Source organism: Jaculus jaculus, chromosome 2 (genome assembly GCF_020740685.1).
Source record: "Jaculus jaculus isolate mJacJac1 chromosome 2, mJacJac1.mat.Y.cur, whole genome shotgun sequence".
Classification (NCBI taxonomy): domain Eukaryota; kingdom Metazoa; phylum Chordata; class Mammalia; order Rodentia; family Dipodidae; genus Jaculus; species Jaculus jaculus.
Genome location: NC_059103.1, coordinates 115,869,196 through 115,991,091, shown reverse-complemented (window position 1 = coordinate 115,991,091; position 121,896 = coordinate 115,869,196). Strand labels below are relative to the sequence as shown.

Below are 121,896 nucleotides of genomic sequence, written 5' to 3'. Positions count from 1 at the left end.
GCCATACAGCTCCTCCCAGATCCCTAAAAGTCTAAGAGGGCCACAACTAACCTTAAAAACACAACTTATGGCATAGAGACTGGAGTTTCATTCCCCAGTACACACGTAAAGCTAGATGCACAAAGTGGTACTTGCATCTGGAGTTCATTTGCAGTGGCTGGAGGCCCTGGCACAACCATTCTCTTTGTCTCTCTTCTATCTCTCTCTGCTTGCAAATAAATAATAAAAAGCTTGAATAAAAACAAAAACAAAACAACAACCTCTCAATTCATAAGGTAGGATTACACACTTTAATGTGATTGCCATGGAGAAGGTAGGGAGTACATGAAAAAGAAACTTAGTTTTAGGTCTGCTTTATACATAACCAGTTGCAATTGTTCTTCAAAGTACACCAAGGTTTTAAAACCCACATTTTGTCAGAAAACCTCCTCAGGAAACCATACTATGTATAATCTAGGAAATACTATTTTCAGAATGAAAAAATCATAATGTGCAACAGAAGGTTAAAACAAAAGAAAGCACCAGGGTGTTCATGTTCAGAAGTTCTAAGGTGAATATATTTGCAAAAAAATGTCAATGCTCCTGACTGGCTGCTATGGAAACATGCTAATGAAGATTGGTCCATGACACAGAATTGTTTTATCTTTAAACATGTTTCTTTGGGAAAATGGCAATATCAGCTGAGAGAGAAGCCATCCTTTCAGACACCCAGTTTATTGGCCTGGGTGAGAACAACTTTGAGAACTGGCATGAAAGCAGAGATTTCACTGAAGTTGCTGGTGCTAACTATGTGGGTATGGATGGTCAGTCCTTCCGAGTAGTTTCGTGTTTCAATGCTCCTTGCAATGTTGTGTAAACCATTGATGATGGTTGGTGAAAGCTGAAACAGAGGTGGAATCAAAAAGAAAAATTACATGAAGGGAAAATTTCCCATGAGACCCTCTATAAACATTAAACCTCAAAATATATACAGAGCTTGAAATAATTTTTTTAAATGTAAATCTAGGGCTGGAGAGATGGCTTAGTGGTTCAGGTACCCAGTACTCACATAAGGCAGATATACAAGGTGGCACTTGTCTGGAGTTTGTTTAAAGTGGCTGGAGGCCCTGGTGTGCCCACTATCTGTCTACCAGACTATCTCTCTCTCTCTCTCAAAAAAAAAAAAAAAAAAAAAAAAAAGGCTAGAGGCCCTGGTATGCCCATTCTCTCTGTATCAATAAATAAGTAAAAGTAAAAAAGAAAATTTAGGGCTGGAGAGATTGCTAAGTGGTAAGGCACTTGCCTTCAAAGCCTCCTAACAATCCAAGTTCAACTCCCTAGAACCCCCCCACACAATGACACCTGTATCTGGAGTTCATTTACTGTGGCCAGATGCCCTGGTGTGTCCATTCTCTCTATCTCGCCTGTTTCTCTCTCTCTCTCTCTCACTGTTTGCAAATAAATAAATGAATATATTTTAAAAATAAAATAATTTTTTTAAATTGTAAATCTCCACTTGGGAGGCAAAGATAGGAGAATCATGCTGTGAATTCGAGGACTCTCTGAGACTACATAGTGAATTCTGGGTTAGCCTGGGCTAGAGCGAGATCCAGACCCTACCTCGAAAAACAAACAAACAAAAAAAGAAACATTCTAAGTTTATCTTTCTCAAGTAGAAATAAAATGAAAAGAACTTTAATTCTTCAATTACTTCATCAGACACAACAGTATACCTTTTAATTTTATTCTTAAGTATGCAGAGATTAGATTTTTTGTTTTATTTTTCAAGGTAAGGCCTCACTCCATTTTCTGTTTTATTTTGTTTTCTTTGAGTCTAGTCTGGCCTCAAATTCCTAAGCTCAAGTGTTCATCTCACCTCAGCCTTCTGAGTAGCTGGGCACTCAGACATAAACCACTACACCCAGCCCATCATCTCTTAAAACCATAAAATCTGTAGTTCTTTTCTATATCATTACTTGCTATACATGTACATACTTTAGGATTATTCCCTAAATCAAAGCCCTTTCTATTATATCAATTTGCTTTGGTTTGATTCCCCTTACAAATATTTTTATTTGATGGGAATGGTGTGAGGAACAGAGGTCAAAGAATGCTGGAATACAAAAAAAGAGTAAAGTGCAGGCCTTTTCTTCTGTCCTATCTTAGTGCTTTCATTATTAAAACAATTCCTTTTTTTTCTTTCTTTCTTCCTTTTTTTTTTTTTTTCTCTACAGGCAGGGTCTCATTCTAGCTTGGGCTAACCTGGAATTCACTATGTAGTCTCAGGGTGGCCTCGAACTCTAGCAATCCTCCTACCTCTGCCTCCCGAGTGCTGAGATTAAAGGTGTGTGCCACCACACCTGGCTTTAAAACAATTCTTGAAAGGAATGGGGGAAGGGAATAAGAAAATCATACATGCATTGACTCCTTGCTGGGGGCTAGCTTCAGTTACTGAACATTAGTACTCTGCTCATATAGTGGTGTGGACACCTGGCTTTGCCTTTCTTTACAAGCTATTCAAGTCTTGGACTCCAGAAAAACTATAAATTTCTCCTCTAGAAAACAGAGCACATGCCTATCTCTGATTTTTTGCTACATGGGTCATATAGAATAAAGAGCAGGTCAGTTACCTTAGGGGCAATAGAGGCTAGTTTGTACCTACCCCCCCCCCCCCCCCCCCCGCTCTCCTCTGTCTCCCTGTTTCTCTTGGTGTGGCCTATTCTCTCAGCCCTTGTGAGGGAAACCCATGACTTAAGACAATTACAGGAAAATCCATTCTGTATCTGTCATAGCAATTTTGGCCTCAGATATACAGAATGACAGCGTTGATCACTTATTTTAATAGCAAGGAGGAGTTAACTGTCATAATCCCTTCCCCCCAAACTTACTGTATGTTCCCTAAGTTTGTCATATAGAAACTCCAGGCGTTTGCTGGCATCATCTAGCTTCCTCTTGGTTTGCTGTAGGAGAGGAAAAACAGAAGTTACATATGAACATGAACTTTTTTTTTTTTTTTTTTTTTTTTCGAGGTAGGGTCTCACTCTGGTCCAGGCTGACATGGAATTAACTCTGTAGTCTCAGGGTGGCCTTGAACTCATGGCGATCCTCCTACCTCTGCCTCCCGAGTGCTGGGATTAAAGGCGGGTACCACCACGCCCGGCTGAACATGAACTTTTATCCAAAGAGCTTGCCCTGTTTCAGTTCATGAAACCTTACACTCAAGGTGTAATATCTTCATTTCACCAAGGAAATGAAGGCAACTATTATCAAAAAACATTAACAAATAATTAGAATTAGACATTGGTGATCTCCTGAAGGCAGGAGAGGATGACATTCCCCTTCAGAGTGCACAATGGCGCTGACCGCAGTGTGTGTGCACTGTGTGTCAGGCTCAAAGGCCTCTGGTAAGAGCAGTTGATCCGTGTGCCTCAGAAAAGAACGGTTCAGTACTGTTGTTATAGACTATGCTTCTTTTCTTTTCTTTTTTTTGACTATGCTTCTTTTCCCTTGACGCAGGGTCTCGCTCTAGCCCAGGCTGATCTGGAACTCACTATGCAGTCCTAGACTGACCTTGAACTCACAGTGATCCTCCTACCTCAGCCTCTCGAGCGCTGGAATTAAAGGTGTGTGCCACCACGCACAGCCTGTTACTATAGACTACGAATGCTAGAAGGAAACATACTGGAAAACTATGGGATCTTGTTTTCATCTTTGAAAAACACTACTTACACACTTCATGACATGTGGTATGTTTAAGCCTGCTTCTTTCTGTGTCTTTAATGCACCAAGAAAGAAAAAGGCATTCATCTTCCAGCATTTAAGATCACTGAGGGTGGGTTTGGGGGGTGGCTCAGTGGTAGAGGTTTCATCCAGCATGTGCAAGGCCTGGGTTTGATTCTCAGAGTACTCAGAGGGAAGCAGTAAAACAGGTGGGGTTGTTCTTTTTTTAAAAAAACTTTCATTTTATTGTATTTAATTTATATATTTGAGAGAGAAAGAGAATGGGTACACCAGGGCCTCCAGCCACTGCAAATCAACTCTAGATGCATGCACCACCTTGTGCATTTGGCTTATGTGGGTCCTAGGGAATCAAACCTAGGTCCTTAGGCTTTGCTAGCAAAGCCATCTCTCCAGCCCTAAAACAGGTTCTTAAATTAAGGAGTGCCCCTCCACTCTAGTACTCTCTATATGTTGAGAAAAACTGAAATTGAGGATTTAAAAAATATAATTCTGGGTAAGATGGCGGCATACTAGCCATACCAAAGTAGCCTGGGGAGGGAAATAAACAGAAACATAGCAAAACACTCTTCTACTGAAAAGTGAAGGTTAGGGTTAGGGCCACACGTGCCCTTAGGGATTTTCACTTTACATTATTATCTGTTTAGTTTAATCCCCACACTTGTATAAATACTCTGTGCTGGTTTTGACTGAATGTCTATATTGCTCAGTTGAATTTTAGAATTTGCTTCACCCAGTCTACTAGCACACTTGAATAGCAGGCAAACTCAACACCTACATTCACTTCTGCTGTTTCTCTTGGAGAATAAAAACTACACCTGACACCTTAAACTCCTACTCTGAATATATATAAAGTTGGATTTATATAGCTAAGAAAACAGCAGATAATTAGAAAATCTAAATACCAAGTCAAATCAAGACGTAAAAATCTCTGTATTTGTAATATAAGAAACACAAAAAAATAAAGATAGTATAATCCCATCAAAAATTATAAATCCATAAATCAGAAATGACCTCCAGTAAGACTGCTGAAGATGAAATGCCTGACAAAAAGTTAAAAAAAAAAAAAAAAGATTATATCTATACTCAAATCCAAGGAAGCAAAGAAGAAAACCAACTCCTAAAGGAATCCCAAGAGAACACAGGAAACCAACTTAATGAAATAAGTAGGTCAATATAAAACATGAGTAAGGAAACAGAAATAATGAAAAAATACCAATCAGAAATATTAGAAATGAAAAACAGTAAGCCAAATAGAAAACTCTGTAGAAAGTCTCACCAGTACAATGGATCAAGGAGAGGACAGAATATCTAAACTAGAAGATCAGGTGGCAGATCTAATACAGTCCAACAAAGAGAAAGACAAACCAACAGGAAGGCATGAGTGGGAATTTCAAGACATTCAGGACACTATGAAAAGAACAAACATAAAAATTCAAGGCATAGTAGGAGGAGAAGAAATTCACTCCAAAGGCATAACAAGTACTTTTAACAAAAATCATAGGAGAAATGTGATGCCAATACAGATACAGGAAGCCTATAGGATGCCAAACAGACAAAATCAGAAAAGAACCTCTCTGTCATATTATAATTACAGTATAAAATACGCAATGCAAAGAAAATATATTGAAAGCAGTTAGAGAGAAAAATCAAGTCACATACAAAGGCAAGGCCATCAGGGTAACAGTAGATTACTGTGGGGTGGTTTGATTCAGGTGTCCCCATAAACTTAGGTGTTCTGAATGCTAGGTTCTCAGCTGATGGAAATTTGGGAATTAATGTCTCCTGGAGGAAGTGTATTGTTGGGGGCGGGTTTATGGGTGTTACAGCCAGTTTCCCCATGCCAGTGTTTGGCACACTCTCCTGTCCACCTTATGTTGACCAAGAGAGTGATGTCCACCCTCTGCCCATGCCATCATTTTCCCTGCCATCATGGAGCTTCCCCTTGAGTCTGTAAGGCAAAATAAACCTCTTTTTTCCCCAAAATCTGCTCTTGGTTGGGTGATTTCTATTAGCAATGTGAACCTGACTGAAACAGTAAAGTGTTACCAAGGAGTGGGGATTGCTGCTAGACACCTGACTGTGTGGCTTTGGCCTCTTGGAGCTTATTTTCAAGAGGAATGTGGAAGGCTTTGAAACCTTGGCCTAAGAGATGCCTTACAGTGGTGTAAGAACAGCTTGATGAACTATGCTGGTCAGAGTTGAAAGGCCTGAATGCAGTAAGACCTATGAACTATGAGGTTTGGCTTATGAGGGTGAGAAAGAGCTTTGCCTGAACTGGGCTAGGAGCAGTTTGTGTGGGAATCTTGCTGTTATGCCTGTGTCCTGAGAAGTTGTACAGGGTTGCTTTACGTAAAACTGAACTGGTGTAAGCAAAGGGATATGGCACAGGGAAAAAAAAAAAAATGAAATCTTTGGGCCGAAACTGCTGAGAAAACTGATATGTATTTGTAGAAGGATGAAAATAGATCCTTATCTCTGTCCATGCACAAGAAGTAAGTCCAAATGGATCAAAGACCTTAATATCAGGCCTGCAACTCTGAAACTGCTAGACGAAAAAGTAGGAGAAACACTTTAACATACTGGTCTTGGCAAAGACTTTCTGAATATAACCCCAACTACCTAGGAAATAAAACCACTAATCAGCTGCTGGGATCTCATGAAATTACAACGCTTTTGTACAGCAAAGGATACTGTGAATACAGTAAAGAGACAACCTACAGAATGGGAGAAAATCTTTGCCAGCTACACATCTGACAGAAGATTAATGTCCAGGATATACAAAGAACTCAAAAAAAAATGAAATAATAAAAATCAAACAACTCAATTAAAAAATGGGTGATGGAACTAGAGTTCTCAAGAGAAGAAATACAGATGGCGTATAAACATCTAAAAAAATGTTCAACATCCCTCGCCATCAGGCAAATGCAGACTAAACCTACATTGAGATTCCATCTCACTCCTGTCAGATTGGCTACTATCATGAAAACAAATGACCATAAATACTGGGGAGGAGGCAGAAAAAGAAGAACCCTTCTTCACTGTTGATGGGAATGTGGAAATTGTGGAAATCAGTGGTTCCTGAGACAGGTAAAACTAGATCTACCATATGACCCAGCTATAGCACTCCTAGGCATATATCCTAAGGACTCGTCTCACTACCTTAGAGATACTTGCTCAACCATGTTTACTGCCGCTCTATTCACAATAGCTGGGAAATGGAACCAGCCTAGATGTTCCTCAACTGGTGAGAGGATAATGAAGAGGTGGCATATTTACACAATGGAGTTCTACTCACTAGTAAAGAAAAATGAAATTTGCAGGAAAATGGATGATATAGAAAGGATTACACTAAATGAGGTAACCCAGGCACAGAAAGCCAAATGTTGTATGTTCTCTCTCATATGTGGATCCTAGCTATAAATGATTGGACTTTTCTGTAAGTTGGAATAAAATTCAATAGCAGAGGCCAGTAAGCTAGAAAGGGGATATAACAGGAACAGAAAGGGAGGGAGAGTGGAGGGAAGACTTAATAGGATGGTATTGTATATATTTAAGTAGAAGAACAGATTATTAGTGGGGGTGGAAAGGCCTAAGTGAGGTCAGGGGAAGAGATTAAGTAAAGGAAAGGTGGTAGGGGGGAGCTAATCAACATCTGAGAGGGTATGAGTAAGTCATATGGAAACCTACTTTTTTGGATAATGGAATACCCAGAAGCCACAGACTGTTATTAGAAAAATTTCAGTGCCAGGGATGGGATACCTTCTGGTTGTTGGCCAGAGAGGACACTGATGCCCCCAAGACATTACAGGCCATTGTCAAGGCTCTTGGTTTTCCACCAGGAATAGATGGTAAGACCCTATTGCTGAAGACTCCATGTACTTAGGCTGCAAGGTTACTGAGAAATCCTGATGGAGCTGAGCTGAAAACCTCCTCTGTGTAGACCAGCTGACAGAAAGTTGGAAAAAGCTACACTGCATGCAGATCAAAGGGAGAGAAAAAAAAATCACCAGTGGAGATCAACAACAGTAGACAATGCAAGCCTTAAATTTGGTCAGCTAGGCCAAATGAGCCAACAGGTGCAATAGTGGCATGTCTGTTATGGGGAAAACCAACTGCCCTCTAATTTGACTGGAGGACCACTCTATGGGAGGGAATACGTCCCTGATACTGAAAACCTACAACAGGGGTAGTCATGAGACCTAGGGGTGTAACATCTGCTGCTGCCTGGCTAAATGTATATACTATGCTCATCATACTGTCCACTAAGCACTTCTCTTAATGTTCATACCCATATATTAATGCTACTTTCACTTTTGGTAGAGAACCTTTTCTTTTCATATGGCAGTGACCTTGGGAGGACTCAGAAGGCATCTTGGTGCTGAGATGAAATGACAGAGAAGTCCTTAGCACTGAAACATCTCTAACATACCTTCCAAGGGCCAGGGTCCATTTTGGAAGAGGTGGCAGAAGAATGTAAGAGCCAAAGGAAGGGTAGGACTCCTTACAATACACTCTTCCAGACACAAAATGGCCTGGATATCCATGACCTTGCAATACCTGACACTACCTACATAAGATCATCGTAATAGGAAAAGATGATGACAGGAAAATAAGAGAGACTGACTGAGAGGGGGAAGGGATATGATGGAGCGTGGAGTTGCAAAGAGGAAAGTGTGTGTGTGTGGGGGGGATTACCATGGGTTATTTTCTATAATTATGGAAGTTATCAGCAAAAAAGTAAATAAAATAAAAAACATAATGTGATAATGGTCTATATCATACATAAGCCATAGAAAATGACCTTTTGAAAAAACATCTACTATGAACCATGTTGAAGACAGAGCCTTACGTTATATTTTCAAATAAGTAGGAAAAGGTATTAACTCTTTCAGTCTTTACTCAAAGCTAATTCCATCTAGTTACATCAGCAGCACCATACGGGCAGGGGCAGTACACCAAAAGTAATTACAGGAACATCTATTCCTTGTGGTTCTCCTCTGCCCAGAGGTCCTAGGAACCCAGAAAGGAGATAGCATGACAACTGTGGTCTGTGTAGGTAGAGGTGCACACAGGACACTGTGTGGATCTAGCTATAGCTCCATTTGCTCTCTAGTTTCTAGCCTGGCCTTTCCATTACTCCTAGAATGCTAGGGGGTAGTTTCCAGGTTAGGCCTCTGGTCTACTGACACTTTCAATACAGAGAACTGCTTTCCACAAGATAAGCAGCACACATTAATACTAAATGTCTGATGAAACAAACAATTCCAGAAGCCATTTGCCCCCCACCCCCCTGAATAGATATGTGACCAATGGCTTAAATAAATATATTGTGTTTGTTGGCAGAAAATGAAATTTCATTTAAAATAAAATGGCTTTGGGGAATTTTTGTTGCAAAGGTATCTGCCAAGTAAAGAAAACAACTCAGTCACTTTAAGCGTGTCTTTCAAGTCACAGTTTTCCTACATACCACAACGGCATATAGGCAGTACAGTTTGATTACTGACAGTTTGCAAGCTGGAGCAAGACTGCTTGGGCTGAAACACTGGCTCTGGCCTTAGATATTACTTAACTGGCTTTTAATTTTTTTTTTTTTTTTAATTTGAGAGAGAGGGTCACACAGACAGGAAGGTGAGTATGGGCATGGCAGGGCCTCTTGCCAACACAAACTCCAGACATGTGCCACATTGTGAATCATGCATACTGGGGAACTGAAGACAGGCTGATAAGCACTGTAAACAAGCACCTTTAACCACTGAGCCATCTCCTGAGCCCCTTAGTAGTTGTTTTCTTTTTTGCCTCAATTTTCTTATCTATAAAATAAGTGACAAATTTGCCCATCTCTGAGTTATGAAGAGTAAATATACAATGCAAATATGTTTATTTCTATGTGTGATGTAAATCATGTAAGTGCTATCTTTATTACTTTGAAGAAATAACTTGGACCAGAAACAATAACGAACACCTACACAAAGGGTTACTTTAATTAAACAAGATTATGAGTAAAAAGAAAAAAATACATACAGGATCTGCAGCTGAGGAGAGGCAACGCTGGATGAGCTCTTCAAACGTGGTCTTCAGAATGAGGTGCTCGTCTGGAATAGGCTTCTTGGTAATTTTTTCTGTTGGCAATGATTGTACATGCTGCAAGAATGTCAGAGAAATTGTCAAGAATGACGAGAAGGTACTTTATGCATAAAGTTTTTGTGCCATGCAACAGCAAGAAATCAACCACCTTACAAATACATGAAAATCAAATGGGTGAAATAACCTAGATAAATAAAACTGAGCATCAGATATACCTTAGAAGGACAAGCACTCCACCTACAGCTTGTTTTTACATAAGCAGGAAAGGACTGGGCTGTAGCTCAGTGGGCAGTGCACTTGTCTAGTATGTCAGAGGCCTTGGGTTCAATTTTTTTTTAAATTTTTTATTTATTTATTTGAGAGCGACAGACAGAGAGAGAAAGACAGGTAGAGGGAGAGAGAGAGAATGGGCGCGCCAGGGCTACCAGCCTCTGCAAACGAACTCCAGATGCGTGCGCCCCCTTGTGCATCTGGCTAACGTGGGACCTGGGGAACCGAGCCTCGAACCAGGGTCCTTAGGCTTCACAGGCAAGCGCTTAACCGCTAAGCCATCTCTCCAGCCCGGGTTCAATTTTTAGTAGCCGTACCCTCCTGACTGGTCACCCTGCTCACCTGTGCCCTTGCATCACTGTACATAACTGGAACATCTGCCTCCAACAGCCCATGCCAGCAGGAAGAGAGATTAGACACTGGAAGTGCAGCTGGCTGTTCAGAGGCTGTGGACTCTACTTGTTGCTCAGTGTGGTTGATCTGCCATTGTTACTTTTTACCTTTTTGGTTTTACGAAGTAGGATTTGCCTCCTAGCTCAGGCTGACCTGGAATTCACTATGTAGTCTCAGGGTGGCCTTGAACACATGGTGATTCTCCTATCTCAGCCTCCTGAGTGCTGGGATCAAAGGCATGTGTCACCACTTCTGGCTTATTTTACCTTTTTAAAATATTTTATTTTTATTTATTTATTTGAGAGAGAGAAAGAGGCAAAGCGAATGAGACAAAGAGAGAGAGGAGAGAGGGAGGATGGCAGCACCAGGGCTCCCAGCCACTGCAAACGAACTCCAGACACATGCACCACCTTGTGCATCTGGCTTACGTGGGTCCTGGGGAATCAAACCAAGGTCCTTTAGCTTTGCAGGCAAGCACCTTAACCACTAAGCCATCTCTCCAGCCCATTATTTTACCTTTTATTTTGTTCAACTTTGTCTTGAGTCAGGGCCTTGTTATATAGCCCAGGCTGGACATGATAGTAATCCTTCTGCCTCAGTACTCTAAAGTACTTGGACTACAGGTGCATACCATGGTACCCAGCTATTTTCTTTTACTTTTAAAGGGTGTTAACTGGATTGATACCAAAACCATAAGATTAAGCCTAAGGTTAAGACAAAATCAACCATAATATTGCTAAGTACAGATTAAAGGGCAAAACCCGGAAAGCTAGTTTTCTGAATTTTTCATTTACTAGTTTATTCTTTCGTTCACTCAAAAAAAATGTCAGCTATATACCAGGCGTGGTGATGCACACCTTTAATCTTAGCACTCAGGAGGCAGAGGTAGGAGGATTGCCATGAGTTCGAGGCCACCCTGAGACTCCACAGTGAATTCCAGGTCAGTATGGGCTAGAGTAAGACCCTACCTTGAAAAATCAAAAACAAAAACAAAAACATGTCAGCTGTGGGCCTGGGGAGATGGTTTGGTGGTTAAAGTCACATATGCCTACAAAGTCCACCAGCCTGAGTTCAATTCCTAAGCCATCTACATAAAGCCAGACACTCAATTTCAGTGGCAAGAGATGCTGGTGCATGCATACACACACACACACACACACACTAAATGAATGAATGAATGAATGAATACTTTTTCTTTCTTTCTTTTTTTTTTTTTTTTGGCTTTTTGAGATAGGGTCTCACTCTAGCTCAGGCTGACCTGGACTTCACTCTGAGGTCTCAGGGTGGCCTCGAACTCACGGTGATCCTCCTACCTCTGCCTCCCAAGTGCTGGGATTAAAGGCGTGCACCACCACACCCAACTATAACATTTTTTATAACATCTTTAAGCTTTCTGTTTCATCGATCTGCAAACTTCACCAACTTTTACAGTGTCTAGTACATAATCACCGATTAGTTTAAGAAATTATTCATTCATAGCCGGGCGTGGTGGCGCACGCCTTTAATATCCCAGCACTTGGGAGGCAGAGGTAGGAGGACCACCATGAGTTCGAGGCCACCCTGAGACTCCATAGTGAATTCCAGGTCAGCCTGGGCTAGAGTGAGACCCTACCTCGAAAAACCAAAAAAAAAAAAAAAAAAAAAAAAAAGAAATTATTCATTCATAGCTGGGCGTGGTGCCGCACGCCTTTAATCCCAGCACTCGGGAGGCAGAGGTAGGAGGATCGCTGTGAGTTCAAGGCCACCCTGAGACTACAGAGTGAAGTCCAGGTCAGCCTGAGCTAGAGTGAGACCCTACCTTGGAAAACCAAACAAAAGACAAAAAGTTATAAAGGCATGTAAAGTAATAACTGCAGTTAGTTAACACTTAGTGGAACTAAGTATAACTCAATTTGACTCATGGGAGGAAAAGGCACTTCAGGAAATTATCTCAAAAGGATAAGTAGGGGTTGACCAGTTAAGTGGACAAGGAAAAGGGTTCCAGACAGAAGGAAGTAGAAGGAAGGATCATGACATGACTAAAAGGAGGCTGGAGCAAGCAGGGCAAGGAGTAGAGTAGGCACACTGCCTTCCAGATTCTGTTAAATATTTTGGTTTTGCCAGCCGTGATGGCGCACGTCTTTAATCCCAGCAGTCAGGAGGCAGAGGTAGGAGGATTGCTGTGAGTTCGAGGCCACCCTGAGAATACTGAGTTAATTCCTCCAAGTCAGCCTAGGATAGAGTGAGACCCTTCCTCGAGAAACCAAGAAAAAAAAATTGGTCTTTATCCTGGTTAATAGTGGGAAGCTATGATGTTTTCAGCAAAGAGAAAACACCAAATTAGAAACGGATCAAAGTCAGAAGTCTCTTGTGTTGGTGATGCTAACAGCTAAGTAGTGCAAATCAAGGAAGAATGTGGACAGCCAGGGATGCAAAAGTACTCCAGAAGGCTATCAACAAGATTCGTGAGATAGGCTTGAAATAGAGAGGAAAGGGAGTTATGAAGATGAGTCCCAGGTTTCTGCTGGGTTCAAAAGAAAAGATTACTGCTCCATTCACTACAACAGAAAACCATCGGAGAAGACTGGGTTTGGCAGGAAGGTTGCTGAGTGAGGGTTTAGATATGTTGAAGCCCAGGTGCCTCTGAGACATCCCAGTAGGTGGCAGCAGATCCACGGCCTGGCTGAATGAACACTGTGCTCTGTTGCCTTCCTTGCCTTCTGGTGGTAGCTGGGTTTTAGTTTAAGTGAGGAAAGCATGAGAGCCCACATCTGAACCAAGGTGACAGGTAGGTAGCTTCCCTGAATAACACAAGCTTGTAAATCGCCCATAACAAAACGTCTTTTTATCCCCCCTTTTTTGGTTTTTTGAGGTAGGGTCTCACTCTAGCCCAGGCTAACCTGGAATTCACTCTGTAGTCTCAGGGTAGCCTCGAACTCACAGCAACCCTCCTACCTTTGCCTCCTGAGTGCTGGGATTAAAAGCGTGTGGCACCATGCCCGGCTTAAAACATCTTTAAAAAAAATTTTTTTTAAGATACTGGGTTTGTATTTACTATTTGTGTGTGTGTGTGTGTGTGTGTGTGTGTGTGTGTGTGTGCTGTACACACTGGTGTGCCAAGACCTTTTGCCGCTGCAAAGGAATGCCAGACACTTGTGCCACTTTTTGCATCTGTGGTTATCTTGGGAATTAAATTCAGGCTGGCATGCTTTGCAAGCAAGTGCTTTTAACTGTTGAGGCATCTTCCAGACCCCCAAAATCCTTTTATAATCTGTGTTTCTGTGGGAAGATGGAAGTCTTCCTACCCTTGTCTATATATCTGTTTTTCCAGACAGGGTCTCAGTCATGCAGCCCAGGCTGGTCTCATGATAGACAGTACTGCCTTTCTTTCCCCCTGCAAGGCTCCTGGCATTACAGGTGTTTGGCCATTATGCTAAAGTATTTGCTTTCATAATGCAAATTACAGTATATATAAACGCCTTAAGTATAATTATCTCTTTAAGAGCAAAGCATTCTGTTATGATGATATACACACAATCCTTATAAATTTGACTTCCTTAAGAAAAAAAAGAAAAAGACGGGGCCGGGAAGATGGCTTAGCAGTTAAGGTGTTTGCCTTCAAAGCCATGGGACCCAGGTTCAGTTCTCCAGTACCCATGTAAGCCAGATGCCCATGTATCTAGAGTTTGCTTACAGTGGCTGGAGGCCATTGTGTGCCTATTTTCTCTTTCTCTCTGCCTCTCTCTCAAGTAAATAAATGAAAATAAATATTTTTTTTAAAAGACAGTAGAACTAACTTTTTACTTGGGCAGGAGTGTTTCATTTCTTTATGTTGAAATTTTTTCCAAGCCTTTTACATATTTATGAACAGATCAAAATACCTTTGTTGTTCTAGGTCACATGTGAAAATATGCTCAGATTTTTTTTTTAACATCTAGGACTTTGCCAACCAGCCATTTGTGTGAAATACAAGTTAAAAATGTCTATATTCATCCAAAGGCAAGACTATCTTATTTGGTTTTAAACACAAATAAAATGCAGTAACTGGGGCTGGTGAGATGTTTCAGTGGTCAAAGGCACTTGCTAGCAAAGTTTGATAGCCCAGGTTCAATTTTCCAGCACTCACATAAAGCCAGAAGCACAAAGTGGTACATGTGTCTAAAGTTCGTTTATAGGGGCAAGAGGCCCTGGCATGCCTATATCCTCTCCATATCCTTACAAATAAAATAAAATAAAATGCTCTAACTCATTACATTTTTAAATTTATTTTTATTTTTTATTTATTTGAGAGAGGAAAAGAGGCAGAGAGAGAGAGAGAGAGAGGGAGAAGGAGACAGAGAGAATGGGCACGGCAGGGCTTCCAGCCACTGCAAATGAACTCCAGATGCATGTGCCACATTGTGCACCTGGCTTAAGTGGGTACTAGGTAATCATACTGAAGTCCTTTGGCTTTGTAGGCAAGTGCGCCTTAGCCTCTAAGCCACCTCTCCAGCCCACTCATTACATTTTTATTTATATTTTAAAATGAAAAACCTTTGAAAACAATTTTTACTTAGCAACCTCAGATGTAGAGATGATTTAATGATTTTAAATTTTGGCTACTTACTGGATCAAAATTGCCAAGTCATAGTAAATATGCACTCCTAAAATGAGTAACTCTTCTCTAGAAAGTTTGTATGTAGCCATACAACTGAAATGTAATAAACCATGCTATGTATTCACGCTCAATCTTTAAAAAAAGGGAGGAGGGCCGGGCATGGTGGCACACGACTTTAATCCCTGCACTTAGGAGGCAGAGGCAGGAGGATTGCTATGAGTTGGAAGCCACCCTGAGACTACATAGTGAATTCCAGGTCAACCTGGGCTCAAGTGACATCCAACCGGGGGGGGGGGGGGGGGAGGGAGAAGGGAGGAGGGTTACTATGTTTGCCTTCAATTGAAGCTAAATTACGATATTTATTTATTTTCAGTTTTTGAGGTAGGGTCTCACTCTAGCTCAGGCTGACCTGGAATTTACTATGTAGTCTCAGGGTGGCCTTGAACTCAAGATGATCCTCCTACCTCTGACTCCCAAGTGCTGGGATTAAAGGTGTGCACCACCATGCTGGGAATTATTATTATTATTATTATTATTATTATTATTATTATTATTATTTTGAGGTAGGATCTCACTCTAGTCCAGGCTTACCTGGAATTTACTATGTTGTCTCAGGGTATTCTCTAACCCAAGGCAATCCTCCTACCTCTTCCTCCTGAGGGCTGGGGTAAAAGGCATGCACCATCATACCCAATGCCTAGGTATTTATTGACAATGGTAGAATCATAAAGTTAACACATTAAGGGGCTGGGGAGATGGTTCAAAGCCTGTTGGCCTGAGTTTGATTCTCCAGTACCCAAGTAAAACCACCTGAACCAAGTGCTGCTTTGTGTCTGGAGTTTGTCTGCAACAGCAGGAAGCCCTGTCAAGTTGTTCTCTCTTTCCTACTCTGAAAAAAATCGACTGTCTTAAGTTAACACCTTTAAATGTACTGAAGCAGTCATCTTCCCATCCTACTTCCACACAGTCAGTTACCTGGATGGTATTTCCAATGGGAGCTCCGGGGGCGCCTTCGACATTAGGCTTTGAGAAAGACGGTGGCATGCCTGTTTGCCCGAGAGGCTGCTGTATGCTCTGGAAGGGCTGGCCACCTGCAAGGTGTGGCTGCGGGAAGGGTGCCTGGTTTGACAGTGGTACTGGAGCTGAAGGTTGTTGCTGCAGCATTTGTGACTGAGGATCACCCAAGGGGGTCATGATTGGCGAAGTGATGGGAACAGGAGGCATGAAGTTTTCAGGCATCTTTTAAAAGATGAAAATAGGAGGGAATTACCATGGGATATATTTTATAATCATGGAAAATGTTAATAAAAATTAAAAAAAAAAAAAAAAAAAAAAGATGAAAATAAAAAACACCAAGAGTAAGAATAAAAAGGAAAATATTTCCTTAGCTTCTAAGTAAAGGAGTTAAGAATTTCTCATCGTTAAGTTTTCCTTTTTCTCTTTTTTCTTTTGGTTTTCTGAGGTAGGGTCTCTTTCTGGCCCAGGATGACCTCACTCTGTAGTCTCAGGGTGGCCTCAAACTCACAGCAATCCTCCTATCTCTGCCTCCCAAGTGCTGGAATTGAAGGCATGCACCACCATGCCCAGCTGGCTAAGGTCCCCCCCCCCACCCCCGGTAGGTTCTCGCTCTAGCTCAGGCTGGCCTGGAGTTCACTACATAGTCCCAGAGTGGCCTCAAACTCATGGCAATCCTCCTACCTCTGCCTCCCAAATACTGGGATTAAAGGCGTGCACCACCATGCCCACCAAGTTTTCTTAATAGTAATAGAATAATCTTTTTTCAAATCAAACTTTATGCAGAATTTCAGAGTAAAGTATTGAAGAAGATGCTACTCTGGCTAACATTGGTGAGGAACACGCTGGATGTTTCATCTCCTTTTCCTTCCATATTTACTCTCAATAAAAGAGCCAAAGCTGTGGCATTCTGAAAGTGCTGCTGGAGGTGGGAAACCCTGTCTGCTGGTCCAGGAGTCATAAATGTGCCGTGTGAGCATTAATGCCATCATGGTAGAATTTGGTCTTCCTAGATCACAAGTCATTATTATTTGGCAATTCTGACTATCATCCTCGCATCAGGAGTTTCCTAACCTATTTAATGTTTCCCAATTAGCCTCTCATTACCATATTTAGAAGGAGTTACTAGGAATAAATAAATAGCTTCACAGAAAGAAAAATATGGACATAAGCAATACTAAGTTACAAGCTACTTCTTCATTTCAATATTATATGGAATAGACAGAAAAATTTAAATATGATTATTGTTTACAAAATATAATTATGATTATTGCTGGAACTGACCCCACTAAAAAAGTAACTCCTTTAAAAAAAAATCATAAGCCGGGTGTGGTGGGAAGGTGAAACAGGGTTTCACTATGCAGCCCAGGCTGGCTCTGAATTCCTGACTCAGACTCCAAATCCAAAATGATAGGACGACATCTGCCTAGACCCACCACTCACAGCTCAGAGCAAGGTTCTGCTGTCATTTTCTACTTTCCCTCCTTCCAGCACAGGTTAGAATATATCTGGCGAACTTCACTGTAAATACACAAACTAGCCAGCTTTGTTTTTGAAAGGATCAGTAAGTGTGGTGGGCCATAAGAAACTACATAACTAATGTAACGAAGATGTTCACATCTCTTTTTAGTACCTTCTTCTTCTTGGCTGCTCTGTTCAGAGCTGGAGGATCATTCCAACCATTCTGAGGACCTAGAACAAATAATATATTTTCCCATTAGTGTCTTAAATGGAAGTAAATGAAATTGAGCCTATCATCTAATACTTTGAAATTCTGCTTGAACTGAGAAAACTGCCATACAGGTTTCACCAGAGGATTACTACATAGTCCTGGATTCTTAAACTGATGACTTTAATAGTTAACAGGTCTTTTTGCCTAAGTAGGCAAAAATTGTGATATTGTCTCTTTTTAAAGTGAAAAGGCTATCTTAAACTTAAGTGAGGAAGTCTTCATGTCTGTATTGTGACAGAGCCTTCAAAGATCAGCTTACTATTCTCTACTCACAAAGGAAAATAAGTCAGCTGGGTACGCTTTTAAAAAGTCTTCTGAAGCCAGGTGTGCTGATGCATGCCTTCAATCCTAGTGCTCATGAAACAGAGGCAGAAGGATCACTGTGAGTTCGAGGCCAGCCTGGACTACAGAGTGACTTCCAGGTCAGCCTACCTCAACAAAACAAAACAAAGTCTGGCTGAGCATGGTGACACACACCTTTGATCCCAGTACTCAGGAGGCAGAGGTAGGAGGATCACTCTTGAGTTCAATGCCACCCTGACACTTCGTAGTAAATACCAGGTCTGTCTGGGCTAGAGTGAAACCTTATCTTGAAAAAAACAAAAAACAAAAAGTCTGATATACTCAACATATGAATAAAGGTGAGGCTGAAGAGATGGCTCAGCAGTTAAGGCACTTGCCTGCAAAATTTAACCACCCGAGTTGGAATCCCAAGTACCCATATGAAACCGGATGTACCAAGTGGCACATGCATCTGGAGTTTGTTTGCAGTAGCTGCAGACCCTGGCATACACATTCTCTCTCTGCTTACAAATAAATAAATAAATAAATAATTTTTTTTAAAAAAGCATAAAGGTAACAATCTTCAGTTTGTTGAGAACAATTCAGCACAAACAAATCATGCACAAATGTTCAATAAGAGCCCAGGCTGGGAAGGCAACTCAGTGACAGTGGTTGCCCAGCCATGCAAGGTCCTGGGTTTCATCCCTAATACGACAAACAAAACAATCTACAAAAAAAAAAAAAAAAACCCTACATAACAGGGAGCTTTGTTTTGCACGTGTGGTGTGGTGTGTGCCAATGTGTACACCTCATGTGTCCATGTGGAGTCCAGAGGGTCTCTGCCTCAAGTCCGTCTGTTTGCTTACTTGAGTCTCTCAATGAACTTGGAGCTGCCATTTTTCTGATCAGGCTGACTGATTAGAGACCCAGTGATTGTCCTGGACTAGGACTGGGTTTCGTACATACCTGTGTACGTACCTATGTGTGTGTGTGTTGCTATGGCCAGGTTTGACATGGGTGCTGGGGGTTGAACTCAGGGGGAATGAGGTCTGCTAAGGCCCTGATGCTGGCATGCAAGCACTCTTACGCACTGAGCCATCTTCCAGCCTGATTCTGTGATTGTTTTTTTTAAAGCTTTTCTGTCTTGGGAACTACACTACAAAGTAGAAAAAAGCATTTAAATATCTGTGCCAAGGCACTCTTTAATGCTTGAAAAAAAATTCTAATCTGGTAGCAAGTATAAAATGACCCTACTGTTGACAACAGAAATGTCCTCTCAAAAACAAGCATACACACAAAAGAAAACCCCAAAATCCTCTCATCTGGAAGTAAAAATGGACAACTAAACTCAGTAAGCATTTTAATGCCAATATCTTGAAAGAGAAAAGAAAGAAAATATGCTGAAAATAGAAATATTTCTAAATTATAATGAGTATTTACCTAAGTATGTGACTTTTTATTTTTATTTTATTTTATTTTTTTTGTTTTTCAAGGAAGGGTTTCACTCTAGCCCAGGCTGACCTGGAATTCATTATGTGGTCTCAAGCTGGCCTCTCGGAACTTACAGTGATCCTCCTACCTCTGCTTCCCGAGTGCTGGGATTAAAGGTTGTACCCCACCATGCTGGGCTAAAATTTTAATTGTTAATCGATAAGCATATCAAATCACAATAAAATTGCTCAGCAAAACAAAAGATGGGCTGGAGAGATGGCTTAGTGGTTAAGCGCTTGCCTGTGAAGCCTAAGGACCCCGGTTTGAGGCTCGGTTCCCCAGGTCCCACGTTAGCCAGATGCACAAGGGGGCGCACGCGTCTGGAGTTCGTTTGCAGAGGCTGGAAGCCCTGGCGCGCCCATTCTCTCTCTCTCTCCCTCTATCTGTCTTTCTCTCTATGTCTGTCGCTCTCAAATAAATAAATAAAAAATGAACAAAAAAAATTAAAAAAAAAAACAAACAAAAGAAATTGGTCATATATAAATGTCTCAGAAAGTTCAAAATCTAAACAATGGTCTCATTTCCTTTGGTCTTTAAACTAATTTCCCATGGATTTACTGGGCTATCAACAAGAGGCCAAATAAGGCTGAAAACTCATAGGAATTAATCACAAACTAGTAATCACACACTGCTACAAGTTAACCAAACTCTTATACAGCTCAGCACATGGAATCATGCAAATCACTCCCATCATTCAGATTCTTACCTTTATCTGAACCATCTTGACATAAATATTGTCTTTATGTTAAACAAAACAGGCACCTTTTTTGATTTAAAACAATTTGTTTGTGTCATCATAGAAATTCAATCAGTTCTAACACTTGGTTCAATTAAGAAACCAAATGAAAGTGACCTATCAGATTTAGGATATGCTAACATGCATTATTGTGACTATCCATTCATTCATTCAATGCGCTTAATGATTAAAGGGTTTCCAAAGGCAGATTTTACAACCAATTCACCTTCCAATATAGATGACTGGTCTTGTATAAACTGATTTTCTGTAGACAAAATGTAAAATGTAAGAGTCACATATACAGCATCATCAAAGACATTCTAAACTCAACTTCTCAAATTCTCTTTTCCTTTACTGGCCCCCAGAAAAAGCAAGCTAATCTTATGGGAACAAAACTTTTTTTTTTTTTTTAAAGTAGGGTCTTGCCCTAGCCCAGGCTGACCTGGAATACATTATGTAGTCTCAGGGGAGCCTCAAACTCACGGTGATCCTCCTACCTCTGCCTCCCAAGTGCTAGGATTAAAGGCGTACGCCACCACGCAAAACAGAACAAAACATTTTTAAATGTTGAGAACAAGTGACTGTTCAGTGTTAAGTACTTTATTTTATTATTTATTTATTTGTCAGAAAAAGAGAGAGAATGGGCATGCCAGGGTCTCCAGCCACTGCAAACAAACTCCAGAATCGTGCGTCCCCTTGTGCATCAGGCTAACGTGGGTCCTGGGGAATTGAACCTGGGTCCTTTGACTTTGTAGGCAAATGCCTTAACTGCTAATCCAGTCCTCCAGCCCCCAAGAACTTAATTTTCTTTTTGACAGAGTCTCAGCAGACACCCTAGGTTGCTCTCCTACTTCAGCTCCCAAGTGCTGAAACTGCAGGCATGAATCACCACAGTTGGCCTAAAACTTATTTTTTTAAGCAAGTCATGAAATAGCTTCTATCTAATTAAGAAAAGTTTTTATTTATTTATTTATTTATTTATTTATTTATTTATTTATTTATGTTTTTTGGCAAATTCACTTGTGTCAGATGCATTTGTGTCATAATAAACTTGTAAATATAATCTTTTCTTTTACTGTGTTCTAAGAGAAACATTTAAAAATAACAATGATTCCCTAATTTTGCATAGGTAGTTTTTCTATCTCACATAAGCAGCTCAATATATCCCTGAAGATATATAGCACTTCCTAGCATATGACACCTAATTATGCCGTATCACACGGAATCTGCCCATCCCAAGGTTATTCAAAGCTGTGGATCTAAGACAACAGACTGTAATTCCTGAGGTTAGGTGGTGGGCCTGAGGCTATCTTTCCATCCAGTGTTCTACACTGATTTGTACAGGCTCAGCAGATACAAGCAAGCACTGCATCTGGTAAAGACAAACATGTCTGACAATCTTGCCAGAGGGCGCTGCCCTTCATGGCTGGATCTGGAAGGGCTCAAGGATCTGCATTCTGAAGAAACTGTTACATAGTTAAAACCAATGTTGGTTTTAAACTGGAGAAGGCACATGAGAGAGCTTTCCTCTGGGGATGAGATAAGACACCCTATCTAGAAAAGAGAAGGAAGGGGTTCTAAGAAAAATAACACAGCTGGCAGGTTCCAGCTGCCTCTTAAGAAGCAGGTCCTTGTCCTTGAAAAGCATGTGTAAGGTACCACTACCCTTCCCACTAGTAAACATCTCAGTTTTATGGGTGTTAACCATTATACATACTCCTGTACCTGATTCTTACCGGCTGGTGTGAAGGTAGAAGGGCTTCCAAGAAAGCCTCAGCCTATTCCAGGAAGGGACTAACCCAAGGGTCCAGCTATTAGAGACAGCTCTTTGCAGCTGGCCCTCAGCTCGCTCTACCCTCCACCTTGGAGGGTGTACTTTCCACTTTTGCTTTCTCACCTGTAAATTAAACCTCAACTGCTTGTGTGTCTTCCTGTGCCTGTGCGAATGCCTCCTTAGAAGCACAAGAACCGAGCCTTGATGGGGTTGAGAAGGAGCATTGGGAAAAGGCATAGCACCTCACCCATATTAGAAGCTATAATTTCTGGAGCCAAACCATGCATATATAAGGAAGAACAGGCCCAGAAAATATGTAACTATCTTTCTGGTAAGAATGTATGTGTGGAGCCGGGCGTGGTGGCGCACGCCTTTAGTCCCAGCACTCGGGAGGCAGAGGTAGGAGGATTGCCGTGAGTTCAAGGCCACCCTGAGACTACAGAGTTAACTCCAGGTCAGCCTGGACCAGAGTGAGACCCTACCTTGAAAAACAAAAAAAAAAAAAAAGAATGTATGTGTGGATTTGCACACTACTTAACACACAAGTCTCAGATGACCACTTCTTGTAGGAAAACTGAAACTTTTTACCGTGGATGCAAACAGTCTGAGGACACAGCAATCCACATACTCAGATACATAGGATCAGGCCAGGCCCAGGCTCAAACCAAAAGTATCAAGTATAGATAGGTATGAAGTTTCTCTATGGAGTGTTTCAGGAAGTAGCCTCAACAATACGGTGTTTCTTGCCTGTCCCATGACTGGAAAGAGAGGATTATCTTTCCTCTAACCTTTCATGGCAGTTACATAAGCCCTGGGCATTAGAACCTGGGGAAGTATCATGGTTTCACAAATTATTAGCAACACAAAGAAGCCTGGGGAGCAATTTTCTTATGGCCCTTTAGCAGTGACATGAAGATCACAATGAAATCCAAATCAAAGTTAGGAGTAAAACAATCAAATCAGAAGAAGACACTGAGTAAAAGGAGTAGGTCCGCTGCAGTATGGATGTGTCCGCTTCACACAGAATGCGTGTGAACTCAGCTATCTTCACTTGTTGATAAGAACCAAGAACATTTAGCAATTAAATAGTCAATTTAACTGAGTTTGAGTTTCACCACTAAAGAAGCACACATCCCAGCGAAAGCAAGAGGTGGGAGAAGTGATCCCACCACCTAAAATCTCACTGTGTGAGTACTCACTACTGAAAAGAAAGGAACGGCTGTATAATCATCAGTATATGCCCGCAGACTCTGCCTAACTTGAAGTCATTTAGTGTGCTTAACCAGATGCTAATAATCCTTGTCCAGCTGAGCATGGTGGGCACATACCTTTAATCCCAGCACTAGGGAGGCAGAGATAGGAGGAAGGCCAGCTTGGGACTACAGTGAGTTCCAGGTCAGCCTGGGCTAGAGACCTTACCTCAAACAACAAGCCGGGTGTGGCGGTGCATGTCTTTAGTCCCAGCATGCAGGAGGAGAGGTAGGATGACTGCCATGAGTTCGAGGCTACCCCTGAGACTACATGGTGAATTCCAAGTCAGCCTGAGCTATAGTGAAACCCTACCTTGAAAAACCAAAACCAACCAAACAAAAAATACACTATGACAAAGCTATGACTATTGGTTAAAATATAGTAAGACTGTCAGAAGCAACAGGTTAACAAGGCAGGGAGGCATGCACAGTGCATGCAAAATACTGAAGAAGTTAGTGCAGTTCTTCTTTCCCGCAGTCGTCCTGGCTGACATTCCTCACTTTGTACATAAACGAACACTAACCTACCTACAGCCAATGTGCTTTTGCTTTAAGGGAAGGAAAACAATCCCCATGCAAATATTTACCTTATATTGTAAAGTAACAAGTACCTATAATAGCTACAGGTAATTTTTTTCAGTTCCCACACTGAGTCTACAGCCATATCACCCTGAATGAGCTCCATCTCACCTAATTCCTGAAAGACTCCTATGCCTTACATCAGAGAAGAAGGAACACAAGCGTTGAAGGTTTGGAGACTTAACTCGGAGACCACCCCTGTGAATCCTGAGAGGCTATATGTAACTCCTAAGATACTCCAGCATCCTCAACTGTTTTCTGTTCTCAGGGCTGTGAAACCTAAGTAAGAAAACATAGAGCTTCAAATGCTAGCTTCTGTCCAAAGGAGCCCAGTGTTGACTGCCTCCCTACCGTCCTGCACTGCTTTGTGAGTGGAGATGTACTGGAACCCTGAGACCTCTGGGCTTCAGAACTCTCATCAGTACCCAGAATCATTACTGGGGCAGTCACTCATCCAGGTTGATGAGACTGATGTGCCCCTACTGTGCTAATGAGGCACCCTCACCCTGGTTTGAAAATGTGTTTGGGGGCTGGGGAGATGGCTTAGTAGTTAAGGCACTTGCCTGCAAAGCCAAAGGACCCAGGTTCAATTCCCAAGGACCTACATAAACCAGATGCACAAGGTGGTGCATGCATCTGGAGTTCATTTGCAGTGGCTGGAGGCCCAGGCGTGCCCATTCTGTCTTTCTCACTCCCTCTCTTTCTTTCTCTGCCTCTTTCTCTCTGTCTCTCAAATAAATAAAAATAAAATATTTAAAAAAAAAGAAAGAAAATGTGTTTGGGAACTCTCTCGGTGAACGGGCACTCCCCTCTGAAGAAGCAAGGTGCACTGCTGCAGTGTCGTGTGCAGTAAGGGACGGTGCCCACATGGTACTACTTATCTGCATGCGGCCTCATGCCCCATGGTTTCAGGGATGTAGAGTCAACTTTGGTACATAAAGGAAAAAAGTGGGGCTGGAGAGATGGCTTAGTGGTTAAGCACTTTCCTGTGAAGCCTAAGGACCCCGGTTCGAGGCTCGGTTCCCCAGGACCCACGTTAGCCAGATGCACAAGGGGGCGCACGCATCTGGAGTTCATTTGCAGTAGCTGGAAGCCCTGGCGCGCCCGTTCTCTCTCTCTCTCTCTCTGTCACTCTCAAATAAATAAATAAAAATAAATAAAAATTAAAAAAACAAAAAGGAAAAAAGTGTGTGTAAAAATTCTGAGATCAACTACTACTATACTTTAAAAGCAGTAATTCTTAAAAATACTTAGTATCCATATTTATTAGCTCATTATTTGAAAACAATGTTTTGATAATGGATTTGATAAGCTTTTATCAATTAAAGTTTCTACTTGGCATATCGCCTTGGAAAAGAATCTAGTAGGTTCCCTGAGAACAACTGCAGGGTTTGGAATCAAGTGCACCTCACCTCATCTTTTTGCCTCTCTAGTTTAAAATCATCAGTCAGGATTGGAAGGGACACTACTTACTTCAACCTGACACACAGAGGCCTAACTTTAAGTGAAGATTTCTATAACCATAGCTGACTTTTAAAAAACGCTATTTAAAGTACTCACCATTTATGAACTACTGCATGCTTTAGTCCTTTTAATATGCCTTCAAGTGGATACTATTATTATACTGACAAGGCTTGACAAGGTTAAATAAATAACACATACAAGATCATAGAGTTAGAAAGTAATGAGGCTGGGATGCAAACCCAGGCAATCTACTTACAAAGCCTGCACCTTATCAACTATACAAAAGGCTCTGAGCTCATTCACTGATTCTTCCTAACACATACTTTTGAGGCTCCTTTACTATGTATACTAACCATAGAACATTAACATAATGCTTTAAGGGTAATATTAAAGGACTGCTAAAAAGAATTAATAAAATTTGTGGTTTTGGGGGGTGAGGAAAGAACTTGTCCCATGTTCTAAAGAGCATATGCTCAGTACTATGCACATGACGCTGGATTTAATCCCTAGCACCATGGGGGATAAGGAGGGGAGATATTCCCTACCAAAAAACAAAGAGAAGCAAAGTAATATATGCTTTATTTAACTGTTTCACATTTGTATACATATGTCAAAACATCACACTGTGTTCCATACATACATAATTACGATTGGTCAACCAAAAATACTATTAATAAAAATGCATCTTTTAGCTGGGTGTGGTGGCACATGCCTTTAATCCCAGCACTTGGAAGACAGAGGTAGGAGGATCATTGTGAGTTCAAGGCCAGCCTGTGACTACAGAGTGTGTGACAGGTCAGCCTGGGGTACAGTGAGACCCTATCTCAAAAGCAAAACAAAACATATGTTTTGCTAGAATACGTACAAAATTATTTCAGCTAGAAATTTTTAGGTATAAAAGGCCAGGCTTGGTGGCACATGCCTTTAATCCCAGCACTTGGGAGGCAGAGGTAGAAGGATCACAGTGAGTTCAAGGCCATCTGAGACTCCAGAGTGAATTTCAGGTCAACCTAGGCTACAGTGAAATGCTACCTTGAAAAAAAACAAACCAAAGAAAAAGAAAAAAAAATATGTCTAGGGCTGAAGAAATAGCTTACCAGTTAAGGTGTTTGTCTGTGAAGCTAAAGGACCCCGGTTAGATTACCTAGGACCCACGTAAGCCAGATGTACAAGGGGCAAATGCATCTGGAGTTCATTTGCAGTGGCTAGAGGCCCTGGTGTACCCATTCTCTCTCTTTCTCTCTCTTTCTCTCTCTCTCTGCTTGCAAATAAATATAATTTTAAAAAAAAAAAAAAAAACAAGGCCAGGTATGATGGCACACGCCTTTAATCCCAGCACTTGGGAGGCAGAGGTAAGAGGATTGCCATGAGTTCAAGGTCACCCTGAGACTACATAGTGAATTCCAAGTCAGCCTGGGCTAGAGTGAGACCCTACCTCGAAAAAACAAACAAACAAAAAAAACAAAAACACATTAAAGAAAGAAAGAAAAAAAGAAAAAAACACATGTCTAGAAATTTCCAAAATGCCCAGGAGGACAGTGCTGCCCTAATGGAGAATTACTAAACTCCCGAACACAAACTCTCAACTGGCTTACAGGGTCTCCCTGTCATATTGTATTCTCTCACTTGTTTTGTTTCTCTTACTTTTTTCTTGGCCAAGCATATCAAGATTACTCCTCACACCACAAATAATTACAACTGTAAAATTTTTACCTCATTAAGAGTTTATAGGGGCCAGGTGTGGTGGCACACGCCTTTAATCCCAGCACTTGGGAGGCAAAGGTAGGAGGATTGCAATGAGTTCTTGGCCACCCTGAGACTAGTTTGTGTAGTTTAATCTTCATGAATAAATTAAGACCAAAGAGTCCATAGCTCAAGGAAAGAAAGGAAGGACCGGAGACAGAGCTCAGTGGTACAACATGTACTTAGTCCAGGTGAGCCTTTGGGTTCCTCCCTAGTACCACAAAAAGAAACATGTTTTGCATTTCATTTGCATCAATATCAACCAAACCTGATTCAACTACCACTTATCTTACTAAGTTCTTAACACTTAAGAAAAGTTGTTTTGTGGCAATTATATACTCTAACTCTTTTGAAGTTCTACAGCTTTCACTTGGCAACTGAAGTTCATTATGGGAGAATCAGTTTTTTAGAAAGTTAGAATTTGTTATAAAACCCCAACCAATATTAGTTCACAAGCACTTAAAAATAATACCCCTCCATCCACACATCTGTTTGTGAAATAAAAGCAGCCCAACCAAACCCCTTTCAAGAGCAGACCTGTTCTTTGGGACGCAGGCAGCTCACTGGCAGCAGGCAGCGCATAAGCTGAAGACGGAGGTGGGGCTCCAGGCCCGCCGTGCTGGAAGGACGCTCCAGAGGCAGGGGGAGGAGGGACAGAAGCAGAAGGGCTGGAGGTCGGGGAAGAGGCCTGGTGCTGCGCTGAGTATATCTGAGACGGCCCAGAATAGGAAGCAGCAGAGGGGATGTAAGGGGTGTTAGGGTAAGCATTGGAAGCAGGAGGAGCAACAGGCTGCTGAGGTCGATACACTGCTGACCCCCCAGTTCCGAAGGAATACTGCTGGGCTGGTTGATAAGCTACACCAAGGGGAAGAAACAGAAATTTTAATTAGTTACAAGTTTATCTGGAACAGCAGCAAAAAACCAAAAAAGTTAGCTCATTCTACAGAGATGGTTCTAATCTCTAGTCTTACAATAGTAAATTAGACCAAAAATTAATACTTATGGGCTGGAAGTATAGCTTGATGGAAAAGCATTTGCCATGCATGTACATGCAAGGCTCTGGGTTGCATCTCCAGAACCACAAAAATAAACAACAGTTACAAACCCCCCACATATTTCTTGAAGCTAAGATACCCTAAATATATTTAAAGTCCTTATATCCAGGTTGGGGCAATAGCTCATGGGTTAAGGACACTTGCTTGCAAAACCTGCTGGCCTGGGTTCAATTCCTCAGTACTCATGTAAAGCCAGATACAAAGTGGTATATGCATCTGGAGTTCATTTACAGCAGCAAGAGACCCTGGCTTATTCATTCTCAATCTCTCTCTCTCTCTCTCTCCCCCCCTCACAAATAAATTTAAAAAACAACAACTTTAGATCCAAGTATTTGAAAAATGCTATCCCTAGATTGCTGCCAGTTATGAAAATCTTTGAACCCTCAGACCTAATTACTATTAAGAATGACCCTTTTCTATGACTTTTGTCCAGACAGCAGTGACAGCCACTAACCAGCAGATGGAGCCATACAGGGCTTACACATCCAGCAAAGTCTGATTGAAGCTGAAGACACCCTTTGGCCTTCATTCATTATCAGACTGGCAGATTTTATAGCCATCATATTATGTATGACCTAGGGTAAACCCAGACCTCTGTGGATTGCACCTAAGAATACCACGATTGGAGGCCAGTGCTATGCTAGGAACTTCCGTGACAGGCTGCCTTAAGTTCTTATTCATGTTAATTAACAACCACACTGGCATAGAATACACTCAGAATTAGTTCTTAAGTAGGCCTCTTGTTTAATAATAATTTGATCTTATAGTTTTCCCCTCTTAAGGTTTTTTTTTTAGGTTCTTTGTTCTTAATTTCAAAGGGCAGTTTTTATTTTTCAAGTGCAATCTTAAAAAAAAAAAAAACAGGCATTTGTCAAAGTCCAAAGAATATACAAATCTAGGGTGTACACTAATGCAAACTATGGGTTTCAGAGTGAGAATAAAACATCATTTGTTCATTAGTTGCAAGCAATACACCACTAAGGAGCCGGATTGGAAAAGCGGCTGGACACATGCACCATTATGTGCATCTAACTTTACACGGTGCTAGGGAACTGAACCCAGGCAGGCAAGCTTTACAGGAAAGCACCTTTTAAATGCTGAGCAGTTGTGCCAGCCCCTAAAACTATTTTTTTTTAAGTCTATGCTAAACAAACTGAAAGTGTGCAAGAATAAACACAATGGAAAAACAACAAATGCCCCTTGAAGCCAACTTTCCAAAACTGCTTTGTGTCATCTTGCATGAAGGGACAGAATACTAAATCATCCCTAAAACTCTCTCACTTTATACCAAAGCCCCAATGCATCTTTCATATGTCTTTTAAGTGACTCAGGTAGAGGAGCAACTATTCTCAACAAAATAATAGAGAAGCCACTTCCTAGCATACTAATTTGGACACCTCTCAGGGAAATCATGCTTTTCTATGGCAGGGAATCAGGAGTCCTTTGAAAAACAGTTGTCTTCTTTAACTTTTTTGGCCCCCAGTGCTGGAGATTGAACATTCTAGGTAAGCACTCTTATCACTGAGCTACATTCCAGCCCTTTTGATTTGACTATGGCTGTGGTGCTGCCAAGTCCATGGTTACTCCATGAGAAGGCAGGCTGCTGTGAAAGGAGCTCAGGGTCCCCACTACTTACGCTGTGGCTGTGGATAAGCTGGTGCCTGGCTGTGCATATGACCTGGAGGTGTAGGAAGCGGAGCAGCAGCTGAACTAACATTGCCATGCATTATGAAACCTGGAGGTGGAGGATTTTCTCCCTAGGAAATGAGCATACAGTAAAAAGGAAGATTACATTTGAGATCAATAACCTTACCAATTGGCCTTATAACCTCTGAAATGAAATTTATGTTTAATGTTTTTAAAAGAAACTTTACTATTTGAGAAACACTGCATTCTGTATATAACCTCTTCCTCAGAATACCAAATTTTCTCATAAACACATTATGTTCAATTTAAAGGTCCAAAATAATTGCAACAAATGGAAAAAAAAAAGAGGAATACTCATAAAAGCGTCAGTAACATCATGGTAAGTCACCAGAATTTTCCATGTCTACTAAGTTCCACATACAAGTCCACACTCTAGGGATAAATAAAATGTCATAAGGGGACTTTTGGTTTTCTTCATTGCTTTAAAAAATAAATAATAAAAGGCAAAACATCTTCAGTAAAATTAGATTTAAACTGTTTGAGCCTTGGCTATTTTTTTAGCCCACAGAACTGCAAAGAAAGAAGAAAGATAGGGAAATAAATTGCCCTACATGTCATTTCTTGCATCCCAAAAGCAATAATATGCAACGAGCAGGCCGATGGATGCCGAGTGAGAGTGGGGAGGGCATGGGGAGGGTGGAGACTACATAATTAATATATATATTTACATGTATTTAGGTGAGTAGAATCCTGCTGAAAGAGGAATTATGAAGGCTATACCTGTGTGTCAGAGGGAGAGGCTGCAGGTGGATGGCTGGGAAGGGCAGTAGGAGTTTTGTTACTCCAGGTAGTAACAGTAGGGGCAATTCTAACCTGAATTGAACAAAGAAATACCAATCACAGAAAATAAAAATGAAAACGTTAAAAGAAGAAACAAAACTCAAAAGGTATTAACAGCCAGAAGCAAAGCAAAAAACAAGAGCAGCAAGACAGCATGTATTAGTCAGGCATTGCTTTCCATGTAGCTGGGACACCAAAGAAAAACCACAACAGAACAGGAGCTCAGTATGAAAGCCTAAATCAAAACATAAGGACAATGCTATTCAAGCATCAAGAATAAGTAAAAAAGAGAGATCCCTTAAGAAGAGAAAGAAGGCTCTCTGAAATTGTAATTGAGTAAAATAGTGATTTCTGAAGCATTAGGAATTTTCATGCTACTAGTGATCAGCAAATATATTCTATAAGCTCCCTTTCCTACATTTCATTAAAGCTGAAAACAAAAAAAAGAAAATTAGTCCTCCATGAGGATTAAAAATCATCTAACTTGAGAATAAAGTAGATTTAAAGATTACCCAGCCTAATCCCCATCCTTTGCTGGTGAGAAAACTCAAGGCCAGGGATGTAAGGGGCTTCTCCAGGTCTGCAGAGCTTACTGGTGATGGAGCTAGGACCAACTCCAGGCCTCTGGATTCCCAAGCCAGTTTTGTTTGCCCTACACCATACTGCTTACCCTCAACTGCAGTAGTGTGCAATTTTCTGTTTATGCCAACAAAGTCCTTTGGGTCATGAAAATCTTATAGAAACTCCAGAATACATATACATGTGTATACACAAAATTAACAAAAACAACGCTGTGCAGGTTTAAGGAGGATGGACCTTATGCACCTGAAAACATGCTCTAACACTACTATGAGCCAGGCGTGATGGCACACACCTTTAATCCCACACTCAGGAGGCAGAAGTAGGATTACCTTAAGTTAAGGCCAGCCTGAGACTCCACAGTGAACTCCAGGTCAGCCTGGGCCAGAGGGAGACCCTACTTTGGAGGGGGTGGTAGCATGACTACAAATACCTCTGCCCTCATTCCTTCAGCACACTGTAAGCTTTCACCAAGAAAATCACTTTACTTATGATTCAATTCGTTTTCTTAAAAGCCTAGTCTGGTAAATAAGCAACAAGTCTCTCAATACTTTGACCAGTTTCCAGAAAAACACAGAGTGACTATTCTCTCTCCAAAAGTAGAGCTGGCCTTGCTTCAGAACCCGAGAGATAGCACTACTTAAACACAAAGTGCCCCAGAACACTAATTCAAACGTTGCCATTTCCCAGCCATGCAAAGCTGCTGGCCATTTGATGCCTCTGCCTCTCAGTTTTCCAACCAACTTCAATTTAGCTCATTTGGAAGTACAGTACAATCTCCATAAAGTGGAGAACTTGTGTATTTTGTTCACCAGGATAATACAAATAGCACTTACAATGCCAGACACTCATAGTAGGGTCTCAATAAATATTTGTCAAATGAATAAAAGCAAATAAAAATGGAGTGTTGCAGACAGTTAAGTTTACCTTCAAATGTAATCTATACTAATTAAGTACCAGCCCAAAATACAAAAGACAACAGACCACAAGTTCATTGTTGAAGTTTCCTGTGATTTTAGATTCACTTTTCCTATAATGAAATAGAAATACAATTTCTACATGTAGCTACAAAAGACAAGGACTCATTTTACACCATGAAATATTTGGTAAGAAATTAAATGCAATTTAAAAATTAATTATGGGGTCTGGAGAGATGGCTTAGCGGTTAAGCGCTTGCCTGTGAAGCCTAAGGGCCCCAGTTCACGGCTCGGTTCCCCAGGCCCCACGTTAGCCAGATGCACAAGAGGGAGCATGCGTCTGGAGTTCGTTTGCAGTGGCTGGAGGCCTTGGCATGCCCATTCTCTCTCTCTGCCTCTTTCTCTGTCTGTCACTTTCAAATAAATAAATTAAAAATTTTTTAAAAACTGTAAAAAAGTTAATTCTGGGCTGGGAGAGATGGCTCAGTGGTTAAAGGCATGTGCTTGCAAAGCCTAACTGCCTAGGTATGTTTCCCCAGGACCCATGTAAAGCCAGATGCACAAAGTGGCACATATGTTCTGGAGTTCATTTGTAATGGAAAGAGGCCCAGGTATTCTCTCTTCTGTCTCTTTCAAATAAACAAATATTTTTAAAAATTTCATTCTTGGGCTGGAGAGATGGCTTAGCGGTTAAGCGCTTGCCTGTGAAGCCTAAGGACCCCGGTTCAAGGCTCGGTTCCCCCAGGTCCCATGTTAGCCAGATGCACAAGGGGTCGCACACGTCTGGAGTTCGTTTGCAGAGGCTGCAAGCCCTGGCGCGCCCATTCTCTCTCTCTCCCTCTCTCTGTCTTTCTCTCTATGTCTGTCGCTCTCAAATAAATAAATAAATAATTTTAAAAAAATTAAAAAAAATTTTTCATTCTTGCCAACTAACGCCTCTTCAGGAATGTAGTAAGTTGGAAGAAAATCTGGCATGCCTGAGGTCCTTGAAAAGTGTAGAATGTGCATTTCCTTTGCCTTTCCTGGGCTGCCTACATGTATGCATGCTTAGTTTGGATAGATTTTATCCTCTGTGTTTTCCTGACAGGCCAGAGGTATTGATGTGCAACAGGTTTAGTCATCAGTTATGACTCTCTCACCAACAGGGAAAACCACATCCACAGAACTGGTTGAGGAATTCGTTTGGGACTCAAAGGTGTGGCTATTAACATGGTGAGAGAAGACAAGAGGACTCTTGGAGACATGGAAACTTTCTATAACACTTCAATTGAAGAGATGCCCCTCGGTGTTGCTGAGCTCATCTAGGGAGGACTGTCTGCTTCCTGGCCCTAGCCAGGGTTCAATCTTGGGGAATTGAGGAGCAACTGGAGGGGAGAGAGAAGGGAGCCAAGGGATGGAAATCTTGTATTTTTTTCTCTCACTTTGAATAAATGTCACTTTATTTAAAAAATATTATTTTACAGTGAAGATACTCAACAGTGGGCACTGCAAGCCTTATATTTGGCCACCCTGGCAAAATGAGCCAACGGGTACACTAGTGGCACATCTATCATGGTGAAAACCAACTGCCCTCTAATTGGACTGGAGGCCCACTCCATGGGAAGGAATACATCCCTGATACTGAAAACTTAAAAGAGGGTAGTCATGAGCCCTAGGGGTGTAACATCTGCTGTTGTCTGGCTAAATGTATATACTATGCTTATCAAACCGCCCAGTAAGCACTTCTCTTAATGTTCATACCCTTATATTAATGCTACTCTCACTTTTGGTAGAGAATCTCTTTTCAGATGGCAGTGACCTTGGGATGACTCAGAAGATATCATGGTGCTGGAAAGAAGTGACCAGAGTGCTCAGTACTGCAATATCTCTATCATACCTTCCAAGGCTCAGGGTCTAATGCAGAACAGGTGTCAGAAAGAATGTAAGAGCCAAAGGAAGGGTAGGACTCCTTAAAATGTGCTCCCTCCAGACACAAAATGGCCTGGATATCCATGACCTCACAGAGCCTGACACTACCTACACAAGACCATCATAATAGGAGGAAAAGATCATGACATCAAAATAAAAGAGACTGATTGAGAAGGGAAGGGGATATGATGGAGAGTGGAGTTTCAAAGGGGAAAGTGGGGGGAGGGAGGGCATTACCATGGGATATTTTTTATAATCATGGAAGTTGTTAATAAAAATTTGAAAAAATATATATTATGTATTTATTTAATAAGGAGGACAGAGAGAAGAGGAGGCAGATAAATGAAGAGAATATGCGCACCAGGACCTCCAGCCACTACAAACAAACTCCAGACACTTGCACTACCTTATGTGGGAACTGGGCAATCAAACCTAGGCCCTTAGGATTTGCAGGCTAGTGCCTTAACCGCAAAGCCATCTCTCCAGCCCAAATGTCACCCTTTGAGGCAAAAAAAAATAATTCTTTACACATTATCTATAATTTCAAAGACCTTTAGTCACTTTTAATATTTGAATTTCCATTATTAATATTTATATTCTGTACACTCCTTACTATGTGAATACAGAAGGCATAGTAAATCTATACTAATAATAGAGAAAAGAATGCTCAAAAGACTCCTTTCTCAGAGTAGTTTATAAAATTCACTCAATCAGGTGTGGAGGCACACGCCTTTAATCCCAGCACTCCAGAGGCAGAGGTAGGAGGATGGCTGTGAGTTCGAGGCCAACCTGAGACTACAGAGTGAATTCCAGGTCAGCCTGAGCTGGAGTGAGACCCTACCTCCAAAATAAAAAAAATAAAAAAAAAAAGTCTTAGCATAACATTCACAGAATCATGAAAAAGATAATTCTTGCTACTATGCTTATAGTCAGATGAAGCAAACAGAAGTTTAAAGACCAGATGTCCATGTGTAAGAAATGGATTGAGACAGAAATAAGACAATGCTTCCTAGACATTAGAACTAATTTATATCTAAAATATAATCTGCCCCCATTAAGAGGATAATTCTGAAAAGTAGGTCATAAATATTGGGCTGAAAGATTGGCTCAGTGGTTAAAGGTGCTTGCTTGCAAAGCCTGAAGGCCCAGGTTTGATTCCCCAGTACCCACGTAAAGCCAGATGCATGAAGTAAGGCAAGCTTCTGGAATTCATTTGCAATGGCAGGAGCCCTGGCATGCCCATGCTCACTCTCTTGTCTCTTTCTTTCTCTGTCCCTCTCTCAACTAGATAAATAAGAATTTTTAAAAGCATAACTATTAACATAAATAGTTTAAAAAATATATAAATATGTTGCCTAGTTTTATCAAATCCGAGAAGATCTATGCCCCAACAAATTCAAACTATCCATTTGAACAGAAATACATAAATGCTCCTACTTCCTCTGGATTGCATCACTCACTTGAGGATAATATTGCTGGGTCTGAACTCTTGGCATCTGTGGGTGGCCAGCTGGCCCAGGCCTACCCTTGGCCATGTGCTGCCTCTCATAAGGATGCTTAGCTGGCTCCTGTCCTGGTGCAGGCTCTCCTTGGGCTCTGCAGAGTCTCTCACGAAGCTGTACAATATTTGGCTGTAAGACACAATGTAAGAAAATTGTTAAAGAGTTCATCCAATTTTATGACAGCATGGCAGTGTTCTTAACCTGATCATTCAAAACACCGGTTTTTAAAGGTTTTTATGTTGTGTAGTATACATTAGACCCTGCCACTCAAGAAATTAATCAATCCCATGGTTCTAATATTTATGACTGGCACCAAATGATCACCAATAGTGCAGCATGATTTAACAGAAGCCAGGATTTGAGTTATGCCCATCCCTTAATGAGTATGTGAGTTCAATGTCACGTCATCATTGCTCCTTTAATGTTTTATGGTTAAGTAATAAAGCTCACAAATCACAGGACTCCTTTAAAACATACAACTAAAGGGGCTAAATCAGAGTGAACTGTGAAAGACAGTGAGGAAAGAATGAACTGAGATATGGGTTAACTTATAAAAGAAATTGTTGAGATAAATTGTAAGATTAAGAAGTCAAACTCAAGGCAGAGGTAGGAGGATCACAGTGAGTTTGAGGCCACCCTAAAAATACATGGTGAATTCCAGGTCAGCCTGAGCTAGGGTGAGACCCTACCTCAAAATACCAAAAAATAAACTAAAAAAAAAAAAAAAAAATCAAGGAAGATCCTGTGTCAAAAAGTCAGATGCTAGGTGTGGTGGCACACACCTTTAATCCCAGCACTGAAGAAGGCAGAGGTAGGAGGATCGCTGTGAGTTCAGGCCACCATAACACCATAGTTAGTGTTCCAGGTCAGCCTGGGCCAGAATGAGACTCTACCTCCAAAAACCAAAAACCAGAAAAAAAAAAAAAAAAAAAAGGCAGAATAAGACAAACACTCAGAGGCTGTCCTCTGACCTGGCACACATGTCCATCTACACACATACACACACACACACACACACACAAAGGTCAAATTCAGAACTGGAGTGCATACACATTTCTAAGCACACAGCTCATCATATACACTGACTATATGTTTTAGGTATTAACAAAAAATAAAGAGAAATGTGTTAAAATATTTAGAAATAATATACATTAAACGTTTAAAATTTTTATACTCATGGCCAGTCATGCACACCTTTAATCTCACTCTGGAGGCAGAGGTAGGATCACTGTGAGTTTGAAGCCAGCCTGGGACTACAGAGTGAGTTCCAGGTCAACCTGAGCTAGAGTGAAACCCTACCTCATTAAAAAAAAATTATGAACTGGGAGAGATGGCTCAGCCTCGGTATGGTCCACCAGTACCCACATCAAGCCAGACGCACAAAGTGGTGCATGCATCTGGAGTCTGTCTGCAATGGCTGGAGGCCCTGGTGCACCCACAAGTGCCATGGTATGTCAGAGGACAACTTTGGGGTATTGAGTCTCTCCTTCACTTTGTTTGAAACAGGGCCTCTTGTTTGCAGTTGGGAAGGTAAGACTAAAAAGAGGCCCATGCACTTTGGGATTATCCCGACTCCTACTACCAGAGGTATACTGAGTTTGCAGACAGGTAACCACTTTGCACCTAGTTCAGGCTTGCAGACATAGTGTCTTTAATCACTGAACCATCTTCTCCAACCTCATCTAAAACATTTTTATTTGCACACATATATGTGTAGGGGCAGATATTTGTGCTTCAGGGCCTTTTACTGCTGCTAGCAAACATGAGATACTTGTGCCACTTTTTAAATATTTTATTATTTATTTGACAGAGGGAAAGAAAGAGGCAGAAAGGGGTGTGTTGATGAATGGGCACACCAGGGCTTCCAGCCACTATAAACAAACTCCAGACACATGTGCCACCTTGTACATCTGGTTTACGTAGGTACTGGGGAATTGAACCTGGATCCTTTGGCTTTGCAGGTAAGTGCCTTAACTGCTAAGCCATCCCTCCAGCCCTTGTACCACTTTTTGTTTCTGGCTTATGTGGGTGGCTTGGGAATTGAACCTGGGTGGTAGACTTTGCAAGCAATACCCCTTAACGGCTGATCATTTTCCCAGTTCCCATTTAAGTTTGCAAGGAACACTTTATGCCTTTGATGATAAAGAATTATATAGTATATCACAAAATCTCAGAACATATTCTCCAGAAAAATTCAGGGTCAAGTGAGATGAACAGAAGAAAATAATATCAAAAGTATGCTTTTGTGCTAGAGAGGCAGCATAGTAGTTAATGTGCTTGCCAGCAAAGCCAAAGGACCCAGGTTCGATTCCTACCCATGCGAAGCCAGATGCACAAGGTGGCACATGCACCTGGAGTTCATTTGCAGTGGCCAAAAGTCCTAACACACCCATTTTCTCTATCTGCCTCTTTCTCTCTCTCTCTCTCTTTCAAATAAATAAATATTTTTACAATTATGTTTTTGGCATAAAAATAATCACTAAAATTTCAGGCATGAATAATAATGTATAGAAGATGTAGCCCGGTGTGGTGGTGCATGCCTTTAATCCCAGCACTGAGGAGACAGAGGTAGGAGTAATGCTGTGAGTTTGAGGCCAGTCTGGGATTACAGGGTGAGTTTCAGGTCAGCCTGGGCTAGAGTAAGACCCTACCTCAGGGGGAAAAAAAAAAGAAAGAAAAGAAAAAGGAGCTAGAGAGATGGCTCAGCAGTTGAGGGCACTGGCCTTCAAAGCCTAAGGTTCAATTCCTCAGTACCCATGTAAGCCAGATGCACAAGGTGGCACACGCATCTGCAGTTCATTTGCAGTGGCTAGAGGCCCGGCATGCCTATTCTCTCCCTCTCCCTCGCTCTCTCTCAAAAAGAATACAAACACACACACACCCCTATTTCTCTCAAATAAATATTTAAAAGGAAAAACGTTAACTGTATGTGATCAGCTTGGCATGGCACTGCATACCTGTAACCACAGAACCTGAGACACAGAAGCAGGAGGACTAGCTCAAGGGCAAGGCCAGACTAGTACATAGTGGGCTCAGGAATGCTTGGGTTATGTGAAACCTTGTCTCAAAACAAACCAAGATAAAGAAAACATATGGCAGTATAAATATTACTAAAAACAAAAGAGTTCAATCTTACGGCTACATGATCTAAAGGTCTGACATTAAATTAATCTTAAAATAAAGGGTCATATCTCCATATAACAATGAGGACAAGCCAGTATGGTGATACATGCCTTTAATCTCAGCACTTGTAGACAGAGGTACAAGAATCACCACCAATTTGAGGCTAGCCTGATGTACACAGTAAATTCCAGGCATACTAGGGCTACAAAGTAAGGCCCTTGTTTCAAACACAAAAAACACTGTCACCTTATTAAGCCAAAAGTCTTAAACTGTGTAAGACTAAAATGTTATAACATAGAATGAACTTTTACACTAAAAGTCAGGGTGGCACATATGGGCTTGAAAAAGTTCAAGGGGCTGGAAGGATGGCACAGTGGTTGGGGTGCTTGCCTGCAAAGCTTAATGACCCAGGGTTCAATTCCCTAGTACCCATGTAAATCCAGATGCACAAAGTGGTGCATACATCTGAAGGCCCTGGTGCACCCATTCTCTCTCTCTCCACATGAAATTTTTAAAAATTTTTTAACACCTGTAATTGTTTAAGCATGAGTACTTTTTTTTTTAAAGTACATTTTTGTGAGTGTGAGGGCAGCCTGGGTCTACAGAGTGAGTTCCAGGTCAGCCTAGAGTAAAACCTTACCTCAAAAAAAAAAAAAAAATGGCCGGAGAAATGGCTTAGCAGTTAAGGTGCATGCCTGCGAAGCCTAAGGTTCGATTCTCCAGGTCTCACATAAACCAGACCCACATGGTGGTGCATGCATCTGGAGTTTATTTACAGTGGCTAGAGGCCTCGGAGTGCCCATTCTCACTCACTCTCTCTCTTTCTCTGTCTCTAATAAATAAATAAATGAGAAAAAGAAAAAAAAAGGGGGGGGAAGGGGGGGCAGGATGGCCCACCAGGGCTTCTTGCCACTTCAAACAAATTCCAAATGCATGCACCACTTTGTGCCTCCGGCTTTACGTGAATATTGGAAAACGGAACCTGGGCCAGCAGGCTTTGCAAGCCAAGTGCCTTTAACTGCTGAGCTACCTCCCAGGTCTAGCATGTGTGTACTTTTTAATACAAAAGATTTTTTGTTTGTTTTGATTTTCAAGGTAGGATCTCACTCTTGTCCAGGCTGACCTGGAATTCACTATGTCGTCTCAGGGTGGCTTCAACTCACAGCAATCCTCCTACCTCTGCCTCCCAAGTGCTGGGATTAAAGGCGTGCACCACCATGCCTGGCTAGTATAAAAGATTTTCTACAGGGCTAGAGACATGACTCATTGCTTAATGTGCTTCCCGAGTACGCATGAGGGCTTTATGGGACCTGAGACTGTTCAAATTCAAATCTCCAGATCCCACACAACAGCTGGGTGTAGCCACACTCGACTATAATTCCAGTCCCACAGGGGAGCAGAGACGAGAATCTTCAGAGCACTTTAAACTCCAGAACTGGTAAAAGGGAAACTCTAGCTCAAATGAAGAATAGGCAGAAGGACAATGGAGCAGTTCACCCACCGTTCCACTCCAGAACTGTACAAGCAAACAACCCCCAACTCAGACAACCATACGAGGTGACACAAGAGCACATAGATGTGCGTGCACACAAGCAAAAATAAAAAATAAAAATAAAAGATTCTGAGCCAGGCATGGTGGCGCACACCTTTAATCCCAGCACTCTAGAGGCAAAGGTAGGAGGATCACTATGAGTTTAAGGCCACCCTGAGACTCCATAGTGAATTCCAGGTCAGCCTGGGCTAGAGTGAGAGCCTACCTCGAAAAACCAAAAAAAAATAAAAAGTAAATAAAAGATTCCTACAAAGAACATTATATGAAAAATCAGAATTTGGCTTTAGAAACAAAAATTTGGCCTTTTCCCTATTCATTTTCTAAAACTATATACAGTCCCTACAATACAAAACAATTTAAGCTGGGCATTGTGGTGTATGCCTTTAATCCTAGCACTGGGGAGGCAGAGGTAGGAGGATCTCTGAGTTGTAGGCTGCCTTGAGACTACATGGTGAGCTCCAAGTCAGCCTTGGTTAGAGCAAAACTCTACTCCAAAAAAAAGTAAAAAAAAAAAAAAAAAAAATTAAAAAAGAAAAAAAAAAGTATTTATTGCACCACTGTAGAATGCATGAGACCCTGTCCTAAAAAAAAAAAAAAAAAAAAAAAGCCTAAGGACCCAGGTTCAATTCTCTAGAATCCACGTAAGCCAGATGCACATGGTGGCGTATGCATCTGGAGTTTGTTTACAATGGCTACAGGCCCTGGAATGCCCATTCTCTCTGATTCCCCCCTCCTGAAATAAATAAATAAAATATTTTAAAAAGACGATGTCTCAAGCCGGGCGTGGTGGCGCACGCCTTTAATCCCAGCACTCGGGAGGCAGAGGTAGGAGGATTGCCATGAGTTCAAGGCCACCCTGAGATGACAGAGTTAATTCCAGGTCAGCCTGGACCAGAGTGAGACCCTACCTCGAAAAACCAAAAAAAAAAAAAAAAAAAAGACGATGTCTCAGTCCTAATTACCTGGTTGGTGTTGTCAGGCAGAAATGCCAAGGCTGCAGCAATGCTGCCCTGGGCTGCCAACAAATTGGCATACTGACTCATCTTCTCAGCCAAGAGAGCCCCTACTGTATGAGCATCCACGGCTTGGGCAAGTTGTACAGCTCTTCGGAGTATGACAACTTTCTCAATCAGATCCTAAGTGAGAAAAATAAGAGCATGTCAGAAAGAGAGATACCAACATGTGTATGCGAAGAAAAGTTACTATCATTCCTGAAACCTACCAAAAAGTATAGTTCCTATTGCCATCCCTGATCACCATTTAGACAATGGAAAGAGAAGTGGAAGGAAGACGGTCTCTTACTCATGGACAGGATGTAGGTTACCATCCTCTAAGCTTCTGTAATCTGCCAGACACTTGTCTACCGATCTAAGACAGACAAATACCCAAAGAGAAAGAGGTAGGTAACTGGCCCCTAAATGCTAACATTATTGAAAGGCAGTGGAACCGGGAATCTAGTGGGAGGTTGTTAGACCACTAGAGGCATGCCTTTGAAGGGACCATAGGACCCAGGTTATTTCCTGTCTCCCTTCTGTTTCCTGCTATTCAGTCAGGTGTTCCTATCAGAGGGCCAAACCATGCACAACCTGGGACAGGACTCTCTGGAGCCATGAGCCAAGTTAATTATCACAGAGATTTCATTATAGTAATACAAATTTGAATAATATGCTACTATAACACGTTTTGTCAAGGTGATCTACAATTCTTTCAACGGTAGCATGCCACACTTTGGGCAGAATGCATGAACACTCTACCTAACTGCTCTTCACACATTCAGAAATCCAGAAGTGTGAAACAAGTGTTAGTTCTCTCAGAAGCGCTTAGAAGACAAACCTTGACTTTTTTTTAACTTGACTTTTAGTGTCAATAGAATGATCTTTAAAGGAATGATCCAGAGAGTAGTATTATGCTGAAATATTTTAAGACTCTGCAGATTAAATGGTTTTGGGGAAAAATCCAAGATACATAATTCAAGGCCTAGGAATAGTCCTGTTTCTACTTTCTATATAGGTTGAACATTAATGTTACATGGGGTTCTATTTACCTCTTAATTTTATTTTTCTTTAATCATGAGCATTTTTTTTTTGTTTTTGGCTTCTTTTTTGTTTTTCAAGGTACGGTCTCACTAGTCCAGGCTGACCTGAACTATGTGTCTCAGGGTGGCCTTGAACTCAGGGTGATCCTTCTACCACTGCCTCCTGAGAGCTGGGATTAAAAGCATGAGCCAGCAAGCCTGACCTTCTTTTATAAATCATGAACATTCTTTATTGGTTCTGGGGATCCCTCCTATTTCTTAGCCTACATTGTTTCTATCTTGGAACAAGAGAGGTAGGGCTTCCAGAGGTAGAAGGAGCCTGAGGAAAGAGGTAGACCTTGGACTATTTTCAGTGTTTCTGTCACCTATTTGCCTCAATAATCTGCCAGCTGATTTCATCTTAACAGCTGCAACCTCATTTTACTATCCCATCACCTTAAACTTTGTTTCTTTTTTATTATTTATTTATTTAAGAAAGATACACACACACACACACATACACAGTGTGTGTGTGCCAGGGCCTCCAGCCACTGCAAATGAACTCCAGACACATGCACCACCTTGTGCATTTGGCTTATGTGGGTCCTGGGGACTCAAACCTGAGTCCTTTGGTTTTGCAGGCAAGCACCTTAACCTCTAAGCGATCCCTCCAGACCATAAACTTTGTTTCTTTAAAAATACCAATGAGATCCTTTTATTGGTTCATAAGCGTGATGATTGGGTGTTCACGCTCTTGCGTGGATGTGTGCCTCCCACTAAACCTTGTTACGCTCTGGCACATAACCCGTCTGACGTGAAAAAAAAAAAATACCAATGAGCACCTATAATTAAATATACTGCAAGAGAATGTTTATAAGGTAAATGAGAAGGGCAAAAGCCATAAACTTCTAGAACACAGTTATTTTCAGAATATGACTGGACCCTAAGTAGATGAAAGAAAACCATTCAGGACTGGAGATATGGCTCAGTGGTTCAGGTGCTCCCTTGCAAAGCCTAAGGACCTGAGTTTGAGACTCTGTACCCATGTAAAGCCAGATGCACAAGGTGGCACATGCGTCTGGAGTTAATCTGCAGTGGGCTAGAGGCAATGGTATGCCTATTCTCTCTCACCCTCATCTGCCTCTTTCTCTCTCTCAAATAAATACATAAAACATTAAAAAGAAAAAAGAAAAAGAAACACTCAAAAGCAAGCACCTTTTGTTTCAAATATGCTCACCTGGAGAGACAGAGGGTTGCTACCATCTTGAGCTTTAGTCCAACAAGCAACTAATTTCTCTACATTCCCTGCACAAATATAGCAGAGACACGCCTGAGACTGCAGGAGGCTGTCGCCTTCATTTTCAAGCCTGGTTCCCAGAAGATCTGTAAGCCAAGAGGGAAACAAAACAAAATTAATCTGTATATGAGGCTGTAAGAAGCACGTTTCAGACATGTGGACTAAACATTTTATAATAAATGAGTACCAGAGATATATAAAATTACTCTAAATCCTTAGTAAAATTTTGTTAAGTGAATGTAAGTGGATGACATATCATATACAGGAAGCAAGCACACAAGATTCTGTAGCTAACTATGGAACTGGTCTCCATCAATTATAATAGAAAAAAACAAACAAGGGAACAATATTCGAACATAAAATTTCTGATAGAACACAGAGAACAGGGGCTAGGTTAACTACAAATTACTTACAAAACTATAGTTAGCATTTGTACTTTTGCCAGGGCTTCCAAGGTAACAAACGTTTGGGGTTTGTGGAGGTTATTGTAGACAAGAACATAGTACATAGCCTAAGCTGGTCTTAAACACACAATCTCCTTGCTTTGGCCTTCTACATGCTTGGCTTAAAGGGGTGTACCACACCAGCTCTTATCTGCTGCTATCATAATATTTAATCCTAAACCATCAAGTTACTCATGGGTTGTAATGATAAAATTCTATTCAAATATCATACCTGTTAACTTTATCCTACATAACATTTAATAAGTAAGAGCTACATATGTGCAATTTCAGAGATGAATAAACTGAGGCTTAAAAATTAATTTTTCCTACATCATATAGCTAGTAAACAGCAGAGGCAAGTTACATATTCCAGTCTGTCTAAAACTACAATCACACTGGGCATGGTGGTGCACGCATTTAATCCCAGCACTAGGGAGACAGAGGTAGGAGGATCACTGTGAGTTCAAGGCCACCCTGAGACTATATAGTGAATTCCAGGTCAGCCAGGATTAGAGTGAAACCCTATCTCAAAACAAATAAATAGGGGCTAGAGAGATGGCTACGCAGTTAAGCGCTTGCCTGTGAAGCCCCGGTTTGATGCTTGATTCCCCAGGATCTACATTAGCTAGATGCACAAAAGGGCGTGTGCGTCTGGAGTTTGTTTGCAGTGGCTGGAGGCCCTGGCATGCCCATTTTCTCTCTCTCTCTCTCTGCCTCTTTCTCTCTGTCGCTCTCAAATAAATAAATAAAAATAAACAAAAATAAATTTTAAAAATAAATATAAAATAAAACCAATATCACTAAAAAGTTTTTTTTTTTAAATAATGGGGGTGGGGGACTGGAGGGATGGCTTAGCGGTTAAGGCGCTTGCCTGCAAAGCCAACATGACCCTGGTTTTATTCTGTAGGACCCACAAAAGCCAGATGCACAAGGTTGTGCATGCATCTGGAGTTTATCTGCAGTGGCTGAAGGCCCTGGCATGCCAATTCTCTTTCTCTGCCTCTATCTCTTTCTCTCTCTCTCAAATAAATGAATAAAATAATAAAAAATAATGTGGGGGCTCTCTTTCCCGCTCTCAAATAAATAAATAAATAAAATTTTTTTGAAAAAAGGGCTGGAGATGACTTAGCAGTTAAGGTGTTAGCCTGTGAAGCCAAAGGACCTCGGTTTGATTCCCCAGGACCCACACAAGCTAGATGCACAAGGTGATGCATGCATCTGGAGTTTGTTTGCAGTGGCTGGAAGCTCTGGTGCACTTGTTTTCTGTCTGTCTCTGCCTCTTTCCCTCTTTCAAATAAATAAATAAAAATATTTTAAAAAATAAAAATGAATAATGGGGAAGTGGAGAGATAACTCAGCAGTTAAAACTCCTTGCTTCTGCTGGGCGTGGTGGCGCATGCCTTTAATCCCAGCACTCGGGTGGCAGAGGTAGGAGGATCGCTGTGAGTTCAAGGCCACTCTGAGACTATAGAGTTAATTCCAGGTCAGCCTGGACCAGAGTGAGATCCTGCCTCAAAAAACCAAAAAAAATCCTTGCTTCCAAAGCCTGACGGCTAAGGTTCAATTCCCTAGTGCCCACATAGAGCCAGATGCACAAAGTGGCACCATGTGACTAAGTTGGTTTGCAGTGGCAAGAGGTCCTGGCATGCCCACTGTCTCCTTCCAAATAAATAAATAAACATTTAAATAATACGTATTATAATATGGAAATGCTTGGGCTGCTGGTTACTAAGAAATAAAGTTGGAACTGAGCTGGAAACCTTCTCCATGTTGACTAGCTGTCAGAAAGCTGCAAAGAGCAATGTAGCATGCAGCCTTTTGTTTTTGTTTTTATCTTTCTTTTTCAAGGTAGTCTCACTCTAACCCGGGCTGACCTGGAATTCACTATGTAGTGTCAGGGTGGCCTCAAACTCACATTGATCCTCCTACCTCTACCTCTTAGGTCTGGGATTAAAGGTGTGCACCACCATGCCTGGCATATGCTGCCTTTAGGGAAAGAGAAGTCACCAATGGTGTTAACCAACAGTTGACCCTATAGACCTTAAAACTGGCAAGCCAGGTCAAATGTACCAACTAGCACAATAGTAACATGGCTGTTATGGGGAAACCAACTGCTCTCTGATTGAACTAGGGAACCACTCCACAGGAGGGAATACATGCTAGTACTGAAAACCTAGTCAAAAGCCTATGATTGGGGAGGTCATCAGCCCTAGGGGAGTAACAACTACTGCTGTCTGGCCAAATGCATATATTATGCCCACCGAGCTGCCCTCTAAATGCTCATATATTTTTTAAAAGTAGAGAGGAAGTGGGGGAATGAGAGAAAATGCACATGCCAGGGCCTCCAGGAGCTGCACATGAACCTCAGATACATGTGCCACTTTGTGCATTTGGTTTTTACATGGGTACTGGAGAATCAAACTCAGATCACTAGGCTTTACGAAGAAGTGCCTTAACCACTGAGCTCTCTCCAGCCCCTATGTTCATATGTTAATGCTACTCTCATTTTTGGTTAGAGAAGCTTCTCTTTTCAGATGGCATTAACCACTGGAATGACTCAAAACTCAACAAAGTGCTGAGAAGTGACAATGAAATTATTTGGCACTGAGACATCTCTATACCACCCTCCAAGGCTCAAAATCCATTTCAGGGGCTGGAGAGATGGCTTAGCGGTTAAGCGCTTGCCTGTGAAGCCTAAGGACCCCGGTTCGAGGCTCGGTTCCCCAGGTCCCACGTTAGCCAGATGCACAAGGGGGCGCACGCGTCTGGAGTTCGTTTGCAGAGGCTGGAAGCCCTGGCGCGCCCATTCTCTCTCTCTCCCTCTATCTGTCTTTCTCTCTGTGTCTGTTGTTCTCAAATAATTAAATAAATAAATATTTAAAAAAAAAAAATCCATTTCAGAAGAGGTAGTAGAAAGAATGTAAGAAGCCGGGTGGAGCAGGCCTTTAATCCCAGCACTCGGGAGGCAGAGGTAGGAGGATTGCCATGAGTTCGAGGCCGCCCTGCGACTACATAGTGAATTCCAGGAGAGCCTGAGCTAGAGTGAAACCCTACCTCAAAAAACCAAAAACATTCAAAGGAGAAAGTGTGTGGGGGGGGAGGGAGGGAATTAACATGGGATTTTTTTTATAATCATGGAAAATGTTAATAAAAATTAAAAAAAAAAACCCAAAAACAAAAAAAGAGAAAGAATGTAAGAGCCAAAGGAAGGGTAAGATTGCTTTCAATGCTATTTTCCAAATACAAAATGACCATGATATTCATAATTTCACAGTGCCTGACACAACCTACAAAAGACCTTCATAATACTGGGAGGTGGGGAGACGATGACATCAAAATAGAAGAGACGAATTAGAAAGAAGATTCAATGGAGGGAGATTTTGGAGGGTGGTTAGAGGAAATTATAATGGCTTATTGTCTATACTTACCGAAATCAATAAAAACTTTACTTTTATTTATTTATTTTTTATTTGAAGAGAAGCGAATTGGCATGCCAGAGCTTCAGCCACTACAATCAAACTCCAGACACTTATGCCACCTAGTGGGTATGTGCAACATTGCACTTCACCTTTGTGCATCTGAGTTACCATGGATCTGCAGAGTGGACCATGGGACCTTAGGCTTCACAGCTAAGCCATCTCTCCAACCCACCAATAAAAACTTAAAAATAATGTGAAAAAAATTACAATTCTTTCCAGGCATGGCAGTACATGTCTTTAATCCCAGCACTCAGGAGGCAGAGGCAGGAAGACTGCTGTGAGTTTGAGGCCAACCTAGAATTACAGAGGTCCAAGATAGCCTGAATTAAAGTGAGATCCTACCGTGAAAATAAAAAAGTATTCTAATTCTTTCTTTGGGATGCTGGGGATGAAATTCAAGTACTGAATATACTAAAGCAAGTACCTGACCACTGAACTATGTTCCTAGCCCTTTGTATTTAAACATTCATGGGCTGGAGAGATGGCTTAGTGGTTAAGCGCTTGCCTGTGAAGCCTAAGGACCCCGGTTTGAGGCTCGGTTCCCCAGGTCCCACGTTAGCCAGATGCACAGGGGGCGCACGCGTCTGGAGTTCGTTTGCAGAGGCTGGTAGCCCTGGCACGCCCATTCTCTCTCTCTTCCTCTATCTGTCTTTCTCTCTGTGTCTATCACTCTCAAATAAATAAATAAATAATTATAAAAAAAAAAGTTTAAACATTCTTATTTGTGGTTTACAGAAATATCTAATAAGACCCCTGAATTATATTTGCAATATACTAAGGCATTTATGTAATGCACTAAAATGCACAGCTTATTTCTTACCACATAGAGCTGAAAATTCATCTGCGTTGGCATAAGTCAATACTGCAGCTAAAGCTTCTCTCCAGTTTTGAAGATCACAAGATTCAACAATCTCTCTCCAGTTCTTCATCACCACTGCAGTGATGAGCTTGGGGAAGGAAGACAAAAGAACTTGAGAATAACCATGAACCCTATCTAACCAATCTTTCTCTTCTGTCTGTGGTGCTGGCCATGTGACCAGAGGCGTGCATGTCAAGTGCTGATGACTAGGCCATAGCCCCAGCTATGCTGTCTTTCAAAAGAACCAATTACAGTACTTCACACCAAATAAAATGACAGCAACGTAAACTATATTGTTGAACTAAACAACATAATAGGTATTATTTTTCCACCTATTTCCTACAGGGGCGAGGAGAAAAGTGAAGGGTGCTACCAGAACATTTAACAGGAAAATGTGCCCAGTTCTAAGGGGTCAGTAAAACTGGCTGAGACACACAGGCTTTGAGGAGGTGATTTGAAGGACAAGCAGGAAGGAACTTCAAGAAGAAAAAGGCCTTCCAGGTCTAAGGAAAGCAAGGTACAAAGCCCAGGAAGGAAGTGACTAGCATGGAGCAGGTTAACTGAAAGGCGGCTCATGTGCCAGAGACATGAGCTTAGGAGACTGGCAGTAGCCATGTGGCTGGGACTCAACACTGACACAATCTTATGGAAAATAATTTCCAAAAAATTTACTTTATTTCATGCAAAGTTTTTTGGTGATTTTTTTTTTTTTGTGGGGGGTGAAGTAGGGTTTCACTCTAGCCCAGGCTGACCTGGAATTCACTCTGTAGCTCCAGGCTGGCCTTGAACTCACAGCAATCCTCCTACCTTGGCCTCCCTTTAATTCCTCTGCTGGAATTAAAGGCATGTATCACCATACCTATCCCCAAAATATTTTTTTTTAGTGTGTGTTACTCTTTATTTTGAAAATAACATACCCTGGTAATTTTGCTTTGGGATTTGGCAAAGTATTTCTTCTGTGTTCGAGCCAAGAGTTCCTGTCCACCTGCAATGGCTAATATAATGGCATCAGCCATTCGGTTATCATGCAAGCACAGGTCAACGGCACTCTCAAAATTACCCGTCAGCAATGCTTGCGTGATTAAACCATCAATATCTGCAACAAAAAAATAAAATAAAATAGCCAAGTTACATAGAGGCTTTGTGACCAAAACCTACTACTACAAGGAAGCTGCACACCTAAGTTTCAGGGATTTTTTTGGGGGGGATGGGGAAGGCAAGGTCTCATTCTAGTTTAGGCTACCTTCAAACTCACAGTGATGCAATTCTCTTATCTCAGCATTTTGAATGCTGAGATTAAAAGCATGAGACATCATGCCTGGCTCCTGGTTTTTGTTTTTTTTTTCTGATTTATTTATTTTTTTATTTATGAGAGAGAGAGAAAGAATGAATGAATGAGCACACCAGCCAAACGAACTCCAGATGCATGTGCCACCATGTGCATCTGGCTTATGTGGGACCTGGAGAATCTAACCTTGGTCCTTAGGTTTCACAGGCATGAACCTTAACCGCTAAGCCATCTCTCCAGCCATTTTTTTTTTTTTTGGCTTGTTTGCTTTGTTTTTATTTAAGCTTTTATTTTATTTTACTTTTTGGTTTTATTGAGGTAGAGTTTTACTCTAGCCCAGGGTGACCTGGAATTTACTATGTAGTCTCAGAGGCCTTGAACTCATGGCAATCCTCCGACCTCTGCCTCCCAAGTGCTGGGATTAAAGGTGTATGCCACCACACCTGGCTTAAAGTTTTTATTTTTACTTATTTATTAGAGACAGAGAGCTGGAGACAGAAAGAGAGAGACTGAGAAGGAAAAGAATGTGTGTGCCAGGGCTTCTAGCCATTGCAAACAAACTCCAAACACATGCACCACCTTGTGCATCTGGCTTATGTGGGACCTGGAGAACTGAACCTGGGTCTTTAAGCTTCTCAGGCTAGCACCTTAACTGCTAAGCTCTCTCTCCAGCCCTGACTCATGGTTTTATACACAAATGGAAAACATGATGATAATATTTTTTAAATTGTTGTTTCTTAAAATATTTTTTTAAGGGCTGGAGAGATGGCTTAAGGGTTGAAGTGCTTGCCTATAAAGCCAACAGAACCCCGGTTTGATTCCCCAGTACTTACATAAGCCAGATGCACAGGGTGGCACGTGTGTCTGGAATTCATTTGCAGTGGCTGAAGGCCCTGGCAGGCCATTCTCTCTCTCTCTCTCTCTCTTTTTCTCTTTCTGCCTCTACTCTCTCTAAAATAAACAAAGTGAGTAAATATATAAATAATTTTCTTTAAAAGTTATTTTTAAAATATTTATTTGCAAGGAGATAAAAAGAATGGGTACACAGGGCCTCCTGTCATAGAAAACTCCATACTCAGGCACCACTTTGTGCATCTGGCTCTATATGGGTACTGAGGAATCGAACTAGATGAAATTTCAAATCTAAGCTGCTAGTATTTCTGAAAGAGATATGGAAATAAGGTGGGCGTGGTGGCGCACACCTTTAATCCCAGCACTTGGGAGGCAGAGGTAGGAGGACTGCCGTGAGTTCGAGGACAACCTGAGACTCCATAATGAATTCCAGGTCAGCCTGGGCTAGAGTGAGACCCTATCTCAAAAAACAAAAACAAAACAAACAAAAAAAGAGATATGGAAATATATCAAGGTATCATTTTGGCTAAGATCAACTTAAATATAGCAAGACATATATAAAGTGTCATTTATATATTGCTTAAACTAGATTAGTACAGATCATTTCAGTGTGTCAGAATATAGCAACCCTCTGCAAGGCATGACTCACAGATATTACATGACAACTAAACTCTTTCTTAACCTTCTACCACCTGTAATAAAACATTTCTAATTTGGCCTGGTGGTACACAACTAAAATTCCAACATTTGTGAGGCTGAAGCAGGAGTACCAAAAATTTGAAATTGGCCTGTTCCACACAGAGAGAGCCCTGACTCAAAAGAAAAAAAAAAGTTGAAGCTGGGCATGGTGGTGTACACCTTTAATCCCAACACTTGGGAGGCAGAGGTACGAGGATTGCTATGAATTTGAGGCCACCATGAAACTACATAGTGAATTCCAGGTTCAGCCTTGATTAAAGTGAGACCCTACCTCAAAAAACAAAACAAAACAAAAAAGGTTGAATTCCAATTTAAACTTAGAAACTACTTGCTTTGAACTAGCTATAAACAACAGGTACTCACCCCCACTAACAGAGATATTAAATGTTCCTCCAGCTAAGGGAAGAAATTCAGATTCTTGTTTTTCCTCTTTAATGCACTAAAGAGAGAGAAAAGGAAAATTAGCCAAAATGTAATAATTTGCTGGCAAAAAAAATAATTATACATGATTATTCATCTACTGAGCCCATGCCAACCCAATTATTCCAAAAGCTTTCAGATCCGGTTTACACTAGGACCTCAGATCTCTCTGGTACTAACACCCATCATACAACGTAAGTACAAGTGAGAAACATCTGAAGCCGTGTGCCATTTCCTCAGTGGGGATAATGTGATCAGCCTTCCCCTGCCATGATGAACTATTACCTTGAACTGTAAGCTAAAATAAACTCCTGCCCCCTTTAAAAGAACAAGAAAAAGAAATGGAAGTCATGCAAGCTACATGTATAAACTCATAACAGGTTATCTGAACAGCTACTAAAAGTAAAGAACTATTGTCCTCAATGTCTCAATGTGAGTGATTTCAAAATATGCAGAATACACGTTTTTAAAATTTTTTTGTTTGTTTTTATTTATTTGAAAGCAACGGAGAAAGAGGCAGATTTGTAGAGAGAATGGGTACGCCAGGGCCTCCAACCACTGCAAATTCCAGACGCCTGTGCCCCTTTGTGCATCTGGCCAATGTGGGTCCTGGGGCCTCGAACCAGGGTCCTTAGGTTTCACAGGCAAGCACTTAACCACTAAGCCATCTCTCCAGCACACTTTTTTTGTTTTGTTTTTCAAGGTAGGGTCTCGCTCTAGCCCAGGCTGACCTGGAATTCACCATGCAGTCTCAGAGTAGCCTTAAAATCATGGCGATCCTCCTACCTCTGCCTCCCAAATGCTGGGATTAAAGGCATGTGGCACCACGCCTGGCTTTCCAGCACACATTTTTAATTATATAGTTTGTTAGGATTGTGCGATAGTTTGAGTAGATGGCCCCCAATATATTCAGTGTTTTGTTAGTTTGTAGTTTGGATCTGCAGCCACCTGGCTGGAGGCAGCGGCACTGGGTGGTTCTTAAGGTGTGGTGGTCTATGCTATGTGTCTTTTGGCTTGTGCTTCTCTCTCTCTGTGTTCGGTCCTGTGAAGGCAGGCCAGTTTCTTCTGCCATTATGGAACTTCCCCTGGATGTGTAAGCTTCAGTAAATCCCTTCCTCCATAACTGGGCCTGGTCTGGACTTTCATCTCAGCGAACTTGAAGTTGTCTGCTATAGATTGGTTATAGGGTATTGCTGCTTTAATGCAAAAATGAAAACATCACTTGGTGTCCTTAATATATAAGCAATACAAGGACTAGACATGTTGCACAGTTGCCTAGCATGAGTGAGACTTTAGGTTTGATTTCTAGTACTACAAAGACAAAAAGCAATATAAACAGATTTATTTTTTATTTAAGTATTTTTAATAAACTCAAATTCAATTATACAATTCATGTTCTCACAAAGTAGTTAAAAATATCTTGAACAGGTCTTGAATCAGAAAAAAATATAAATACCTTTTTTAATTTCCTTTTTTGAGACAGGGTCTTGTGTATATCCCAGGCAACTGCTAAGTGCTGGGATCACAGCTGTGTGCCACCATGCCCAGTGTATAATTCTTTTTCTTCTAAGATTTTTACATTAGACATGACCACTTTGTGAAGTCCATTCAAATACTCCCAAATCTTTTCTTTCTGTTTTTTTTTTTTTTAGTTTTTCGAGGTAGGGTCTCACTCTGGCCCAGGCTGACCTGGAATTAACTATGTAGTCTCAGGGTGGCCTCGAACTCACGGCGATCCTCCTACCTCTGCCTCCCAGCACACCCGGCTTCAAATCTTTTCTTTTGAAAGAAAGCAAAGGGCTGGAGAAATGGCTTAGTGTTTAAGGTGCTTGCTTGCAAAGCCAAAGGGCCCAGGTTCAGTTCTCTAGGACCCATGTAAGCCAGATGCACAAGGTGGTACATGCGTCTGGAGTTTGATTGCAGCAGCTGGATGCCCTGGAGTGACCATTCTCTCTCCCAAATAAATAAATGAATATTAAAGAGAAAAAAGAAAGCAAAGCTCTTTTACAGGAAGTAAAATGCTTCCACACCAGAATACAAGAGCCTGGCACTCAAGGGCAGGACCATGGGAGGGAGGAGCCATGTACAGCAAAGCTGCATCTAGACAGCTTCTTTAATACTGATTATTCCAAAACATAACTCTACTTCCCTTTCCAACTCTAGAGGAAAGACAGAGTTTAATGGTATTGAGGAATAAATCAGGTATCTCACTGTATTCTCTGAAAAATGTACAGAACGCCATGTGGCAGGGTTGCTGATACAGGTCAGGGTTAGAGCACTGGCAAGGATGCACCCGAGCTGAGCTCCATCCACATACCACAGAAACAAAATAAGACCTTAGGATCTTAAACACATGACTTTCAAATTTGTTTCCTTTAAACAATTAGTACACTTTTATTTATAGATTTCTGAAATACAGGTAAGGCCACAAAATACACAATTTCATTTGTATTAAAAAACCTTCATAGCTGGGCATGGTGGCACACACCTTTAATCCCAGCACTCAGGGGGCAGAGGTAGGCGGGTTGCTGAGTTCAAGGCTAGCCTGAGATTATATAGTGAATCGCAGGCCACAGCCTGGGCTAGAGCAAGACCCTACCTCAAAAAGCAAAAAAAAAAAAAAAAAAACCTTCGTGGGCTGGAAAGATGGCTTAGCAGTTGAGGTGCTTGCCTGCAAAGCCTAAGAACTCATGTTCCAATCTCCAGAACCCACATAAACCAGATGCACAGTGACATAAGCATGCAATGTCATACATGCACATAAGGGAGTACATGCATCTGGAATTCTTTTGCAGAGGCTGAAGGCCCTGGCATACCTTCTTTCTTTCTCATAAATAACTAAATAAAAACATAAAACACCTTCAGGCCAGGTATGGTGGTGCACACCTCTAACCCCAGCACTTGGGAGGTAGAGGTAGGAGGATCACCATGAGCTGGAGGCCACCCTGGGACTACATAATGAATTCCAGGTCAGCCTGGCCTAGAGCCAGACCCTATCTTGAAAAACTGAAGGAAAAAAAAAAAAAAAAAAGGTTAGGAACTTGATTTCAAAGGAAAGCTTGTTTGTGTACTTAGTTGATTTGTGTGCATGGGCACATGTGGAAGTCAGATGAGGCGCCCGGGCCCCACCTTCTCTGAGAAACAAGGGACTCTTGTGGCTACAACCCACTCTGGTTACATGGTGCGGGGACTGAACCCGGGCTGGCAGTTTTGCAAGCAAGCACTTTTAACAGCTGAGCTCTCCTCAGCCCAAAGGAAAATGTTTTAATAATCATCTTGTAGTAGTCCAACTATTCCATGATTTTTATAGCTTACTACATGAATATACAAAATATTCCCTACTCAGTATAGCTCCATGTCACAAAGGGCAATAAAAAGGTCAAAGACGAGATGAGAAATTAGGATGTGTTGATTTTCCATGATGAAAAAAAAATTAGAAAGCAAAAGTCAATTATAGAATTAGTAGTGGCAAAAAACAAAAGAAAAATCAAAAGGGAAAAAAAATTAAGGGTTAAACTCTGTGTCCAGGTCTCTTTAGTTACAGAAATTACCAAACACAATGAAGGACATGACTTTAGAAAATCAATTTAGTTTTATGAAATGTTTTTATTTGCACTTCAAGTTCAGGACTAATTCAGAAGCCTATGCCAGTAACAGCAGACCCTAACAATTAATATGCCAAGAAAAATCCATGAACTTCATATAAAGAAAAAGGTGACTTGTAGAAGAAAAACCTGAACTTTAAATGCAAAGAAAATGACATCTACATGTCACTTCAGCATGGCATACTGACAGTCGTCTGATCAAACAAGATCAATCTCATGCCAGCTGTTAATGGGAAACTGCACTATTCAGAGGCCTGGCCAGAAAACCAGAGTTTAGAGATGATATTCTGTCAGTCTAGGCAAGTTGTCAAGGTACCCTATGCATCTCTACGAAAACAATACATTCCAACTTTATTTGGCAGCCAGTCGTCACAACAATTTTCCAAATTTCAATGTGAAATACACAATTATCACAGTTGTCCACTATAATATATATGTAATAATATATATAAAATAAGTACCTCTCCCAAGAGCTGCTCTTCAGCAGCGGGACTCTCCTCCCCATCACTCTGTGCTACTTGGTCAGAGTCTTTAAGAGCCTTTGGTACACAAAACAATCACAGAGGAAGTTGAAGAAGGCAGCATTAAAAAGTTATTAGTGACAAGGAAGACAAGAGACCCAACCAACCACAACCACAACCAGAGCCAGTGTGATCAAAGGAAGCAACACTGAGGACACTCATTTAGAAACAACATTAAAAGAAAAGAAAAGGGTAATTTCTGCCAATTTGTCCCTTTTAACTAAGGTCACTTGGCACAAAAGATCTTCACCTTAAGTATCTGAGTGGCCATTAATTCCATTTTTATAAAATTCAAATATGCCAAAAGAATAAAAAAGTGCTCTAAAAGCTAAACTTAAGCTGAGAATTATGAACTTACTAAAAGACACTTAAAATTGGTATTTATTTTTATACCATGACATACAAAACAGATAAACTTCTTAAATTTACTTCCCTGTTATGCTCTCAGACTTTTAGAAGGCAGCTATTTTTAAAGACCTTCTTACCACATCAGATCCATCCACTTTGTTCAGGGCCAAAGCAATCTGAAATGAAAACAACAACTCACCTACTAAATAGAATTCTATTTCAGGGCATACAACAACGTTGAGCTCTAACTCCAAGCTCAGCCGAATCCACAAAGTGCTTATCAGGGACAGTGTTCAGAAAAGGAACAGCACATGCAGAGCTGGGTCTTGATTGGTCTAGTTTCCCAGATACGGAGTTGGACTACTCACATGTCATCTTGATCTGTTTAATCACCAAACCAACCTTAAAACAAACATACTTGCTTCTACTTTGCTTTATATGGCTGTGATTAATTTTTTTAAAATATTTCTTAGGTGCTCTCTATGAAAATAACTGCAATTATAACTATTTGACAATCAGATGCTTTTTCCTCATTTGTTTTATTTTATTTTTTTGCTACCAGGTATGAAGTAAAACCTAGAAAAGTTATAGCATCAAGAAATTTAGGAGCTGAAGAGATGGCTCAGTGGTTAAAGGTACTTGCATGCAAAGCCAGATGATCCAAGTTCAAAGCCCCAATACCCATGTAAAGCTAGATGCACAAAGTGGCGCATGCATCTAGACTTTGTTTGCAGTGGCTAGAGGCCCTGGAAGGATTACCTTTGAAAACTTGGGTAAGCAAACATAAATTCTTATTAAACAACGATTGATTGCTATGAGATCTGAGTAGAATTTACCTTCTTTCCTAGGTCTTCTTTCCTGTATCCTAGAAGCTCAAGGTATTTCCCACGAGAATCATCCTCAAAGTTTACCTTTTAAAAGAGAAAAATTATCAAAACAAAGTTACAAAGCCTATTTTTAATAAGAATTGGTTAAATTCCAAGTCAAAATTATTAACATTTCAAGTCTACAACTTCATCCTCCAAGTTCTCATTTTAAAAAGAATCCATAGAACTATTTTTTCCCTCGATTTTTATTTCTATTTTTATTTATTGTTTTTTTGAGGTAGAGTCTCATCTAGCTCAGGCTGACCAGAAATTCACTATGTAGTCTTAGGGTAGTCTCGAAATCACAGCAATCCTCCTATCTCTGCCTCCTGAGTGCTGGGATCAAAGGTATGCACCTCCACACCTGGCCAGATTTTTTTTTTAATTTTTAATTAATTAATTAATTAATTTATTTATTTATTTGAGAGCGACAGCCACAGAGAGAAAGACAGATAGAGGGAGAGAGAGAGAATGGGCGCGCCAGGGCTTCCAGCCTCTGCAAACGAACTCCAGACACGTGCGCCCCTTGTGCATCTGGCTAACGTGGGACCTGGGGAACCGAGCCTTGAACCGGGGTCCTTAGGCTTCACAGGCAAGCGCTTAACCGCTAAACCATCTCTCCAGCCCCTGGCCAGATTTTTATTTATTTATTTTTGTTTATATTTTATTTACTCATTTATTTATTTGAGAGCGGCAAAGAAAGAAAGAGGCAGATAGAGCCAGAGAATGGGCGCGCCAGGGCCTCCAGCCTCTGCAAATGAACTCCAGACGCGTGCGCCCCCTTGTGTATCTGTCTAACATGGGTCCTGGGGAACCGAGCCTCGAACTGGGGTCCTTAGGCTTCACAGGCAAGCGCTTAACTGCTAAGCCATCTCTCCAGCCCTTATTATTATTATTTTTTAAAGAAGCAAGAGTTGTATGTAGATCAGTCCATGAATTTGATATGTAGCAGAAGATGAGCATGAACTTCTGATTTTCCTGCCTCCATACAGGATTATAGGCATCCACCACTTAGCTAAACTGGCTATTTTTTCACAGCAACTATTCAAGCAGAATCCTGGTTGAATTAAGTTTATTTTGTGTATGTTGGGGGGTGCTCAGTTATGTGAGTGCAAGCACATACGTGCTTCAGAGCAAGTGAAGAGATGAGAGGGCAGCATCAGTGCTGGTCCTCTCCTTTCACACTATTTGAGGCAGGGTCCCTCACTTCCTGCTGTGTTCACGAGGTTAGCTGGCTGACAAGCTTCTGGGGATTCTCTGTTCTCTGCCTCCCTTCTCACTGGAGGTGCGCTGGGATTACACACTCACACCATGACACCAAGCTTTACATGCATGCTAGGGATACAAACTTGGGTACTCCTCTCCCTAGCCCTTAGGCACATTTTGCTAAAGATAAACTAATTCATGTTCAAAAGTTATATGAATGTAAGATTCATTGCATATGAGCTTCTATGTCCTAACACTTTTTCAAAATTGTTAATTGTAAGATATAACTTCTATAATTTTATTTTGTTCTTTTTTGGCTTTTGGTTTTAGCCTGTGTATTTATGTTTGTGTAATTCATGTGGACATGTTGGCACCTGTACACATCCACCAGAGTTTATCAACTATATTCAAATTGCTTTTTCTTGAGAAATTTGATAACAAAAAATAATCATTTAAGCTGAGTGTGGTGGTGCACACCTTTAATCCCATCACTCAAAAGGTAGAGGTAGGAGGATCAACAGTGAGTTTGAGGCCACCCTGAGACTACATAGTGAATACCAGGTCAGCCTGGGCTACAGCAAGACCCTACCTTGAAAAGAAAAAAAATAATAATTACAATGAAAGCAAAACTCATAAAATTGTTATTTGTTAGTTTGCTGTCAAAAATGCAACTTTGAGCTGGGCATGGTGACACATGCCTTTAATCCCAGCACTCGGGAGGCAAAGGTAGGAGGATCGCTACAAGTTCAAGGCGGCCACCCTGAGACTACGTAGTAAATTCTAGGTCAGGCTGAGCTAGAGTGAGCCATCACACCTCACAGATTCTGCTCTCTTTCTAAGTTGTTGTTTGGCTTCTTGACACACAGTCTTGCTATGGAGCACAAGCGTCAGGCCTGAGGTCATGTCTTAGCTTGAGTGCTAGCATTCTAGATGTGAGCCAACACACTTGGCTCTGGTTTCTCAAATTTCATCATGAATTCCTGAAATTACACATTTCCAAAGGGTTAACAGGAAGACAGAGTTGTATTAAATAGGAACAGTTAAATTCACAAATAAAATGAAATGGTTTTAAATACCAACTTTACCTTCAAAAAGGCCCACACGTTTTTCTCAAACTCGGTCTGAGAACCATCAATTTTTTTCTGGCAGTAGTTGATAAATCCTTGTGACTGCACCACCTGCTGCAGCTGGTCTGACCGGCGGAGGAATTCCTTTTCTGTGACCACCTGACTAATGAACACACGCTGCTGCTGCTGCTGCTCAGCCCCCTGCTGAGGGAGCACCTTCATGTTCTCAAAGGTGACCAGCTTGCCCCCGAACTGAAAAAGAACAATTGAATGAAATTACTTTTTACTACCAGGATGTAGCACAAGGAAAAAAAAAAAAAAAAAAAACTGCCATGCTAAGATAACTGTGACCTAAACATAGACCAGTTTGGATGAAATTAACTGATATACTCTTCCATGGTGCACAACCTGACTCTAGCCCTCAATTTGATTTTTTCACAATGAACCTTCTGGAAAAAGTATATTTCTCATTGTAGCCACAATTTCTCAGACAATGTATTGCATTGTATATAGCAAGTAGACAGCTAATCACTGTTTAGTACAGTCAAACAAAACTACACCTGACTCAACTGCTGCACTCAGGCCCTCACAGTGGCTGTGCTCACCTGCCCATGACTGGGCCTGTCAACACTGTCAGGGATGGAGAAGCTCACGGTGGGCCCCTTCTCCTGTGAAAGCTATTACCGATTAGTGCTTGCTGGAGAAGGGAGAAGAATGTTCTTTGGTGGTGTAGCCACTGCTAAGTTGCTCATGCTCCAACAAATAACCTCCCACCCATACTCATAGGATCCTGCAACCATTATTAAACTCAGCGAGTCACCAAACAAACCAACTAGCCGGGCATGGTGGCACATGCCTTTAATCCCAGCACTCGAGAGGCAGAGGTAGGAGGATTGCCATGAGTTCAAGGCCACTCTGAGACTACATAGTGAATTCCAGGTCAGCCTGGGCTGGAGTGAGATCCTACTTCAAAATACCCCCCCCAAGAAAAAACAAACAAACAAACAAACAAACATGAATGTAGAAGGGAAACTAGTTGGGAACAGAGGGGGCTCACTAGGAGTGGGAAGGGGACAAGAGAGGGTAATGGGGGGTGAATATGCTGAAAATATATTGTGTACGTACATGAAACTGTCAAAGAAATACAGAGGATGAAGGAAAGAACAGAACAAATCTTTCATCTTCTGTAAGGTTCTGTACCAGGATTATGCTTTTTTTTTTTTTTTTTTTTTGCTGCAGTGCTGAGATCAAATCCAGTGAAATATAGATTAGGAACACTACTGAACTGTATACCTAACAATAGCTGAGAAGGTAAGTTTTGTTTCATGTGTTGTTTTTAAATATTTTGTTTATTTTTAAAAATTTTTAATAGATTTTGTTTTATTTATTACAGTCAGAGAGGGGGGAAAGAGAGTGAGAATGGGCATCTTAGGGCTTTAGCCACTTCAAACGAACACCAGCTACATGTGCCACTATGTGCATCGCGCCTATGTGGGACCTGGAGAATCAAACCTGGGTTCTTAGGTTTCGCAGGCATGTGCCTTAATCACTAAGCCATCTCTCCAGCCCTAATATTTTAATTATTATTAATTATTTTTATGAGAGAGAGAGAGAGAGAGAGAGAGAGAGAATTGGTGTGCCAGGGCCTCCAGCCACTGCAATCAAACTCCAGATGTGTGTGCCACCTTGTGTGCATGTGTACTGTGTCACCTTGTGTCTGGTTTACATGAGACCTGGAGAGCTGAACAAGAGTCCTTAAGCTTTGCAGGCAAGCACCTAAACCACTAAGCCATCTCTCCAGCCCCATGTGTTTTTACAATTAAAAAAAAAAAAAAGCAATCACAAACAGAAACTAGAATGCAGAGAAAAACAGCTCAAAACCTCCATACACCCTAACAAACAGGAGAGAAAAGGAAGGTGAGTTGTTAGAAAGGGAAGGAAGCGGATTCAGGGGATAGTGATTACATAATAGTGTGAAAATATTTAATGCTACTGGTTCATTTTGACACAAAATCACTCTAAGTTGCCTAGGCTGGTCTTGAACTTCTAGCCCATGATTCCAGAGGAGCTGTGACTACAAATGAGCACCACTGCAGCCAGCTCTGCACTGAAACATGGTTAGGGTCAGCAAAGTTATATGGATTCATAATGCTATATAAAACAGAAATCTTTTTTTTCCTCCTTTGGTTTTTCAAGGTAGGGTCTTGCTCTAGCCCAGGCTGACCTAGAATTCACTATGTAGTCTCAGGGTGGCCTTGAACTCATGATGATCCTTCTAATTCAACCTCCCAAGTGAAAAATCTATTTTTTCTCAAGAAAAAATTTGAGTGATGACAGTCCACAATTGATATGTCAAGTGCAGACATTTCCCACTTGAATAACAGCATTAAACCACAGATACAAAATCACCTACTGAAAAGGAAGCACCAACAGGTCTCCGGACCCACTTGGGCGGCTTCTTCAGAGGCAGCACCACACCGTGCTGAGAGGTTGGCTGAGGGATCTGCAGCGGAGGAAGCGGCTGTCCTGTGCCGAAGGGATCAAGATTCCCAAAAGATGATGAAAGCTGAAAATGCATAAATCAGGAACTTATAAAAATTATGTCAGAGTTGTGAAAACATCCAAAAAGTATATAATCAGAATTATTCAATAAATCAGCAGTCAACATAAAGTCCTTTAAAAGTAATTATAGAATATGATTTTTTCACTTTTAATAACCAAAACCTAAATACTTATTACCTTATCAACTTGTTTCTGCCTTAAACCATCTGTGCTCCCTCCCATGATAGAATAAACACTGATCCGTCCATCAAAGGAAGCAGCTGATAAGACAGCAGGATTTCGGGGGCACCACTGAATATCAAAGCACCACTGTGTGTTAGTGGGAAGTTCATATAGTATCTAGGCCAAACATAAGTAAAATAAACAAAAGTCAGATAAGTGTAGAGTCAGTTTATATCCAAAATTACTGAGCTTATGTTATTAATAAATACAGCTAAGCATTTTCTCTGAAAGTCCTTAGCAAGGAAAGTCAATAGAAGTCTTTTTAAGATACAGTGATCCCTTACGATGGTCTACTATGCTGCACAGGAACACTGCTAAGTATTTCATCTACATTTGCGCAAGATCATCTTACATACTGAGCTCTTTCTGTTCTTATACTGTAGTAGTGGATATGTTTGAAAAACCAGAACATTATTAAACTAAAAGGTCCAACTGTTTTTGCCTGGCAAGATCTCAACAGCTGTATTTAGACTGTTTGAAGACCAAATTTCACAATCAATCTCCCAGAAAGAATCATTGACAAATCTACTTCATCAAGAGAGAGCGCGCACACTCTCATCCCCAGCTACAGGACTGTAACAAGACAGAGCGCACGCTCTCATCCCCGGCTGTGGGGCTATAACAAGACAGAGCATGCACACACTCGTCCCATGGGCACTATAGGGGATTAAGCACTCTCTTTAGGAAATGGTTTATGAGAAATACAAGAAGTCCCTGATGTAAAAATCTTTGCTATCAGGAGCTAAGAACACTAGACCCTGGGTGGGGGTGGTTCATTCCTTCAGTCATTTCAAATGTAGGGTCTATATATATAGTTTTCTGCTCACTTTATGTTTACATTTCCCACATTCATACCAGTACACATCAGATTTGCTCAAGTGTTTTTTTGTTTGTTTGTTTCTTTGTTTGTTTTGACCAACTCTTGGTGATTATTTAATGTCATTCTGTCTTTTATGCTGTCATGGAAAAACCTCCATTTTGAAAATCTGCATTGTTGAAGAAGCACATATCTTTAATCTCTCCAGACAAACAAAAAGCCTTATAGTCAATTTAGTGTTTGCACTCTGAAGTGCACATGAACAGGGAGGGCCTGAAGAAAGAATGGGAGAGAGGCTGTTCAATACCTCAGTCAGATGTTGCCTTTGTCTTGTATAGCAGAGAATGTGCTCTTTAATTTAGTAAATGTTTATAAAGGTAGAGATGCTTTGTTGTAAGCAATTCTTAATCAAAATTTCTGAAATACTTAATTTTTTTCATACTTAACAAAAGTTCTTTACCAACTTTTTTTTTGTTTGAATTATGATTTTCCTCTTTCCAAACTTGCAAAAAAGTGGGGTCTGCTAATGAACTGAGCAGACATCTAATATTTTACATGCCTTTTGAGCTATGTAACTTAATAACTGGATACTTGATAATTTGTTTTATTATGTAATTGATAAAATGGTGACGTGTTTTAATGTGAGTTCAACCATATATTTATACTGTCTAGGAATGTGTGGTTGTAGTTCTGTGGGAGAAATAACTTGTCAGTGTTCACCAGCTTGTAAAAACTTAGTGCAAGAGCTTAAACATCTAAATAAATAATGAAATGCATTTATCAAAAAAAAAATCTTTGCTACTAATACCATGTTAGTGTGTGGTCAAAAGGGATTCTTAGGCAAGCTGGTATTAAATTGTAAGAAAGAAGCCAAAAGACTCAACATTTTCAGTATATTTTTCAAGAGACCTTCACTTTAGCACTGCTCTACAAGTAAAACGTTTTTACTTTACAAGAAAACTATAGTGGGCAGGAGGGATAGCTAAGCGGTTAAGGTCCTACTTGCAAAACCTACCCATCCTGTATCAAAACCCCAGTATCCACGTACAGCCAGATGCACAAAGTGGCACATACACCTGGAATTCATTTGCAGTGCTTGAGGCGCTGGTGTGCTCATGTGAATCCCACAGATAGCATTACGCACAGTTTCAGTGGGTGACTTCAATGCCCTCTTAACAACTGACAGGTCACCCCAGCAAAAAATAAACAGAGGGCTGGAGAGATGGCTTAGCGTTTAAGCGCTTGCCTGCGAAGCCTAAGGACCCCAGATGAAGGGTCCATTCCCCAGGACCCATGTTAGCCAGATGCACAAGGGAGCACATGCACCTAGCTAGAGTTTGTTTGCAGTGGCTGGAGGCGCTGGCACACCCATTCTTTCTCTCTTTCTATCTATCTATCTGCTTCTTTCTCTCTCTCTCTGTCACTCTCAAATAAATAAATTAAAATAAACCAAAAAACCTTAAAATAAAATAAAATACAGAGAAGCATCTGGGTTAAATGAGGTCATGAAAAAAAATGGACCTAACAGATATCTAAAAAACATTCCATCCAAATGCTACAGAATACACATTCTTTTCAGCAGCACATGGAACATTCTCTAAGATAGACCATATATTAGGATACAAAGCAAATCTTAACAAATACAGGAAAACTGAAATAATTCCTTGCACTCTGATCTCAATGGGATTAAACTACAAATCAAAAGCAACAAAAGCTATAGTGCATACACAAAATCATGGAAACTAAATAGTACACTACTAAATTATGAATGGGTCAATGAAAAAAATCAAGAAGGAAAGAAAAAAATCATAAAATAAAATGCAAATGAGAAAACAACATACCAAAATCTTTGGGATATAATGAAGGCAGTCCTAAGAGGGAAATTTATAGCTTCAAGTTCTTATAGTACAAGAAATTAGAAAGGTCTAGATGTCTTTAATTCTAGCACCTGACAGGAAGACGATCACTGTGAGTTCAAGGCTACCCTGAGACTACATAGTGAATTCCAGGTTAGCCTGGGCTAGAGAGAAACCCTTCCTGGAAAAACAAACAAACAAATAAGGATAAAACAAGACTGATAAACCCTTAGCAAATCTGATCAAAAAAGAGAGAGAAGTAACACAAATCAATAAAACTAGAGAGGAAAAAGACATCCTTACAACAAATATCAATGAAATTTCAGAAAGCATGAGGACATATTTTTTTTTAAAGATTTTATTTATTTGAGAGCGACAGACACAAAGAGAAAGACAGATAGAGGGAGAGAGAGAGAATGGACACGCCAGGGCTTCCAGCCTCTGCAAACGAACTCCAGACGCGTGCGCCCCCTTGTGCATCTGGCTAACGTGGGACCTGGGGAACCGAGCCTCGAACCGGGGTCCTTAGGCTTCACAGGCAAGCGCTTAACCACTAAGCCATCTCTCCAGCCCAATGAGGACATATTTTAGGAGCATATACTCCACTAAGTTTGAAAATCTGAAAGAGATGGATGATTTCCTTGATTTTTATGACCTGTCAAAACTAAATCAAAGCCGGGTGTGGTGGTATACTCAGGAGGCAGAGGTAGCAGGATCGCTGTGAGTTGAGGCCACCCTGAGACTACATAGTGAGTTCCAGGTCAGCCTGGGCTGGAGCAAGACCCTACCTTGAAAAACAAAAACAAAATTAAATCAAGATGAGATAAAACATTTAAATAGACCTATAACAAGTACAGAGATCCAGGCACTTATTTAAAAAAACAAAACAAAACCTCTTCCAACTATGAATGTCTAGGCCCAGATGGATTCACTGGTGAATTTTACCAGACTTTCATGGAAGAACTAACACCAATCTTTTCAAACTTTTCCATAAAATAGAAAAGGAAGGAACACTACCAAACTCCTATAAAGCCAGCATCACCCTGATACCAAAATCAGACAGGGACAGAACAACAACAACAAAAAAATTACAGACCAATCTCCCTCATGAACATAGATGCAAAAATGCTCAACATAATTCTGGCAAACAGAATACCAAAAAGATCATTCATTCTGACCAAGTAGGCTTTATTCCCAAGATGCAGGGATGGTTCAACATACATAAATTGATAAATACAATACATCATATAAATAAACTGAAGAACAAAAATCACACAATCTTCTCAACAGATACAGAAAAGGCATTTGAGAAAAATCCAACATCCTTTCATGGTAGAAGACCTACAGAAACTGGAAATAGAAAGAACATGCCTCAACATAATAAAGGCTATTTATAACAAACAGTCAACATAACATCAAATGGGAAAAAAACCTGAAGCTTTTCTATGAAAATCAGGACCAAGACAAGGGTGTCCACTGCCCTTACTTTTCTTGAATATAGTACCGGAAGTCTAACTATAGCAATAAGGCAAGAGGTACACATAAAATGGATACAAGTTGGAAAGTAAGAGATCAAATTGTCATTTGCAGATGATATAATTCTGTACATAAAGTACCCTGACAATTCTACCTGAAAACTGTCTGAGCTGATATGACACTTTTAGCAACGTAGCAGGATACAAAATAAACATACAGAAATGAGTAGCCTTTCTATGTACTAACAACAAATATGCTGAGGATGAAATCAGGGAATCACAATTGCCTCAATAAATAAAAAAAAAATAAAGTATATGGGAATAAACCAACCAATAAACAGAAGGCTCTCTACAATTAAAGTTTAATACACTCAAGACAGAAATTGCGGAAGATACAAAGAAATGGAAAGACATCCCTTGTTCTTAGACTGAAAGAATCAATATTGTGAAAACGTCAATCTTACCAAAAGCAATCTACACATTTAATACAATCCCCATCAAAATTCCGATGGCCACTGTGAGACTACAAAGTGATTTCCAGGTCAGCCTGGGCTAAAGTGAGACACTAACCCAACCTCGAAAAACCAAAAAAAAAAAGCTGTTTACTTACGAAACCCGCTGTCCCAGGTTCAAGTCTCACCCACAAAGTGGCACACGCATGTGGAGTTCACTGCAGTAGCACAAGGACCTGGCACAGCTACACACACTCATATATGCGTGTACATACATACAAACACACATACTCTCTTCTTTCTCGCTCACTCTCTCTCTGTTAAATATATATATATATTTTTTGAAGGCCAAGAGTATGTTTATTGGAATGGTCAAATAGGAAAAGGGCCCAAACCTTGAACAACCTTACAATGAAGATAATGATTCCAAAAGTCATGTGAAATAAATGAGAGTCAGCATGACTTTTTCCTTTGGAAGCCCAGGATCTGACACATGCTACACACTTCTACCAGTGAGCACACTCCAACTTCCCAACTATTTCTGAGTGGGGAATAAACATAGATTACTGGAAATGGAGGGAGTTCCTACTAGTTTCAAGTGGACTAATTTCACTAACTTTTAAGGTTGAAAGACCTGAGCTGAGATAATGTCCTATTAAAGTTGCTGCTTGATTGACATTTCATGCTCACCCATCGATCTTCACATCTCCTTAATTGTAATAATGCACTCAAAATAGTATGAACAATTCCTCATTTTGCTACAAAGTGTTACAATGGCTGTAAGATTGAGAAACATTTGGTCATCATACCTCTCCCGTGTTAGGGTTAGAACAAAGAATCTTAGCATCTTTTCCGCAACTTAGTAACAACTCAGGATCAGCCATGCTCCAATCAATTGCCAGAATGCCCCTATAAGGAACACAAAGGGGAGAGATGAACAAGAACAAAGGAAATGAAACAAAGCATGAAGCTGCCACAATGAAACCCAACTCTATGCTAATCAAAACAATTTTAGTAAACTGGGCACATTCCTTTAGTGTCAGACCTTGGAAGGCTGAAGCAGGAGGATCATGACAAGTTCAAAGCCAACCTGAGGCTACAGAGTGAGTTTTAGGTCAGTCTGGGTTACAGTAAGACCTTACCATGAAAATAAACAAAAAAGTTAATTTAAAAAAAATGATTCTGAGAGGCTAAAGAGATAGCTTAGTGGTTAAGTGGTACCTGTGAAGCCTAAGGACCCCAGTGCGAAGCTTGATTCCTCAGTACGCACATTAGCCAGACGCACAAGGGGGCCGGAAGCCCTGGTGCGCCCATTCTCTCTCTCTCTCTCTCTCTCTCTCTTTCTCTCTCTATCTGCCTCTTTCTCTGTCACTTTCAAATAAATAAACAAAAAAATGATTCTACCTGCTTTCTCTCTCAAATAAATAAATATTTTTTTTTAGAATACTAATCACAAGGGATGGAGAGATGGATCAGTAGTTAAGGAATTGCCTACAAAGCCTAAAGACCCAGGTTTGATTCCCCAGGACCCATGTAAACCACATGCACAAGGTGACACATGCATGTGGAGTTCGTTTGCAGTGGCTAAAATCCCTTGTGTGTCCATTCTCTCTCTCTTTCTCTCTCGGCCTCTCTCCCCCATCTCTCATAAATAAATAAAACATTTAAAAGAAAGAAAGAAGCACATAAACCAGGTGTGGTAGCTTTATGTCTATAATCTCAGCCTCCAGGAAGCTGAGGCAGGAGGACTGCTATGAGTTTAAGGCCAGTTTGGACTACAGAGTGAATTCCAGGTCAGCCTGGGCTACAGTGAGATCCTGCCTCACAATGAAACAGAGGGGAGGAGGAAATGGGGGAACAAGAGCAGTAGGGAAGGAGAAGCAGGCAGGCAGGTTTGAAAAAGAATTGTTTTGGGGGTTGGAAAGCTGGCTTAGTGGTGAAGGCGCTTGCCTGCAAAGCCAAAGGACCTACGTTTGATTCTCCAGGACCCACATAAAGCCAGATGTACAGGATGGCATATGTGTCTGGAGTTCATTTGCAGTGCCTGGAGGCCCTGGTGCACCCATTTGTCTCTCAGCCTCTTTCTCTTTCTGACTCTCAAATATCTCTGCATCGCAAATAAATAAATAAAAATATTCTTTTTTAAAAATTAAAAAAAAATTAAGGATCGTTTGGACTGGAGAGATGACTCTGGTTAAGGTGCTTGCTGGCAAAGCCAAAGGATCTAAGTTCGACTCCCCAGTACCCACATAAAGCCAGATGCACTAGGTGACCCATGCATCTAGAGTTCGTTTGCAGTGGCTAGAGGTCCTCCCATACCCATTCTCTACCTGCCTCTTTCTCTCTCTTCCGCTCTCAATTAAATAAAATTAATAATTTTAGAGTTGTTTTAACAAATACTTTTTGTATGCAATGTTCTATTTTGTAAAAGTCGAGACCAAGAAAAAAAGTTATGACATTGTAGCACTTTTTACACTGATTTAGCCACATTTTTTTTCTATATTTAAAGATAAGATTTTGATCATCTCAAAGTAAACGGCAATACCATGACATGTCATCTCATCTCTTCCTTTCTTCTTCAGTAATTAAAATTACATTATTATACTTGGAATTCACTATGTAGTCTCAGGGTGGCCTTGAACTCACCATGAATCTCCTTAACTATACCTTCCAAGTACTGGGATTAAAGGTGCGTGCCACCATGCCCAGCTCCACAATACTATTTTTAAGAGGGAGTCAACAATCAAATTTCTCCAAGTCCATTGGTAATGTACTTTATAATTCTCCTTGGCCTCCACAATCTAATCATGCACGTCAAGTTGGGAGTGGTGGTACATACCTATAGTCCCAGCACCAAGACAGCTGGGGCAGGAGGACTGCCAAAAATTCAAGGACAGCCAGATCTACACAATGAGTACTAGGTAAAGGCTACATAGCAAGAGTCTATCTTAATAAAAATTTCAAGACATGTCAAGAACACCTTTTAGGGGCTAGGGAAACAGTTCAGTTGATAAAGTGCTTACTTACCACAGAAGCAAAAGAACCTGAGTTTGTACACACATTAACCACAATTTAAAAAAAAAAAAAAAAAAAGCCGGGCGTGGTGGTGCACGCCTTTAATCCCAGCACTCGGGAGGCAGAGGTAGGAGATCACCGTGAGTTCGAGGCCACCCTGAGACTACAAGGTCAGCCTGGGCTAGAGACCCTACCTCGAAAAACCAAAAAAAAAAAAAAAAAAAAAAAAAACCAAAAGCCAGGCGTGGTGGCACATGCCTTTAATCCCAGCACTTGAGAGGCAGAGGTAGGAATGTCACCGTACTTTGAGGTCCTGTGTGCACAGGTGCACATGCATGTATGCATACCCAACCACAGGGGTTGGTTCCTCAGGAATGTCACCTACCATTTTTTGAGACAGGTCTTTTATTGGCCCAGAGCTTTCCAATTAGGCTAGAATGGCTGGACACTGAGTCTTCCTACCTCTATCTCTCCAACACTAGGATTACAAACATGTCAACAAGCCTGGCTTATTTAAAGAAAAAAAAAATTATTTAAAAAAATTATTTAAAAAAAAAAGCAACAAAAAAGTGATTCTTGAAATCAAACTTGGGATTTCATTCTTTTTTTTTTTTTTTTTTTTAATTATTCAAGGTAGGGTCTCACTCTAGCCCAAGCTGACCTGGAATTCACTCTGTAGTCTCTGGGTGGCCTCGAACTCACAGCAATCCTCCTACCTCTGCCTCCCGAGTGCTGCAATTAAAGGGGTACACCACCATGCCCAGCTTGGGATCTCATTCTTGTAAGAGAAGCTCTTTACTGACTAAGCTGTTTTTCTCCAGCCCTGGTTTCAGTTTCTGAGTCAAAGTCTCATGCAGCCCACGCTGATCCTGAACTCACTATAGCAGAGGATGGCCTTGAACTCCTGACCTACCTTGTCTATGCCTTCTTAGTGCAGAGATTACAAGCAGATGCCATGTTTGGCTTAATTATTTGAAATAATTGGTAGAAAATTCTTTAAGAAAGGATTCATGTTAGCATGGTATGTTCTGGTTACCACTTTGGTAGGGAAAATCAGATGCATACCACTTAAAATAAGTCAATGTGCTTTAGAACATGATACCTAGCATGGTTTTCCAGGACACGTAGTGGAGAGGATGCAAAGCGAAGATCCCACATCTGGACCACTGGTAATCTGTCATCTTCAGAGGCAAGGACCATCTGAGTAGCAACATCGGGATGCCATGCCAATCCAGAGCAATGCATCTACAGACAGTTAATGCTCACATTTTAGCAATCATGTTACCAGAGGAAAAGCACGGTGAAACGTGAGAAATATGACTTGATTTAAAGAAATGGTAAAAACAAAACAAAGCAAAAAAAAAAAAAAAAAACACTGGTTCAGGCTTAGTCTGTTTTAATTTTTTTACACAACACCTACCATCTTCGTTTTCACATGGTATAATTAACACTACTGAGAATTACTCAGAGCATCAGATTTTCATTACACATTCCGGACATAACTAACATGATTGTGGTATGCTTTACTCCATTTACATTTGTGTTTAAACTACTGATCAACTTAAAATAGAAGACTCTGAAAGAATATTCTTACAAATCACTTTTTGTTCTTTTAAAATTACATATATGTTGTGACTTAGGCAAACTTGTTTTTTTAAAAAATACTTTAACCAAAAAAATTAAAAAAAAAAAACAAGATAAATAGCTAAATTCTTTCCAGCATCTACTGACATAAAAAAAATTAAAATTTAAGAATCTAAAATATTCTGGGGATGGAGAGATGGCTTAGCAGTTAAGGTGCTTGCCTATAAAGCCAAAGGACACAGGTTCGATTCACCAGTACCCACATAAAGCTATATGCACAAGGTGACACATGCATCTAAAATTGGATTGCAGTGGCTAGAGGCCCTGGAGCACCCATTCTCATTCATATTCTCTCTCTCTCTCTCATTCAAATAAATAAATAAATAAGGAAGTTTTTAAAATTTTATAAAATTTAACATATTCAGCCAGGCGTGGTGGCGCACGCCTTTAATCCCAGGTAGGAGGAGGATCGCCGTGTGACTTCAAGGCCACCCAGAGACAACACAGTGAATTCCAGGTCAGCCTGTGCTAGAGTGAGACCCTACCTCAATCCTCCCTCAAAAAAGTAACATATTCCATAGTAGCATTTAATAACATACAGCAAGGTATTAGCTCATTTTGGCAATATTTAATCCGAGGAAAAGAAACTCCAAATTCACACTCAAAGTTTCTAGCAGATAAACTTGGTAAAAATCCCAGGAAAAGCTAACGACTAATTAAAAAGTTGCTGCAAAGCTTTTAAATGGCTAGCCAAGCAAGAAAATCACAAAACATGAAATAACCCCTTGAGCTAACCAGTTTCTCTCATCATTAGTACTATCTTGACAGGATTTATTAGAAATTCTATTATCTTCCACAGGGGAGCATTCCTTCTAGTGTATGAAAAGGCAGTTATTAAAGCTGGGCGTGGCGGCGCACGCCTTTAATCCCAGCACTCGGGAGGCAGAGGTAGGAGGATTGCCATGAGTTCAAGGCCACCCTGAGATGACAGAGTTAATTCCAGGTCAGCCTGGACCAGAGTGAGACCTTACCTCGAAAAACCAAAAAGAAAAAGAAAAAAGAAAAGGCAGTTATTGGATGTTACAAAATGTGACCCTATCACACCCTCCAAGGCTCAGGGACCATTGTAGAAGAAGCAGTGGAAAGAATGTAAGAGCCATTGGGCATGGTTGGCACAAGCCTTTAATCCCAGCACTTGGGAGGCAGAGGTAGGAGTACCACCATGATGAATTCAAGGCCACCCTGAGACTACATAGTGAATTCCAGATCAGCCTGGACTAGAGTAAAACCCTACCTAAAAAAAAGTACAAGCCCAATGAGTGCTTACAATGCTCTCATAGAAACACAAAGTGGAATTAATATTCATGACCTCACAGTGGCTGATGCAACCTACACAAGATCTGCATAACAGAAAGGAAAAAAATAATAGCATCAAAACAGAAGAGAGACTACTTTGAAAAAAGAAGGGATTCAATAGAGAAAGGATTAAGAAGGGAAAAGGGTAAAGATGGTAAGAGGGGACTCACATACTGTGGACAAACAGTAGAAAGATAGTTAACCACAGAAACACAATATGATCATCACAAGTCAATCCTCGACTTACCCTATTACTGTGGTCACTGACTTTGATGATTGGTTCATTTTTTCTAAGATCCCAGACGGTGGCCCGGCCGCTGGGGCTAGCCGATGCTAAAATATGCTGAACTTGTCTGTTCCATGCAATACAGCTGGTATCTTCTGGCGGCTATAAGGAAATAACTATTAAAAATTATGTGCCTATGACAATCAAATTTAATTACAAAATCTGATCTTTCCTTTAGAAAAAATAGATTCCTTAAAACTCTTATCTTGAGCTGGGCATGGTAGCACATGCCTTTAATCCTATCACTTGGGAAGAATAGATAGGAGGGTCATTGTGAGTTCAAAGCCAGCCTGAGAGCACATAATGATTTCCAGGCCAACTTGGCCTAGATTGAGACGCTGCCTAGAAAAACAAAACAAAACAAAAAACAAATAAACAACAACAACAAAAAAAGTCCATTCAACAGGTTAGATCATGAACAACAAAATCAATGGTGGAGAACATGACCAAACAATTAGGCAGGACAAAAACTGCAGCCTGGGACTGGAGAGATGGCTCAGTAGCTAAGGCACCTGCAAAACCTAACAAACCAGGTTCAATTCCCCAGTACCTATGTAAAGCCAGATGCACAAAGTGGCATGTGCATTAGAGTTCATTTGTAGTGGCTAGAGTCCTGGTGTGCCTATTCTCTCTGCTGCTTCTCCTCCCCCCCTCCCCTTTCTCTCCTTGTAAATAAAGAAAATAAAAATACTTTTTTTAAAAAAACTTTTTTCTTCAAGTAGAATTTTTTGAAGCTTGGTCTCTACAAAATGTTGTGAACTTCCCATTTCCGAGTTGTTTATGAGAATGTCTTTGAGTCATAGACATGCTGCTTAGACCACTGTGGATGTTTGAGTTCTTCTCCCTGTGAGTGCAGGACTGTAAAGGGGGCGGGGAGGAAAGGTGGTCTTGATGCTTAAAAAAAAAAGACTCTCAAGATAAGATTTCTTATGTTTCAATCTTTTCCATATTTTCATTCTTCAAGGCTACTTTGCTAGTAAATAACTGGAATAACATATTTATTGTAGCCAAACTCCTTGAAGAGAAAGTCAGTCTGATGTTGAAAATTACACTGCAAGTGTTAATCATTAGCTTGATGCATGTTAAAATGTAGCTTTTAAAAAGCATTCTGCATTAGTACTAAAATAAGCCATCAATGCCAGTCCACCCTCTATTCATGGCTAAATATTTAAAGATTATTTATAGCTTCTTTTATGAATTCTTGCTTAAACAAAGTAAATTATGTCCTAGAAAAGCAGAAGCTATTTGTAACTAGAACAGAACCACTGTAAAAGTTTTATGAATATGTATTTTAATGATAAGGGGGTGAGCTGAAATCCTCAGAAGTTAATGGATAATTCAGAAGAGAGGACTGAATTTGAAAGATTGCCTAAAAATATAGAAGCTAAAAAGAAAAAACAACAAAAAAAAATAGAAGCTGTGGTTTTTAGTCAGCTCTGATCATTTATGCATATTTTTGGTACTTAAAAAACTGTTTTTCTTTCAGTTCACCCCTTCTCAAACCAAGAGTACAAATCAATCCCAAATTACGGAGCGCTCATTCCCACCTGCCACTTAAGTGCTAATTTGCCCCAGAAACAAATCTTCTTGTAGGACTATTGTGATTTTTTAGAGATATGTAATTTCAAGATTGCTGTCATTAAATAATTTTTCATGTTCATGGAAAAAAAAAAAAACCTTGCAACTTAGCTGGGCATGGTGGCGCATGCCTTTAATCCCAGTACTTGGGAGGCAGAGGTAGGAGGATCACCATGACCTCGAGGCCACCCTGAGACTCCATAATGAATTCGAGGTCAGCTTGAGCTAGAGTGAGACCCTACCTCAAAAAACCAAAAAATAAAATAAAATTGCAGCCTGGACTACTTAGGATAAATACACAAAGCCAGACTATATGCTATAATTATGCTATCTCTTAGGATTTCAAAATGTTAAGGACCAATTACAATGGCCACTGAAATCAGCATCTATACAATGAAGAGAAATTCAAGAAAGAGGGCTGGAAAGATGGCTTAGCGGTTAAGGTGCTTACTTGCAAAGCCTGACAGCCAGGGTTCAATTCCCTAGTACTCACATAAAGTCAGATGCACAAAGTGCAGCATGCGTCTGAAATTCCTCTGAAGTGGCAAGAAATCCTAGCACACTCATACTCTCTACCTGCCTCTGTCTCTCTCTCAAATAAATAAATATATTTTTTAGAAAAATCAAGAAAAAACAGCCAGAGACATTGTTACCCAATTCACTAGCAAAACAAAGTATACTTTTAAGTAAGGTTGGATCCTTTCAATATAGTGAATACTTATTTTTAACAAAACGGGGCTGGAGAGATGGGCAGTTAAGGCACTTGCCCATGAAGCCAAAGGACCACAGTTCGATTCCCCAGGACACACATAGCCAGATGCACAAGGTGGCACATGCACCTGGAGTTCATTTGAAGTGACTGGGAGCTCTGGCATACCCATTCTCTTTCTCTCTCTCTGCCTAGTTTCCTCTCTCAAATAAATAAATAAAAAAAATAAAATAAAATATTTTTTAAAAGAACAAAACTAATATTGCAAGAAAAATCAAGGAATTTACCCAGTTTGTACAATTCTCCATATCTAATATAAGAGTCTAACAGATGAGAGGTACTGCATAAATAAGTACTATTAAAGAAAGCAGAAGACTAGTCATCAGGGAAATGCAGATTAAAACGACATTGAGATTCCATCTCACTCCTGTCAGATTGGCCACCATCATGAAAACAAACGATCATAAATGTTGGCAGGGATGTGGAAAAAAAGGAACCCTCCTACACTGCTGGTGGGAATGCAATCTGGTCCAGCCATTGTGGAAAACAGTGTGGAGGTTCCTAAAACAGCTAGAGATTGATCTACCATATGACCCAGCTATAGCACTCCTAGGCATATATCCTAAGGACTCATCTCATTTCCTTAGAAGTACGTGCTCAACCATGTTTATTGCTGCTCAATTTATAATAGCTGGGAAATGGAACCAGCCTAGATGTCCCTCAACTGATGAGTGGATAATGAAGATGTGGCACATTTATACTATGGAGTTCTACTCAGCGGTAAAGAAAAATGAAGTTATGAAATTTGCAGAAAAATGGATGGACCTGGAAAGTATTATACTAAGTGAGGTAACCCAGGCCCAGAAAGCCAAGAGCCACATGTTCTCTCTCATATGTGGATCCTAGCTACAGATGACTGGGCTTCTGCGTGAGAATGAAAATACTTAGTAGCAGAGGCCAGTAAGTTGAAAAGGAGACATAAAGGGTGGAGAAAGGAAGGGAGGAGGATACTTAATAGGTTGATATTGTATATATGTAAGTACAATGATTGTGATGGGGAGGGGATATGATGGAGAATGGAATTTCAAAGCATAAAGCATGGGGGGTGGGGAGGGAGGGAATTACCATGGGATTTTTTAATAATCATGGAAAATGCTAATAAAAACATTAAAAAAAAAAAAAAGAAAGCAGAAGAAACTTTTGTTGTTGTTTTTCTCAAGGTAGGTCTCATTCTAGCTCAAGGCTGACTTGTACTCATTCTGTAGCTTCAGGCTGGCCATCCCCCTACCTCAGCCTCCCAATTGTTGGGATTAAAGGCGCGTGCTACCATGTCTGGCATAAAGAAACATTTTGTGAGGTAAGAGTCTCTATATGGCAGGTTGGTCTCAAACTCATGGAAATCCTCTTGCCTCAGCCTTCCAAGAAAAGCGTATTTAGGGCTGGAGAGATGGCTTAGCGGTTAAGCGCTTGCCTGTGAAGCCTAAGGACCCCGGTTCGAGGCTCGGTTCCCCAGGTCCCACGTTAGCCAGATGCATAAGGGGGCGCACGCGTCTGGAGTTCGTTTGCAGAGGCTGGAGGCCCTGGCGCGCCCATTCTCTCTCTCTCCCTCTATCTGTCTTTCTCTCTGTGTCTGTCGCTCTCAAATAAATAAATAAAACATTAAAAAAAAAGTTTTTTTTAAAAAAAAAAAGAAAAGCGTATTTATTAATACTTTATTGCAGGAAAATTTAAGCACTGATTAAAAAAAATTCAAGCCAATGTAAATAAGTTTAAAAGAACTGCTGGGACTGGGGAGATGGCTCAGTAGTTAAGTGTTTGCTTGCAAAATCTGCAGGCTCAGGTTCAATTCCACCTAAAACCAGATGCACAAAGTGGCACATGCATATGGAGTTCATTTACATTAGAAAGAGGCCCTAGCATTCCCATAGTTTCTTTCTCTGCTCACAAATAATTAGTTAATTAAATAATTAAAAAAATAAAAGGGCTGGAGAGATGGCTTAACGGTTAAGCGCTTGCCTGTGAAGCCTAAGGACCCCAGTTCGAGGCTCGATTCTCCAGGACCCACATTAACCACAGATGCACAAGGGGGCACATGCATCTGGAGTTCATTTACAGTGGCTGGAAGCCCTGGCGTGCCCATTTTTTCTCTCTCTCTCCTTTCTCTCTCTGTCACTCTCAAATAAATAAATACAAATGAACAAAAATAAAATAAAATAAAATAAAATAAAAAGACACAGGTCACCACACCTGGTCAATTAGCTTAAAAAAAATAAAGAAAGAAAGAAATGTTTGGTGGTATACACCTTTAATCCCAGGGCTCAGGAGGCAGAGGTAGAAGGATTGTCTTGAATTCCAGGCCAGTCTGAGACTACCTACTCAGTTTCAGGTAAGCCTGGGCTACAGTGAGATCTTACTACGTAAACCCAACTCCCCACCCCGCGGGACCAAAAAGAGAGAGAGATTGAAACAAAAATAATAATAACAAAAAAAATAAAGTAACTACTTTTGGTAGTTTTGATTACACTAATCAAAATTAACATGATAGAAACTGAGGGAGATGGCTCAGTGATTAAAGGCTCTTGTTTGTAAAGTCTGCTGGCCCAGGTTCAATTTCTAAGCACCCACATAAAGTCAGGCATAAAAAGTGTTACATGTTAGCCAGCCATGGTGGTGCACGCCTTTAATACCAACACTTAGGAGGCAGAAGTAGGAGGACTGCCATGAGTTTGAGGCCCCTGAAACTACAGTGAATTCCAGGTCAGCCTGAACTACATTGAGACCCTACCTTGAAAAAACAAAAAATATGTAAAATAAATAAATAAATAAAATAAAGTGGTATATGCACCTGGTGTTCATTCTCAATAGCAGGAGAACCTGGTGCACAAAAGTACACACATGCATATACACAGACACAAATTAATTAATTAATTAAAAATATTAGGGCTGGAGAGATGGCTTAGCAGTTAAGCGCTTGCCTGTGAAGCCTAAGGACCCTGGTTCGAGGCTCGGTTCCCCAGGTCCCACGTTAACCAGATGCATAAGGGGGCGCACGCGTCTGGAGTTCATTTGCAGAGGCTGGAAGCCCTAGCGCGCCCATTCTCTCTCTCCCTCTATCTGTCTTTCTCTCTGTGTCTGTCGCTCTCAAATAAATAAATAAATAATTTAAAAAAATAAAATAAAATAAAAATATTAGCCAGGCGTGGTGGTGCACGCCTTTAATCCCAGCATTTGGGAGGCAGAAATAGGTGGATTGACGTGAGTTAGAGGCCACCCTGAAACTACATAGAGAATTCCAGATCACTAGAGTGAGACCCTACCTTGAAAAACAAACAAACAAACAAAAAGACAATACCTGTGTTTTGGCTCCTGGTGTCATTGGAGTTGCAAAGTTGTTTAGGTCCCAAATGTAGATTTCAGATTCATTAGCACCAGAGGCCACCAGATTGGTCTGCAATAAGAAATTATCATTAATCAGAGGAATATGGAAGAAGAGACAAAGGAGGGTAGTGAGGGGATTATGATCAGAGTATACTGTGTGTGTGCTTGAGACTACATAGTGAATTCCAGGTCAGCCTGTGCTACAGCAAGTCCCTACCTCAAAAAACCAAAAAGATGGAGGGATGGCTTAGTGGTTAAGGCATTTGCCTGCAAAGCCAAATGACCTTGGTTCAATTCCCCAGGACCCACATAAGCCAGATGCACAAGGGAGTGCATGTGTCTGGAGGCCCTGGCGCACCCATTCTCACTCTCTCTCTCCCACTCTTTCTCCCTCTTTCTGTCAAATAAATAAATTGATTAAATTAAAAAATGTTTTTAAAAAAGTCAAAAAGAAGCCGGGCGTGGTGGTGCACACCTTTAATCCTAGCACTTGGGAGGCAGAGGTAGGTGGATCACGGTGAGCTCAAGGCCACCCTGAGACTACATAGTGAATTCCAGGTCAGCTTTGACTACAGCAAGACCCTACCTCAAAAAAAAAAAAAAAAAGTCAAAAAGAAGAGCCTGGCATGTGGTGTGACATGCCTTTAATCCCAGCACTCGGGAGGCAGAGATAGAAAGATCACCATGAGTTCGAGGCCACCCTGAGACAACGTCGCGAATTCCAGGTTAGCCTGGGCTAGAATGAGACTCTACTTAGCAAAACCAAAAAAATAAAGGACAAAAATTGTCAAAAAGAAAAAAAGATGTAAGGAGGGGGCTGGAGAGACGGCTTAGTGGTTACGGCACTTGCCTGTGAAGCCATAGGAGCCAAGTTCAATTCCCTAATACCCACGAAAAGCCAGATACACAACATGGCTCATGTGTCGAGAGTTCTGTAGTGGTGAGACACCCTGGCGTGCCCATTCTCTATCTGCCTATTTCTCTCATATACATATTTAATATTCTCTCGTGTGTGTGTGTGTGTGTGTGTGTGTGTGTGTGTGTGTATTTTTAAAGGGGCTGGAGAGAAGGCTTAGCAGTTAAGGCACATGCCTGTGAAGCCTAAGGACCCAGGTTTGATACTCCAGGTCTCATGTAAGCCAGATGCACATGGTGGCACATGCATCTGGAGTTCGTTTGCAGTGGCTAGAGACCCTGGTGCACCCATTCTCACTCATTCTCTATCTCTCTTTCCCTCTGTCTCTAAATAAAAATATATCTTTAAAAAAAAGCACAGGAGGATAATGGGCTTCCTATATTGACCTTTACTTATCAAGCGGCATGTAATATAAAAACAGAATTCAGCCCAGAGGCAAGGCACTTGCCTGACATGATGAGGGCCCAAGCTCAATCCCATGTACCATGAAAACAGAAAACAGCAGCTTCATACTACACACATTTTACCCACATGGGAGAGCTTCAAGGCTTCTTGGGTTGTTACAATCTAGTGTCCCAATAACCAAAAGTCTCACCTACTCATTTACATAATGAAAGCAACAGCAGAAAATTGTATCAATTTATTACATTTGTATTGCTTGTATAATTTCTAATTACATCAGAGACTAGTAATCTCTTTGTCATAAACACAAAATATTTCAATGTTTCAGTTAATAAAACAGTGACAGCCAGGTGTGGTGGTGCATGCCTTTAGTCACAGCACTGAGGAGGCTGAGGTAGGAGGACTACTGAGTTTGAGACCAGCCCGGGACTACAGAGTAAGTTCCAGGTCAGCCTGGGCTACAGTGAGACCCTGCCTCAAAAAAAGAAAGAAAGAAGAAATGCAAAGCAGGAAAAAAAAAAAAAAAGACAATGATTTAGTCAGATACCATAGCACCAAACTAACACTGACATAGTACAAACTTTTAAAAAACAAAGTTTCCAGGCTGAAGAGATGGCTTAGTGGTTGAGGTGCTTGCTAGCAAAGCCAAAAGACCCAGGTTCAATTCGCCAGTACCCACATAAAGCCAGATGCACAAAGTGCTGCATGCATCAGGAGTTCATTTGTAGTAGCTAGAGGCCCTGGTGCACCCATTTTCTCTTTATCTGCCCCCCACTTCTCTCAAAGTAATTAATTAATTTTTTTAAAAGTTTCCAACCTCTGAGGCATCTAACAGTTAAAAATGTCCAGGTAAGGGCTGGAGAGATGGCTTAGCGGTTAAGCGCTTGCCTGTGAAGCCTAAGGACCCTGGTTCAAGGCTTGATTCCCCAGGACCCACGTAAGCCAGATGCACAAGGGGGCGCATGCATCTGGAGTTTGTTGTAGTGGCTGGAGGCCCTGGCGTGCCCATTCTCATTCTCTTTCCCCCCGCCCTTTCTCTGATACTCTCAAAAAAAAAAAAAAAAAAAAAAAAGCCCAGTAAATGGCAGGATACCTTGAGGCTTCTAAATATAAACCTATCAGCCAAGTACACTCCATGAAGTTAACATCATTCACTCTAATCTCAATTTACAGTTCTGTGTTCTTTTGAAACACTCACATGTAGTGCAGGTTCTCCTTAAACTCACTATGTAACTGCTGCTAGACTTGAACTCTTAACCCTCTGTCTCCAATTCAAAAGTATTGGTAAGTTCACTACCACACCTGGCTCCTAAACTCCAATCTGAACCTACCAGGCTTATAATGAACACACTCTCTCAGGGGCTTGCAAAGGCACATGATTTTTAGCTTTCATTTCTAATACTGAAGCACATGTCAAATGAGGAAGATGTATTTTAAGAATTAGAGTGTTAGGCTAGAGAGATGGCTGAGCGGTTAAAGTGCTTGCCTGTGAAGCCTAAGGACCCATGCTCTACTCTCCAGGTCCCATGTAAGCCAGACGCACAAGGTGACACAAGCGTGCAAGGTCACACACGCACACAAGGGGGCACACATGTGTGAAGCTCGATTACAATGGCTGGAGGCCCTGGTGCACCTGTTCTCTCTCTCTCTCTCTGTTACTCTGTAGTGCACATTTAAATAAAAGGAATGAGAAGGTCAAAAAGTCAAACCTGGAAAATGTTCACATCCAAGGCTCTCACTGGACCTGTATGCTTGTCCTTCTGGGCAATCACAACGTCCTTGTCTCCAGCTATAATTTTAGAAGGATCATAAAGAATAATATTTCCATTTTCTCCACCTGCAATCAAAACTCCAGAAACATCTCCTTTGGAATCTATCTTATGAGGTCCCCAAATCAACTTGTGATACCTTTAGGAAAAAATGAATAAAGTAACTCATTCTTGAAGGATCAAAATTTAATTATACATTTAATTGTTTATATTTTCATAGATATTATAAAATACTGTTTCTCTTTCACCCCTGCTAATAAGTGTGTGACTGGCAAAATGGCAATCTGATTTTTACTTATGCTTAATATCTGCATATTTTTGACATACAGGAGTAATACAATATACCAAGATTTACTTGTCAAAAGATACGGATTGACCAGGTCAGCCTGGACTAGAGCAATATGCTACTTTGAAAAACCTAAATAAATAAATAAAAATTAAAAAAAAAAAAAAGATATGGACTTGAAAGTGTTGTACCATTTAGAAACTTGGAGGCCCTGGCAAATTACTTAATGTTTGTAAGCTGCATTTTGTTCATCTGTAAAACAGAGCTAATCAACCACTTTTCTTGAAGAATAATACGCTCTGTTTTACTACAGAAGGGGTCATTAACATGTAGCCTATTAAAGTTATCTGAAATTTTCTAGGAAAAATAACATATGATGACAGCAAGAATTTTTTTTTTTTTTTTTGGTTTTCCAAGGTAGGGTCTTGCTCTAGCTCAGGCTGACCTGGAATTCACTATGTAGTCTCAGGCTCGCATCAAACTCACGGCAATCCTTCTACCTCTGCCTCCCAAGTGCTGGGATTAAAGGTGTGTGCCAACACATATCCAGCTCAGAAAAATTTTTTATTTCTGGTAGAGAATAAAAGGTCATGATCTTGCAGGGAGATAAAATAGGAAGGAAGCAGGAGTGTATTCAATGAGACAGACGATAATAGGACAAACTACTAGACAAAACTGGAATGGTTAGTCTTGACTGTCAACTTGATGGGACCTAGAATCACCTAGGAGACCAATCTCTGGGCATGTGAGAGTTTCCATATTAGGTTAATTAAGGTGGGAAGAACTTCTGGGCTTGGGGTCCCAGACTGAGGCAAGGTGAACCAAGCATGCAGCTCTCTTTCACTGTCTCCCTCCCTCTCCCACTCCCCCACCCATATCTGTCCTTTCTGACACAGCTGCAATGTGACCTGCTGCTGCTTGCTCCTGCTGCCATGCTTCTCTGCACCCAACTACAATGGCTGTATTCCTAGAAAATTTATCCAGAAATAAACACTTCCTCCCTTCAAGTTTCTTCTTGTGAAGTACTTGATCATAGAAATGAGCAAAGTAATACAGAAACGTATCAATAAGAAGGCTCTGCAAAGTATGAGAGGTCCTTTAAAAACTCCATGACTTGAGCTATATTCTAACTAGGTACAATATTTTTTTTAAAAATTGCCAATGTATTGGGACAAAGTTTACTACTCAAATGTTAAGTGTTTTCTCCTTTACGGTTTTGCATAGTGTATTAGAAATTATGTCAACAAAATCCCTTATGAAATATCTTTCTAAATATAGGTAAGTACAAAGAAAATAACCTGCCATGTACAGACAACCTCTATGAACATAAAGACTGACATATCTACTCCTATGTACATGCACATCAAATTTCACATGTACTGCTAAGATAAAGGAGGCAGAAAAAAGTGGCTCTGTCACACTCTGAGAAAACAAGTAGTGGTACTGGGAAGTGGGCATCTTCTTCCCATCCTACACAGAACTGCACCAAAATGGTCAGTAAGACCTGTGAACACTTCTTTCATTGCCACAAAAATGCACTGGCATGCTTTTTCTCCAAGTGTTTCATGCCATTCATGGTATTTCCTGAAGTTTCTAATCATCACATAGCTACAGACAATCAGTGTTGTACAGCCAATTCTTCCACACTGAAATACTCTCTTCTGGAGAGAGGAGAGAATTAGGAGGTCAAAAGGTCTGGGCGGGCTGAAACTTAGAAGATTACAAGCAGGGGCAGATGCGACCAGTGTTGTGTAGCAATTTTCTAAGACCTCTTGCTGAGGATATGTAAAGGCCTAAACCACGTAGAGGGAGCCCTGCTGAGCTGTCTACAAGCTGTGCAGTGCTGGAGATGCAGCTTCCATGGACTGTCACTGTGCTGAGGTGGACTTGTACTGACTCAGCTGCCACTGAGTGTCCACTGCTCCAATAAGCAGTCCCCCACCCTGCTTAGTAAGTTACCCCAGTAAGTTCACTCATTGGCCAAAAGTGGTTTTGGCGCAATCATCCTTTGTCTATTGTCTGTGCCCTATCTAGAGTGACTAACATGTTCGTGTCTCCCCAGGAAAAGTTTCATGCAACAAGTAGACATTAACCACAACATATAATAATAGAGTAACATAACAGTCAAGGGACCCTCATACCTGTGAGAAGAGGAGAAAGTAGCACAAGATTTCATATCTAATGATGGATCCGAAAGGTCTAATTCAAATATCTCAAGGGAAGCATTGGTACTAAATGTTGCATCCAATTGCTGAGCAGATGTTCCTATAGAAAATACATTCATGGTAACTATATATGCACAACTAAGGCTCAGGGAATGCAGTACCAAATAGGAACTAAAAGCATGTTTTTAAATTATTTTGCTCATGAATACCATGTCTGTTGCCACTGAGCATATGTTTAAATGACTATAATACTAACATTCTAGCACAGGGCCGGGAGATGATGTTTGTATAGGACTAGGTAGTGCAGTTAAGTTTCTACAATAGCAATTTTAAAAGCTCTCTGGAGCGACTTACTGTATCTGCTTAGGAGTCATACACAATGTAACTCTCCTTTTATACAAAGAAAAAAAAAACTGCTTGCATCAAGTTTACAAGTTTACTTTCATTCATTCAAAGTACCTTTCATACATCCTCACTGTGCTCACTCCTGGTGAACTACAAACACCATTCCTGTGCAGTGGGGAAAACACCATGCAGCACGGCACGATCAAGGCTATGACACAACACACTATGGAAACAGAGAGGAAGAGCATCGAACACAAAGAAGGTCACTGAATTCCAGGGGCAGGGAGGAAAGAGATGTTTTGCTAGGGATTGAAACTTTTGAGAGATGAAGCTTGAATTTGAGCTCAAACACGGGTATCAACAAGCCAGACACAGAAGAGAAGAAGTACTTTCATGATGTTACCTTCTCTCTGTTGATCTTACCTGTGGCTAGGTAAATGGGATGGTACTGGGCAGGGCTCCATGCCTGCATAGCTGTACGGTCTACTTCCTTTAACTTCATTCTGCTAAAGAGAACATTTTACAGAGAAATATATTGAACATATAAAATAAAATACAGAAAATTATTCTATATAGAAATGTACTGAGCAAACCATTACAACATTAGTAATGCCCAAGTATCAATAATTCAAATTTGTAAGCTGGGTATGGTAGCACAAGCCTTTAATACCAGCACTCAGGAGGCACAGGTAGAAGGATAACTGTGAATTCCAGGTCAGCCTGGAATAGAGCAAAATCCTACCTTGAAAAACCAAAATAATAATAATAATAATAGTAATTCAAATTTATGTCATTTGTTAGAAAGGTTCAATATTAGAAAATAAACTCTGGGACTGGAGAGATGGCTCAGCAGTTAAAGGCACTGGCTTGCAAAGCCTGCAGGCCTTGGTTCATCAATTCCCCAGTACTCACGTATAGCCAGATGCATAAAGTTGTTTGCAGAGGCAGGAGATCGTGGCACACATTCCCTTTCTTTCTCTCTCACATAAATAAATAAATAAATACCTCTGGCCAGGTGTGGTGGTGCACACCTTTAATCCCAGCACTCCGGAGGCAGAGGGGGTTGGAGGATCACTACAAATCTGAGGGCAGCGTGTGAATGACTACATAATGAATTCCACAACAGTCTGGGCTACAGCAAGACCCTATCTTGAACACAACAACAGAAAAAAAAAAAAAAATTCTACACTATTTTGAAGCCAACATTCCACTTTTATAATTTTCCTCTCCCCTCTCCTCCTTCCTTCCTTCATCCCTTTCTTCCTCCTTCCTTCCCTCCTTCCCTTCCTTTCTTTCTTGTTTGTTTAGGAGGCAGGGTCTCACAGAGAAAGAGAGAGCAAGTAAGACAGAGAGAATAAGTGCGCCAGGGCTTCCAGACACTGCAAATGAACTCTAGTTGCATGCACTACCTCTTGTATCTGGCTCACTGGGTCCTGGGGAATTGAACCTAGGTCCTTTGGCTTTGTGGACAATTGCCTTGACCACTAAGCCATCCCTCCAGCCCCCTATAACTTTTTAAATAAGGGTATTATGTTGCCCAAGCTAACTTGCTATATAGGTGAGGATGATCTCAAATTTTTGTTCGTCTTGCCTTCTGGGATTACAAGTGTGCAACACCACACACTTTTTTATAACTGCAATTTTATATAATTTTATTTAGTTTCACTAATCTCCAACTACAGATTTCTTGCTAGCAGCACAAATGAAGTTAGCTCATAATCTTACTGCCCTTTGAACAACCATTATCTCTTTACCTTTGTACTGTGGAATATGCTTACGTTTTACTAACTCATTTGTCAGCTTCAAATGATGTTCTTTGACTCCTGGCATTACAGCCGATGCAATCTACAAACTTTTCATACCTCCTACTTTCTTCCTACTTCTCACTTTACTACTTGTATCAGCAGATTTCTCCATTGCTAGATACTTACATTTACACATTACTCTTGCTCCTTACGATGGCTTTTCAGTCCTGGGTGTATAAGCAATGCTTTGCAACACTTCTCTTGTCAAGACTTCTTTCAGGACTAAGTTCATTCTCTAACAGTTCCCATAGCAGGACTTTAGACTAACAACATGCCTAAAATCTTATTCTTTCAAAGTGTTTCTATTTGAAATTTTACCAATGATAAAATTAAGGTGCAGAAAACAAGGTGATTTTTTTTATATGCTAGCAAGAAGCAGAGCTGAGATTTAAACTCAGAAGTTTAGCTCCAAAGCCCAAGCTCTTATACTACAGCCTTTAAGTTTAGATATTCTACTTTTTAAAAATATTATTATTTGTTTGTTTGTTTTCAAGGTAGGATCTCACTCTAGCCAAGGCTGACCTGTAATTCACTATATAATTTCAGGGTGGCCTTGAACTCATGGCTATCCTCCTACCTGTGCCTCTCAAGTGCTGGGATTAAAGGCGTGCACCACCACACCTGGCTTAATATTATTTTTCAGAGAGAGACAAAGAGAGAAAGAGGCAGAGAGAGAACAGAGAATGGGCACCCCAGGGCCTCTAGCTACTGCAAACAACTCCAGATGAATGTGTCACTTTGTGCATCTGGCTTTACATGGGTACTAGGGAATCAAACCCAGGTCATTAGGCTTTACAAGCAAGCACCTTAACCACTGGCCCATATCTCTATCCCCTAAGTATTCAGCTTTTGTCATTGAAAAAAATATGCTGGGAATGAAGAAATAAGATAGCTTAGCCGCAAAAGGCCCTTGTTTGCAAAGCCTTCATTCAATCTGAGTTCGATTCTCCCCAGCACCCACTTAAGGCACATGTATCTATTATCCCAATGCCCTATAACAATGGGAGGCAGAGCCAGGAAAATGTGAAGTTCAAGGGCCAGCTAGTAAGTGGCAAAAGACCCTGTCTCAAAAAAGATGGAAAATCATAGGTTATCTCAAAGTTGTCCTCTGATCTCCATGAGTGCTGTAGCATATATACATATGCAAATAAATAAGAAGATTAATATTTAAAAGAAACAGTGTCAGAACAACTACTACACAGCAAATTCACAGCCAGCCTAGGCTACATGATAGGCTACCTTGAAATTAAAAAAAAAAAAAAACCCGGTCTGACCAAATGACCCAGATTCAATTCCCCAGGATCCACATTAAGCCAGATGCAAAAGGTGGCACATGCATATGGAGTTCGTTTGCAGTGGCTAAAGGCCCTGGCATGCCTATTCTCTCTATTTCTCTCCCTCTTTCTCTCTCTCAAATAAAATAAATAAAAAATTAAAATTAAAAAATAATTTCAAAAAGCCCATTCTCTCTGTAGCCAGGTGTGGTGGCTCATGCCTTTAATCCCAGCACTCAGAATGCAGAGGTAAAAGGTTTTCTGTGAGTTCAAGGACACCCTGAGACTTCCTAGGGAAGTACAGGTCAGAACCCACTTTTAAAAGCAGAAAGAAGAGAATGAAGGAAGGGAGGGGGAGGGAAGGAAGGAAGGAAGGAGAAACAGAAAGAAAAGAGAGGATAGGCGAGGGGAGGGGAGAGGAGGAAGGGGGAAGAAGTGGTAGAGAGGGGAGGAGAAGGGAAAGGAGGGGAAGAGAGAGAAAAGGAGGAGAAAGTAAGAAAAGGAGAGGGGAGGGGAAGGGAGGGGAGGGGAGGGGAGGGGAGGGGAGGGGAGGGGAGGGGAGGGGAGGGGAGGGGAGGGGAGGGGAGGGGAGGGGAGGGGAGGGGAGGGGAGGGGAGGGGAGGGGAGAGGAGAGGAGAGGAGAGGAGAGGAGAGGAGAGGAGAGGAGAGGAGAGGAGAGGAGAGGAGAGGAGAGGAGAGGAGAGGAGAGGAGAGGAGAGGAGAGGAGAGGAGAGGAGAGGAGAGGAGAGGAGAGGAGAGGAGAGGAGAAACCCAGATATGGTGGCACGCATCTTTAATCCCAGCACACTAGAGGCCTGGCTTCTATGTGAATTTTAAAAGATTACACAGAAATAGTCAAAAGGAGAAACTGAGTTGGAATGGTGGTGCACACCTGTAACTCGTGCACCTGGGAAGCAGAGATAGAAAGACTATTGGAGCTGGGCATGGTGGCGCATGCACTCAGGAAGCAGAGGTAGGAGAAATACAAGCACTCAGGAGGTAGAGGTAGGAGGATCACCATGAGTTCGAGGCCACCCTGAGACTGCATAGTGAATTTCAGGTCAGCCTGAGCTAGAGTGTGACTCTACCTTGAAAAAACAAAAAATAAAATAAAAAATAAATTAATTTACAAAGCATGCTAGGTTAGCTGGGTAAACATGTTGGCACATGACTGTCATACCAACCAGAATTTCAGGGGTGGAGGCAGAAAAATCCAGAGTTCAGGACAGCCTGGACTACATAAGACTCTGTCTCAAAAAAAAAAAAAAAAAAAAAAAAAAAGAACAAGCAGGGCATGGTGGCACACACTTTTAATTTTAATTTTTAATCCCAGCACTCAGGAGGCAGAGGTAGGAGGATCACGATGAGTTCCAGGCCACCCTGATTACATAGTGAATTCCAGGTCAGCCTGGACTAGAGTGAAACCCTACCTCAAAAAAAAGAGAGAGAGAGAGAGAGAGAGAGAGAGAACGAGCGTGAGCCTAACATGGTGGCACACACCTTTAATTCCAGTGCTCTGGAGGTAGAGGTAAGAGATTCACTGTGAATTCAAGGCCACATGGTGAACTCCAGGTCAGCCTGGACTACAGCAAGACCCTACCTCGAAAAAACAAGAAAATAGGGCTTGAAAGATGTCTTGGTGGACAAGGCTCTTACCTGTAAAGCCAAAGGAGTTAGGTTTGATTCCCCAGGACCCACATAAGCCAGATGCACAAAGTGGCGCCTGTGTCTGGACTTTGTTTGCAGTGGTTGAAGGCTCTGATGTGTGAACTAACTCTTTCTCTCTCTCTCTCACTCAAATAAATAAACAAAATTTAGAAATATCCTACTTCTGGCACTGGTGGAGCCCATTTTCTCTCCTCTAATAAATATATAAATAAAAATAAAATATATTTAAAAAGAACTATGTAATGAGAAAGAGTACCAAAATTTATGTGCTGTACTCAGTCTCACAGTAAGGATGCTATGGGCACACAGCTCCAATGGATATATGTGTACCTCCCGCTCTTAGAAATGTCCACTTGTGGACTGGCAAGATGGCTTAGTGGTTAAGCACTTGCCTGTGAAGCCTGAGGGCCCCGGTTCAAGGCTCGATTCCCCAGGATCCACGTTAGCCAGATGCACAAGCATGCATCTGGAGTTCGTTTGCAGTGGCTGGAGGCCCTGGTGCACCCATTTACTCTCTATCTGCCTCTTTCTCTGTCTGTCGCTCTCAAATAAATAAATAAAAATAAACAAAAACAAAATTTAAAAAAATGTCCACTCATACAACCGCAAATGTTTTTTTTTTTTAACTTTGAAGGGAGATTAGCTGTAAAAACATATACTTCCCAATTAATACTTGCTTCAATATCTCCTCTTTTTTTGAAGTACAATCTCACTCTATAGAGCCCAGGCTGAGCTGAGATTCACTATGTAGTCTCAGGCTGGCCTCAGACTCACAAGCAATCCTCCTACCTCTGCCTCCCGAGTGCTGGGATTAAAGGTATGTGGCACCACACCTGGCAGTAACTGTGTCTGTATATATATATTTTATTTATTTAAGAGAAAGGGAATGGGCATGCAGGGTCTCCAGACACTGCAAACAAACTCCAGATGCATGTGCCACCTCATGTATCTGGCTTATGTGGATCTTGGAGAACTGAACCTGGGTCCTCTGGCTTTGCAGGCAAGTACCTTAACCACTAAGCCATTGCTCCAACCCTATAATTACATTTTTAGTAAGTGATTAGAATTAGCATTGTGCATAGTTATTTCATTCATGACCATCTTACACAGAACATAACATGTAAGAGAAAAAAATTAACACTGTGAGGAGGGCAACCTATTTATCTGCAAGCCAGCTTTTACAGAGGAGCAGGGAGAATATTCAGTCTAGAGAAGGCACCCTATTAAATTTCAGTTCCACCAAGTCCAAGATCAAGTTGGGATCATAACTTCTGTGTCTTAACTCCCTTCCAGTAACAGTGTCCACACTATACTTGTTGTGAGAATTAAAAGAAGTATTACTCAGAGTGCTTAAGACATTGTCTTCTTCATAGTAAATAATGCTCACAGCCGGGCGTGGTGGCGCACGCCTTTAATTCCAGCACTTGGGAGGCAGAGGTAGGAGGATTGCCATGAGTTCAAGGCCACCCTGAGATGACAGAGTTAATTCCAGGTCAGCCTGGACCATAGTGAGACCCTACCTCAAAAAACCAAAACAACAAAACAAAACAAAATAATGCTCACAAATGACAGCTATTTCAAAAGTTAGAATTTAAAAAGTCTATCCTAGGGGTTGGAGGGATGGCTTAGCTGTTAAGATGCTTGCCTGTGAAGCCTAAGGACCCAGGTTTGATTCCCCAGAACCTACATAAAGCCAGATGCACAAGGTGGCACATGTGTCTGGAGTTTGTCTGCAGTGACTGGATGGAGGCCCTGGTACGCCCATTCTCTCTCTATATATGTATATGCCTCTCTCTCAAGTAAATGGGTTCATTTATATCAGCAGGAGGTCCTGGCATGCCCATATTCATTCTCATATTCTTTCTCTCTCAAATAAAAATATTAAAAAATAGATAAATAAGAAGCCTATCCTAATAAATCATCAAGAATACATCTAGCAGGGCGTAGTGGCATATACCTTTAATCTTCAGGAGGCAGAGGTAAAAGGACCACTGTGCCATGAGTTCAAGGATAGCCTGGAACTACCCAGTGAGTTACAGGTCAGCCTGTGCTACAGTGAAACACTACCTGGAAAAGAAAAAGAATATTATCTGAGAGCTAGGCATGATGGCACATGTCTGCAACCTCAGCACTAAGGGTAGAGGGGCAGCAAGATCTAGAGTTCCAGCCCGGACTATACAGCAAGATCCTGTCTCAAGAAAAAGTTTTTATCCCAAGGCTGGGAAAATGGCTCAGCAGTTAAAGGTGCTTGCTTGCAAAGCCTGTCTGGGATTCAATTCTCCAGCAACCCATGTAAGCCAGACACAACAACTGGCCCATGTATCTGGGGTTAGTTTGCAGTGGCCAAGAGACTGTGGTGTGACCACACACACAGGCAACATTTTTTATTTATTTTATTTTATTTTCCATAGAGCCTCTAGCTACTGCAAACAAACTCCAGATGCATGTGCCACCATGTACATACATCTGGTTTATTTAAGTTCTAGGGAGTTGAACCTGGGTCCTGAGGTTTCACAGGTAAGCTGCTAAACCGCTAAACCATCTCTCCAGTCCTACAACATTTTTTAAAGGGAGGGGATGTGGCTCAGCTGTACAGCACTTGTCTAGAACATTCAAACAACAAAAAACATCTGAGCAATAGTTGCGTTCCAGACTAGAACTCTTACTTTTTATCCAACTTTCCATAGTAATTGCGTCCAATTAAATGGAACATTTTCTTTCTACTGGTTTTCAAGCTGCAAACTGAAAAACAATACTAAAAACCAACAGTACTATTCTTTCAGAAATTCCGACTTCACAATGCTAGAGATGACCCGCACCTCAGAAAGTAGGAAGTCAGGGTACTAGACTCTGTACCTTTGTCTCCCAAACTAGGAGTGCAGTCCCTTGCCTGCACCACCTGCAGTAAACATCTATCTTATGTGGACAAAACTGCTCACTAAGGATAGGAACATTTGTTCTACAAAATATGTTGAGTTATTATCATTGTTTGAAGTTCATCACAAACTATGACATGGTTATTGAACTAAACAATGTCATATTGATCAACTAGTGCAATTTTATTGCAGGATGATAAAACTTTTTGAGCTGCAATTAACGTACACAAGATGAACAATGCTTGCTCCCAAGTGGCAGCAAACACCTGTAATGCTAGCACTTGGGAGATGGAAGCTGGAGGATCCGTAATTCAAGGTCATCCCCTGCTATAGAGTAAGAGGTCAGCCTGAGCTACATGAGACCCTGTCTCGAAAGAGAAGCAAAAAATTTAGCAATATCACCTTCCACATTTTTAACCTGCCATTTGTAAACTTCATAAAATTACATAGAAAACCTTATGTGTGCACAAATATATCTATATTTTTTCTAGAAAGACGATTCAATGCTCTCAGAAGATTCTCAAGGGAATGGATTCCAAAAAAAAAAATTGATAATCACTGCTTTTTACAGTTTACAAATTTCATTTTATTCCAATATATTAGTTTCAGAAAAGGACCTGCTTCTGCAAAATTTAACCATATAATTCAAAACCCACCTCAAATCCCACATTTTCCATATAACTGTGCACATGTGTAGCATAAATTTACAGCTAGAAAAACATCAATTTTTCCAAAAGTTCTTAGATCTTCGAAACCTCTCTCAGAGCTGTACTTAAGGGATTATGAGAGACAAGGAGGGCAAAAGTGAACAGAAGAGTAAGCTTTAGCCAACTCATGAATAACCAGGACGTTCAGAAAATGAAGATACTGTGGTAGGGACAAGCTTCTAACCATCGATTAAACACAGAACTGCAGACAAAGACAAGTTTTCTGTAGTTTCCAGGATTTGTCACAGACCATTGCAACTTCAAAGAAACTAGTTGTGTGAGGTCACAGAAAGTTTATAGCGCCCACAAACCTAGGCAATATTTTCATTTCTTTTACAACTGCCTCACAATTTAACTTAGTATAATAATTTATCAGTAAAATCATACAATATGTTAAGCTACTTATTTCTAAGTTTAAGCTACTATTGGTGACTATTTCTAAAGCAATCCAATCACGGTTGAATGACAGTAGCCTGCACTGCAAACCCTTAGAGTTGGCAACAGTTCAAATATGCAAACAAACAACAACAAACAAATCTCAACCACACTTAACTCAAGGAAACGATCCCGAGGTCAGTTTCCTCTCCGGGCCCCGGGATCGTACGTCTTTGTGCACAGGGTCGCAAGGTGTCCAAACCTCAAGCTCCGGTTAGCAGCCCGGAGGCGCGTCCCGGGGGCACAACCTGCGGGGAGCCCTGGAGAGCTCCGGGGAGCCTGGACTACACCGTGAAGACGTCGCGCCGGGGACCGCGCGATCCCCGCCCCGGGACACCGTGTCCGGAGCCGGGCCTGGGCCGGAGGACCGGCGGAGACGAGGCCGGGGTCTCGGGTCTAACTCCAGGCCCGACGCCGGCGATGAGGGCGAGAGACAAATAGTGGACACACCTGGCAGGGAGCTTCGGCGACCTGCTCGGGGTTAGCGCGGCGAACGTCGGACTCTGCCTGGACCCGCTGCCCCTCCTCCCAGCCCGGAGCCACCTCCACTCTCCGCTCCAACGTGGCAGCCGCAGCCCCGCCCTGCCGGACGGCACTTCCGGGAGCGGAACAGGCCACGCCCACCAGACCACGGCGCTTCCGGCAGCGGTGCAGGCCACGCCCACCCAGCCACCCACGGCGCTTCCGGGAGCGGCGTCTTTGATGGAGGACGGGAGTCTGGTTGGGCGTTCCCGTCTGGCTGCTGGGCGACGGTGACCCGCAAGGCCGCCACGTAGCCTTAGTCCTGCGCGGTGTCAGCAGACCGGCGACTCCGCCCCGCCACACTCCACGGGAACGTTTGGCTGAGGAGGCTGTCATGCCTTGTCATGTGTGTTGGGAACTTAACATGATTTTGTCACACACAGCCCAGAAGGCTGTTGTGGGCCCTTCAAGGAGGCTACAATGGAGTGAGTGAAGTGAAGCAGTTCTAGTTAATTACTGAACCACGGTATTCAGAACCTATTAGCTCTTTGGCCAGTGCCCTTGGAACAGGTTGAGCAGTCTGAGATAGTCTTTGACTGCAACTATAACGGGATGGAGCATTTCGGATTTCCCATTAGGTAGTTAAGTAAAATCTACAAATACATCTGCATCTCCAAAATTCTGAAAAACCTCTGGTCCCAAGTACTTCGGATAAAGTGCTACATTCTTCCCTACAGCTTCAAATCTTACTAAATATGTTGCCTAGGTATATTCTTAGCTAAGGTAGGTACGATTTCACCAGTGGAAATCAAGCAGAGGAAAGTCACTTGCTCTAAAGGATTTGAACCTGGGTTCAACTCAGGCAACCTAACTTCTAGGCTGCTTTATACTACACCTATCAACCCTGACCAACTCCTTCCTAACACACCTTTCTTAGCTGTCTTAAGCAGAAGTTTCTTCCTTGCACGCAAATATCAGCAAACTGGGCTTCAGAGGCAGAAGCAGGAAGATATGAGTTCAAGGCCAAACAAGAGCTACATACTGACATCTTGTGCCACATAGCAAGGTTGCCTGTTGTGGAGGTACAGGGTTTTAATCCCAGCACTTGGGGGTTGGAGGGAAGGTAGAAGATTCACCGAGTTCCAAGCAAGCCTGAGACTACATAATGAGTTCCATGTCTAGCAAGACCCTACTTCCAAAAAAAAAAAAAAGCTGGAGTGTCATATTTTAATCCCTATACCCTCACATAAAAAGCCAAAAGTGAGATGGAGAGATGGCTTGGTGAGTAAAGCACTTGCCTGTGAAGCCTATGGACGCATGTTCAACTCTCCAGGTCCCACGTAAGCCAGGGAGAAGAAGTGTTGCAACCGTGCAAGGTCATACATGCACACAAGGTGGGTGCATGCGTCTGGAGTTGGACTGCAGTGGCAGGAGATCCTGACTCGCCAATTCTCTTTCCCAAAATTAAAAAATAAAATCCACAAGCCATAGTAAAACTAACTGCAAAAGATGGCAACACAAATCAGCACTCACAAGTAGATAATTTTAGAAAAATAATTTTTAGAAGCTTAGTAGCTCAGGCCTGTAACCCCAACATTTGGGAGGGTGAGCCAGCTGCAAGCCTGAAGGAAGGTTGGGCTAAATAATGGGTTCCAACTCAGACTACATGTCTAAAAGCAAGTAATAGATATGGTAGGCTTAAACCTTTAACCCCACACTTAAGGTGGCAGAGGTAGGCAGGATGGCTGACTTCCAGGCCAGTCTGAGCCCACATGGTGAATTCCCGATCAGCCTGGGCTACAGCTTAGACCCTATGGGGCTGCGGGGTTATCAGGGCTTTTTTGCCACTGAAGGAATACCAGATTCCTGAACCTCTTTTCTCCCTCCAGCTTTAAGTGGATGGTAAAAGAAGTGAATCACAGGTCAGCAGGGGTTGCAAACAAGTGCCTTTAACCACTGAGCTATTGAAAGACCAAATATAAGCATTTTAAGTAAAAAAATAAAATAAAAAAAAAAAGGCCCAGGCCTGACTTAGAGAACTAGCCAGCTAATATGCTGACCTTTTGCTTCTATAAACTTTGCTTGCTTAATTGCTGCCTTTCCCCCTAAAGTTTCTGAGGAATCTCCACTTCAAGGACATTGCAGAAATACTCCACTGTGAAGACAATGCCTGGAGTGCCCCTAGCTCCTGCCCCCAACTTTGCCCACTGAAACCCAAGCCAATCAGAGCTGTTTAAATCAACCAATCATGTATCTATCACGTACTTCTTTGTTCGAATTCCTATATGAAGCCCTTCCCCCAAAAGAAAGGGGCTGTCTTCCTCACTACCACTGTGCTGGACCTTGTGGATGGAGCCCAGGCTTAGGTTTGCAATAAAGAAAGCTGCTGCTTTTACATTCGAGTGTCTTGGCTTCTGTGGCGGTTCTCTGGGTAACTCCTGGGTGACCAGGGGACTTGGCTCCTGGTCAGGGGTCTTAGCACAACACTATCTCTCCAGACCCTCAACAGTATAAAGTTTTGTTTTGTTTTTTTTCTTTCGAGGTAGGGTCTCACTCTAGCCCAGGCTGACCTGGAGTTCACTAGGTAATCTCAGGGTTGCCTCAAACTCATGGCAGTCCTCCTACCTCTGCCTCTCAAATGCTGGGATTAAAGGCATACGCCTTCACACCTGGTTTAAAGTTCTTTTTAATATTTGAGAGAAAGGCAGATAAAAAGAAAGACCATCCCAGAGCCTTCAAACACCGCAAATGAACTCCATATGGATGCACCACCTTATGCATCTGGCTTCACATGGGTACTGGGGAATCAAACCCAGTCCTTAGGCTTTGCCAGCAAGCACCATAACTGAAGAGCTTTAATTTGAAAAATTTGAAGCCTGTCATAGTAGTATATACCTTTAATCCCAACACTTTGGAGGCAGAAGTAGGAAGGTTGCTGTGAGTTTGAGACCATCCTGAGACTACATAGTGAATTCCAGATCAGCTACCTCAAAAACCAAGAGATGGGTTAACAGTTAAGATGCTTGCCTATAAAGTCCAAGGACCCAGGTTCAATTCCCCTGAACCCACGTAAGCCAGATGCACATGCATCTAGAGTTGTTTTGCAGTGGCTAGAGACCTTGGTATACTCCTTCTCTTTGTAAGTGAATAAAAAAAATTTTTAAGATGGTAAAGCAACTTTAAGTTGCATTGTTTTAAATTTTGAATGGTATACCAAGACTTCTGGCACCATTTTACACATCTAGCTTAACATGGAAAATTGACTTAGCAAGCAAGCAACCCCCCCCCCCCCTTTTAGAGTCTCTTCTCTAGGACAGGCTGACTTGGAACTCACTATGTAGTCACGCGACACTCAGACTCAGTCATCCTATTACATACAACTTCCGAGATGCTGGGATTAATGGTGAAAGCCACCATGATCAACAAAGTTGTATCTATAGTCATAGACCTTCCTAAGACCAACTTTTTAAAAATATTTTTTATTTTTATTTATTTGAGAGCGACAGACAGAAAGCAGATAAAGAAAATGAGCGCGCCAGGGCCTCCAGCCACTGCAAACGAACTCCAGTTGCGTGCGCCCCTTGTACATCTGGCTAATGTGGGTCCTGGGGAACCGAGCCTCAAACCAGGGTCCTTAGGCTTCACAGGCAAGCACTTAACTGCTAAGCCATCTCTCCAGTCCCCTAAGACCAATTTTAACTAGCTACCTGCAAGACAAGTTGTGATCTACTTTGGCTTTCCAGCCACTATTTAATCTAATCACATCCATTTCTACCTCTGAAATTCATGCTGGTCCTTTATTTTTTCTGGGGGTGGGGAGAGATTCTCAGATAGGGTCTCACTCTAGCCCAAGCTGACCTGGAACTCACTCTGTAATCCTAGGCTGACCTCCAAATCACAATCATTCTGCCTCTGCCTAGTGGCTGGTTCCTTTTATAAATTTTTGTTAATCTCTAGAACATTAAAAAAAAAATATATGCACTTTACTGAGTAACACTCAGAGACCAAATTCCAAAGGAAGTTTTATTTTAGAGAAAAACGAAGCAGGCTCAAGCAAAATGGCTTGAGATTCAAAAGAACACAGCTATATTGTCACTGATCATGTGCTTTTTTAATCTATTTTTTGAGGTAATAGCTCACTGTAACCCAGATAATCTGGAACCCAGTGATTCACCTCCCTCGGTCTCTGGATTACTGACATTAAGGCATGAACGACTGCACCCCACTTCATGAACTTTCTTGTATTTGCACAATTATCTATCAACAAGCTAGCAACAAGATTTATGCATCTAGACTGTAGTAATACCTGATATTTTAACTGTGTTTTGGAGAACCAGTTTTTTGGAACTGGGGATTAAACCACGGGCTAACAAACTAAAAGAGCACACTTCCACTAAAGCACATCCACAGCCCTTTTGTTTTTCATTTTGAGACAGGGTCTTGCTAACTTGTACAGGCTATCAAGGACTTCCAACCTCCTGCCTCAGCCTCCTGAGTAGCAGGGAATATAAGCCTGACTGGAGACTGACATTTATTTTTTCTTTTCTTTCCTAGATAGGGTTTCACTCTAGCCCAGGCAGACCTGGAATTCACTGACCATGAATTCAAGGCCACCCACCCTGAGACTACATAGTGAATTCCAGGTGAGACTGGGCTAGAGACCCTACCTCGAACAACAAAAACAAGCAAAAAACGTTATAAAGCAAAGCCAGGTGTGGCGGCAGTCACCTTTAATCCCAGCATTGAGAGGTAGAGGTAGGACTGCAATGAATTGGAGGCCAGCCTGAAACTGCATAGAGAATTTCAGGTCAGCCTGGGCTAGAACAAAACCCTTTCTCAAAAAATTGCAAAGCAAGTATAGCTGCACCACAAGTATTACTGCATGGAAGTGTTAATCCATTTTAGTAAACTATTCGCAGAGCCTTGTTCAAATGATGAGGACTTCTCAAACTTGACTCGGAGACTGCATTACTCATCAGAATATGATGGTGGAGAATTGAATCCTTCCTGTGTTGGAGTCATGGGTGGTAAACAAATTACTCAGGTCAGATTAGAATAGAAAACGTTTATTAAACATGAGCAAGCAAGCCAAGCTACAGGTAGAGCCACCTGTGAGATGGTTTTCTCCATGGTTTGGTTCCCGCCATGTAAATGAGAGCAAGTCTAACTGGTTAATGCTGGGCTCCAAAAGGGTTCATCGTTTTCAGGACGGTACCTTTCTGACTGGCTGTCTGTCACACCATTCCTGTCTCCTGTGTTCCCAGAACAAAGCAGCAAGATCCACCTTCCTCGGACTGTATGAGGCCTCACCTCCAGAGCTGCTGGCTGCCCAGGGACATTAGGGAGCAGTCCTGAAGAGGAAAGGCTGGCACACACACCTGTAGGCCTCACCTCCACAGCTGCTGGTTGCCCAGGGATGGTAAGGTGCAGTTCTGAAGAAGGCTGGCTGGCACACAAACACTTGTAGGCCTGTTTTGAAGGTCCAGCTAGTAATGAGTTGTCAGAAGGTATTGGCTTGAAATTCATGTTGAAAAATCTTTTGGACCTATAATCTCTGGATCCTAGGAAACAGATGTCCTCTATTTATTTGAAAGAAAAGAGAGCATGGGCACGCCAGGGCCTCTAACCTCTGCAAATAAAATTCTAGACCCATGCACCACCTTGTGCATCTGACTCACGTGGGTCGTGAAAAACGAACCTGGGTCCTCTGGCTTTACAGGCAAATACCTTAAAACCATAAAAAGCTCCAGTTACATCCCTTCCTAATATTACCTAATTAAGACATATTTTCTCCATTCTCAAAAGCACTTTCTTTGTATGTTCTTTTTCCTCAAATCTCCCTTCCACTGAATTCCTTCTTTCGAATACTCTGTTTTGGTTTATTTTATTTATTTATTTGAGAGCGACAGAGAAGAGGCAGAGAGGGAATGGGTGCTCCAGGGCTTCCAGCCTCTGCAAACAAACTCCAGACACATGCACCCCCTTGTGCATCTGGCTAACGTGGGTCCTGGGGAATCGAGCCTCGAACCGGGGTCTTTAGGCTTCACAGGCAAGTGTTTAACCGCTAAGCCATCTCTCCAGCCCCAAAACTCTATTTTGATGACATCATTTTCCCCCTCTGTTGGGTATGTCTTATGTAGGTAGGCATCAGCCACTGTGAGTTCATGAGTGCCATGGTCACTTTGTATGTGGAAGACAGTACTGCAAAGCACTCCTCCCCATTCTTTGGCTCTTACATTCTTCCTGCTACCTCTCCCATGATGGTCCCTGAATATTGGAGGATATGATGGTTGTTTCAGTGCTGAACACTCCAATATCACTTTCTCAGCATTTTGATGAACTTTGAGTCTTCACAATGGTCACCACCAATTAAAAAGATAAAAAGTGAGAATGGAGGGCTGGAGAGATGATTTAGCGGTCAAGGTGCTTGTCTGCAATGCCAAAGAACCCAGGTTCAATGCCCCAGGACCCAGGCCAGATGCACAAGGTAATAATGCATGGTCTGGAGTTCGTTTGCAACAGCTAGAGGACATGGCATCCCCTTCTGTATCTGCCCCTCTCTAATAAAAATTTAAAAATTCTCATTTCTGAAAAGTGAGAGCAGAGGTGCAGAGAAGGCTCAGCAGTTAAGGTGCTTGTCTGCAAAGCCAAATGACCATGGTTCAATTCCCCAGTACCCACACAAGCGAGATGCCATCCTGATGTCAGAAAGCCTCAGATGAAAGAGGAAGTAGAACAAATAGAAAAAACATGGGCCTTAGACAAACAGGGATGGGGGATTGAGGGCTGAGAATAAGCTGATCAGGAACAGGACTAGAGATGAGGAGGAAAAGCCTCGCTGGGCATGTAGAGATCCACCTTGTACAAACCTTAGTAAAGGAGAAAGGGAGGGGCTGGACTAACATGTATGCAGGATTCCAATGCATAAGCTGCCACTGCCCACTGCACAGCACGCTGGGGCAATCTCAGACAATGAATGAATGAATGAAAGAGGGTCTTACTCTATCAGATCAGGCAAGGCAGTTGAACTGGTTGTTCTTCAGGCCTTTAGGTTTGAAGTTGCAAATCATCGACAAACGCACACAAAGCACAGGCTAGAAAAAGGGACGTTTATTAAGTGAGACAAATGAGCAGTAGGCATGAACCACTTGCTCACAGAGGGTGGATCATGGCTGTTTCGCCTGGGTTCTCACCTCCTTCTGGCACAGGAGGGCAGCTGACTGGTTGCTGTGACTATGGGCCAGGCCTGGGTTTTCAGGACAGCAGCTGTGACAGAACATTTGATGAATGTCAATTAGATTCATGCAGTCACACCATCCTAATATAGTGCACTTCAGACTTGAACTCCCAACAAAACTTCAATTGAGGATTTGCAGATTGCTTAATTCTTCTGAGGATTCTGCCCACCTTTCTCATTTTAATAATTTTAAAGGCTCCAAAGGGGAAAGTTTTAGGTAAGACAAACATTACACCAAGCATGAGATGGTACAGTATCCAGTTTATTTCAAAATAATCAGTACTAGTGTACATTTCATTAAAACAGAATGTTCCACTGTTTTAGTTTTGCTGATTTTGTGATTTTCAAGGCAGGGTCTTGCTCTGGTCCAGGCTGACCTGGGGTAGTCCCAGGCTGGCTTTGAACTCAGTGATCCACTTACCTCTGCCTCCTAAGCATTGGGGTTAAAGATGTGTACCACCATACTTTGCTTATAGGATACGCACACACACAATTTGAGAGAGACAGTCAAGACAGGGTGTATCAGGGCCTCCTGTCACTGCAAGGGAATTCCAGACACATGTACCACTTTGTACTTCTGGCACTATATGGGTACTGGGGAATCCATCAGACTTTGTAAGCAAGTGAGCCATCTCTCTGGCCCATAGGCTTCTTTGGGCTTGTTTTGTTATTTGCAAGCAGAGACAGAAGAGAGACACAGAGAGCTGGAGAGATGGCTTAGCAGTTAAGGCGCTTGCCTGCAAAGCCTAATAATGCAAGTTCAAATCTCCAGGTCCCACATAGCCAGACACATAGTGACACAAGCATGCACTGTCATACATGCAGCACAAGGGGATACGCATGCCTGGAGTGCAGTCAGAGGCTGAAAGGTGCTGTCATGCCTGTATTCTCTCTCTCTCTGTGCCTCTTCCTCAGAAATAAAATAAAATGGGCTGGAGAGATGGCTTAGCAGTTAAGCACTTGCCTGTGAAGCCTAATGACCCTGGTTCGAGGCTCAATTCCCCAGGACCCATGTTAGCCCGATGCACAAGGGGGCACATGTGTCTGGAGTTTGTTTGCAGTGGCTGGATGCCTTGGCGCGGCCATTCTCTAACTGCCTCTTTCTCTCTGTCTGTCACTCTGAAATAAATAAATGAAAATAAACAAAAATAAAATAAAGTAATTGTATTACAAGAAAGAAAAAGACAATGGCCATGCCAGGGATCCTAGCCACTGCAAATGAAAAAAGTGGCATGAGCCACTTTGAACATCTGGTTTTATGTGGGTATTGGGGCATCAAACTCAAGGCATTGGGCATTACAGGCAAGTGTCTTAACTACTGAGCCATCTCTCCAGCTCCCCATTATTATTATTTTTCTTTTTGAAGTAGTCTCTCACTCTAGAACAGACTGACCTAGAACTCACTCTATAGTCTGAGGCTGGCCCCAAACTCACAATACCCCTACCTCTGCCTCCTGAGTTCTGGGATGAAAGGCATGCACCACTATGCCTGGGACTAGAGTTCCAGCTTAGCCTAGGCTACAGTGACAGCCCACCTTGAAAAATAAAAATTTGTAATTTTTAAAAAAAAAATCCTATAGCCTTTTCAGCAGTCATGGTGGATCCCAGCCAGACACCTGGGAGACTGAGAAAGGACTGTGGAATTCAAGGCCAATCTAGGCAGTACAGGAGGATTGTGAGTCACTCACTATATTTGAAACAGCATATTCAGTTCATAAACCCTTACCTTACATAAATCTTCACAATCTTGATCAATTAAATTCAACCAATGACTTTTAAGAAAAACATCTTTTTGACTTTATGCCTACAAGAAGACAAGGAAAAAAAATCAACATAGAAATTACATATTTTGAGTTCTGATAATTTTCTATAATGTCCTCATCCACATACATTAATCACAACAAATCATGATGTGAACAGCAGTGGAAATGTTTAATCATTGGACATCTATGGTGTTTGATTTTAAAGCTCTTTCAACGGGTTAATTTTTTTTTGTTTATTTTTATTCATTTCTTTAAGAGAGACAGACAGAAAGAGAAAGAGGCAGAAGAATGGGCACACCAGGGCCTCCAGCCACTGCAAATGAACTCCAAAAGCATGTGTCACCTTGTGCATCTGGCTTACATGGGTACTGGGGAAATCAAGTCTCAAACCAAGGTCCTTAGGCTTCACAGCCAAGCGTTTAACCACTAAGCCATCTCTCCAACCCTCAATGGGTTTTTCTTTTTGTTTTTAATGCATTTTATACACACAGCAAGTGGGTGCTTTAGGACATCCTACCCCAGTTAACGAACTCCAGACACATGTGCCACTTTGTGCCGCTACCTCTATGTGGATACTGTATAATCAAGCCCAGGTTATAAAAGCTCTGCAAGCAAGCCATGTAATCACTCAGCCATCTCCCCGGCCCCCATAGGTTCATTTTAATTTTTATTGCTTGGCCTTTAAAGTGCAACAAATGCTTAGTTTTCAATCCTCTAATGTAAATGTGTGTGAGTGTGCACATGCACACACACACATATATTATCTAAAATGTTATCACCATTGCAAAATACTCTTAATAAAGATTATTTCAAATACATGTCATTTACTTTATATAGATTGTCATGTTATCTCAGATGTCTCCACAGAATGAACCTGACATGGATATGATTATCTACAAGCACAGCCATACACACTTTCTTTTTCTCTCAAGTAAATAAAAATTTATTTTTACAAGACTTTTTTGACAGACATGGTGGTGCATGCCTTTAATCCCAACACTTAGGAGGCAGAGTTAGGAGAATCACCATGAATTCAAGGCCACCCTACCTTGAAAAAACAACAACAACATATATATATATTATTTATTTGCAGGGAGGGGAGAAAGGAAAGAGGGGAAAAAAGGGCACACCAGGGCCTCTAATCTCTGCAACAATCTGCAAATGCATGTGCCACTTTGGGCATCTGGATTTATGTGGGTACTGGAAAATCAAACCTGGGTCTTTAGTCTTTGCAAGCACCTTAACCACGGAGCAACCTCTCTCTCCAACCCCTCCAAAACATGACTTTTTGAGGTAAAATTTGTATTGTACCTATCAACACCATCTCATTGTTTTGAACTAAGAGAGGTTAAAAAGTTAATTTAGCAAGGCATGGTGGCACATGGCTTTAGTCACAGCATTTGGGAGGTAGGAGGATCAATTTTAGTTCAAGGCCACACTGAGACTACAAAGTAAATTCCAGGTCAGCTTGGGCTGAAGGCAGACCCTACATTGAAAAACAAAAAAGTTTGCCTTGCAAACACCAATACCTAAATTCAATCCCTGGAACCCCTGCAAAAATCCTGGGTGTGAGAGCTGGAGAGATGGCCCAGTGGTTATAGGGCTAGTTTGTAAAGCTTGATATCACTGGTTTAATTCCCTAGACCACATGCCAGTTGAGAAAGTAACACGAGTCGGGAATCAAGATCATTTACAATGTCACGAAGTCCTCATACCCCCATACTTCTCTATTTCTCTCTCCCCCACTCACACACACACAAATGCATATACTTTTAAAAAGATATGCTGGTTATAGTGGCACATGCTTATAACCCAGTACTGGGGAGATGGAGAGAGGAGAATCCCAAAAGCCAGCCAGTCTAGCCTAATTAATGAGCTCCAGGCCCGTGAGAACTACTATCTTAGAATCTGTGGAAGGAGACACAGCGCATGCCAGTAATCCCAGCAGCGGATTAGAAACTGCGTTAGAAGCCGGGCGTGGTGGTGCACAACTTTAATCCCAGCACTTGGGAGGCAGGGGAAGGAGGACTGCCGTGAGTTTGAGGCCACCCTGAGACTCCATAGTGAATTCCAGGTCAGCCTGGGCTACAGTGAGACTCTACCTAGAAAAACCAAAAAGAAAAAAGAAAAAAGAAACTGCGTTAGAAACTGTCTCAAAATTAAAACGGGAGGGGCGGGGGGGGGAAGGAAGGGCTGTAAAGATCTTAGTGATTGAGGAGTGGCCTATGAAGCCCAATGACCTGGGTTCAATTCCCCAGTACCCACATAAAGCCAGATGCATAAAGTGGCATGTGCATTCCAAGTTCATTTATAGAGCTAAAGGCCCTGGCACTCTCTCTTCCCTCTTTGCTTGCAAATAAATTTTTTTAAAGGTGGATAGCATTCTGAAAGATGACACTTGAGATTGTCCTGACATGCACACACAGATGAAACAATATCTCACCAGAGCCTTTAGAAATCCAGCAGTTACTTGGCAATCATCCAGTTCTTCTATTTTTCAAGGCATAGTCTCACTCCAGCCCAGGCTGACCTGGAACTGTACTGCTGTCCTCGGCTGGCCTCAAACTCAGTGATTCTCCTACCTCGGCCTTCCAAGTTGGGATTAAAGACATTTCTTTTAAAAATATTTTTATATATCTGAAAGAGATAGGCAGGTAGAGGGAGGTTGGGCACTGCAGGGCCTCCCACCACTGCAAATGAACTCTAAATGCTTGCACCACTTTGTGTCTGGCCGGAATTACACGGGTACTGAGGAATCCAACCAGGCCTGTCAGGCTTACCAAGCAAATGCCTTCAACCAGCCTCTCATGCATCCATTTCCAAGTCAGTGTGATCCCTCCCAGAATTCTTTGTATCCCTAAAACAGATACACTACCTTACCTTTCCTGTGTATTTCATAATCATCTTCCACATAAATCAAGAGTATTGTTCCTGAAAAACAGGTATTATCTATAATCATGTTATGCAATGGACAATGCCTTCTACAATGATATCTTTAGTAAAACTTACATATCCTCATTGAATATTCAATAATCACAACAGTTCATTATGTGAACAGCAGTGAAAAGTTTTAATCACAGGATATGAAGTTACAGGACAAAGCCAAGAAGCAACAAAACACATAAAAAATTAAAATAATCTTTTCTCTTTTTAAGTTTTCTGAGGGAGAGTCCCACTCTAGCCCAGGCTCGCCTGAAATTCACTATGTAATCTCAGGGTGGCTTCGAACTCATGACAATCCTCCTACCTCTGCCTCCCGAGGGCTATGACTATATAGGTGTGCGCTACTATGCTTGGCTTCTTTTATCTTGAAGCACTCTAAGACTACTTAGAACAGCAACCCCTTCTGGCCTCTGTAAAATTGGTCTTTTTTTTTTTTTTTAACTATGTCAACATTAGCTCCATACATACTTCTCCCTCAGTCTAGGCTGAGACTGCTTACAGTGCATGGAAACTCTAGAGATACAACCTCAGTGGGGCTCACTGTACTGTGATTTCCAGCACAGCTGTTCTTCCCTCAGTCTCAGGTGAGGGGTTACATACAGAGCATGAGACCTCAGAGCAGCACTTCATTCAGGATCACTACATCAGGATTAACCCCACACATGCTCTCCCCTCGGTCTTGAGGGCTCACTTACAGAGCATGGAGATTCCTGAGACACCACCTCAGTGGGGCTCATTATATTGGGATTACCAGCATGGTTGCTCTTCCCTCATTCTCGGGGAAAGGGCTAAAATGTGTCATTTTTAATGGTCTATTATAGTTTGAAAACTTGTGTCAGTGTGCTCCTGAGATCTTCTCAGTCACTCTCCATCTTGTTCTTTGAGATAGGTCTCTCTCTCAACTTAGAGCCCACTGATTTCACTAAACTAACCAAGGAGCCCAAGGGACCCACCTGTCTCTTCTTCCCTAGCACCAGATTACAGGCAGGGCCCACCACACCCAGCACAGTGCATCTAATATTGGGGATTTGAACACATGTCCTCATGTTTGTACATCAAGCACTTTACTCATGGAGCCATCAATACAGACTGTGTCCATGACACTTGAAAAATAGTTCTCAATAAATAACTCATTTGTAATTGATGATTAGAAGGATGTTGTGACAATAGGATAAGAACCCTTACACCACATCTTTCCTAGGAAAAGCGTAATAATGGTAGCCAATTAAGCAGGAACGACAACAGGCCTCTCTTCAGGGAATAAACTGGATACCCTCCAAGCTGTTATCTCCTCCACCAAGCTCTCAGTCTATAATGCTTCTGAAACAATTTAAACAAAAACACATTAGGGGCTGGAAAGATGGCTTAGCGGTTAAGGCATTTGCCTGCAAAGCCAAAGGACCTCGGTTCAATTCCCCAGGACCCACGTAAGCCAGATGAACAAAGGGCCGTATTCTTCTGGAGTTCGTTTGTAGTGGCTACAGGTCCTGGCACACCCATTCTCTCTCTCCCTCTCTCTCAAATATAGCTTTAAAAAAAGTGCACACATACACAAAGGAAAGCTGGGCGTGGTGGTGCATGCCTTTAATCCCAGCACTAGGGAGGCAGCGGTAGGAGGATCACCATGAGTTTGAGGCCACCCTGAGACTACATAGTGAATTCCAGGTCAGCCTGAGCTAGTGAGACACTACCTAAAAAAAAAATTTTTTTTTTAATTTACTAATGTTTGTGCATATATGGATGCATCAGAGACTCTTGCCACTGCAAACAAACTCCCGTGCATGGGCCACTTTTCCATCTGGCTTTACATAGGTACTGGGAAACCAAATCCAGGTTGACAACCTCTCCAAGTATCATTAACCACTATGGCATCTCTCAGCCCCCCAAAATATTTAATATTGGGGGAGGTGATTGTGGAGGGAAACTGGATTCCTGTCAACAGTCAAGGATAACCTGGAAATGCATAAGATCAAGTTTATCTAACTTCAATTTTCCCTTAAGTCCTTATGCTTTCAAATTCATTATTTTACTGAATGTGAAGGTTTATACACACACACACACACACACACATATATATATATATATTTTTTTTTTACACACTTATAAACTAAGCCCTGGGTCTTGTGGACCACTGAGCAAGACAAAGGTTTGTCTTCCAGAATATAGACATGCTAGCAGAATCATGTGCCAGGAACTGAACATCATCTTAGATACTGCATTCAAGGAACACCCTGTAACGGGTTTCCTTCAGGCTTGAGTCCAAATCCAAATAACAAAACACACAACCCCAATGAGATAACAGAACTATGAAAATATGGCTCAAATGAACCTTCATCCACTGCCAGTGGGAAGGGAAAGTATACAGTAATGCCAGAAATTAGTTTGGCAATTTTCCAGGAATGTAAGCAGTTACTGTAAGACTGGGCAATGCCACTTAAAACTTATATCACACAAAAATTTGTCCACTAATATGCATAGTATCATTAATACCCCCCAAGCCAGATGTACAAAGTAATGTATGCATCTGGAGTTCATTTGCAAGAGCTACAGGTCCTAGTGGGCCTGTTCTCTCCCTCCCTTCTCTGTCTACTGGACAAAAAAAAAAAAAAGCTCAAATGTGTATTAATTTATGACTCCACCTGAAAGAAACAGAATGAAGAAATTCATATAGGCACATGCCTTTAATCCTAGCACTCAGGAGGCAGAGGAAGGAGGATCACCATGAGTTCTCAACCACCCTGACACTACATAGTGAATTCCAGGTCAGCCTGCGCTAAGACCCTACCTTAAAAAAAAAAAAAAGTTACAGCTGGGTGTTGTAGTTGTAGCACGTGCCTTTAATAACAGCACTGGGGAGGAAGAGGTAGGATCAATGTGACTTTGAGGCCACCATGAGACTACAGAGTCAATACCAGGTCAGCCCCAACTACATTAAGACCTCATACCTCCACAAACCAAAAAAAGGGGAAAAAAAATCCCAAAACTTTCCAGGCTTGTAATCCCAACTTCCTGGGAAACAGGAGTATCACTGAGGCTAAAACCAGCCTGAGCAATATGCTAAGACAGCCATCAAGTTCATATGAAGTCACATGAATGTTCCAAATACTGCCAGGATTGGTAGATAGAGGCCTTTAATCCTAGCTGGAGGGAAACAAATGTAAGAGGATCTAGGCTAGTCTGGAACTACAGAAAGAGACCCTTCCTCAAAAACAAAAAAGTTCTTGGGCTGGAAAGATGGCTTAGAAATTAAGGTGTTTGCCTGAAAAACCAAAGGACCTCGGTTCACTTCCCCAGGACCCACACAAGCCAGATGCACAAGATGGTGCATGCATCTGGAGTTTGTCGGCAGTGGCTGGAGGCCCTGGCACGCTCATTCCCTCTTTCTTTCTTTTTTTTTTAAATTTTTTATTTTATTTATTTGAGAGCGACAGACAGAGAGAAAGACAGATAGAGGGAGAGAGAGAGAATGGGCGCGCCAGGGCTTCCAGCCTCTGCAGACGAACTCCAGACGCGTGCGCCCCCTTGTGCATCTGGCTAACGTGGGACCTGGGGAACCGAGCCTCGAACCGGGGTCCTTAGGCTTCACAGGCAAGCGCTTAACCGCTAAGCCATCTCTCCAGCCCTCATTCCCTCTTTCAATAACTAACTCTTTCATCTCAGGGTGGCTTTGAACTCATGGCAATCCTCCTACCTCTGCCTCCCGAGTGCTGGGATTAAAGGCATGCGCCACCACACCCAGCTCAAATAAATAAATTTTTTAAAGTTCTAAAAAAGTGTGGATTGGCAGTGTAGTAATAGAAACCTTTTGTAGCATGCAAAATGTCCTAGGCCTGGACCCCAGCACTGAAATGGGAAACAATTCAGGTCTTAATTGGTTGAGTAGCAAAACAAAATTGCAACAAATACTCAACCAACAGGCAGTATTTTAGTCCAAGTCCTCTCCTCTGCTACACGTATTAATTATTAACAGCCAAGTAAACATCTGCCCAACACCCACATTTATTCTCCAACACCCAATTTTTCCAAATTTCATGGTCTATCTTTAGGCTGGCATAATGGAAAATACATATAAATAAGTAATCCCTTAGTATGAATCGTTCTGACCGGGATCTAGATTAAAGGGGGTTAAGAAGAAATTGTTAGGTCTGGAATTACAGAAAAGAAAGGAAGCATTTACAAACGCTCCTGTTTTCTATCACTGGCCTCCAACAATACTCAGCAAGGAAAAAGGACACTTATATCACGCTAAGGATCTCCTTACCCCAGACAATCTAAAAACTATGCCTTAAATTGGACCATTTTATTCCCTCTGAAATTAGAAATCTTAGCTCAACTATAAGCAATTTAAGACACTGTTCTGCTGGACGTGGTGGCGCACGCCTTTAATCCTGGCACTTGGGAGGCAGAGGTAGGAGGATCATGAGTTTAAGGCCATTCTGGGCTCCAGTGACCCTACCTCGGGGGGGGAAAAAAAAAAAAGACACTGTTTGAAAACCTGCGCAGTGCCAGAGGTGGGTGGCTCATGCCTTTAATCCCAGCACTGGCTTGGAGTTTAAGGCCAGCCTGGGACTACCAAGAGTTCCCAGGTCAGACTGAGGTAGAGACCCTCCTTAGATTAAAAATAATAAAATCACAATCCTGAAAGGTATCCACGATGGTCTATTTCCCCCCAAACTTGACCATTCTCTCGTTTCTGCTCCTGCAGCGATTGCCCAGGGATTTTACCTTTACCGGCGCATATTCATACTCAGGCTCCCCCAAGGGTCCACATCCACACAGCCAAGCGCACCAAGCGCTCCGACTCCCAACTCCGCATCACAGGGCTGTAAGACGAAGCGCAGCGATCCCCTCGTCAGTCTAGGTGTAGTGGTAGAAAGCTGGTTAGCATGCTTGACAGAAGCCCGGCACCGGAGACAGTACGACGCTCGCTCACCGCGGGCTCAGCATCCCACCCGTGCACTCCCTCGCCTCAGCCTCCCGTCCGTCCCACGGACCCGGCGGCACACCCATCGGCCCGCCCCGGGACGACCTGGGCCTGCTCTCTGCCTCTCTCTTTCACATTCTCTCAAGCAGCGTCAAGGAAGGGGCGATGGAGCCGGATTGCGCGCCAGGACATAGAGACCGGAGAAAACACTGGCGGTTGCACCAGAATCACCCACCAACCCAACAAAAGAAGAGCCACGGGCAAGGCGATTACGCTGACGGGCCTTCGGATTGGCTGCTGGGACACGACGTGGCTCGTGATTGGCTAGCGCGGCGCCTAAGGAAAGGCTAGTGGAGTCCCACGTTGCTAGGTGCCAGGCGAGTCAGTGAGCGGAACTGTGATGACGAGCTTTGTGCTGCCCCGGAAGCCCTGGGGCCCGACGCCACGTACGGAGGTGGATGACCCCTGGTCGTCCGGCTGCGCTCCGCCAGGACGGCGACGGCCCTGCTGCGGCTGTGCGAGCGCAGGCGCGGCGCGCGGCGGAAGGGCGAGGTCAGGCCATGCGTCACGTCACGTGGTGCGGCGAAAGGCGCTCGCGGTGTGGCGGGAGACTGGGGAGTTTGGGATCTTCTCCTTTTCAGTGTTTTCCTCCGTAACTTTTCACCGGCTACCGCTTGCCCTGCTGGCTTCGAGTGCGGTTACTGGTTAGGGCTGCTGCTTTCCACCCGCTGTTTTCTTACTTAAAAGTGAGGCCTTCCGGACCCAGCGTGGGCGCCCTTGCCAGGAATCCCAGCATGAGAGACGCGAGGCAGGAGGATCCTGAGTTCGTGACCAGCCGTGATGAACTAGGTTTTTAAAAAACATTTTTATATTTATATCCAAGCAGAGAGAGAGAACAGACATTATGGGCTTTGTGAACGAACTCCAGGTGCACGGATACTGGGGAATTGAACCCTGGTAAACGCCTTTGGTCACTGGTTCGGGTCACCAGCCCACCAACTCTTCTTTTGTTTTTCGAGGTAGTCCAGGCTGACCTGGAATTCACTATGTAGTCTAAGGGTGGCCTCCCGAGTGCTGGGATTAAAGGCGTTCGTCACAACACCCGGGCCGTCGACTCATTTTTATGGTTCAAGGCATAATGGAAGTAAAAATGTTGATTAAAAAAATACATTCCTAAAGAACATGAGAGCCTGGTGAGATGGTTAAGTGGTTTGCCTGCAAAGCCTAAGGACCCAGGTTTGATTCCCCAGTACCCACGTAAGCCAGCTGCACATGGTGGCGCATGCATCTGGAGTTCGTTTGCAGTGGCGAGAGACCCTGACGCGCTGACCCCCTCTCTTTCTCTGTAATGAACTAAAAATTTAAAATAAGGGCTGGAGAGATGGTTTAGTGGTTAGCGCTTGCCTGTGAAGCCTAAGGACCCCAGTTCGAGGCTTGATTTCCCCAGCCACGTTAGCCAGATGCACAAGGGGGCGCATGCGTCTGGAGTGCGTCTGGAGTTCATTTGCAGTGGCTGGAAGCCCTGGTGCACCTATTCTCTCTCTCTCTCACTTTCTCTCTCTGTCACTCTCAAATAAATAAAAATAAACAATTTTTTTTTAAATTTAAAAGAACATAAATTTCCAAGGAGGTTGCTTACTATAAACTGGGTGTGGTAGCACACTCCATTAATCCTGGCACATGGAGGCCAAGGTAAGAGGCTCACCATGAGTTCCAGGCCACCCTGAGACTCCATACTGAATTCTAGGTCAGCCTGGGCTCTAGCAAGACCCTTCCTCAAAAAAAAAAAAAGCCAAGTGTATTAGCACATGCCTTCAATCCCAGCACTCAGGAGGCAGAAGCAGGAGGATCTCTCAGTCTAGGCCACCCTGAGACTACATAGTGAATTCCAGGTCAGCCTGAACTAGAGTGAGACCCTTCCTTAAAAAAAAAAAAAAAAAAAGGAAGAAAGAATTAGCAAGCTAAACAATTAGCTTTTTTATTTGTTTTACTTTATTAGCATATACTAATTATTCATGAAATGGACTTCTTTTATGTGTGTGCACATGTATATAGCACACTTAAATCATATTCAGTTCCTAGTCTCTTCCCATTTCCCCATCCACCTTCCTCTTCCCAACCAGTCCCTTTTGTACTTTGATGTTTTTCAGGTGGTACCCAGTGAATTTAATTAGGGTGTTTATATGAGCACAGCAACTCAGTGGACACACTGCTGAAAAAATGCTCCACCGCCCCTAACAACTACTAATTGCCTATAAATCTTACTGGATAGGCAGTCTTATGAACCCCTTCACCATCAGAGACATTGACAACCTTGTGCAGGCAATTACAGCTGCTGTGAGTTCATGAGTGCAACCAATGGTCATGACATGCCCAAAAGACAGCATTCCGCAACACTCCTCTTTCTTTGGTTTGCTTAGTTTTTTGGTTTTTCGAGGTAAGTCTCACTCTAGTCCAGGTTGACCTGGAATTCACTATGTAGTCTCAGGTTGGCCTTGAACTCATGGAAATCCTCCTACCTCTGCCCCCCTGAGTGCTGGGACTAAAGGTATGCACTACCACACCTGGCTGTTTTCAAAATTTTAACCAGTTATGAATCTACAGAAGTCACCACCTACTGCAAAAAGAAGCTTCTCTGGCCAATGCTGATAGTAGTACTAAACCATCTATACCATCTATAAACTATACCATCAGTATAAACAAAAATACTTGAAAGGCACAAGTCCATTTAACAAAAATAACCACCAGGCATGGTGGTGCATGCCTTTAGTCTAAACACTTGGGAGTCACATGTATAAATAGGAAGATGGCTGTGAGTTAAGGCAACATAGTGAATTCCAGATCAGTCTGGGCTAGAGAGAGACTCTATCTTGAAAAACAAAACAAAAATAATAACAATAATAATAATAAGTAAAAACTAAAAGCTGGACATGGTAGTACATACCTATAATTCCAGTGCTTGGGAGGCAGAGGTGGGAGGACTGCTGTGAGTTCAAGGACAGCCAGGAACTACAGATTGAGTTCCAGTTTAGCCTGGACTAGAATGAGACCCTATTTCAAAAAAAGTTGGGCTGAAGAGATGACTTGATGGTTAAGGTGCTTTCTACAAACCCAGACCCAGGTTTGATTTCTCAGTACCCACGTAAAAGCAGATGCACAGGGTTGTACATGTATCTTGAGTTTGTTTGCAGTTGCTAGATGCCCTGATGTGTACATAAAAAAAGTGATTGAACCAAGCATGGGGGCATATGCCTTTCATCCCAGCACTCTAAAATCCAATCCCAAAGTGGTTGAAGCTGGGCATGGTAGTGCATACCTATAAGTCCAGCACTCAGGAGGGTCGTCATGAGTTCAAGGCCACCCTGAGACTCCAAAATGAATTCCAGGTCAACCTGGGCTAGACTGAGATGCTACCTTGAAAAAAAAAAAAAAGTGGTTGATGACCTCCATAGCAGTCATGCCACTATAGAACCAATGTTCACATCTTGCCTAGAAGGTTATCTGGCACCATGAAAGCTAACCAGCAAGAAGGAAGTATCCAGCTCAGTTACAGCCTAATTTCTCTATGTATTGCTAACAATTATATGGTGTCTTCAGCAATGTTTGTTTTGAGGGTAGTATAGCCCAAACTGGCCTGGAATTTCACATATAGCCCAAGCTGACTTTAAAGCAGCAATACTCCTAGACTCTAAGGATTACAGGAGTACAAGATGGTCATGAGCACACTATGTCAGAATGCAGCAAAGTTTGTCTTTCCACAACATCAGAATTTGTTGAATAATAAACTCACAAACAAATCAGTTGGCTGCAATTTACCAAATAATACAGATTTCTAAGAGGGAGATAGGTAGCATTAGGGAGAGGCAGTTAGGCAGGAAGGCCCATAGGAGAAATAGGGATCTCAATTCCTGTCTGGCCAGTAGTGATTTAACATCACACATTCACCCTGACCTTACCACTGTCTACAACAGCTGCCTCAGAGCTAGAATTCTTCAAGGATGTGCAGAGTTCATGTTGGCCCTTTCCTGACTGCACCCAAGTATGCTGACTTCTGGATTCAGCCCTGGACCTAGGATAAAAAGGCTGGAGGCTGAAAAGGCTTTTGATGAGATTTCTTTCTTTCTTTTCCAGCTCCTAGGCTGTTTATGTCCCAGCTCTCGATGCTTTGGCCCCCAGTTAAGGTTTTGTCCTCCCCACCCCCCACTGATGCCAGGGTAGGAAAGGATGAAGTATTGTTACCTTATTTTTAAAACTTCTCTTATAAGCCTGGCGTGGTGACACATGCCTTTAATCCCAGCACTTGGGAGGCAGTGGTAGGAGGACTACATAGTTCCAGATCAGTTTGGGCTACAATGAGACCCTAACTCAAAACAAACAAAAAAAGTCAAGAGATTTATTACACCCATGGTACACCCAGAATTTGGAGGAATCACACACATAGCAGGCCCCAAGTTTTGAGGAAATACCCACATGACAGACCCAGAGTTTTTTTTTAAATTTTTTTGTTTACTTTTATTTATTTATTTGAGAGTGACAGAGAAGGAGGGAGAGAGAATGGGCACGCCAGGGTCCCCAGCCACTGCAAACAAACTCCAGACATGTATGCCCCTTTGTGCATCTGGCTAACTTGGGTCCTGGTAAATCGAGCCTCGAACCGGGGTCCTTAGGCTTCATAAGCAAGCACTTAACGGCTAAGCCATCTCTCCAGCCCATAGACCCAGAGTTTAAAAGAAATATGTAGTAGACTCAGATCAAAGAAAATTCATCTATGTAATGAAGGTAAAAAGGTATCCCAAAGCATGACAGATAGAAGGCAAGCAGAAAACATATCTAGGTTGAGAGGAGGCCTTTCTCACATAAGAGAAGCCAACTTACATGTATCTAGGCAGACAAAACCATGTGGCAGAGATCAGCATAGAAAAACCTTTATAGTTAATTAAAAGTGGATTTTGTCCACAGATTCAGTTATGTAAGAAGACATGGTTGGTGCAGGATTTCAGGGGCCAACCCAGACTAGCCTAGGTAGTTTGTGTATTAGACTGTGAGAGCAGCAGGGGGCACTGCAGCCACTGTGAATGAAACTGGATCAGACACAAATTCCATTCCTGCAAAGATAGCCGGAGTGGAGTGACCTCTTCTGTTTTGCTCTTTTGGGCTCCTATTCCTAAGTAAACTGCCTAAAGGTAGCTAGATTTCCCTTATCTCCTCCAATAAACTTTTAGCAACTATTTTAACTACCAACTTTAACACTATTCAAAAGTCCCAAGTCTCATCTAAGACTTACGACTCTTAACTGAGAGCCCTGTAAAATCAAGACACAAGTTAAGCTGGGCGTGTTGGTGCACACCTTTAATTTAATCCCAGCACTTGGGAGGCAGAGGAAAAAGGATTGCATTGAGTTTGAGGCCACTCTGAGACTACACAGTGAATTCTAGGTCAGCCTGGGTTAGAGTCTCTGCCTCAGGGGGAAAAAAAAAGAGCTGGGCATGGTGGTACACGCCTTTAATCCCAGAACACAGGAGGCAGAGGTAAGAGGATCATTGTTAGAGGCTGCTCTGAGACTCCATAATGAATTCCAGGTCAGCCTGGACTGAAAAGAAACCCTACCTTAAAAAAAAAAATCTAAATGGAATTTCAAAGGGGAAAGTGGCGGGGGGAGGGTATTGCCATGGGATATTTTTTATAATCATGGAAAATGTTAATAAAAATTGTGAAAAGAGAAAAAATAAAAATTGAAAATTGAAAAAAAAATCTAATAATAAACACATAATGGTGCAGAGTAAACATTTCCATTGTAAAAAGGCTTAATAAGTAGAGACTGGAGTAATGCAAATAACCAGCAGGTAAACATCAAACATCTATAGTTCAAATCCAACATCTATAACCAGTGACAAAAGTCTGGATTCTACTTCTACCCCAGTAGCTGCTATATCACAGTCCTGGTACATCCAAAACATCTTTAGGTCTACATTGGGAACTATGGTCTATCTTCACAGCTCCATACAGTGGCTTTAGTTGGTCTTCCACACAGGCCTTTCAACCCTGTCCCCCCACCCCAGAAGTGTCTTCTGGAGCTGGGATTTTGTTTGTTTGGTTGGTTTTTTGAGGTAGTCTCACTCTAGCCCAGGCTGACCTGGAATTCACTATGTAGTTTCAGGGTGGCCTGGAACTCAAGGCAATTCACTTACCTCTGCCTACCAAGGGCTGGGATTAAAGGCATGCACCACCACAGTCAACTCAGAATTTCTATTCATATTTGAGCTATCCACAGCTCACCTTCAGGGCATCATTTCCATTGTTTCAAGGCAAAGCAGTTGGCCCACCTTAGTGGTTTACCACTAACAACTAACAACTAACTAACAACTGCAACTTTAGTAACAAGACCAGTAATTTCCAACTTGCTTGAATTTTTCCTGTGATAAACTGTACATTTCTCATATCTTTCTGTTCTATACCTTCTGCCAAAGACACCACCAGTCCATTCCTTTTAAATTCAACCTTGATCAGTCTTAGGGCTTGGGCAGAACAAAGCCAGCATTTACACCAGTAGTCCACTTCTAACAGAATTCACTCTTTTTATAAAAGTTCATTAAAAGCCTTCACAGTCCACAATTCTCTCTGCATGTAGAATCTTCAAACTCTGACTATCATAGCCCATCCAGCTCCACTGACCCTCAATGGAAGGCTTCTCCAGTCTAAAGTAGCAAGCCCTTCCACATTCCTTCAGCAAGCACATTCCAGAAGACTAAAACCTATATGGTCAGATTAATCTCGGCAACAACGCCACTCTTCAGTATCAGATTTACTGTTGCAATTACCTTCTTGGTGGACAAACACTGGACCAGAAGCAGCTAATGGGAGGAAAGTGTTTATTTCAGGTTTACACATTCCAGGAAACACCATCAGTGGCAGAAGCTGGCTCACTTCCATAGATCATAGCAGAGAGACACCATCAAACACCCAGCAAACATGAACAGCCAGAGCTCTCAGACTGCTTAGAACACACGTTAGAGGTTTAAGACCTTCCAGCAGGATGCTGGGGACTTAAGTTGCAATCTTAATAGTGCTTTAAAAAAAAAAAAAAAACAGACCTGGTGGCTCATGCCTTCAATCCCAGCAAAGGTAGGAGGATCACTGTCAATTTGAGGCCACCCTGAGACCACAGAATGAATTCCAGGTCAGACTGGGCTAGAGTGAGACCACCTTGAAAAACTGACAGAGTCTGGGGCCATTCTTTCAAATGACCATTTCCATCACAGCATTTCCTGTCATTTTTATGGGGTCCAGGAGAGAGTGTTGCATCTCTGTTGACCTGATATGTTCAGTGAGTTTTCAGTCCTGCTTTGTCTGGCATGGCTTTAATTCTACCATGTGTCAGTCCATTCCAATTTACTTTGAAAAGTTTATATATGGTTTCTTTTCTATTTTTTGTTTAGAGATAATAGTATCACCCTAGCCCAGGCTGATCTGGAACTCTTACTGTATTACCCAAGCTGGCCTAGAGCTCATGGTAATCTGCCTCCCCAGTGCTGGGACTAAAGGCATGCCCTGCCATGCCCAGCCTTATATAATGTATCTTCTTACTTTAGTGCTCATGCTGGACAGAGTCTATGTGTATGTATGAAATGCAGTAATTCTGCCTCAGCGTTTGCATTTGAAGTGGAGCCAAATGCATAGCCTGAAAACCACTGTTTCACTTAATACGGACTAACAGTACAGCAGTCTGATCTTGACAGGCACATACTGGCTTGGAAAACATTTTTTATTGAAAGATAAGGCTTCAGGAAGAGGAGGAAGATAGCACTTACATGGGAATAGAATGGGAAAAGGTAGACATGGAAAATGAAGGTAACTTGTAAATGAGTACAAAGGTACCTTAGAGATAGATGACAAAAAGATATTTCAGGGGCTGGGGAGATGGCTTAGCAGTTAATACATTGGCCTGCAAAGCCTAAGGACCCATGTTTGACTTTCCAGATCCCACTTAAGCCAGTTGCACAATGTCACACATGCGCACCAGGTAGCAGACATGCCTGGTGTTTGAGTGCAGTGGCTGGAGGCCCTGGTGCACCAGTTCTCTCTCCCTCATTCTTTCTCTCACACAAAAAAAAGAAGTTGCACAAGCACTTGGCATTCATTTGCAGCAACAAGAGCCTCTGGTGCACGTGCACACACACACAATATTTTTAAAGATTTTGCCAAGTGTAGTGGCACTTTTTTTTTTTCCTCCTTCAAGGAGTCTCACTCTAGCCCAGGCTGGCCTGGAATTCACTATGTAGTCTCAGGGTGGCCTCAAACTCATGACTATCCTCCCACCTCTGCCTCCCGAGGGCTGCGATTACAAGCGTGCACCACCACACCCAGCAGCACATGCTATTAATCCCAGTTGGCTGACATAGGAGAATTACAATGAGTTCAAGACCAGACTGGAACTACAGAATGGGTTCCACATCAGCCTGGGCTAGAGCAAGACCCTTCCTGGAAAAAAAGAAATTTAATTCTGGGGATGGCTCAGTGGATAAAGTGCTTGCCTTTCAAGCCTGAGTACCAAAGTTCAATCTTTTTTAACTTAAAAAATTATTTATTAGAGAGAAAAAAAGAATGGGCACACAAGGGCCCCTAGATACTGTAAATGAATTCCAGACACATGCACCACCATGTGCATCTGGCTGAGGTGAGTTCTGGGGAATGGAACCTGGGTTCTTGGGCTTCATAGGCAAGTGTCTAAACCATTAAGCCATCTCTCCAGCCCTAACATTTTTATTTCATTTACTTTTATTTTTATTTATTTATTTATTTGATTTTTCAAGGTAGGTTCATGCTCTAGCTCAGGTTGACCTAGAATTTACTGTGTAGGTTTTTATTTTTTTATTTTTAGGTTTTTTTATGAGACAGAGAGAATAAACTGGTGTTACCAGGGCCTCAGCCACTGCAATCACACTTCCGATGCTTTTGCCACCTAGTGGCATGTGCCACTTTGTGCTTGCGTCACCTTTGTGCGTTGGGCTTATGTGGCATCTGGAGAGTCAAACATGGATCCTTAGGCTTCACAGGCTTAAGCGTTAAGCCATCTCTCAAGCCCCTTATTAACTTTTTATTAACAATTTCCATAAGTATACACAATAAACCATGATAATTCCCTCCCACCAACCCCATTTCCTCTGAGTTTATGTCACTGTTCATGATGAAGTTTTTCAATGACTCATCATTGAATAAGCATGGCCATGAATGAGGTTATCTTTGCCATCCTGACACCTAGGAAGTTGTAAGAAAATAAGAGAGACGAGAAGTTAGAATACAGCTGTCAGTCCTAGCATCAAACCCACATCAATCTGTATTGAAGACACAGCAAAAAGATTATGGGACAAGAAAACGGGGCTCTGGCATAGTGGCATACATCTGTAACAGGATTTGGAAGGTGGAGGCAAGAGTTCCAGTTCTCAAACACAGAGAGCTTGTCTCAACCTCCCTCAATACACACCCAGTAAGAGGTAATAGGAGTATAGTTGGTTTGCATTGCCTGTTGTTGCAGTCAGCCTCGTGTTGCTGGGATGAACTTCCAAACAAGGCATAGCTTATAGGAGGAATGGAATTTATTTGAAGCTTACAGATGCAGGGGAAGTTCCAGAACAGCAGAAGATGTTCCCTTTTCATAGGTCTATGCAGAGAGAAAAACCACCACCACCACCAAAAGCAAGCACACTTCACGAACCCAGAAGAGCTCAAGCAACCTGCCTATCTTTGGCAAGAATTCAGTTACCCCACCTCCAAGTAACAAACACCTTAAGGCTGAACCTCCAGCCCACAGAGCACAGCTCAGCAAAAGGCATTTGGTGATAATCAGCACTCTGTAACCTACACCCAGAACTGGGCATCCTGCAGAGAGAGAGCTGCAGGCACTGTAGTTGCAGTCAGGGTGTGGGCTACAAGATGCAACTTCTGCAGAAGAGTACAGTCCTGGCCACAGCAACCCTCGCAGCCACGAGCCCCCAGGTGACTGGCCCAGGCTTGGAAAGTTATTTCCCAGGGTATCTAGGAGTTGGAGTGGAGGAAGGGGCATCCTGCTGTTAAACTCGCACCAGACACCCTAGGGCCCTGCAGCAGAGCCTTGCTGGAGTTGTGTTTGTGGGGGCAGGCTTGGGGGTGTAACAGCCAGCTTCACCTTGCCGGAATCCACCTCACTCTGCACTTGTTTTCCACCTGCTTTATCAGCAGTGATGTCCAGTCTCTGCTCCACCATCTTACCCTGTCATCATGAAGCTTCCTCTCCAGACTAAGCTAAAATGAACTTTCCTCCCTCCCATCTGCTGCTTTTGGTCAGGTGTTTTGTCCCAGCAACTCCAAGGAATCTACAAGCACATACCCCTGATGTATAAATAAATTGATTCTTTGATCCATGTATGAATTATGAGGTGTGTGTGCTGAAATGGGATCTCACATAACCTTGGCTGGCTTCAAACTCTCTATGAAGTCAAGAATAATTTTGAAGTCGTGAGCCTCTGCTTCCATCTCCCAAATGTTGGGATTACCGGCATGCACTGTTACATATGCACAGGTATATACGGTCCTTAGGATGAAACCCAGGACTTCATGCCAGACAAGCACTCTTATCAACCAAGCTATATAACTAGCCTTTGTGTTAATGTAGACTATAAAATAAGAAAAATTCAAGGATGGAGCAAAAACTTTGCGATCTGCCTCTAGCTATTGCTCTAGCCTATTTGCAACTCCGCCCATTTGACTTTTTTGCTGTCTTCACAACCTCTTTAGTAAATATACAGCTAAGGGGCCACCTTGACTTGTAAGCCTCAGTATTAACACTTAAAAAATACTTACTTACTTATATTTATTTGAGAGAAAAAGAAGCAGATAGAATGGGTGCTCCAGGGCCTTCAGCTGCTGTAAATGAACAGCAGATGCATGTGCCACCTTGTGCATCTGGCTTACATGGGTCATGGGAAATTGAACCTGGGTCCTTCAGCTTCACAGGCAAACATCTTCTCCAGCCCTAACTTCTTTTTTAATGCACTATCAGTCAATAGCTAAGCTGTTTAATAACTCTGTTTGTAAAATCTTTAGTGATTTGTGAGCACAAAGAGAAGAGAATGGGCATGCCAAGGTCTATTGCTGCTACATACTACAGACACACATGCACTAGTTTGTGCATCTTGGGTTTACATGGGTATTAGGAAATTGAACCTGAGCCATCAGGCTTTGTAAGCAAGTGCCTTTAACTTCTGAGCCATTGCTCCAGCCCCAGCTGCTGTGAGATCATTAGCCTATTTTCAAGGAGAAAGAGACAGAGAACATCAGGGCCTGTAGCCACTGCAAATGAACTCCAGATATGTGTGCCACTATGTGCATCTGGCTTTACATGGGTATTGGAGAATCAAACCTGGGTTGTTAGGTTTTGCAGGCAGGCACCTTAACTGCT

General features: G+C 41.8%; 1 protein-coding gene, 1 long non-coding RNA gene, 1 other non-coding gene and 1 pseudogene across 12 annotated transcripts; 2 read left to right on the top strand and 2 right to left on the bottom strand.

The window, feature by feature from the left end:
- Window positions 1-271: 271 nt before the first annotated feature.
- Sec31a (SEC31 homolog A, COPII coat complex component) lies at window positions 272-93,714 on the bottom strand. 7 transcript variants are annotated; one of them, XM_045142733.1, is made up of 28 exons: window positions 93,584-93,714; window positions 84,792-84,874; window positions 84,000-84,123; window positions 81,513-81,711; window positions 78,460-78,555; window positions 72,782-72,922; window positions 70,697-70,839; window positions 67,389-67,488; window positions 61,935-62,096; window positions 61,609-61,761; window positions 59,214-59,447; window positions 56,893-56,967; window positions 56,194-56,232; window positions 55,649-55,726; window positions 51,526-51,601; window positions 49,241-49,419; window positions 48,285-48,411; window positions 43,483-43,628; window positions 41,194-41,367; window positions 35,515-35,685; window positions 29,800-29,920; window positions 27,646-27,963; window positions 20,525-20,563; window positions 17,691-17,749; window positions 16,019-16,282; window positions 9,742-9,861; window positions 2,868-2,939; window positions 272-880 (listed from the first exon to the last, which is right to left on the bottom strand). In XM_045142733.1, the coding sequence occupies exons 2-28, from the start codon at window positions 84,868-84,870 to the stop codon at window positions 701-703; spliced, it is 3,669 nt and encodes a 1,222-aa protein (XP_044998668.1). In that variant the 5' UTR covers window positions 84,871-84,874; window positions 93,584-93,714; the 3' UTR covers window positions 272-700. The 7 variants fall into 7 exon arrangements, with proteins under 7 accessions (XP_044998668.1, XP_044998669.1, XP_044998670.1 ...); XM_045142734.1 differs by having other exon boundaries at window positions 84,792-84,871; window positions 93,584-93,703; XM_045142735.1 differs by lacking the exon at window positions 20,525-20,563.
- LOC123459122 lies at window positions 33,070-33,185 on the top strand (annotated as a pseudogene).
- LOC123459188 lies at window positions 42,955-43,060 on the top strand. The gene has a single exon (XR_006636089.1). It is a non-coding gene; the product is annotated as a small nucleolar RNA U13 (small nucleolar RNA).
- Window positions 93,715-100,690: 6,976 nt separating the features above from the next.
- On the bottom strand, window positions 100,691-110,901 carry LOC123458488. 4 transcript variants are annotated; one of them, XR_006635682.1, is made up of 6 exons: window positions 110,568-110,901; window positions 110,264-110,395; window positions 105,376-105,526; window positions 105,039-105,232; window positions 102,559-102,636; window positions 100,691-100,861 (listed from the first exon to the last, which is right to left on the bottom strand). It is a non-coding gene; the product is annotated as an uncharacterized LOC123458488 (long non-coding RNA). The 4 variants fall into 4 exon arrangements; XR_006635681.1 differs by having other exon boundaries at window positions 105,471-105,526; window positions 110,568-110,892; XR_006635680.1 differs by having other exon boundaries at window positions 105,476-105,526; window positions 110,568-110,890.
- Window positions 110,902-121,896: the final 10,995 nt, after the last annotated feature.

Excerpts from the sequence above, each read along its gene's own strand:
- Sec31a (XM_045142733.1), bottom strand. The coding sequence starts at position 84,870 with ATGAAGTTAAAGGAAGTAGACCGTACAGCTATGCAGGCATGGAGCCCT. Across the intron at positions 35,686-41,193 it reads TGCCTGACAACACCAACCAG|CCAAATATTGTACAGCTTCG; the intron begins GTAATTAGGACT and ends TGTGTCTTACAG. Across the intron at positions 2,940-9,741 it reads TCTCCTCAGCTGCAGATCCT|CAAACCAAGAGGAAGCTAGA; the intron begins GTATGTATTTTT and ends CCTCTCCTACAG.